This window comes from Sarcophilus harrisii, chromosome 3, assembly GCF_902635505.1.
Source record: "Sarcophilus harrisii chromosome 3, mSarHar1.11, whole genome shotgun sequence".
NCBI classification, from domain to species: domain Eukaryota; kingdom Metazoa; phylum Chordata; class Mammalia; order Dasyuromorphia; family Dasyuridae; genus Sarcophilus; species Sarcophilus harrisii.
The window spans coordinates 546,064,464-546,171,996 of NC_045428.1; the positions used below are offsets into that span (position 1 = coordinate 546,064,464).

Consider the following 107,533-nt stretch of genomic DNA (forward strand, 5'->3'; position numbering starts at 1 on the left):
CCACAATGGGGAAAATCACAATGAGGAAGGAATAGCTATATAGCAGCTCTTTTTGTGATGTTAAAGAATTAGAATTTGGGGAGATGGTTATCAATAGGGAAATGGCTGAACATGTTGTGGAATATGATTATGATGGAGTACTATTGTGCTATAACTAATGATAAGGGGGATGGTTTCAGAAAAACAGGGCAAGAACTATATGAACTGAAGCAAAATGAAGTGAGCAGAGCCAGATCATCATACACAGTGGCAGCAATAATGCACAATGATCAATTCTGATCCAAGACAGTTCCAAAGAACTAATTGATAAAAAATGCTATTTATTTGCAGAGAGAGAAATGATGAACTCTGAGTACAGATTGAAGTACAATATTCCCACTTTATTTTTCTTGCTTTTGTGATTAATATGGAAATAAATTTTGTATGATTTCACATGTATAATTAATATCATATTGCTTGCCATCTCAGTGGATCAGGGAGGGTGGGAGGGTGGGAGGGAGAGAGTTTGGGATGCAAAAAAAAATTTTAAGAATGTTAAAAATAAACAAATGATATTTTAAAGAAATTTGAAAAGGATCCCAGAAGACAAGCTCCTTCCTGAGAAGTTATCCTTCTATAACATCCAGCTTCCTTTTGAAGTCATCCAATGATTAAGATGGTGGAAAATATCTCTGGTGTTTGGTGGGGAGGACATATCTCCTAATTCATAACTAACTGGATATTAATGGCTCAAAAAAAACATGATTTAGTGGAAAGAACCCTGGTTCTGCAGTCAGAAGGCCTGAGTTCAAATTCTACCTATGACTTTAGGCTAGTCCTTGACTTTGTTGGACCCCAGTCTCCATATCTCTAAAATGAGAGAGCTGGATTAGATGGCCTTTGATATCCATTCCAGTTTCTGTGATCTCAGAGTCACCAAAATCATCTCTTTTAAAGAATATTTCATCATTTCAACACACACCCAGGAAATATCTTGTTGAAGGAAAACCTTTAAGACAACATTTTGCTCTGCTAAATCAAATGCTTTTGAAAAAAATTTGTCAGCTTCCAATAAATAGTTTAACTTTATGCTCTATATTGCTTTTTAGCCAATCATATGACTAAAAATGTATTCTTCTCTAGAATATCATTTGCAAAAGCCTCTCTATCTTTTTCCCATATCTTTACCTAAGGATACCCTTGATGTAAATGCAGATTATTCTCATAAAAATTTTGTAGATGTGGGAAAATGAGCATATGGGCTGGTAATTATTGATATATTCTCAGTTGTCTTTAGGGAGGTAAAAATAAGGTCTGGGATTTTTTTCTAAGCTTTTGATGTCCTCCTCTCTTTGAGTTTCCCTGAAAATTGATTCCCTCAAAATTGTATTTGTCACTGTCATGGTGACTCCCTTGTGCAGATTCCAAATTGAAGAAAGATTCAGTGTATATGGTGAGATGCTCTAGGTAAGTGCTCCTGGCTGTAGGTGATACTGTAATGATTGCTTCAAGCCTTGAATTATTGTAGAGCTTCCTAAATGAGAATCATAGTCACTAAAAAGAGTACAACTTACCATGGCACTTACTGACTTTAGCATTACTTCAGCACCTATCATGTACAATTATATCTCTTTATTTTAATCTTACACTGTTCTTTCATTCATTTTTGTCTCATTTCTAAATGTAGTTGTCTTTTCACTGCACCTGGATTATAAGCACTCTGAGGAAGGAGACTGAATTTAATTATTTTCTTCTTTATATCCTTCACAGTGTTAGCAATTTGCATATAATCAAATCTCATTTGTTGCATTTTTTTAAAAGTTCAAACTGGGGCAGCTAGGTGGTGCAGTAGATAGAGCACCAGTGCTGAAATCAGGAGTTCAAATCTGGTCTCAGACATTTAATACTTCTAGCTGTGTGGCCCTGGGCAAGTCACTTAACCCCAATTGCCACAGCAAAAAAAAAAAAAAAATCAGGCTAATCCTTCACACAAGACAAACCAAGTATATGAAGAATATCTACTGTTCAGATTTTGAGGGGCAAATGCATGGATGATCCATAGAGCTCTTCCATTAGTGCACATGTATTAGATAAGACACCTAGCTGAGCTCAGAATTATATAGAAAGAAAACAGATAGAGAAAGATAACCTTTAGGATTCTGATAAAGGTCTCATTTTTAAAATATATAGAGAATTGACTCAAATTTATAAGAATTCAAGCCATTCCCCAATTGATAAATGGTCAAAGGATATGAATAGACAATTTTCAGATGAAAAACTTGAAATTATTTCTAGTCATATGAAAAAGTGCTTCAAATCACGATTGATCAGAGAAATGCAAATTAAGGCAACTCTGAGATACCACTACACACCTGTCAGATTGGCTAGGATGACAGGAAAAGATAATGATGAAGGTTGGAAGGGATGCGGGAAAACTGGGACACTGATACATTGTTGGTGGAATTGTAAATGGATCCAACCATTCTGGAGAGCAATTTGGAACTATGCCCAAAGAGCTATCAATCTGTGCATACTCTTTGATCCAGCAGTGTTACTACTGAGCCTATATCCCAAAGAGATCTAAAAAGAGGGAAGGGGACTCATATGTGCAAAAATGTTTGTGGCAGCCCTTTTTGTAGTGGCAAGAAATTGAAAATTGAGTGGATGCCCATCAATTGGAGAATGGTTGAATAAATTGTGGTATATGAACATTATGGAATACTATTGTTCTGTAAGAAATGACCAGCAAGATGATTTCAGAAAGGCCTGGAGAGACTTACATGAACTGATGCTGAGTGAAACCACGAGCAGATACAGGAGATCATTGTACATGGCAACAACAAGACTATACAGTGATTGAATCCAATTCTTCCTGTGCAACAAGAGAACTGTTCGGTTCTGCACACATATATTGTATCTAGGATATACTGTGACATATTTAACATGTATAGGACTGCTTGCCATCTGGGGGAGGGGTGGAGAGAGGGAGGGGAAAAGTCTGAACAGAAGTGAGTGCAAGGGATAATGTTGTAACGAAATTTTTTTCAAAAGAAAAAAAAGACTATACAGTGATTGATTCTTAAGGATATGGCTCTCTTCAACAATGAGATGATTCAGACCAGTTCCAATAATCTTGTAATGAAGAGAGCCATCTACACCCAGAGAGAGGACTGTGGGAACTGAGTGTGGATCAGAACAGAGTATCTTCACTCTTTTTGTTATTGTTTGGTTGCATTTTATTTTCTTTGTCATTTTTTCTTTTTTGATTTGATTTTTCTTGTGCAGCAAGACAATTGTATAAATATATATGCATATATTCGATTTAACATATATTTTTACCATGTTTAACATGTATGGGACTATCTGCCATCTAGGGGAGGGATGGGGAAAGGGGGAAGAACATTGGAACACAAGATTTTGCAAGGGCGAATGTTGAAAAATTATCCATGCATATGTTTTGAAAATAAAAAGCTTTAATTAAAAAAAGAAATATAGCCTTTGGGAAGTGATGTAGTGCTATTAAGAAAGACTAGCTTCCCCCTGAAGCAAAGAACAGTATTCTTCCAGAGATACAATATGGACGCAATTCACAAAATACTACAATCTCTGGGAGGAAAATAAAGCTTTATGGTACCCAAAGGACAATGGAGAGGTAGTCTGTGGATTTGAATAAGCTGCAACATATCAATGATGAAGAGTTGCATGATAGAACAGTCATGAAGCATGCCATGAGAGAGACGTACAACCCTAAGAGTGTTGCCTGGTCATGAGAGAACAAAGGATGACTGATGGACAAGTCATGCACCTCAGTAATTTTTATAAGGTCGAGAAAAGTAGAAAGGCCCCAGAGAGTTCGGCTGAACTCTCCTTTGGAACACTTCAAGGACATGGATGATGAGAAGAGATGAATGGGTCTGCACTGCTGGTCTCTCAGGTTTAGTAAACCATTGCAGTGCTAGGGAGCTATCTCCCAAGGCAGCCCATTCCACTTTGGGGGGCATCTTTAATTGTTAGGAAGTTCCTTCTTATATTCTAGGTTACCCTTAATTTTGCATATATAGAAATAATGGTAATAACACTTTTCCTTTTCTTAAACTTTACAGTTTACAAAGTGATTTCCTCACCACAAATGTGAGATAGATATTGCTATGATCATTATCCTCTCTTTGACTTAGAGACCCTCTTAAAAGGCATATGAGAGGAAAAACAAAGAGGAGGTTATAAAATACATTGTCCACAGCAATACTTTTGGAAGCTGCAAAAAAATCAAAACAAAGTAGACGTCCATCAATTGGGGCATGATTGAACAAGTTGAGGTACAAGGATGCCATGGAATATCAATGTAGTGTAAGAAATAAACACAAAGAGTTCAGAGAAGCAGGGGACATTTTCTATGAACTGATGCATAGTGAAGTTAACAGAAGCAGAAAAAGAGCATACGAAAATGACTGCAACAACGTAAATGGAAAGAAGGAAACAGAACTGAACACTGTTCAGCATAATTATGATCAAAGAATCTTGTCCCTGGATAAAAGTTGAGAAAATAGACATCCTTTCCTTCTTCACTGAAATGGGAATTACGAGTGTCAAATATTGTATATTCTTTCAGAGTGGGTTGCGCGCTCTCTCTCTCTCTCTCTCTCTCTCTCTCTCTCTCTCTCTTTCTCTCTCTCTCTCTGTCTCTGTCTCTCTCTGTCTGTCTCTGTCTCTGTTTTTCACATGTCTCTGTCTCTCTCTGTCTCTTCTCTCTCTTTCTCTCTCTCTTTCTCTCTCTCTCTCTCTCTCGTTACAAAGAATGGCTCACTTGGTAGGGAGAAGGGATAGGTTCAAAAGTAAAGGTGATGGAAAAACAAAAGAGCAATAAAAAAAGTTAAATACATCACCCTCATTTTCCAAATGGAAAAACTGAAACTTAGAGAGTGGAAAGAATGTTCTGAGCACTGGCTTTAGTCCCAGTGTCAGCGTGTATTCACCAGTGTATTTTTTAGAGGGAAGAAAAAGACAGAAATCTATCAACCTCCATTTATGGCCCTCTAATGATAAGACTAGTGAAGGGAAAGCTCTGAAAATGTAAGGAAACCTCACAGACAGAGAGAGCCTCTAAAGCCAGAGGATTCTGGCCTGTTGTGTGCCATCATTCTGCCCACTTCCCTCTTCTGCTCTTTCCCTTGATACTGGGTCTATCGTTTGAATTCCCAATTTTGTATTGTCTTTCTCTATGCCCTTCTATATCTACGATTTAAACAATGGCCCACCATCATTTCCTCTCTTAAATCACCCTTTGCCAGCTCTGTGAACGGTGGGTGGGAGCATAATTGGGAACAGATAAGATTAAGATAAGACTAAGGATTATTAGTCTGATTCTGGACCTTTATGGACAGAAACAGTCACATCCACTTGTAGCCTATAAATCCTTGTATTAATAACATACAAACTACTTCTTCAGTTTTCTCACTTGTAAAATGAGAGAGTTGAATTAAATAAACTCTAGGATCCCTCTCAATCCTACTCCATCTGGCTAAGAATTGGAAATCAAAGAGATGCCCAGCAACTGGGGAATGACTGAATTAGATTGTGATGGAATATTTTTCTGCTATAAGAAATGAAAAGCAGGATGATCCCAGCAAAACCTGGAAAGACTCACATAAATAGATGCAAAGTGAAATGATCAGAACCAGAAGAACATTGTACACATTGCCAGCAATACTGTTTAATGAAGAACTATGAATGACTTAGCTATTGTCAACAACACAATGATTTAAGACTATCCCAAAGGAGTCTTGATGAAAGATAGTATCCGCCTCCAGAGAGAGAATTGATATTGATTGATTGAATGCAGACAAAAGCATGCTATTTTCACCTTTTTTTCTTTCATTCTTCTTCTGTGATTTGAGTCTTCTAAATGACTAACATGGAAATGTTTTACATAATTGAATATTTATAGCCTATATCTGCTTACCATCTCACTGAAGGAGAGGGAAAGGAGAAAGGGATAGAATTTGGAACTGAAAACTTTAAATAAATATTTTATTTTAAATCTAACCTCATGGCACCCAAGCCTGGTATTTGCTCTTTTCCCCCTTTTCCTTCCTACCCCCACATGTTCCAGACTAAAGGAGGTCTTTCCTAGGGCTTATTTTCAAAGGAAGAGAAAGGGGAGTATATAAGAGAGGGAAGGTCATTTGAAGTACACATAAAAGGGAAAAAACCATTCTGTCTGAAACTGCAGCATATAGCTTTTCTAAGGCATTCTAACAAAGGTTCCTTGGACCTGGTTTGGTCCAACATCTTTTCTTAACTAGGAAATTCTCTGACGTGACACTTGGCTCCATAGAGGCCCCCCCAGAATGATTTCCTTCCACCCTAGAAGACCATGATTGGGAATCTGTCCAAACTCATTAGCCACAACCCCAGGGTCCTTCTCAGCTAATCAGGAAGCCTTGTTTTAAGTTTCTCCTCATAGTCTGCCTTCTCACTGGCAAACTCCTCCTGGTGAAGGGGGGAAAATTAAAGTGTGGGCCAAGTACTCTGGCAGAATGAATGGAGTTTAAGACTTCAAGTGAAAACACCTGAATTCAAACTATTACACTTTTACCAGCTGTGTGATCCTAGTCTGTGTTAACCTCTATGGAACTCAGTTTCTCCATCAGGAGGTTAGGTTAGATCAGTGGTTCTCAAATCTTTCTTCTCAGTATCTTCATGTTGTTAAAAAACTATCAAGGATCTGTTCAAAGAGTTTTTGTTCACATGGATTATATTTATAACTATTTACTATGTTAGAAATAAAAAAATCATTTTGAATTTGTAGACCCTCTGAAAGGGTTTCAGAGACCCCAACAATTCTTTGGATTATACTTTGAGGACCACTGGGTTAGATGGTCTCAAAATTCCTTTCCAGCTATAAATCTTAGAGATCCTATGATTTTTAAGGTTCTTTGCAGATGCTAGTATTCTATGATACTAGAAAGGGAAAGGTTGATAGGAATATAAACTCTAAAATAGCACAGGTCATCCCAAATTCACAAATGACATCCTTCTATTTTATTTCCCTCATAAACTTTAATGTTGTAGAAGAATAGGGTTTTTTTTTTTACTTTGGATCTCAAATAACTGTGCTTTCACTAGATTTTCTCTAGTACATTTAAAAACATTGTTCTGAAAACAGACTCAGAGTTCATCAGACTATCAGAGGAGACCGTGACACAAGAAGGGATAAAAAGCCCTGCCCTCACATGTAATCATTATAGGAGAAGAAAGAATTAAAAAAGGTAATTGGAGGGCGGTATTTAAATAGACTGATGTCAAGGTTCAGGTTAGGGGTTTAAACCCTTTTTTGGTAGAGAAGGATTAGACAGCTTCTGCAGCCTCAATTCCCCCATTCCTGAGCTTAGGTGATGATCCCAGCCAAGGATTACAGCCACCCACGGTCAATGCAATGAATCCGGGATGCATGATGGAGATCAAGCCAAGAAAGGAGGCAGCTGGAAAATGTGGGTGCAGTAAATAGAGTGACGACCCTAGAGATGGGAAACCCTGAGTTTCAAGTCAGCCTAGACCTAAAAAGTGACTTAATTTTTGTCTGCCTCAGTCTCTTCATCTGTAAAAACAGAGATAATAATAGCACATATCTCATTCACCATCCCTTCCATAATTGGATTGTCATGAGAATAAAATGGTCCTAATTAATAAAATATAAATAAATTATAAATAATAAATGATTATAAAGTGTTTTGCAAACTTTAAAACACTCTGAAAATATTATTTATTGTTATTATTATTAATAACTCTTCCCTTCTTTGGAGTCCCAGAAACCGTTGCTACTGTATGCAATCTTCCTTTAAACTTTTCTGTAGGAAATGCTCCCCAAGGACACTCATCCTCCCCCGGGAAAGGAGCTTCGTGTTCTCATCATCTCCGAGGGGCCTCTGCTGGCAGCTGCGGGGCTGTTTGTCATCGAGGGAGAGGAGAAGAGGGGGTGGAGAATCAAGGGGGCAAATCTGTGTTCTCCAATTTCTTCTCTACAGGGGGGAGGGAAGAGCTGTTCTAGCAGAGAGAAGGAACAGCAGGAGGCTGTGGGGGGGGGTGCAGAGCAGTGGCGAGAAGACCCCCAATCTGGCTCCTCCCCATTCTGGGGATGGTCTCCAGGGCCAAAGTCATAGACCTGGGCTATGGCATCTGCAGGCCTTTGGGAGCCACCATGGCGGTCCCCTGGGAGAGGGTCTTTGGGAGCCATCATGGCCGTCCCCTGGGAAAGGGCGTGGAGGTGGATGGGTGCATCTTTCCTTTCCTCAGAAGCAGGCCTTGATGGCCAACGCCCTTCCCAGCTCCAATTAAACTGCCCTTGTCCAGCTTCCACTTGGTGATTCCAGGTGCTTTAGGCCCAAAGCGGGGCGGAGAGAACTAGGCCCCTCCGGCCGCTGCAGGGGTGAATCCAAGGGCCTGTCCTGTGCTGATGGTGGGCCAGGGGTTGCTTCAACCAGTGGCCACAGTACCCACCCAGCCCCAATGTCGGATCCCAAAGTTTTCCAAGGCTGTCTGGGATCCCAGGCCCAGAGAAGAGCCCACTTCTCCGCCATCCCCACTTCCTACTGAAGGCCAGAGGAGAGAAGGGAGGGGAGGCCCTCCTGCCCCTCACTCATCACCCCTGAGCTGAGCCCCTCACTTGCTACCCTAAGGAAGTTCCAGGGGTCGGGTTGAGACTAGCATCTCCCCTGGGGGGACAGGTATGATTTCCAGTCTCAATCACTTTAGTTGCCTGGGATGCAGGGGTCTGGGCCAGCCTGTGGGGGCTGGGTGAGACAAGGGAGTTCTGGGAGTCACATGGGCTAAGACAAGGACAGGGCTGGCTCAAAGGTCAGAACCAAACTGGGGGGGGGGGAGGGCATGGAGGAAATGTGGCCGTTTTTATGCTGGGAGCACTCTACATGTGTGTATGGTGGGGGGGGGGGAGACTGTGAGACAGACAGACCAGGGCAGGTTCAGGGGCGGGGCTCATAGCCTAGGCAGACAGGGCCAGTGAGCCAGGTTGGCCCCTTCTCTGCCTGGGTCACTGGGAGCAGCTTCCTTTCCTAGGACGAACTTTCCTCACCCATAAGATGAGAAGACTGGCCAGGACCTCCCAGGCCCCCTCCAGCTCCCGATCTGCTATCTTGTGAGCGTGGGACGGTACCAGTGGGTTAGGGGCCGGCTCCAGCTCCTCCCCTTGAAGCCACTTTCTCCCCCACCCAGTTCCATGGTCATGTTTTGCTTTGCCCCTGTCAAGTGCCAGGGCAGGCAGGGCAGAGCGGGGCCAAGGGGCCCAGGTAGCAGCTCAGGGGTGGATGAGAAAGCTTCCTGGAGGCCCCCGTCCCCACCTAGCAAGAGCAGGGTATCCGCCCACCGGCCCCCTAGAGAGCAGCACCCCCCCCCAGCAGAGCGGAGGAGGGAGGTCCGGGAGAGGGAGGCCACAGATGACTGGCTTCCCTCTCAAAAAGCCCACCTTGGGTGGGTAGAGAGACCAGGGGAAACTCCTGCCCCAGATGGGGCACATCCCTTAACCTTTGGGGCCCATTTTCTCAATTATAAGAATGAGGGGGTGGACCTGACGGGTTCTGAGACCCCCGCTGGCCCCGAATATACAGGGAAAAGGCAGCACAACAGACTCTCTGGTTGACGACCAGAGAGGGACCCCTCGACTACACTCTGGAGAGGGATCTTCAGATTTGTTTCATCTTAATGAAGCTCCTGATCTCAGGCCCTCCACCTCTAACTCTCATTCATTGACCTTGGGACCCTCCATTTGTCCTGCCTCTTCACCCCCAAGTCCAGCTGGCCCGTCTCCTAGTCAGAGTAGATGAGGGTCCTCAAAGCCTGAGAGAAAATATTGCCACTGGGAATGATTCTCCCGAGAGGGACACCCCCAGCCAAATCCCAAAGTGACGATAGGACAGGGATAGCCCCAATCTCTGTGGGGTCTCTGACCTATTTCCAATGGTGGTGGTGGGTGGGGAGAGGAAAGAAGAATCCGGACACTGGGGGTGGGGGCAAGGGGCCCTGGCAGCAGGACTGAGTCTCGGCGCCCCAGGTGCTTAAACTGAAACCTAGAAAGCTTTCTGGGTGGGAAGGCTCTGCTGGCTTTCCAGCACGGAAGTCTCAAGACTGGGACAGAACCTTGAGCTCCTTAGGATCCCTACTAGACATGCTCCAGGGCCCAAGCTCTGGCTGGGCTGAGCGTCAAGGAAATGCGGAAGGGGTTAGCCAGGCCCTGACTGAAATGCAGCCCATCCTCTCCCCCCCCCCCCCATCTAGAAGGTCACTTGGCAGGCAAATCCACAGAGCGAACTTTATTCCCAACAAAGATCCCCCCCAGCCCAGGGTGGGACAGACAAACGCACGGACAGGCTTGGGGGCAGGAGACATGGTGGCCTGGGGCTATAGGCTCTGAAAAATGAGGAGGGGGCCCCTGATTGTGCCTCCTTCCCGGGCCAGAAGCAGGTCTCTGGAGTCCAGCCCACCCCTCTCGTCTCCAGGGTCTCCACCTTGTCTGGAGCCAGAGTCCGGCTGTGTCTCCCTCCAAGGGCCAAGACCGCACACGAGAAGAGAAAAGGGGGGTCCCTGGCTCCTTGGTTTTTTTCCAAATTGGAGTGTGAAAATAGAGATATATATATATATTTATAGGTGCCTGGACACTGGCCAGGGCTCACACTTCCGTCTGGAAGTCACCGTCAGATGCATCCAGACCCAGGCCTGCCGATTCCCAGCGGGGGGTCCGGTGCAGCCCCATCCGCTCACGGGGTTTGGGGGGCAGTGAGCCCAGTGTCATTGCCTTGAAGGTGCTCCAACTCTGATGTCGTTGCTGCTGTTGCTGTTGTTGCTGCTGCTGCTGCTGCTGTTGCTGAGAAGGGGGCCTCTCTCCTGGGCTTATCTTCTCCTAGACAGGGAGGAAGAAAAATGGTAGAAAATAAGCATTTATTAAACACCCACTGTATGCTCAGCATTATGTTAAACTCTTTACACAAATATTATTTCATTTAATCCTCACAGTTCTGGGAGCACAATTCTAGGTGCTATTGTTGTTGCCATTTTACAGCTGAGGAAACTGAGGCAGAAAGCGGGTAAGTGACTTGTTCAGGGTCATGCTAATTATCCGAGGCTACATTTGAAGTCAGGAATTCCTGGCTCTGGGTTTAGTGCTCTGTGTCCAGCGCCACTTAGCTGCTGCTGGTAGGGAGAGTTGACCAGAACGGCTGCCCAAGCCATACTCTCCCTTCATTCCCTCGCGGAATATTCTCACCTGTCTCCCCCTGAAGTTTTACCTGTTAGGTGAAAAAGTTAAACAGCTTTCACCTTTGCCCACTCACTCCACTTTGCTCTGAGTGCACTTTCCCTCTCTCTCTTTTTAGCCATCCTGTATGGTTCTTAGATTGCTAGCCTAGGATTTCAGATAGAGAACTTTGGGAGGAACTTTAGAGCACCCCATCAAAGCTGAGAGGAACTTAGAACCCCGAGTGTCAGGCATAGGAGGGGATGTCAGAGCTGGAGAGGGGCCTTAAAACAGGATGTCATAGCAAAAGGAGACCTGAAGTAACCGAGTCGGAAGGAGCCTTAGAACATGGAACAGAACCAAAGGAGCTCTTAGAGCGTGGAACATCAGAGCCGGAATGGGGTCTTAGAATGTGGAACGTCAGAGTCAGAAAGGGGTTCTAGAGCACAAAATGTCATAGCAAAAAGAGACCTTAGAATATATAGTAACAGAGCTGGAAGGGGCCTTAGAACATGGAACAGAACCAAAGGAGCTCTTAGAGAGTGGAATGTCAGAGCCAAAATGGGGCCCTTGAGCACAGAAGGTCAAAGCAAAACAAGACCTTAGAATATATAGTAAAAGAACTGTTGTATTTTGTTTTCTTTCTCATTTTTTCCCTTTTTGATCTGATTTTTTGTGCAGCATGAAAATTGTGGAAATATGTAGAGAAGAATTGCACATGCTTAATCTAGATTGGATTACTTGCTGTCTAGGGGAGGGAATGTAGGGAAGGGAGGGAAAAATTTTGGAACACAAAGTTATAGAAGGATGAATGTTAAAAATTATCCATATGTATATTTTGAAAATAAAAAGCTTTAATTAAAAAAAAAAGAACATGGAATGTCAGAGCTAAAATGGGGTCTTAGAATACAGAATGTCAAAGCAAAGTAGATCTTAAAATACAAAGTGACAAAACTAAATGAAGGTCTTATAACACGGAATGTCAAAGCTGGAATGAGGCCTTGGAACATGGGATGGCAAGGCTGGAAGGGACCTAAGGACATAGAATGTTAGAGTCGGGAGGGACCTTAAGGATCTAATCCAAATCTCATTTTACAGATGAGAAGCAGCGGCCCAAAAAGGTCAGGGTGAGGATGGGAGGTCACACAGCAAACATCAGGAGCAGAAATGGCGCTCCGGACCTGCCTGCCAGCCCCCCACCCCCGGATCCCTCCCAGACCCACTCCGACCCCAGGACTACCACTTACAGTGGAAACGCTGCGTTCAGCCCCGCCTGACGACACACTCCAGCGCTTTTCTCTCTGCAGAGGGAAGGAAGGGAGTCGAGGGTCAGGCACCCACCCGTGCCCACAGAATGCCCAGCTGGGTCACCCTCTGCCAGGTCATGGGGACCAGGAAAGATGCAGGGGCCCCAGAGTGAGCCAAAGCATCCTACACAGGGGGAGCAGGGACCCAGGGGATGTGGAGAGATTTTTGAACCTGGATCCTCTGACACTAGAGTCAGTGCCATTGCATGGTGCTTTAAGATACATCTAGTTTGTGGCAGCAAGGTAGGGCAGTGGATAGAGCCCCAGCCCTGAAGTCAGGAGGACCTGAGTTCAAATTTGGTCTCAGACATTTAATACTTCCTAGCTGTGTGACTCTAGGCAAGTCACTTAACCCCAATTGTCTCAGCAAAAAAAAAAAAAAAAAAAAGATAAATTTGGTTTCTTCTCACCTTGCCTGAGGCCGGGCCCCTGTAGCGATCGAAGGTGTGGAATTTCTGGTTCAGCTCGTGGTAGAGCTCTGAGTGTCTCTTCCGTGTGTGCATCACCTTCTGAGGGGACAGAGAGGCTCAGGAAGAAGAGCTCCTCCCCCTCCCCAGGCCCTTCTCCCTAGATGGTCCTTTGCCCTCTGCACTCCCCTGGAGCCACTGTCTTCTCATCCCCTGAACGCTGCTCACTACACACCCTGGTGGGCAATGGCTCCAGATGTGGCCCTGGAGTCACCTCGGCTTATAGCACTGGGGACTGAGAGAATGGGTCCCCCCGCCCCACTGCTTCCTGGGAGAGATCTAGCCTCTCCCTATCCCCTCTCACCAAAGAAAGGTCTTGGATGACAATCTTTTTTCCTAGATCCTAACAAAGGGGTATCCTCTGTCCCCAGGTCCTGATTCCTTGTTCCCCAGGACCGGGGCAAGGGGGGTAAAGGGGCCAAGCCATGGAGCATAAGGAGATTCCCCCAAGGACCCTGTAAGCACAGGCCCCCTCTCTCAGCAACCCTTACCTCAAAATCCAGGTCTGAGTAGCGTAGCTTTTTCCGCTGGGGTTGTCGTGGGGAGTGGGGGGAATTGGGAGGGAAGGAGAAAAAACTGCTTTAGTACATGATTGGGAGAGACAGTAAAAGGGCTTTGCTGAGGCGAGATCTGGTGTCAGAAAGCCAAGGGCACCTTAGGTCTGCCTCGTCCTTCTACTGTGAGGGCACCGTGGCACCGTGTGGACTCTCCCCGGGCCAGGGGGAAGCCTTGGGGCTGAGCCGTCCAAGCTTACAGAAGGCCCCAGGAGAGTACCTGGGCTGGAGGAGTGGCAGGGGCACAGACTCCAAGGGCTTCTCTCACGGGCATAATTCAGACCCAACTCCCCCCAGGGCCTTCAGGCCGACCAAGTCCCCCCAGCTCCCGGGACAGCTCCAGGCACACAAAGGGACTCGAGAGCATGGGTATGCACACAGGATGAAGAGGCGGCTAGAGGCCCACGTGCTCCCACAGACCCCAGCTAGCAGGCCCCAGGCCCCCTCCCCTCATCCAGCTCTCCCTCCTAGAGCCTGTCTTTCCTCCTCCTCCGCAAGCCTCCAAGGGAAACCCATCCCCACTCTTGGCCAAGGACGGACACAATGACCAATTCCCCTGCCCACACTTTTCCCTGCTCCATTCCCTCTCTCTTACTCTCCCCAGTCCCCAAACACCCTGGGCCTGCACCTCCTCTTGGAGACAAATGGTTCCTGAAAGGTCCCGGAGCCAAGGACCCGTAATGGTGTCGAGCATATAGGAGGTGCTCCATAAATGCCCCTTAGAAGTTCTGGGTTCCTTTTAGACTCAACTCAAGAGCCAGCTTCCATAGGAGTCTCTGTTCTCCCACATGCTGAAGCCATCCCCACTACGGCTGCCTCTAGCTAGTGCGTGAGTGTGTGACATGCTGAGACAGGTCCCTGGCCCGAAGGACAGACGTGGGGACTCGGGGGATTCTGGGGGCCGGGGTGTCCCACCTGCTCCTACTTGCATGCTCCCTTGGCACAGAGACTATTGACGCTCTTTCCTCGCATCTCCAGGACTCAGTGTGGGAACTGGTCACAGAAAGCCCCTAACAGACTGACTGACCGTTGGACTGGATTGGAGGGGCCAAAGTGGACCAAGGATCTGAAATCAGGGGCCCTGGGTGTGAGCTCTGGCTCTGCTGCTTCCTGCCTACATAGGCCTGGCCCACAGGAGGATCTGCCCAGTGGAAGGAGTTAGAGGAGAGCATCTCTGAGATTGCTTCCAGGGGAGCGGTGTGAGAGAGCACCAGCCTGGAACCAGAAACGTTCAAGTGCAAATCTGACCTCGGTGAGTCCTAGCTACGGGACTCTGGGCAAAGCACTTAGCCCTGCGTGCCTCAATTTCCTCATCTGTAAAATAAGGTGGAGAAGGAAATGGCAGAATACTCGGGTCTCTCTTCCAAGAAAATCCCCAGTAGGGTCATAGAGTTGGACAGGACCGAAATGACTAAACAGCAAACATTTCTTCTAGTTCTCAATCTTATAATTCTAGCTCCTACTTTGAGGTGCCAGACTCTCTGTCGGTCTCTCTGCTCTCTGAGCGTCTGAATCTCTCTATCTCTATCTTTCTCTCCCCCTCCCTCTTTCTCCTTCTCTACCTTTCTCTCTCTGTGTCTCTGTCTGATTCTCTTTCTCCCTTTCCTTCCTCCTCCTCCTCCTCCTCCTTCTCTCTCTCCATCTTTCTCTCAGTCTATGTCTCTGTGTCTTCGACTCTTTGTTTCTCTGTCCTTCTCTCTCTGTTTCTGTCCTGTGGGTGTCTGTCTCTTTCTGTCTTTGTCTCTGTCTGTGTATGTCTGTCTCTGTCTCTTCTCTATTATCTCTCTATTTCTCTTTCTCTTCCTCTCTCTTTTTCTCTCTGTTTCTCTGTGTGTGTCTCTGTCTCTATCTCTTCTCTGTTATTGCTCTCTATTTCTCCTCTCTTTGTGTTTCTCTCTGAATCTTCTGTCTCTTCTCTATTTCTTCCTCTCTGTCTGTCTCTGTCTCTTTCTCTCTCTGTCTCTTCTCTCTTTTTTCTCTCTCTCCCCTCCCACCATCCCCTAGCCTAAAACTGAGAATCAGTAGCTCACTAGGATTACCCCCAACCCTGCATCCAGATCCCAAAGTCACTAACTCTCAGAACTTGAAGGAACTTCAGAAATCACTTAGTCCAGCTCCTCATTCTTACAGAGGAAGAGACTTAGCCAATGTCACACGGTGAGTGAGCTCCAGGAAGAGCATCCAGGCCTCCCAATTTCGCTTTTCTAATCTGGCTCCGTTCTAGCCCCCTCCCACATGGCTGAAAAACCTTAAGGCCGTTAGTGACCTCCTGGTTCCCCAATCCAGTGGCCTTTCCTCAACTCTTCATCCTGTCCCATACCATCATCTGCAGGGAGCTGCTTTTGCCTTCCACGTGACCCTCTCACAGACGCCCAACCTTGCTTCTCTCTGGCTGTTCATTGATTCATCTCCCTTCTCCCCTCCCCCGGGGCTCTGCCTGGGTCATCTCTTCCCTTTCTCTCCTCTCTCTCTGGACCATTTCATCCACTCTCATGGCTTCAGTTATCCTTGCAAGTGATTCCCAGGCCCTGGTGGACATTCAGACTCCATAACATCCGGACCAAAGGACTCCATCCCTCTCTGGGACTTGCTCCTCCTCCCAAGTGGATCAGTACTTGCTTTGGCTTAGGGGCTCCTCTGCCTTCCTTCCTACTCTACCAGCCAGCCAGTCCCTATCACCTTCCCTTCCCTTCCCTTCTCTGCCTGGCCCCCCAGTTCAGGCCTTCAGCCCCTCCTGCCTAAGCTCAGACAGCCTCCCCAAACCCTTCTACTTCAGCCTTTCTAAGAAAGGCTCCGTCATCCCACCCTCCAAGGACCACTTCAGAAGACTAGAAATGGGGCAGGAAAGAATCACCCTGACGTCATCTAAGATAGTCAGGGTTAGAGAAGGACAGTTAATGAGTTCACAAACCCTGTTGATACTTCCCAGGATCAAGTCCCCCAGTTTCAGGGGGAAACCAAGCTTTGATTACAGACCGAAAAGGCTCAGGAAGCTCACCCTCTAAGTCGGGGGCTGAGTCGGGGCTGGCAGAAAGTTCTCCCTTATTTTTCTTTCTCTCAAATTGCTGTTGCAAGCAGACCTCCCCACCTCGCATCCTTTGCCTTCTCTCTAGAACCCGTCCCCTCATCTCTGCTCCCACTCTTGTACACCAGAGGCCCTCATTCTCCACGCTCCGGGACTCTGGGGACAGCCCCATCACATCTCCCCACCTCCCCCCTCTGCCCTCTGTTGCATCTGTCAGAATGACCTCCATGAGTGGCTCTCCTTGTCACATCCCTTCTCTGCTCAGAAATCCCCAACAGCTCCCTCTTAACTGCCAAGTCCGGCCTCCTCTGCCAGCATTCTGTCTGGGCCCCTCTGGCCTTGTCTCCTGCTTCTCCCAGCACTCCATGCTCTGGACAGCTGAATTCTGTCTTTCCCTCCAGCCTATGTCCCTGTGACCCCGCGGGCTCGTGCTGGTCTGTGGTCTGTTTGCCTGCTGAGTTCTTACCTGTCTTCTTAAAGCTCAATTCAAACGCTGCCTCCTCCAGGAAGACTCCCTGATCCCCCCCACCCTTCCATCGCCCTGTGACTGTGCCCAACTCCTTGGATTCTGCTTTGCTGCCCCGCCCCCATTATCTGGCCATGAATCATGGCCTAGCTGCTGAGCTCCATGTGGAAGGCCCTATGTCTCTCCTGCCCTTCCTCCTCCCGCCAGCCCGCTCACCTCCAGAGAGCCCAGCTTCATGGTGGAGCCAGGCACGGTTCGGGGCATGGTGCGGCTGCGTTCGCCCGGCTCGGGGGTGGGGCCCTGGCGAGTGCCCGATGGGGCTGGGGGCGGGGGCTGGAAGGGCACCCCATAGGGGTTCTGCAGAGTTCCATAGGCCGGGCCCAGCCCCAGGCCCACATGGTCCACGGACAAGAAGCTGGGGTAGGCCTCCGTCTGGGTCAGCCCCTTCCCCCCGCGCCGAGGGGTGCCCTCGGGCCTGGCCCGCTTGGTCTCCTCGCGGGCACCAGGCTGGAGGCTCAGAGTCCTCCGGGGCAGCACCGTGTACTCCCCCTCGCTCCCGGGGTCCCCAGACCGCAGCCAGGTGTAGTCCAGCTGCCGGAGGCTGCTCTCCCCACACATGTACACGGGGTTGCTGTCATGCGCATGGGGGGGCTCGCCCACACCAGGGGAGGGCACTGGCATGGGCACCAAGATGTTGCCCGGCAGTGGGGAGAAGTTTAGCCCACTCTCTGTGCCCATGAGGCAGGGTTTGGAGTCCTCATCCTCATCCAGCGACAGGCGGGACAGTGTGGCTGTGATGGTGGAAGGGTTGCAGGTATTGACTTCCTTGAACAGAACTGGGGGAAGGGGAGAGGGAGAGGACTCAGGAACACTGACAGACACCATGCCCGCCTCCGAGCCCTGCCACAAAGCCCATTCCCAGGACAGATCCAGACTGGATCCCTCTAAAGCAGAGGTAAAGCCTTGCCTGACTGACTGGTCCTGGATCAGGGTCTCAGATCCCGGGTGGGCCCCCAGACTCCCAGGCTGTCACAGCGGGGACCCTCACAGGTCACCCGCTCTGAAGTCAAGGAGGAGGAATGAATGCTGTTCCCCACCCCTTAGGCCCCCACATAGGTGCTCCTGCGTCCCTCCCCTCCCCTCCACATCACACATACAAGCCTCCTGCCCAAAGCCCCTCTTCCTGGCCAGGGCTGGTACCTTGAATGATTCCTGGGCAGAGCAGCCCAATGACATGAGCCCCCAACGCCTCGTGGCCCAGGAAGGGGACTCTTCCAGGTCCAGGTTCTTAGCCACGGTGCTCCCCTTTCCCTTTCCCACCGGGCTCCCTCCCCCCTACCCCCCAGCTGGGGTCTCACCACTCCCAAGCTTTCACACCTCACCTGTCTGACACGCCAAGTCCACGTCCTTTTCAAAATCTGTCTATAGGCAGAGAGGGGAAGGGGGTCGGGAAGAAGGGAAGAAAAAGGATAAAAGGGGCACTGGAAGGAAGAGGCTCTCCTCCTCTGCCCTGGACCTTCCCTCCCCTGAAGCTTGGTGGGAGGAACTAAACCGAGCTAGAAAGTTGCCCTAAAATAGAGAAGATTGAGTCGGAAGGTACCTTGGAAGTCAATCTTTTTACAGATGGGGAAACTGAGGCCCAGGAAGGAGGCAAGTCTTGCCCAGAGTTTCATAGTGAATTGGTGGCAAGGGCGAGACAAGATGCCAGCTCCCCTGACCATGCAGGACTCAGCCTCTTGAACCATGATGACGCTCTTATGTGCCAGTGAAGCCCTTTCCCCCATCTTTTCTCCCAATCCTACAACTCAGGGGCAGGATCTGCTCAGTCTCAGTCCTCCTCAAGGTTAACTCTTGGGGCAACATGATGTGGGGCTAAGAGAACATGCTGAAGAGGGTCCCAGGTGCTTCTAGGGGGTCCACCTGCCCTGCCCACATCACTCACCATGACCTGGATCTGCCCATTCTTACAGGATCCGGGCGAGTTCTCATTGTCCTGGCTCTTGCAAACCCCAATCTGGCATTTCACTACATCTTGGACCTAAGCCAGGCAAGAGGCATCGGTGGGTCCTGGACCTGGAAATCCTAGCCTAGGACTCCACCCGTCCATTCTCTCCCCCCACACCCCCCCAGTCGAGAAGGCTGGGAACCGCCCAGGCTCTCGGGTCCAACTCAGCTCCTTGATCCTCCCAGAGACAGCTACTTACTCTCCCAGATCCTTGCTTCCCTGGGCCTGTCCTGCCCACGCCCACAAAGTCAGATCCTCCCATCCCGAGATGGAGAGAGCAGGGATGAGGTAGAGGAGGAAGAGATGGAAGACTGTGCAGAGGGAGATGGCAGAGATGGAGAAGGACAGGAACAAAGTGAGGAGACAAGGACTGGGGAGAGACAAGAACTGGACAGAGATGGGCACCTGAGGGCCAGGAAACATCTGGAAGCTAAATGAGAATGGGCAAGGTGAGATGGGAGAGATGGGAGAGATGGGAGAGGCAGGAGAGATGGAGAGATGGGAGAGATGGGGAGATGGGAGAGATGGGAGAGACAGGAGAGATGGGAGAGATGGGTGAGATGGGAGAGATGGGAGAGATGGGAGAGACGGGAGAGATGGAGAGATGGGAGAGATGGAAAAGATGGAGAGATGGAGAGATGGGAGAGACGGGAGAAATGGAGAGATGGGAGAGACGGGAGAGATGGAGAGATAGAAGAGATGGAGAGGTGGAGAGATGGGAGAGATGGAGAGAGATGGAGAAATGGGAGAGGTGGGAGAGATGGAGAGATGGAGAGAGAGAGACAGAGACATATCTAGAAACAGAAAAAAGAGACACAGAAAGAGACAGAAATAGAAAGAAGAGATTTAAAGAGTCAGAGACAGAGAAACAGAGACAAAGAAAAACAGCGAGACAGAGAGAGGAAAGAGGAGACAAAGAAAGAGAGACAGGGAAAGAGAAGAGACATAGAGACAGAAACAGAGTCAGATACAGAAAGATGGAATCAGAAAGAGAGAGAGACAGAGAGCCAGCCCCTAGAGAGGCCCAGAAAGACCCAAGCTGGGAGCTCATGGGGAGAATCCTCTTGGACACTTGGCAAGGAGACCCAAATTCTGACTCCCTGTGACCCCATCTGAGGTTTTCCTGAGAAAGATAGTGGAGTAGTTTGCCATTTACTTCTCCAGCTCATTTTACAGATGAGGAAACTGAAGCAAATAGATTTTTTTTCCCAAGTCACTGCTAGGAAGTGCCTGAGATTGGATTCTCTATCCTTGTGTCACCTAGCTGCCCTTCCTCTACCACCAGACCAGGGGCAGAGCTATTGACCCCTCAGAGGGGTCTCTCTGCTCTCCCCCACTTGTGCCTGAGACTCCCAGAGCTCCAAGGACACAGGACCCTTGGTCAGTGATGGCCCCACCGAGGGCGCTGAACCCAGCCGGGGAGGGGGGACGGTCCCTGTGAACAGCCCCTGTCCCCAGTATCTGTGAGCTCAGGAGCAGGCCCTTCTCCGGTCCTTGCCCCCTTCCTCTGAACCACCAGGGGACAGAGTCCCCAGAGTCAGGGCTGGGAGACAGGGGTCGGGTCCCTACCTCTCTTCGCAGAAAGCAGTGCACGGCGATGATGACAAAGCCCTGGACAGAGTTGAAGATGGCGAAGAGGACCTGGAAGAGGATGGGGGCCTGTCCCGGGGTGGGGACAGGGACATCCAGGTGGGGACAGCAGACCACGGGAGCCCAGGCAGGCCCCAGGGAGCAAAGAAGGTGGTGGGCACACGGCCCCTCGGCACCCCCAATCCCCGGACCGGGTTGGGAGCTTTTTGCGCTGCGGGGACCCCTCCGGGTCCGGGAGAAAGGATCAGAGCTGGGTTGCACGAGGGAAGTCAGGCCCAGGGGAGAGAAAGGAGAGCAAAGAGGACCAAAAAGTTCGAGACAGACAGAACAGGATGAAGAGTTTGACCCTGGCCTCATTTTACAGAGCGGGAAACTGAGGCACCAGGAAGGGGGACCCGCCCAAAGTACAGGAGGGACCAGATGAAGCCTGGGAAATTGGGGGAATCCTTTTTGTGTTAGCCTCCCAGAGGAACCTTTAAAGATTTTGGCCCCGAGGGCACAGGAAGAAAAACGGAAGGGGGAGTTTAGAAGAAAGAAGGGGAGGGGTGGGAGAAGAGAAGAACGGAAGAGACAGAAGGGGTTTGTAGTGGGAGAGAAGACAAGAGAGAAAGGAAAGAGAAGAGAAGAGAAAGGAGAAAGAGAGAAAAGGAGGGAGAAAGACAGAGAGAAAGAAGGGGGTTGGGGGGGGGGGAACAGACAGACAGAGAGACAAGAGACAGAGACCGAAACTGAGATTGAAAGAAAGGCAGAGACAAGATGAAGAGAGAGGAATAAGAGAGTGAAGGAGTGACTGAAAGGGGCTGGGGATGAGTCTCCCCCAAACCCACACTGCTCCCTCTGCAGCCTGAAGGCAGGAGTTTGAGCCTGCGTGCCAGAAGGCTCAAGGACATCACCGGTACCCCTCGTTCAGAGGCCCCCGTCTGACTTTTGTCCCTTCCCCTTCCCTGACTCCCTCCAGAGCTGAGGGGAGAGGAAGAGGATTGAGGGACTCCTGTGCCCCAGGGAAGGAGAGTGGCCGGCAAGACCCCCTCATGCTTGGCGCTTCCCCCACTGGCATTGGTGCTCATGAGATGGCAAGGGTCAGATTAAAGGGTCTGTCTGGGCTCACGGCATCGCAAGTGAGACGATAACAAGCTGGAAATTGTTGAGGGGCTTGGGACCCTCGTCACAAGATCAGTGGAAAGAAGCATTTAGTTTAGGTAAGAAAAGTGGGGGTTAGTGGGAGGGAGGGGGTAGAGCTGCACTAGCCCTTTAAGGATCTGCAGGGCTGTCATAAGGAAGAGCTCAGATCCTTGCTCCATTCAGCCCCAGAAGGCAGAGCAGAAGGTGCCGAGAAGGCTTTGATTCTGTCTCAAAGGAGAATGGGCTCCCTCCTGGGAGGTAGTGAGCTCTCCGTCACCAGAGAGCTCCAAGGAGAGATGGAACTGACCACTTCTTTGCTAAAGGTGCTGCAAGCGGGCTTTCTGCTTTAGAGGCTGCCCTCCGAGGTCTCCCCCCCCAGATTTCCAAAGGACTGAGGGTCAGAAGGGACCAGAGAGACCCATGGGACCGACTCTCCCCCTCTTTTTTCTTTTTTAAGGGTAAGAAAACCGAGATGAGGGGTAAGGGGCGGGAACTGCACTGGGATTCCTCGGGACACTAATGGCCACCTGAGAGTCCTCAGGTTCTCGAGCAAGGAGATGGGACAAGCCAGACTGCCCGTCCTCGGGGTCCCCTTCTCCAAGAAGGTCCCTGAGCTCCCCCAGTGCCAGCCCCCCTCCCCTCCACCCAGCCCCCCTTCCCCACCCACCCGCCCATGGGGCAGGACTAACATGGCATTCCTGGCTGTGACGATGAGGGGGGGCTGGGGACCATTCCCGGCAAGGGAGGAGGAGGGAGGGGCCAGGGGCCCCTTTGCGGGGTTGGGGGCCAGCACGGGGAGGAGAGGGAACGGAAACCAGGGGGAGGAGGGCGGCCACCCGGGGGAAGGGAAGGGCAGAAGAAAGGAGGCTGGGGGGCCGGCCAGCCCTGTTGCCACCCGGGCTTTTACTCCTGGGACCCCTTGGGGCAAAGGTTTGCCAAGAGGGCCCTTGGGGAGGGAGGAATAGGGCCCAGCCCCTTTTAAGGGGTGGGCGAAGAAGGGGGCCCAAAGCCCGCCTTTGGCTAGCCCTTGCCTTGTTAGTCTGGGTTTCTGACTTTTGGGAAGACTGTTCCTCCTGCCCTCCCGGGGGCCCTCCCTGCCCCCCGTGGGGTGCGGGCAGCCAAGGCCCGGAGGGGGGATGGGCCCTGACCCTGTGCCCCCAAAGGGCCCTTTGGGGTGGGCAGAAAGGGGGGCCTAGGGACCAGGTCAGCAACGGCTGTTTAGACGTCGAGATCCCCAAGGGTATGAGGGAAGCTGATTCCAATAGCCCCCCAAGAAAGGGGTGGGGTCCAGTTCCGGAGCCCCTCCAGGGTGGGAAGGGTGGGAGAACCCAGCCACCTGGCCCAGAGGCAGGGGGATGGTCCGGCTGACCCTGTATGCCCAGGGACCCGAGGCAAGGAGCACCTACCAGCACGATGACCGCCGCGGGGCCCACGAAGGCATAGAGAAGCCCCCCCTCCAGGGAGAGCCAGCAGCTGCGGCAAGAACAAGGCTGTCAGAGGGGCCCGATCCCAACACCCAGCCCTCCTCATTTCACAGACAGGTAAACTGAGGCAGAGCTCTCTGCACCCTCTCCCAGTCCCACTCTAGCCCCCACTCAGCCAAGCCACCCCAAGGAAGCCCCCTCTGTGTCCTAGCCCCCTCCCTCACTAGGAGCCCCCTCTCACATCGGCAGGCACTTCATACAGCTCAGACACCGTCCCAGAACTACTGCCCTCACTGTGCCTCAGGGGAAACTGAGGCAGGGGGCAATGAGGGGGAGCCTAAGGCTGCCTCCTGGGCCAGGAGGCCTTTGCTTCCTGTAAGCCTCGGCCAAGGACAGCCTCCCCAGAGCCTTTCCACTCTGAGCCTCCCTCCCGCCACCTTGTTTCCATCCTCCCCTAGACCACAGACTCCTTGGGGGCAGGGCCCGACTCATTCTAGGCCTCCCTGGCCCTGGGCAGGCGCCTCACACAGAGGGAGAGTTGGATGGATGACGGAGTGCCCCTGCCCTGCCCCCAAAGACCCTCACACCGTCCCCCTCCCTGCCCCCAGCCCCCCCCGAGCGCCTCACGTACTAGCTGGCTGTGCCGTAGCCTTTCGTTCGGGTGAAGCCGACTGACACAGCCACCACCAGAGCGGGCAAGCCTGGGGAGAGAGGGCAGTCAGGAGGCAGGAGCCTGGGGAGGCTGGGATCCTCCTCCTGCCTCTGGATAGATGGAGACACAGCATGCTGGCCATCATGTGAAGGTGGGAGCCCAGATGGAGACTTGAGGCTCATTTTATAGATAGGAAAACTGAGGCCCCAAAGATGATAATGATGAATTGGTAACAGAACCCTGCTCCCAGACTGGGGGGAGGCACCCCTGCTCCCCCTGCTCCCATCACATAGGGTCGGACTACAGGCAGTGCACTTCGGACCCCCAGCTGCACTGAGCAGGGGCTGGGACATCCTTCCCTCCCTCCTGAGGGAGGGGATCCCAGCCTCATTTCCAGACTGAGGGGCTAGGTCCAGAAGCCCCCACCCGGGTCCCCTCTGCTGCTCTCCCACTCACCCCACCCCAGGCACAGGAAGCGCTTGCGGACCAGGCGTGTGCGGATGCGGCCGATGACGGACAGGTAGGACTGCCAGGCCTCCGTGAGCACCCAGCAGAAGGAGGAGAGGAAGAAGAAGTGAAGGAACGCCGCCGTCATGGTGCAGACGCCCTGGAACGGGAGGGAAGAGCTTGTTCCTCCGCTGCCCCCTCTCCATGGCCCTCCCTTTGGCCCAATGGCCAACAAGGCCGCCGCCCCCCAGTAACCAGAGACCCCTGCAAGCCAATTCTCCCCTTTTACCACCCGGGAAACTGAGACTAAATGACGAGTCTGCATTGGGAGCGCAGAACCCTCGACACTGGAGGGAGGGTGCCAGAGCTCAGAGGAGCGGGAAAAATCTGAACTCGGGTCCCCTAATCTTGAGAGGAGGCCCTTTCGCACGCCCACACTGCCCGACCTTGGCTCCGGGGGCGCCCCTGCTGGCTCTCCAACGGGGCAGGCCTAGCAGCTGGCACTGCTTCAGACTCCTGTGGAGCAGGAGGGCACTGGGCCCCTCCCCCTTCCCAGCGTGCCAGAGGCTCCCAGAGCCCCCCCTTCCAGTGCCCACACACAGCACGACACAGGCCCGGTGACAGGCTCAGGCAGCCAGGAGAGGCGGGAGCCCACCCACGCTCAGATGCAGCTCCAGGGACAGACGCAGACGCCAAGCCGGCGCTGTCACGGGCAGAGGGGCGTGAGTGCTTCCCCCGCCGAGCCCCCCACGGCCCCCAGGGGCCCCTCATAGCCCCACCTCAGGCCCGGCACCTGCCTTGCTCAGGATCTGGGACTGCCCCACCAGGATGAGCACGTTGGAGGCCAGGATAGAGACACAGAAGTTCAGGAGGATGATGGAGCGCTCGGACTTGATGAATCTAGGGGGACAGAAAGGTCATGGGGAGAGATGTCTGCTGCCGAGGGGCTGGGGCACAGGGGCGGTCCCACATGTCCCCAAGCGCCTCCCTGCAGCGCCGCTCACAAAGGGCCCATCGGTGCCCAGGGCAGGGATTTGTCCAAGGCCACACAACCAATATGGGACAGGACAAGCACCCAGAACCTGGGATTCTAGGCTCTGGATTCCAGGTTCTTTCACCGGCCTCTATCCGGGTCCCCAGCTGCCTCCCTCCCTCCCCACCGCCCCTTGGCCCTCACATGCACGCACCCACCTCCAAAAGGCAGCATAGATGGCAAGAAGGGTGAGCAGGGCCATGCAGGAAACAGCGCAGCCGATCATGAGGGGCACGGAGGGGGCACCTGAGAGCTCCAGACTCTAGGCCAGAGAGAGGGGGAGTCAGGGAGCAGCAGATGGGGGGCCTCAGAGGAGAGGCAGCTCAGCTCTAGCTCCCTCTACCCCCAGAGGTTCTCTATGGGGGTCAGGCTCAGCTGGGACTGTCCATGCTGGGGACTCCTTGGGTCACAGGGATGATACACGGGGGGTCAGAGCTGGGAGGGCCCTTAGAACCCAGAGTGTCAGAGGAAGAAGGAACCCTAGAATATAGAATATCAGATGGGACAGAGACCCTAGAACCCAGAAGATCAGAGCTAAGAATATGGAATGTTAGAGGTGAAAGGAAGCTTAGAATACAGAATGTAAAAAGATAAGGGCCCTTAGAACCCAGGATGTCAGTGGAGAAGGGCCTTAAATGTCCCCCAGCCTGCTTCTCTGGTTTTACAGATGGGGAAACTGAGCCTCAGAATGGGGATGGGCCATGCGAGCAGAGGCTCCTCCGCGGCTCTCCATGACGGAGCCGCCCAGGGAGAGGGGCAGAGGCGGGGGCGGGAGACTGGTCCCTACGGTGCCTCATGGCGATTCCGCGGACACACACACACGTGAAACGCCAGAATGGCTCTCTTTCACACACTGCACACACCCCCTCACCAGGTCCTTGGGCAACTGCGCAAGGACGGCAAAAGTAGACAGCTGCTGGCACTGGCAACGTGTGTGGGCCGGCTGGGTCTCCAGGGTCTGGCAGCTGTCTGTGTCCCACTCCCCGGAGCTGGCGTCCCTACAGACAGGGAGGCAGCCTGGTCATGAAGGCAGAGGGGCCTCCGGTCCACGGCCCAGAGCCAGTCTGAGTGCCTGGGGTCCGGAGGGCGGTGCCCCCATACAGAGAGGTGTCCAGGGGGAGTGGAACAGTCAGGGTGAGTCAGTCAGTGGCCTAGCCGGGCCCTCCCACTGACCCGAGCAGCTCTGCCTCAGGCCAGGCTGGGCTCCGGGGCCCAGGTCCAAGGCCAGGCCGGCTGTCTCTGGGCCCCTGTGTACTCACGCTCTAGAGTAATCCCATGTGGCACAGTGGGGATCTGAGGTACCCTGTAGGACAGAGAGACGCCGGGTCAGGGGAAGTCGGGCCTAGCCCCCAGGCCGCTCTCTTTCCCCCTGCCCCACCCTGCGGAAGTGTGAGGGCAGAGGACCAAAATGAGGGCAGCTGTGGGGTGCTGGGGCAGAGAGAGAGGGTGCCGTGGCAGAGATGGAAGAGAAACCAGGGTCTCCACGCTCCCACCCCGGGGAGCCTGGGCCTGGGTGCCCCTTGATCTCACTCACATTGATGACGTGAGACAGCTCCACAGTAATGAGGGGTTCCGTCGGCTTGGTGGGCGGCCGGACTGTGACCGTCAGGACCCTGGAACTAACTGCCAGCGGGGGCCTGTGGACAAGGGAACGGGGTGAGGGCTTGGGACAGACAGATTCCCCGCGGGGATCCACCTGAGGGGTCCCCAGACTTGGCCCTACCTGGGGGCCGGCAAGATGAGGCCCAGAGTCCGGTACAGCACGGCTCCGATCACAAAGTAGGAGGATTCATCGGTTTCTGGGGGTAGAGGGAGACACAGGGTCGAGGGGGCCATGGGTATGTGACCCGGCCTGGCCCCCCGGGCCTAGTGCAGGGCAGGTCTTACCAGAAGATGGGAGGCTCAGCACCTCCTTGGGCAAGAAGAGCCGGTCCTCTGAGTGCCGGGCCCAGTCCTTCATGCCCCGGCGGCCCCGCATGGGAAAAGTGATGTCGCTAGAGACGGCAGACACCGGCTCCCTCTGGATGCTGATCACTGCAGGGGCCAGGCCAAGGGAGGCCCGGCGGCGCCGAGAGTCCCAAGAGACAAGGGCACCACAGGGAGAGACAGGGAAGGGGAAAGAGAGCATGGAGAGGTGAATCAGTACCGTCTCCCCAGGGCACTGCCCAGCTCTGCTGTGCTCCCAGCCCAGCCCCCCCTTGCCATCCCTCCAAGGGAGCGCAGCCCAGCCCATACCCAGGTTGTCGGTGACGATGAGGGAACTCTGAAAAGCCTTGAGCGCATCCCCCACCAGATGGATGAAATCCTCCACCACCCGCAGCAGGTGCACAGAGCCTGGGGACACCTGGAAGCCACAGGCAGCATGAGGAGCCCACCTGGAAGTCCAGGGCCGGGGAAAGGGCCCCCGCCTGCTCTTGCTGAGCCCCCAAGCTCCCACCCACAGCCCAAGGCCCTGCACCTCCCTGGGGCTGCCCAGGTCCCCTTACCTGTTGAGCATCATCCCACTTCTCCTTGTTCTCGGCATCCACCATGTAGCTGACAACCTGAAAGAAGCGCTGTAGGGGGAGGGAGAGCTTAGGTGGATGTCCAGGTCGTGCTGGGTCCTGGCACTGTCTGCCCCCCGAGCCCACACAGAGAGCTCCCAGAAGCCATGCCTTGCCAAAGGTGGCGGGGCACCCCTTCCTCTTCTACCCCCCAAGGCCCCCGGGGCAGGCTCCCTCTGGATGCTGGTCATGCAGGGGGGCCAGGGCCATATCTGTAAGGGAGCTTTCAGAGCACATGTGGAAGGATGGACCCCTGCAGGTCCCCCAGGGAGTGGCCATGTGGCCAGCTTATCCCCCACGTCCATGTACAGTGAGGGGGTCAGGTCCAGTGACCCCTGGGGTCAGCAGCTGCCCAGTGCTAAGCGCCCAGCCCTGCCACCTGGACATCATCTGCCGAGGGCACATAGGTGGCTCTCTTGAAAGTGTCGGTGACGTTCCTCAGGATGTCCACAGAGAAGAGCAGGTCCCCGCTGTAGTAGGTGCGCCGGGCCAGAAGCTCCAGCAGGCTTCGGACCACCTGAGACATGCCCTCGCCAGCCAGCATCCGCTGGCCCTTGGCCAGGTGTTCCCGCAGCTGGGGGGCAAGCAGGAGGGGGGGTCAGCTCTAGCCCTTCCCCAGGAACCAACACAGAGCCCCCCCAAGCCAACCACAGCCAGAGAGAGAGAGAGAGAGAGAGAGAGAGAGAGAAAGAGAGAGAGAGAGAGAGAGACAGAGAAATGGGGGAGGGGAGGGGAGATGGAGACAGAGACAGTCACAGAGACAGGGATAGAGACAGAGATCAGAGAGAGAAACAGAGACAAAAGAGAGAGAAAGAGGGACAGAGACAGTCACAGAGACAGGGATAGAGACAGAGATCAGAGAGAGAAACAGAGACAGAGGGGGGGGGGACAGAGACAGTCACAGAGACAGGGATAGAGAGAGATAGGAGACAGAAACAGAAAGAGAGAGACAAGGAGAGAGGAAAGCCAGGGATACCATGAGAGAGGCAGGGAGAGACAGACAGACACCTGGGAGGGACAGTTGGGGACCAGAGCAGCAGGACACACAGATAGACCCACAGGCGCAGGCTAGAGCCAGGCACACCTGTGTACAAATCCTGAGGCAGTGGGAGCCAGGATCCCGACCGCCCTGCCCACCCACCCCCTCCTTTGCACCCCCGCTGGTGGGAAGAGGAGGTCCTGGGCTGCCCCTACCGAAAGGTGCAGGTAGCGGTACTCGTGCGAGATGCACCGGGCGAAGCTGGGCAGGCCCCAGTAGGCCACGCCCTGGGCGCTGAGCAGGCAGCGGCGGCTGGCAGACCCTGGAACAGAGAAGAGCGTCCGGCGTGGGGAATGAGCAGTGGGGTCGGTGGGGAAGGGGCGCAGGCGATGGCGGCCCCTACCTGTGGCGTTGGGCGGGCATTTGTTGTAGATGATTTCTCCCGCGGCAGTCTTCTTCCAGGTCATCAGCATGACGTACTCATCCCTGCACATCTCATGGAGGGCTAAGGAGGGGAGCAGCTGAGCCTGAGCCTGGGGGACCCGTGCCCACAGCCCCCTCTGCCAGCTGTCTCCCAGGTGACCTCGAGATCCCAAAGCCTTCCTGTAGAACAAAAGGAGCTCCTCCCTCTGCAGGAGACCTCCCAGCTCTGAGCAATCTCCCCTTAGGCAGGTGACCCCGGGAGGTTTCCTCGGCGCCTTCCCTGCAGCCATGCCCCTGGATCGGAGCCCCCCGTCCTGGCTCCTGGCATTCCTCTGGCCCTCTCTGGCATCTCCCTCCCGTCCCACCCCTGCTGGCAGCATGCTGGCCCTGGCGGGAAGGTACCTGGACACTTCTTCTCATTGCATGTCTTCACCTCCTCACCGCTGCCCTCACAGGGGTATCCCTGCACCCCTGTCCCCTGGCACATGCGGAAGCGTCGCTGCCAGCCTGTGTCACAGGTCTTGGAGCACAGGCTCCAAGGATTCCATGGGCCCCACTTGCCATCAGCTGCTTGGAGGAGGGCACCCGTAAGGTATGGGGGCAGAGGTCCAGGCGGGTGCCCACTTCCCTCCATGCCCTCTAGCCCTTGGATGCCCTGCCCAAGGGACAAGGTAGGGGCAGGGGGACGTGGGGGGATCCTGCTTGAAGCCACCAGAATGTGGAACTGGAAAAGATCCCTCTTATTCTATGGCTAAGGAAACCAGAAGCCAGAGAGCAGGCTTGCTCAGCATTACACTTGTGGAAAGCAGCAGAGCTGGGATTTGAGCCCATGTTCCCGGACACCTGAGCCCAGGGCTCTTTCGGCCCCACCACCCTTGACAGTGAGCTCAGGTCCTCCCCACCGCGGCTCACCTGGGCACTCCGGGTTGCTGCATTCTCGGGCATCAGCATGGGCACCCCGGCACTCGCCCCAGCCGTGGGCCGTCACACTACACCGGCGGCTGCGCTGCTGGGTCCCATTAGCACAGGACACGGAGCAGCGGCTCCAGGGGCCCCACTCCAGCCACTGACCTTCCACTGTCCCAGGGAGACAGAAACAGAGAGGATGCCGGATGGTGAGCTAAGGAGAAGGGGGCAGCAGCAAAGGGCATGGGGTTTAGAAGGGGTAGGGACCTCAGGGACCACCTAGTCCCCCCTCACTATACCAAGAGGGAAACGGAGGCCCATCACGGGCACTCAAAGGTGGTCCTGGGGATGATTTCTCTCTCACATTCTCCACCTCCAAATACAAATCTGGGACATTTCCACTGTGCCACGCTGGCTGGGTTCATACCCGAGGAGCACCTGTTCTTGAGTCCTGGCCCATAGAGGTGAGCCCACTCTAAGCCCCGAGGAGCAGGCCAAAGAACAAGGGAGGGAAAGCCTACTGCTCATGTCCTGTCCCCAGGCTCACCCCACCACAGGCATCACGAGCCGGGGCTGGGGTTCACCACTAGCCTGTGAGAACGGGAGCCATCAGAGGCCCAGAGGAGTCTCCAGGGGAAGGGTCTCCATAATCTGCTTCAGGACGCCAAGCCTCTTAACGCCCCTGACCCAAAACCAAGGTACTAAGTATGCCCCCGGTCCCAGGGACCCCTCCTCCTCACTTTGGGGGACACCAGGAAGAGGAGAAAGCATGTCAGCAGCAAGGCCCCCCGCTCCAGACTGATTTCTCTGGGGACCCGGGCTCTTTCTGAAGATCTGGGCTGGTTAAATCTCCCTCTAGGGAGTCTCCCCCATTATTCCTCCTGTCACCGTCATACACGTGTGCTCCTTTGTATTACAGAACAGAACCTGAGGTCCAGACAGTCCAAGAGATGCTTCCCCAAGGTCACCAGGCTGCTGTCCAGTGCTGGGCCTTCCCGTGGCCAAGGCCAGGGTTCTGAGGCACTTTGGACTCCGAGGATCATCAGGGATTAACCAGATGTCTGCCCCCAGACCCTCACAAACTCATCACTAGAAATCCGACTGCCCTTAAAGAATGGAGTTAGAGGTCTTTCCCCTCAGTTCTTTTGGGGGCCCATAATAAAGCAGGCACTGGAAAGACCCTCTACCCAAACCTCAGGGCTTCCCCTTCCAACCCCAGCAGCCAGGACACAGTTTGAAATCCAGGACGGGTCTCCCCATCTGGCCCCTTCCCACTCCAATGGCCCTCCCCAGCCCCAGCAAACCCCAACTCCAGCCCAGCCCACATCTTGGGCTCCTTTTTACCCAAGAGACTCAGTAGGTAACGCCAGCGCCCTGGCAAAGGAAGGTGAGGGGTCAACAGGACTGGGGGTGGTGAGGAAGGGGAGAGGGGAGCAGAGGAGAGGAGGGAAGGGGAGGGCGCTACTGACCCGGACAGGCAGCCAGGTTGCAGAGCTTAGTCTGCAGCTCGGGACCTTCGCAGGTCTTCCCACCGTGCTGGGGGGGCACACAGCTCCGCGTCCGGCTCCGGGACCCCCGCCCGCAGGTGCGGGAACACAGGCTCCAGGGCCCCCACTCCTCCCACAGGCCAGGAACTGTAAGGAAGCACGCCACCCAAGTCACCTCTCCCCACCCACCACCGCTTCCAGGCTTAACACACCCCAGGGAAGGCCAGGACCCCCAGCCCCAGCCAGGATCCCAGGACTGCCTCCTCCCAGCAAGCGGAAGGCCCCCCTACAATGACAGAGGAGGAAAGGACTTCACAAGAGCACCTGGTGCAACCCCTTCCTTTTTACAGGAGGGACCGAGGTCCAGGGGGCAGAAAGCATCAGTTGACAGTTACAACACAGGGGGAGCAGACAAGCCTCAAGCCCTGACTCAGGAGCAGAGCTCCTTCCACTACGCCACAGAAGCCATCAGCCCTTTGTCCAGATTCTGACCCTGGAGGAGGCCGGGTTCCAGTGCCATCACCCCCGTGTGCCTGAGGCAGGAGGGCAGGAGCACCATTTGCCCCTCCCCTGAAGGCTACAAGATGCCCCTTCCACTATCAGGCAGGAGAGAGCAGGTGGATGGGTGCGGAGGGTGGGCTCAGACAGTCAGAGCGAAGGGTTCCTCTGCACTACTCCCTCACTTTACAGATAAGGGAACTGAGGCTCAGAGAGTGGAAATTACTAGCCCAAGCTCATATAGGCCTTAAGTGGCAAGGCTGGGGTTTGAATTTAGGTGAAATGGGAAAACCCTATGTCCTTTGTAGTCACCGTGTCCTGCGCCAAAGCCCAAAGATACCAGGGTCAGAAGCTATTTCCCCCAACAGATAGCTGGGGCCAATCCAAAGTCGGGGGCTGGCGAAGGAGCTACATGTGTGGAGGGTACAGGACGGAGAGGAGCCCATTGGAGACATACAGGAGGACAAGGACACGCACACAGACAGGGGCCTTCCTACAGACCCCAAGGCCATCCGCAGGGCCCCCCTGTCCCCAGCCCTTTGCAAGGATCCAGTGCTCCTAGCACACAGCTAGCCGGGCCTAGTCCTAGGAAGCCCGCCTGGAAGGGGACTTCCCTCTTCCCCCCTAAACCTTGAAGACAAGAGAACACCGTGTGTCCTTGCCTGCACAAAGAACCAGAAGCTGACCTTCGGTCTGGTAACCTGCTGAGTAAAGCTGGTGCGAGGTCATTCCCCGAGCATGGGGAAATCGGCCCTAGCATTGGGTGTGGGGACATCCCTACTGGCCTGGTCCTCCCCTGACCATCGCAGGTCTCAGGCCTGGAGAACAACCTTTCACTTCCCAGAACGGAGGCCTGAGAGGCCCGCTTGTCCAAGGTTGCCACATCACCCGGGTGATAAGTAACAGGCAGGTCTGATTCTAATCCAGTCTCCTTTCCACACTACCAGTGCCTCTCCCCATCCTACCACAGGATAGCCCCTCAAATGAGGGGCCAGCAGGTCTCCACTTAGAGACCCTCCCCTTTCCCAGAGAACATCCCCTCTCCACTAGAGAAGCCCTGGCGGCTGGGTGGGGGGCAGTGCCCCTCCCTTGGTGACCCAGTGTTCTGGTGTATTTAGGGGATGGGCGGCCCCAAGGGCCGTACCTGGACAGGTGTCCGTGTTGTTGCAGGTCCGAGTCTCCCGCAGTGGCCCACTACACAACGTCCCATACGGGGAGGAGACGCAGGAGCGAGTCCGAACCTGAAGGCCCTGCCCACACGTCAGAGAGCACACGCTCCACTGAGACCACTCCTCAGCTGCTGGGTCTCCTAGGAGAAAGGGACATGGCGAGTCGGGGTGCAGCAGAACGAGAGATGTCACCCAGGGCAGGCCCACCAGGCTGCTCTGCAAGGGCCACTCTGCACTGAGACCGGGGGGTCACCAGGTTGTTTTGAACAGTGGGGACAGGGTCAATGAGCTGCTCTAATCTGTGACTGTGGGGCTACTGAGCTGCTCTGAGCAGAGATTCTGGGGTCCTAGGCAGCCTTGAGCAGAGAGACTCCAGGGTCCCAGGCAGGTCTGAGCAGACTCCAGGGTCCCAGGCAGTCCTGAGCAGACAGTAGGGTCACCAGACTGTTCTATAATGTGACTATAAAGTCATCAGAGTCATCAAAACTCTACTGCATGGAAACCAAATAGCCCCATACAGAGAAGGCATGAACTGGCTGGGGATAATCTAGGGTTGGTTACTGAGACCCTGAGCTGACCCTTCTGTTCTCAAAGGATTGTTTGCAGTGTCTGGCAACAGCAAGACTCCAGATATAGGGGCTTAGCCCAATTGCAGGCCTCGGGCTCCCCTCTTCCTTCCTGTGGCCAGACCTTTCTTCCCACCAGCTGCATAGATACTATCCCTGGACCTCAAACTCGCTCCAGCTGCACCCCTTACTGGTCCGCAGCCCTAGCAGACTCAGCATGGAGGAAAGATCCCTCCCCAGTGAAAGTCCCCATTCTCAGAATGTCCCCAGACTCCTCTTGCTCCAATCCCTCTGTTCTCCCCAAAGGGCTGGGGAGAAGGAAAGCCCTAGCACAGGCTGCAGACACATAGAAACAAGCACAACCCCCCCCCCCAACATGCTAAGCACACGCCCTGATGCACTAATAAGCACATGGGCTGACACATCACAGGCCGGCAGACTCAGACAGACTTGGTTACCTGTCTGCGCCATGTACACTCCGGGCTCGTCTGCTGACCTGGGCCACTGGGTTTTCACCTTCGGCTCTTCTTCCGGCTCCTCACCTGCAACATGGAGATGCCCTCAGCTGGGGCAGGAGATGGGGGCCAAGGGAGAAGAGAAATCCCCTCTCCTCCCTCCCCCATCCTCTCAAATGTGGAGCCATCCACAGGGTCTCCAGAGAACATGCAAAACCCACGATTAAGACAGTCTGGAAAGGAAAGGCTGGAACCAAGGGAGATTTAAAGTAAAAAAAACAAAACAAAACAAAAAAAATGGCCACATTATAAAGGATCCTAGAACACAGGCTGTCAGAGCTGGGAGGGCCCTTAGAACACAGGATGTCAGGGTTAGGAGGAGCCTTAGAATACAATGAGTACAGAATTAGTGGTGGAAACTTTCTTAGGAGTTCTAGATTCAAGTTCGATCACTGTCTTTCACTGTGTCCTTGGACACTAGAATCTGTTTTTAGTTTCCTCATTTGTAATAGGTTCTCTCTAGTCTAGGAGCCTTTTCCTTGAAAGATACTGTCTCTAGGGCATGGCATTCTATCCTGGGAAAGTTTCCACCACCAACTTGGAACTCATTGATTGAGCCAACCCTTTAGCTCAGCTGTGGAAACCTTGATGATCCCGACCCCTCTCCCCGCTCACACCCAGTGGTTTAACCTGGCTCCCTGAAAGAGCCCTCAGCTGCCCAGCAGTTCCCTCCACCTTCCTCAGACACTTCAGTGTTGGTAGGAAAAGTCTATTTTCTGTGCTCTCTCACTGTAATGAATAATGTCCATCTATAGTACCCAGGCTGTGGGCCAAGGGGAAAGATGGCCACTGTCTGCAAAGGTCATCTCAAAGGTAGGGAATCTCCTACTCTTAAACCCTAAGAAGCCAGAGATTCTGGGCCCCAGACCAAGGACAAAGTCCCCAACCACACAGCTTTACAAAATGGTGGAGATGAAAGGCAGAGGATTGGTAACGAAAAATCTATGTTATTTTGGTCAAGCAAGACTCCCTGAACCAGTTTCCTCATCTGAAAAAGGGGTGGTTTTGTATGGGTACAGGCATTAGCGCGAATTAGCTTTTCCAGCTCTATGACCTTCTGGTCCCACATTGACTCTGGTATGTGACCCTAGCAAGACTCTTGCCCCCTCTGAGCCTCGAAGGTTTGGTAGAAAGAAACAACTAGAAATCTAAACAATTCTGTGGAAGCGGTGGGGATGAAGAGGGCTGGATTTAGAATGAGAGATCCAGGCTTTCCCAGTAAAGTGATTTTGGGCAAGTCCCTCAATTCTCTAAGCCTCAGTTCCCTTAATCTGTCAAAATGAAGTGATTGGACTAGAGAGATTTCCCAGCCCTAAATCTGTGACCTTCAAAGAGCAGTTTGTGCTTTTGGTATATCCGAGGGCAGCCAGCTTTAAATTCTCAGCGGTTTTATATCTCGAAAATGAATTGTCTGGATGTAAGAAACTATTAATAATGAAGATTAAACTTAAAAATGTTTCAGTCATGCTTCTTTCCTCCCGAGAGGTGGTTATTTAATGTTTGCATATCATCGGCAGTAGGGATAGGGACACACACATGGACACACACACACACACACACTTCATCTTTGTTCACTTACCACCCATTGTGCCTAGTACATATCTGGATTGTTTTTCTCCCTGGAGGCAATCCAGGGTCACATAGCTAGTATCTAAGCCAGGATTTGAACTGAAGTTTATCCTGACTCCAGGCCCAGTGCTCTATCCACTGTATCACCTAGCTAGCCCTTATCTATTTTTCAAAGCAAGTGCTGCTCCTACAGGAAGTCTTCCCAGATTTCTCCCACATTCCTCATCCCAATTTTTCTGAGTCTCTTCTGATTCTTTCAAGTTGCTCAAAGGCAGACCCACAGAATTAAATGCAGCATTTTAGAATCCCAGGGTCCCAGATTTGAAAGATTTCTCAAAGGGCTTAGGAGTCCAAGTCATATGTGAATTGGGCATCTGAGTGGCACAGTGGATAGAGTCAGGAAGACTCCTCTTCAGACACTTCTTAGTTATGTGACCCTGGGCAAGTCACTTAACCTTGTTTGTCTCAGTTTCCTTATCTGTAAAATGAGTTGGAGAGGGAAATAGTAAAGCCATTACAGTCGCCTTGCCAAGACCCCCAAATGGGGTCAGAGAGTCAGGAACAACTGTTAAAAAAAAAAAAAGACTGAACACAGATATATGTGAATTAAATACCCTCTATACAAGATGCTATCAAAAGCAAAAAAGTCCCTGGCTGAAAGAAGCTTACAGACTCCCAGTGTTGAAGGAAAACCCCATGAACATGGACAAATAAATACGAAACAAAGAACAACAACAAAAAAAAAAAGATTGAACTCTGAACCTGTGATTTGATGGGCATAGGAAACTCCCAGGAAATACAAGCATTCATACTTTCTTTGAAGCCTTTTCTAGTCTCGGAACAATAGTTCTCAAACTTTTTGGTCTCAGGATCTCTTTATTGTCTTAAAAATTGGACCCCAGAAAATTTTTGTTTTGGTGAGTTCTATTTGTCATTATTCACTGCACTTGAAACTCAATAATAACTCGATATTCAAATATTCAAATTCAATCATCATAATCCATTACATGCAAACATAAATAATATTTTATAACTTTTCCAAAACAAAATCAGTGGGAAGAGTATTGTTGTTTTATACATTTTTGCAAATCTCTTCAATGTCTAGCTTAAGAAAAGACAACTGTATTCTCTTATCTACTTCTGAAATTAGACTATTGAATTAGGTTGTTTTGACTTTGAAATATTATGAAAAAAACCCAGCCTCACACAGATAAGTAGTTGGAAAGAGAGGAAGGAGTATTTTATTAGGCAAATAGCATCTTAATATCATGAAAATAATAATATGATGTATAATAATAAATACATAGCAGGATAATAACTTTTTACCTCATGAACTCCTTTCAAGAGTTTTGAGAGTTTCCCCAAAGTTCATGGACTCCACTTGGAGAACCAGGCTCTTAGAAGGTTTTCTAGAAACCAGATTCTTAAACTGTGAGTCACCACCCCATCTGGGATCTTGTAACTGAATGTGGGACTGCAAAATTATGATTTATTATCAGCAAATAAGCATTTCTAGACCTGGGGTCACATAAAAATTTCTCAGGCCAAAAGGAGTCATGAGTGTAAAAAGCTCAAGACCCTCTGTTCCAGAGCACTTATTGATTTGTCCGGGATCACACAGCGAGTATGTGCAAGAGACTGGACTGAATCTCCCCTTCCTAGCTTCTAGGTCTGTGAGTCTCTCATCCCCTATATTACACTGCCCCTCTGTTTATGCAAGTTTTATCTACAAAATATACTAAGTGAATAAAAAATAATTTGGGTTGGTGAGGAGGGGAACCGGGGTCAGGATGGTTTGTCTTCTTCTGCACAGCTGCTAACTGATTCTTTTTTTTTCCCCTGAGGCAGTTGGGGTTAAGTGACTTGCCCAGGGTCACACAGCTAAGAAATGTTAAGTGTCTGAGTTCAGATTTGAATCCAGGTCCTCCTGACTTCAGGGCTGGTGCTCTATCCACCAAACCGATTATTAAAACACAAATCTGACCATGTCACTCTCCTCCTCAAGAAGCTTCAGTGGCTCCTTATTGCCTCTATGTTAAAATGCAAATGCCTGAGGGAGCCTGAAAGGATCCTCAGAATTGTAGGAAGTAGATGGGAAGAGGATTCCATTCCAAGCAACTAAGCAATGAGCAGCAGGTGCTTTATAAATGCTGATTGTTTCATTGGGCACCTACTCTGTGCCCTATGCGTGCTAGAAAGTATGGATACAATAAACAGAACCATCCTTAGACTAAGGAGTTTACAGTGTATCAAGGAGAAAACATTAACATTATATAAGCAGATACGAAATAGATACTAAATAACCATTGAGCAATTTGAAGGAATATCCCATATGAGGAAAAGCAAAAACAATTTGTTTGGACTATAGATACATATAAGGGAAGTCAAGGCTGGAAAACTGGGTTGGAGCAGGCTGTGAAAGGTTTTAAATTATCATCCAGGGGAGTTTACATTGGATCCTAGAGGTAATAGGGAGCCACTGAGTTTAATGAACAAGGCAATGACATAGTCAGATCTGCATAAGGGTGTGCTGGAGGCAGTTCTGACCTGCTTAGGAGAACTATTATTAAATTTCACTATGAGGGGGCAGCTAGGGGGTACAGTGCATAGAGAATTAACCCTAAAATCAGGAGGACCTGGTTTCAAATATGAACTGATATTTGACATTTACTAGCTGTATGATCCTGGGCAAGTCACTTAACCCCTATTGCCACCCTACCCCAGAAAAAATTCAATGTGAATATTTATTCATGCCCAAGAATTGGCTAGCTCTACAAATCAGGATTTGATTTATTGTTTTGTTAATTGCCTAGACTTAAAAAAGTGATGGAAAAAAGGTTAATGTAGATTAAACTTAAAAGTGAGTCATACATACATTCTTTTTCCCCTGCCCAAGAGTTGGTTGTAAAACATTTATCAGCACAACCTGTGCCTGACAGAATTTCCATCATTTCGTATTGCCCAGAAACACGCTGCCATATTCATAGACCGTAATTTTTTTTAGCCATTCCCCAATAGGACATCCTCTTAATTTCCCGTTTTGGGCTACCACAAAAAGAGTTTCTATAAATATTTTTGTATATTTAGATCCTTTTTCTCTTTCTTTGCTTACTTTCACGTGATGGAGGAAAATCATTTTGGCAGCTATACGGAAGATGGATTGTGCTAATTAGGAGACAATTGCAATAGCCCAGGAGAGAAAGGTGATGTGGGCCAAGGGTGGTGGCTGTGTGAATGAAGAGACAGAGAGAAATACAAGAGATGTTGTGAAGGAACAAGTTTTGACAATGGATTGGATGCGTAAGGTGAATGAAAGTGGATGGCTGTGGCCAGAAAATTACCCAGTTGGCCGTGCACAATCTTTCACTCAGTGATAGCACTGGTAGGCTGTGAATAGTGTCCTATGGGGGAATGGCTGAACAGACTGCGTGTGAATGCAGCCATGAGATAGGATGAGATGGTCAACTTCAGAAGGTGGAAAGAGACTTTTCTAAACAGATACAGAGTGAAGTGAGCAGCAGTAGGAGAGCATTTTACTCAATGATAACACCATTATAAGGAAAAACAACTTTGAAAGATGCTAGAACTTTGAGCAATGCAATAACAAAACCAAGAGTTCGAATGGATAAATAATCACCCCCTGATTAACTTAAAATATAGAAAGTGACATTTTTTTCCAAATACAGCTAAATTGGATTGGTTTTACCATAATATATAGATAAACACAAAAAGATGTGGGGAGCTTTGGGCTTTTTAAAGATTTATTTAATGGGAAGGAGATATGGAAAGGACAAACTAATAAAAAATAAACATAAATATAAATACAAAAAATAAAAATAAAGAGAAAGAGTAAGTAGCTAAAGATGACAACAAGATCATAAATGTGAAAACTGGAAGGATGCCTGGAGGCTAGGAAGACAGTCTGAAAAGACATGGAAGTAGGGAATGTAATCTCAAATAAAGAGAACACCAAATAGGTCAGTTACACTTGAATGTGGAATGAGTGAGGGAAAATAATATGAATTAAGTCCATCAAGATAGGTTAGAGCCAGACTGTTAAGGTTTTAAATACTAAAGAGAGACATTTGCATTTTTAATATAGAGGCAATAGGGAGCCACTGAAACTTCTAGAGGAGGGGAGCAACATGGTCTGATTTGTATTTTAAGAATCAGTTTGGCAGCTGTGCAGAAGATGGATTAGAACATGGGGCCTTTACTTGGAGTTCATGAATTTGTTCCTGTTCAAAATTTTATTAGCTATTTCAATATAATTGATTTACTGTGAAGGCCTAGGTGCTGTGTTATGCATTTAAAAACATTATTCTGGGAAGGGATCCACGGATTTCAAGACTGCCAAAGGGGTCTGGTAGGTAAGCACAAAAAAAGGTTGAGGACACCTGAATTAGAGAAAGAAAAGACTTCTTATTCTTCCTTGATAACCTACAACAATGGGAAACTCATTCCTCCCTGAAGCAACCTATTCCACTTTTGGCCAGTTCTATTAATGATGACGTTTTTTTTTTTTCCTTTTCTTTTTTTCTTTTCTTTCTGAGAGTAAGCTGCAATCTGAACCTTTCCTCTCCACCCTCTGGGGTTTTGGAAGAACCAGCCTCCTCTCTGGCCTGGCAGCTCTTTGAATATCTGAAGAAGGATTTCCTGTTCTGCCTTTTCCATCCCTTCTAAGTCTTTTTTGTCTCCAGTCTTTTAAACTCAAGAGCTAAGTCCTGTGGCACCTCATGAGGGACACTTCCCCTCCAGACTGGCACTGCCACTCCCATCACTCATTGCATCTGATTCTCGCAAAGCTCTGGAGGTTTGAGACACCCTCTCTGGCTACCTGAAGCTCAAACATCTTAACCTATCACTTCCTCAGCTTACTCATGAGCTCCTCCTTCCCCCACCCCCTACCTCAGCCACATACAGAGATGCTCCTACCCACAAGTATTCCCATCCCTGTTCATGAACTTTGATCACAATCTATGGACCTTCCACTTCTCCCTCTACCTTGCAGCCCCTAATCCTGCTCTTCATCCTCCTCTCAGCCCTTCCCCCATCCTTCCACCCTCTCTGTTCCTTCCCAGGCCATCACACCTGCACTCACTTCTCCTTCCACCATCTTGACCCTTTGATGAGCCGGTTTAACTCTTGTCCCCGTTCTCTTTACCCTATTAAAGATCTGGCCTTTCTAAGGATCTCAGGTTTGACTCCTTCCCACCATCCGCAGTTTTTGTTCCTACTTACATGCTGCTGGAGATGGAGAAAATCATGAAATCAAGCTGATTGGGTCCACTACAATTTATATTACATAACCTCAACTGGGCCCTCAGGCGATCCTTCTAACACCTCCCTAATTAACTCACTCTCCCACTCTCCACAGCAGCTCCACCAAACCTTTTCATCCCTTCTCAAACCTCTCAAGCTTCTTCCTCCCCCCACCTTCTCGCCTGAGAACCTTGCCTCATACTGTACAGAAAAAAAAAAATTGAGGCCATTTGTCGAGAGCTCCATCCTCCCCCCTTCCCTTTCTCCCATGTCTCAGATGCTTTCTGCCACCGTTGCTTCCTTCATCTCTGTCTCCCATGAAGAGATGGCCTTTCTCTTACCAAAGCAAATCCCTCTCTGTGTGATCCCATTCCAGCCCATCTTCTCCAGCTGATTGTCCCCTCTGTCATCCCTACTCTCTCACCAATGTTACCTGGCTCCTTCCAAGCGGCCTGAAATATACCCATATTTCTCCCAATCCTTAAAAGCTCTCACTTGCTCTGCCCATCCCTGTTAGCTACCGGATGATATTCTATCCATCACACAGCTAAACTCCTCCAGAAGGCCATCTGCAGTAGGTGTCTCTACTTCCCCCTCTTCACCTTGTTCTTAACGCTTTGCTGTCTGGCTTCCAACCTCATTATCCCACTGAAACTGCTTTCTCCAAATGAGCAGTGCTTCCTTAATTGCCCGATCCAATGACCTTTTCTCAATCCTACTCCTTCTCAACTCTTCTGCAGCCTCTGTCACTGTCCATCCATCACCTTTTCTCCCTGAGACCCCCTTCTCTCTAGGTTATTGTGACACTTCCCTCCCTGGCTGTCCTCCTGTCTGTCTGGGTGCTCCTTCCCCGTTTCTTTTGCTAGATATTCTTCCAGGTCATCTCTGCTAACTGTGAGTGTCCTTCAAGGCCCTGTCCTAGGTCCTTTTCTTTTCTCCATCTCTATGATTTCTCTATGACTTCATCAGCTCCTGTGGGTTCAACTATCTTTATGTAGATTATTCTTAAACTCCAGACCCAGCTCTAACCTTTCTTCCAGCCTCCCGTCTCACATCTTCAGCCGCTTATTGAACATCTACATCTTAAACTTGACACATCCAAAGGTGAACTCATTTTCTTCTCCCCAGAACCCTTCTTGCTAACTTCCCTATTACTGTATGGGGTACCTCCATCCTCTCAGTCACCCTGACCCCACTGAAGTGTCTTCCTTGACTCCTGTCTCTCTCAGCTCCTCCCCCATATCCAATCAATTGTCAAGTCCTGTCATTTTTCCCTTTGTAACATCTCTCATCTACGCCCCCTTTTTTCCTCTGACAGGGCTGCCAGCCTAGAGCAGGCCCTCACCCCTCCCCAGACCCAGCTTCTCTTGCTAGCCTGCTGATGAGTTTGTCTGCCTCCAGTTTCTCTTCATTTCAATCCATCCTCCATTCAGCTTTTGAATTGATCTTAACAATCCCATCTGTCCACGTCATCCCCAAATTCAATAAACTCCAGTGGCTTCCTCTCACCTCCGGGATCAAATAGAAAATCCTCTGTTTGGCTTTTTAAAGTCCTTTATTACCCAGTCTCTTCCTCTCTCTGAAGCTCCCTTCTACCATGCATTCTGTGGGGCAGTGAGAGGGCCTTCCTTGCCTTTCCTTGCACACACTATCCCATCTCTCGACTGAGGGTTCTCATAGATTCTCCCCATGCCCGAGGAGCTTCCTAGCTTCCCCACCTTCTATAAGAAGCCTGGCCCAGTCCCCCTTAATTAGAGCGCCTTCCTTCTGAGATGATTCCCAATTTATCTTGTTTATATCCAGTTTGCACGTTGGATCTCCCATTAGACTATAAGCGCCTAGAGGGCAGAACCTGCTAGTTTTCTTTCTTAGTATCCTCAGCACTAGCACGGTGTCTGACACCCAGAAAGCATTTAGTAAATGTTATTTGACTGACAACAACTTTGTGAGGGAGGCAGGGAAGAGATTATAATCCCAATTTACAGATGAAAAAACCCAGATGAAGGAGCCCCGTTCTTTGGATTCCTGGAGTTTCAGGGCCCAGGGATCTCCTGTTAAGAATCTAATACATCACACTGCTTCTCTAAAGCTAAATCGGGCACTATTATGCAGCCAGCTGAGAATCCACCTAATAGGATCATCATCCACATTCTGGGAGATTTTGTCAAATGCTTAATGCAGTCAAGATATACTAAGCCTATGACATTTCCTTGAAGGGCTAACCTATTATCTCCATCTCCCCAAATAAATAAGGGCGTCTGGACATGATTTGTTCTTGGTAAATAAACATTAGTTTGTGAGGATCGCCGTGTTCTTTTCTAAATGTCCATAACCACCTGTTTGAGGATTGGATCTCGTCCTTCTGCCGAAGACCAAGTTTATTTGGCTCAATTTTCTGGAATGCCCCCTTTTCTCCCTTGGCTGAGAAAGACGACATTTACCCGTCTCGTCTTCCGCCACCCTTGCCGTTTTCCACTGTTTCCCTGAGATTACAGATAGTGGGTGTGAGATCACATCAGCGAATTCCTTCAGCAACCTGGGACACAATTTGTCTGGGTCTGGAGGCGCGAACTCATTTAGAACAGTTAAATGCTCCCTTCCTATCTCATCACGAATCTCAGGCTGCAGTTCCCTCTGAATGATGTTTGTTCTCTCCTTTTCCGTCTGAAAGCTGTTCTCCTTGTTGGGAAAACAGAAACAAAATGTGAGTAGAATAGTTCAGCTTGTTCTCCTTAGCGGGCTCGTATTACTTAGTCACAGGGCAGCAAGTTGGCTAAGTGGATAGAGTGCCAGACAGGTGTCAGGAAAACCTGCGTTCAAATCCAGCTTTGGACACTAACTAGCAGTATGACCCTGGATAAGTCACCTAAGCCCATCTACCTCAGTTTCCTCATCTGTACAACACACTGGAGAAGGAAGTGGAAAACTGCTGCAATATCTTTGCCAAGAAAGACCCAGACGGGATCAGATATGACTGAAAAATGCCTGAACAGCAACTCTACCCACCCCAAAACAATAGGTCAAGCTGTTCCCTGGCTTGTGTTGCCTTCTGTGTGTGATGGAGAAAGCCAGGAGGAATCTCATGCCGAGTTCATTCAATGCTTCTTTCTACTACAGTAAATTCTGATTATATACAAGATATCATGTTAAAACAGGGATAGATAATCAGTGCATAGAATATATAATTTTCTATGATATATAATAAATAAAAAACAAGCACTTATTAAGTCCCTACTATAGGCCAGGCATTTTTAAAGAGGATATAAGGAAAAGCAAAAAGAGCTCCTGGCCTCAAGGAGCTTACATTTTAACAGAGGTACACACGCAGCTGTGCAAAAGCTTCCATTCTATAGGAGTCGGGGGCGGGGAAGTGTTCATAAGAGAGCAGTGACGGGAAGTAGCCAGGGTCACTGGGCTTCTGCTGGTGGATCTTACAAGGCTGGAGGAAATTCGTGCCTTCAGCCCATTTTCTGCCCAGCCTTGGGCAATGATAAAACAAAGCAAGTGCCAGGGACAGGAAGAGCAGCTCTTCTGTGTTGGCAGCCAGGCTATCCCATATCCTTTCCCTTTGAAGGTTGAAATCAAATGGGATAAAACTCACTGGGACGAAAATGAGAAAGACACAGTTTATCTGACAACCTCTCCTTCTGAAAAGTAGCTCAAACCCTGGGGATCCTGGGGATAACCCTCCATCTCTCTCACAGTCCAGTGTGGGCTCTAGGACCCCCAGACCTTTTATGGATGGCCCCAGAGCCCTACATTTCCAAAAGACAATCCCAGGGAAAATCACGGGGCCTACCTTCTCCCTCTGGGGCCTCCTAGACCAGGGATATTTCCAAGAGATGGCTCTGATTGCCTCAACCTTCAATGGGATGCCCAAGCCCTGATATCCCTTAAGTGTGGCCCTGAGCCCATATGCCCCACTAGGGATGGCCATGGGAGGGACCCTTCTAGGGAATTCTGAAGTTCCATATTTTAGAAACCTATCGCTGATATGCCACGGGGTCTCTGGTCTGATCCTGGGCTCCCACTACTTCCCCCATTCCTTTAGCTGTTAAATGGGCTACCCAAGGGGCTCCCATTGAACAGTCACCCCCTGCCTGCAACACTGGTTTTCACAAAGGCTCCTGGTCATTCAGTCTATCAATCCTTTGGGCATGAGAAGCCAGAGAAACCATTATGATGACTCAATCTCTCTGGGCTTCCAGAACCTGGCTGGACCAGCCTGTTTCCTAGATCTATAACCTAGCCCCAGGCCAAACTCTCTGAGCCATATGTCACCAAAACACCTCTCATCCTCTCATCCCTAATCCTGAACTGCAAGCTGCTCCTTCCCCTTCCAGACCCCCTTCTTCTTCTTCCTCCTCCTCCTCCTCTTCCTTCTTTTCCTCCTTCCAACCTAACAGAGCGCCTGCGTAGGAAGGATTTTATTTACAAGAGAAGAATAAAGTTATAATTTACAGCTATAACAAGGGACAAGCCTACTCAGAGTGTGATGAAATAATCTGCCCAATGCAATAGCAGGAGAGCTCGCTCACTTACCAAACCTGCCTAGAAACCCATTTCCCAGGCCCTCCTGCAAGGTCCTGCCACGTGGCCAACTCAGTGTGAGTCAACAGCATGAAGCAGCAGACAGAACTGCAAGCGTGACCTTGGGCTGTTCACACAAGCATAGCAGCTACACCAAGGAAGGTGAGGATCCCATTGTCAAGCAAGTCAAAAAGCGTTTATTAATACCTACTATGTGCTAGGGATACAAAGAGAAGTTTAAAAAAACAAAAACAAAACCCTGTCCCTGCTCTCAAGGAGATCACAATATAAGGAGAAAGACAAGAGGAAAACAACTATATTGTTCAGATGTTTTTCAGTCATTTTCACTGTTCTTGACTCTACTTAGGGTTTTCTTGGCAAAGACACAGGAGTAGTTTTCCATTTCCTTCTTCAGCTTTTTTTTTACAGATGAGGAAACTGCGGCAGACAGGGTTAATTAAGCACCTTGCCCAGGGTCACACAGCCAATAAGTGTCTGAGGCTGGATTTGAATTCATGACAATGAGTCTTCCAAATTCTTAGCACTGTACTCCATCCACTACACCACCTGCCTGACCCATAGCTATGCACAAACATGATATCAGCAGGATAGACTGGACAGTACAAAGACAACAAGTTAAGGAGGACTGGGAAAGGCTTTTTATAGATGGTGGAATTTTAGTTGGGACTTGGGGGAAGCCAAGGAAGCTAGGAGAGAAGAGACGAGAAGGGCAAGTCCCAGGCATGGAGGGGAGAGTCAGGGCATGGAGGGGAGAGTCAAAGCCTGGAGAGAGGAGATGGAACATCAGGTTCTAGCCATAGCAGGGAGGCCCATGTCAATGGACCTTAGAGTACAAAAGTGGGAATGAGATGTAAAAAGACTGGAAAGTCCAAAGCAATCCCAACAAACTTTGGATAGAAAATGGCATATGCATCCAGGGAAAAAAAGCTATGGAGATTAAATGTAAACCAACATATGCTATGTTCACGTTTTTTGTTTTTTGTTTTTTCTCTCCTGTAGTTTTTCTTTTTGTTCTGATTTTTGCCTCCTAACATGATTCATAAAGCAATGTGTATTTTTAAAAATTAAGTTAAAGTTTGAAAAAACTGAAAAGGCAGGAAGGGACAGTTTGTTATGAAGGGCTTTAAAAGCCAATCAGAGAGGGAACAGCTAAGTGGTGCAGTGGATAGAGCACCAGCCTTGAAGTCAGGAGGAGCCGAGTTCAAATCTGACCTCAGACACTTAATACATACTAGCTGTGAGACCCTGAGCATGTCCCTTAACCCCAATTGAATGCCCCCCCCCAAAAAAACAAAAAAGTCAACTAGAGAATTTTATATTTAAGTTTGGAGGTCATAAGAAGCGTTGGCATTGATTGGCTAATAATAAATGATAGTCAATAATTAATAAATGATTACTGATTGAACAGGAGAGTGATGTAGTTGGAGCTGGGCTTTAGGAAGATCATTATGGCAGCTGAAAGCAGGATGGGTCCATCAGTCAACAAGTATTTATTAAATCTCTACTGTATGCTAGGTGTGTGGATGTGAAGAAAGACAAAAACAGTTTCTGCCCTCAAGGTGCTTGATTCACTCAGCAAAGACCAAATGAATGAACTGGGAATGTTTAAGCTGGAGGAAAGAAAGCTCAGTGGAGAGATTAAGATCTCAGAAATCATCTGGTCGAATCTTCTTGTTTTATAGATGAGGAAAATAAGGCTGGGAGAGGGAAAGTAATTTGCTTAAAGTCACACAGATGACTAATAGAGAGGAAATTTTCACCTGGGTCCTCTGAAACCAAAGCCATCATCCTTTCCATAATTGATGTCTTCAAGTTTCTATAGAAGAGGGACCAACGCTTGCCCTTGGCTCCGAGGGCAGCCTGTGGAACAATGGGAGGCAGTGTGGTCCAGTGGAAAGAACACTGGCTTTAGGGTCTGGGGCCCCACTTTCACGTGCAATCTGGCATTTTCCTGCCTGGAGATGGGAGGAGCACTTGGCTTCTCTGGCTTCCTCTTCCTCATCTATAAAGTGGAGAAGGGGCACTAAAGGGCCCCTGAGGTGCCTCTCAAGTCTAGATCTAGAAAAATTGAATTGAACTGAATTGAAAATTCAGCTCAGGCTGTACCTTTTGCCTATATTTCATACATACCTATACAGGAATATGATACACTGTAGGCAGACTCCCACCTCAAACCCTTATTAGCTATTGGGGTTTAATCCTGGGCAAATCACTTAACTGTTTTCTGCCTCAGTTTCCTAAATTGTGTAATGAATTTTGTGAGGATGAAATTAAATAATATTGATAAAAAGTGCCTAGCACATAGTAGGTGCTTTATAAACACTAGCTATTATTATTACCGTTCCTTTCTTCTTCCCTCCCTTCCTTCTGGACTAAGCCTGCATTCTGAGGTCAATAGACTGGCTTAGAGTAGAAATTTAGAGACATCCAGGCTGGGACTTATTATACTTCTAATGACCTCACCTTGGCATTTTATTTCTGAATTAGTATATTTTTATTGCCCTCAAAGACAAACCCTAGAAAATCGGCTGTAGTCATCGGTCATAACTAAAGATGGGGATGGAAGGGACAGCGAGAGTAAAGGCCAGACTCAGGTATCCAGTGAGGATGACAGGGGACAGAGAAGAAAGAAGTTAATTAAGGATCGGGGTGGCAGTGCTCCAAGTCCAGGGACCAAGCGAGCTCAGGGGGCTCCCAGCAGGCCTAGAAAGTCGGGAGAATTGAAAGCTCTGAAGTCAAAGTTCTCTTGGAACAATTCCAAGGAGGAGCTAAAACAGGGGGAAGATGACCCAGTTTAATGAGGCTTAAAGTCCTAGCCTGGATCCTTTGAAACCTTTCTGGAAGGTTTTTCCTCTTTGCTAAATTGATGGCCCATTGCTGTCTGTGCTCTCTACCACCCCTTCCCAGACTCCTGAGGTCCCCAAATCTCCTATGGCTCTCCTGGCCTGAGTGAGAAATGAAATCCTGTCTTCCTCTAGTCCCAGTGGGACAAGATCAGAGAGGGGTAAATGAGAGAATGTCTCTCCACATTTGCAAACGTGACTGCCATAAGCTGGGGCCTTATCTTGCTCTGAATTTCCCAGAAAAGCCATTTTTTTAAATTAACCCAGCTGCCTTTCCTTGGGGGATGAAAGGTTTTTATTCTTGGTGCTTAAACCAGAAGACCCAGGGACCCCAGATGCAATGTGCTATGAGAAGGGCTGCCAAGGGCAACACTGGCACCTTAATCATAGAATCATAGAATATCAGAGCATGGAAGGACATAGAAGAACATCTGGTCCTCTCCCCTCATTTCACAGATTTGTTTTTGTTTTGTTTATATTTCTGACTTATATGTTCTTTATTAAATTCGAGATATGAATAAATTCATCTCAACAAGTGTCCACTATGTGCCAAGCACTGGAGATACACCTTCTGCCTTCAAGGACTATATTCCACAGTATGGGATTGATATAATTTAGTTCCTTTAAAATACATTCTTTCTGAATCTCCCTGTAAATAGATCATAGAAAATGAACTTTTTTAGTATAGAGCATGCAAAGATAGTAGGGACAACAGAAAGAGGAACCTCATGGAAGAGCATTCTGAGATTCCCTTATGGTAATGTCAGCAGCAGAAAGGAAAGCTGGTAATAAGGATTGGCTCCAGGAAGGTCTCTGAGATTAGGAGCTAAGGGGTCTTGGGAGAAAGGAAAATCGGGAAGAGATCTGAGCAGCCTTTGATAGAAGGGAATGGTCAAATCATTAATAATTAAAGAAATGGAAATTAAATCAACTCTGAATTTCCACCTTCTATCTCTCTGACTGTCAAAGATGACAAAAATGAAAATAACACTTAGTGGACAAACTGTAAGAAAAAGGAACACTGATACATTGTCAGTGGAGCTGTTGTTGAGCTTCTGGAAAGCAGTTAATGAAAAAAAACAATAATAGCATTTATGTAATGTTTTAAGGTTTGTAAAGTGCTTTATAAATATTTTATTTCATTTTATCCAATTTGGAACTATCCCTCTCCAAACTAAAGGTAAAAACACTAAATTGTGCATACTCTTTGACCCAGGGATACTACTCACCTTGCTATTATTTATAGCAACTCTTTTGGTAATAAAAAATTGGAGACCAAGACTGCCCATCTATTGGGAAATAATGAAACAAATTATGGTACATGGACATAATGGAATGCTACTGAATGCACCATTAGAAATGATGAAATTGATAGTTTCTGAGAAAACTAGGAAGATCTGTATGAACTGATACAGAGTGAAATGAGCAGAATTAAGAGAACAATTTACATGATAACAGCATAAAGAAAAATACCTTTGAAAGGCAAAAGAACCCTAGGGGATCAATGCAGTAATAAATCATAATTTCAAAATAACCAAGGTTGAGTTACATCACCTACCTCCTGTCTCTGAAGCAATGGACTCAAGATCAAAAGTGACACATACATTTTTTGGACATGGTCAGTATTAGAATCTATTTTACTTTATCTATGCATAATTATTATGATGGTTTTCTTTCTTTTATTCAAGGAGAAAAGGAGATTAGAAGAAAAAAATGAGTGTTTGTTAATTGAAAAAAAATTTTAAGAAATAATTTAAAAGTAAGGAAAGATAAAAGTCCAGGAGTCAAAGACAAGAGTCTCTGGGTCAATGGCAGAAAAGAGCTGGAATCCCAGAGGAGCTAACCTAGGTAAGCAAAGCCTCAAATCCATATCAGGATCTCAGGCTGAAAAGTGCCGGCTTTTCCAAAACTTTTCCCATGTCATTATTCTTCTTCCATGTCTCGTCTCATAAGATCCCTGCTAGGGGAGGCAGACCAATATTATTATCCCCATTTTACAAGGGGGTTTAGAGAGGGGAAGGCATCTGCCCACGGTCAAAGAGCTGGTGGCAGAAATGGCTAAGATTTCAGCTTCTAAACTATGAGTTTCATTTTCGGGTATCTTCTGCCTGGTGCTATAGAGGAAAGAGCATCAGTGTTGAAATTTGGGAGAACAGGGTTCAAGGCGCAGCAAGAAGACTATATTAAATGAGATAATATTTATAAAGCATATAATACAGTAGCTAGAACATAGTTGATACTTAATAAATGCTCATTTCTTTTCCCACTTCTCCTACACAACAAAGCCATTAAATTCCTCCCCAGAATTCAGAGAATCTTTTGTTGTTGGGATTTTTTTATTGTTTTTTGGAAGCGATCAGGGTTAAGTGAGTTGCCCGAATCACACAAGAATCTCAAAGAATCTGGTACAACCATGAAGAGAAATATAAGCTTCGGCTCCTATTCCTTTGGCAGAAAAACAAAAGAAGTAACTCCCAGAAAATTCTGGGAGAGAGGATGAGCAAAGGTAAAGTAACTGCATTTAGGTTCAAAAAATCAATTGCAAAGGTAAAGTAACTACATTTAGGTTCAAAAAATCTATTGCACAAGTACGGAATGAGGATCCAAGGACATCTGAAAAAAGGTCTCAGCTGACCCACCAGCTCCATATGGAACAGTGTGGTGCAGTTGCTAAATTTAAAATATATATAACATGATCTTGGACTATATTAATAGAAGTCTAATGTCTAGGCAAGAAAAAGAGTGAACAGTCACACTGTCCCATCATGTCAGCTGTGACGTTATTTGCTGTTGGAGGGCAGGTAAGTCCCTTAGCCTAAATTGCTGTTTTCATTTATAGGATGGAAATCATGCTTGCCACACCCTTTGCAGAGGACGGGTGTGGGGGGAGTGTTACTCTCTCCTTCCTGTACCCAGCTGCTCCAGCCAAACCGAATGACTCACGGTTCCCCAAATTTGGCCCGCTCTCCCCCACTGCCAAGCCCTCATTCTCCCTGTTCCTAGAATGCTCTCCCTTCTCATTTTAGTCCATGCAGATGCTCTCTATCATCGTCCACAAAGCCCTTTCCTATCTTCTCTCCTCAAAGTGGTCCAGGCGGGGTCTTTCCCCCCTCCTCTGCCTAGGCGGCTAATGCCAGCAAGAAACACGGGGGAAGGGGGAGGGGAAAGGCAGACTGTGAACGAGAAGGTGGAGGCGGTGCTCTCCTGCCCGGGGCACCGGGTGCCACCGTCTCAGATTTTTCACAGCTGGCACCAGACGCCAATTCCCAGTAACTAAAGGTCAGAAGGCAAAAACCATGGGATCTGCTCCTTCCCAGGGAATGGGTCCCCAGTTGGGACTGCCAGCTTCCTGCTGCCGCTGTCAGGGCTGGACCTGCCTCCCCACATGTCCCTCTGGCTGTTCTGGGGCCCAAGAAAACGTCCCACCCAGAGCGCCCAAGCCTGCACAGGATGCTGCCTCCACCCCCTCCTCCTTCCCGTTCCCTCCTCACCCCGTACCCCCCCCCCCACTTAACAGATTGCAGCAGCAAGATGGTACAAATTTATAGCTCAACTCACCAAAAATAACAAGAGATCTATCAAAAGCAGTTTGCGTGAAATTAACAGGCACCCAGACCCTCTTGTCAAGCTTGGGCTCGGCGCTGAGGCGGGCCCGGGCACCGATGCCCCCTCTCCCCCACCTGCTTCCCATCCCTCTCCCCCACTCTTCAAGTCCCCCGCCCTGCCCCCCTTCCTCTGCCGCTGCTGCTTTCCATGCCATTTCTCTTCTCCCTGCCAGTTCTCTCCTCCCTTCCCTCTGGCTTCCCAGCTCCTCCCTCCAGCCTCGTCCCTGCCTGCCCCAGCATAGACCATTCAGTGCAGCCTCGGGATGCTTGACGGGGCGGCTGGAAGCCCAGAGAGACCTCACCTAGCAGGGCGGCTGGAGACCTCAGGAGGTCCTCGCCTGGCAGGGCGGTTGGGAACCCAGAGAATCCTTGCCCGGCAGAGGAGCTGGGGGTCCCGGGAGCCCTCACCCGGCAGGGCGGCTGGGAGATGCCAGAGCTCTGCCAGGAGGGGCAGTTGGGATGAGCCCTAGCCTGCCACCACTGGCCAGTTTGGGGGCAGCTCTGGGTTAGGGTAACAAGGACCACCGAATCTGCCAGACTCTTCCCACAGGCCAGCTCCGTGACTGGCACCAGGCAGTAGCTTGGACCCTCTGAGCCTCAGTTTCCAAAAGGGACATGTGTCATCTGGGGGGCAGGGCTGGGGATCCAATCTTTACGGTCCCTTTTCCAGCCCCAGCTCCTCCAATCCCTGTGACCAGACTCCCAGCTGCCTTTCCCAGGCATCTACCGGCCAGAGCATCAGGAGATGGAGCCATTCCCAGGAGCTGCCTCCAAGACAGTTGGTACTGGAGTAAGTGCATCCATCTCACACACACACAGGCACACACACACACACACACACACACACACACACACACACTCAGCTATCACAGTAAAGGGTCTCCCATGTATGTGCCACTGACTCCCAGCCCCCTTCTCAGCTCTGGAGGTCCCGGAAATCCTGCTCCTTTTCCCTCCTCTCCTCCACCTCTCCTGGCAGATAGGACCTTGCCCCCTGCTCCAGAGCCCCAGGTGACCCAGGGGGGACACCAGCGCGCTGGAGGTCGGAGGAAAGGATCAGGGTCTCTCTCTCCCCCCGCTTCCTCCCAGCTCCCGGGCCAAGCATAGGAAATTGGAATTGGCTCTCCGCTGCCCGCCCGCCTTCTCTCTCCCATCCCCACGTATTCCTGATCGCAATCTGTCCGCTGCAAAATGCCAGCCCGTCTCCCTGCTGCCGATACAGCCATCCAGCTGGCCTGGCCCAGAGGGGTGGGGGAAGGGGTGGGGGGAGGCCAAACGCTTGGCACAAGTGGCAACGCCCTCTCGGCACAGGCCCCTCTGGGCCCTGGCGGTGGCCCCAGCCCCAGAGACACTCCCTGCCTCGGAGAACAAACCACGCTGAGAACCCGCTCTCGCTACTAATTGGCACTAATCTGCCCGATGATGAGCCTGGGCAGCGCCGGAGGTAGCAGAAGGGAAGGCTGCCTCCCTGCGCCCACGGGCCTCGGTGTGCCACAGCGACTGGCGTGCCCCCCCTGGAGCCCACAGCCGCCGCGGGCCCCTCTCCCTGCGCCCACTCACGATAATAGCCACCTGCACTTCTCCCAGAGCTCTCCCTCCTGGGCACCGGTCTCTCAGAAGTGCCAGTGGATGAAGGATGATTTGTAGCAGGCCCGGGCGAGGGGATGCCAAAGGCAGGGAGAATTATCCCCACCGTGCCACAAGATATACAGCCTCATGATTTTAACTGTCAGAGATGATTGGCAGGTGAAAGATCTGATTAGCATCAGGTCTCCTCGCCTGGCCGGGGGTCCTAGCCTTGAAGCTGTAGCCTCACATATGCATCCCTCAAAGCCCCCGTGCCGACCGCCTTTGGCTCTCCGGAGCAGGGGAGTTCCAGGGTGCTCTGTTCCCTCAGCAGACCACCCCAGCCCAGCCCCCAATGTTTTCTGGCTCTCAAAGTCACCAGGGCGACGGACCAAATCCTGCTTCCGGCTTCACAACAACCCGCCATCCCCTGGCACGGTGCCCTGGATGGCACAGTGCCTGGATGGTGCCCGCCTGTGTGGGCAGAGCCTCCCTCTCTGACCGCTCTGCAGACCGAGGGGAAAGCCAGACAGGAATGTCTTTCCCTTCAAGTGGAAGGGAAACTGAGGAGGGGGAGGTTTCTGCCCATCGGCCTGCCCACCCGGCTCTGCTGCTTTCCCCAAAGCCACGTGCACCTTGCTATGTGCCCTGGAGGAGAACAGAGAGAATAATAAAACCACTGGATATATGGTCCCACTCTCCTTGGCTATGTTCGACAAAGAAACGAAATTCAATTTTCTCCTGAAGGCCTTAAATCTGAGCTCCCAACCCCCCCCCCCCCCCACCAGGGTTCCTGCTCACGGGAAGCATCCATAACCTGCTTGGTGCTGCTCCTGCCTCCCTGGTCGGGCCCGGGACGGAGGGCCTGGCACTGGAAGGCTTTGTCACCAACTCTAGGCCTGGCTTCACCAGGCCCTGCTCCCATGGGAATGGGGGATCCCATGGCACAGACCCTGAGAGCGTAGAGGGCCCAAACTTCCTCTGTGCCAGGGAGAGTGGGACTGGGGACCCTGGAGAGCCCTGCCAGGCCTGGGTGGGAGAAGGTGCTGTTGGCCACAGTCCCTTTGTCCCCTGCCATGCCGAGGACGTTCTCACGTACAAGTTCCATGGATGTGCTCCCGAGCACTGGGGCTGGTATTTTCTCACACAGATACAGGTCCTGGGCTTGGGAGGGGCTACAAAGGCCACTGTCCAATCCCCCCTCCCACTTAAGACCAGAAAACACGGGAAGTGCCAAAGGTCCCGTGAGCAGGACCAGGGGCCGTGCCTAGGCTCTCTCCGCCAGGACTCAGGGCAGAAGATGTGAGAAGGCAGCCCCCGGCCTGCCTGGGCCTGAGGGTCCGGAGAGAGCGTCGGAACACAAAGGCTTGGGGGAGCCCAGGGTCCTGGGCGGGAGACACAGAGAGGAACATGCTCTGCACACCAATGGCTTCTGCTCTTCTCCCTTCGCTTCCTGCTCAGCCCTCCTAAAAGGCTTAGTCAAGGCTGCCTCGGGGACTGGGAACAATTCACAGGGGCAGAGAAGCCTGGAGAAAGAAAGGGAGGGGAGGCGAGGGGGGGGGCCCCCGCAGCGAGAACCTGACTCAGCAAGACGGGGGGGGGGGCTGCCATGGGCCCTATGAGGGCAGGATGCCCCGGTGCCCACAGAGATGAGGGCCTCCCCAGGGGTATGGCAGCCCCAGAGCTTCCCCTGGGGCTGGGGAGGAGGGCTGAGGCTGGGACGTGGGGAGGTCCTGGGCAGCTCCCAAGGCCCCCAAAATGGGAATCATGTGCCCGGGGAAAGCTGAGCTTGCCTCCTCCTCCCCCCACCCCATGTCACCGAGAGACGGGCCTGGGGGGGGGGGGTGACACAGTGTGACTGATTCCCCAGGCCAGGACCCTCACCAGCCAAGGGCTCTGTTCTCAGTCCCAGCTGAGGAGTTTGGGAAGCTCGGAATAAAGGAGTCAGCAGAAACCTTGGGGGCAGGGAACAGGACACCGAGGGTCGGAGGTGCTGCTGCCAGTCAACAAAAAGCAAAGGGGCCTGCCCCGCACCCCAAGCCAACCAGAACCACAGCGCTGATGGCCTGGACTCGTGGGCCTGGACTCGGCTCCACTCAGTCACCCCAAAGGCACCCTGGAGCCCACCTGGGACCCCGGACTCTGGCCCATTCCAAATTCTACTGCCCTTGTCTCTGACCTTCGGGGGTGTCTCTGTTTCTGTGTTTCTCTGTCTGTCTCAATCTGTCTATTTCTGTCTCTCTTTCTCTGTGTCTCTGTGTCTTTCTGCCTGTCTCTGTTTCTGTCTCCATCTCTCTCTGTGTGTCTCTAGGTGTCTGTCTCTTTCTTTCTGTTTCTCTCTTTGTCTCTCTGTGTCTATCTTTCTCTTTCTTGCCCTTCCTTTCTTCTCCCTTCCTCCATGTCTCTCTCTCTTTCTCCCCCTTGTCTCTATTTCTATCTTTCTCTCCCCCTCATCTTTTGCCTCTCTGCATTGGTTTCTCTCTCCCTCTCTTTCTGTTTCTGTGTGTCCATTTCTACCTGTCTCTGTCTCTGTCTCTTTTTCTCTCCCTCCCTCCCTCCTTCCCTCTCTTCAGTCCTCTCCAGTCCTTTCCCATCTATGTTTCTCACCCTGTCCCACCACCTCCCCCTCACTAACCAAGCTTCAGGGTCTCCTGCTTCCTCGCCTTCCTGTGGCTTGATCCTCCCTGCCTCCTTCCTCCAGCTCTGCCTCAGTCTCTCCTGTCTCTGTCCAGCTCACTCCCTCTGGTCTCAGGCCTCCTTCTTATGTCCCATTATCCTCCTGCTCCTCTCTTTCTCCTCGTCTTTCTGCTCCTCTTCATCCTAGCCCACCCCTTCTTCTCTCCTTATGCCCTGGCCTCCATTTTTCCCTCCTCAGTCTCCCCTGACCCTTCTCTGAGCACCGATTTCTCCTCTCTCAGCCCCCCCTTCTCTTTACCTGCCTCAGTTTCTCTCTAATTCCTTCTCTGTTTCGTCTTCCTGGTTCACCCCCGGCAGGAGTCAGCAAGGTTACCAACTGGTCTGTGGGGCCAGTAGGGAGGGTCCACCTGACCCCAGTGCTCACCCACTCGGAACCCTCGGCCAGGGGCTGGAGGGCCACTTACCATATCTTATCTCGGGTGGGAAGAGGTCATTGCTGCTGCCCGCGTGCAGGTCAGCCTCCCCCGGCGGGCTCCCCGGCACCAGGGCATTGGAGAGGGTCTGACTGAGGGGCGGGGCAGTCGCAGTGGCGGGGGGGCCTGGGGGCACAGCCTCCTCCCCCTGGCAGCTGCAGCCCGGCTGGGAGATGCCACAGGCCCGGCCCGCGGCCCGCCCGCACTCCTGGCCCCAGCGGCACAGCACCCCGCAGGTGAACTGGCTCGAATTATTGTTATTGATAAGCAGCACCTCCACAAAGCGGAACTCCAGGGCCGAGGGGGCCAGCAAGCGGGGTGCCTCCCAGGGCTCCGCCGTCAGGCAGAGCTGGACAAAGTTCTTGTCAAAGTGCAGAAAGGTGTAGGGGTTGGAGCCCTGGCACAGCTCCAGGCCGCCCCCCGCCTCCTCCTCCTCCTGCCGTAGCCCGGCCGCGGGCGCCTGCTCCTGCTCCCGCTCTGGCTCCGGCTCCGGCTCCGGCTCCTGCTCCGGCCTCGGCTCCGGCTCTGGCTCCGGCGCCGGGCGGAGGCAGGTGAAGTTGGCCAGGTAGTGGTCCAGGGGCAGCAGCCTGGGTGAGAAGTGGGCGCACACCTGGTCCTGGCGGTTGAAGCGCAGGTAGAGGGAGTACTTGGTGGGGTCTGGGTTCTCCAGGGTCCAGGAGCAGCCCGAGGCGATGGTGGGGAAGAGGTCCTGCAGCGAGAAGGCCCCGTACAGCACTCCCGAGGCCAGTGCCGAGCAGGCGCTGGGGGCAGGGTCGAAGGCCGCAGTCAGGCGCAGGGACAGAATCGCAGACAATAAGAGGGGACAGGCCGGGGTCATCCTATGTCACTTGCCCTGCAAGAGAGCGGAGGTTGGAGGGTCAGCATCGTTTCCTTTTATACACACATATATATATATACTTTTTTTTAATTAAAGCTTTTTATTTTCAAAACATATGCACGGATAATTTTTCAACATTGGAGTTCCTTGGAGTATGCAGAGTGGGGAGTCCTTCGGTTTACATCAACAAGCATTTATTAATCACCAAAGCTTTAGCACTTCAGAATCAAACGGCAGGAGGTAAAGCACTTTCTCTCTCAAACCCCACTTTTTCAATACCTATAAATAAGGATGATGATACTTGCACTCCCCCTCCCAGGTTTGTTGGGAGTGAAACACTTTATAAAAATCTCACACAACATCAAGATGCAACCCATTATTAGGGAGGCAATCCCAGGACCTGAGTGGGAATCCTGGCTCTGCCCCTTTGTTCCTTAAATTAAGAAAAATTGCTTAACCTCCACCTTCATTTTTTCCTCATCTGTAAAATGAGGGGATTGGAGGGTGCGCTGACCTTCCTGGTCCTCAGTTTCTTCATCTAGAATAAAAGGGATGAACTTAAAGACAAAAATGTGGTTCTTGCCCTCAAGGGGCTTATAGTGATGTGGCACAGTAAAGTGCCTGAGTCCAGTTATTGCTTTGGAGAGACTTAGCCGTGCTGTCCTTTTCTCATTTGTCAAATAGAGATAATAATAAAACTTCTTATTGTCTCCAGGGCTATTGAGATGATCAAATGAGAGAACCATAAGGAGTATTAGCCCAGTACCTAGTGCATAGTAGACACTAATAAGTGTTTATGGGATCGGATTATTGGAAAGACCAAATAGAATATTTGTAAAGCACTAAGTACAGTGCTTGGTATGCAGCAGGCACTTAATAAGTGCTTGTTGGATTGGATTATTGTGAGCACCCCATGAAATAATTGTGAAGCTCTTAGCCCAATGCCTGGCACATAAGTGCTGTATAAAGGCCAGTATTACTACTAGAAGGAGGAGAAAACAATCTGTCAGCAGGTAAGTAACTCAAACAGACTGAGCTAGGATGGTGTTCTCCTGTCTGTGGATATCCCTCCATGCAGATTACATAAGTGTGTATACAGACATGTGTATTATGTGTGTGCGTGGCTGCCTATCCCACAGGATTCTCAGGAGACTTGCCTTGACATTAAAGGTCGAGCCAGGCGGCCCACAGTCTGCCCACCAATCAGCCCTCACCTCATCATGCAACCCACCCATTTCCTTTTCTGCTCCTAAATTGCTTCGATGTCATCCTCCATCTCTTTGCATCCGGGAAAAGGCCCCATCGCTGACACTTTCTCAGAGAAGCCTCCTGCTTTGGTCCTCCCTGTCAGGAACAACCTTCTCCCCCCGCCTACCCTTGGCTCTCCACTTGATCCTTTCAGTTCTGTTATCAGGGAATATTGTGGCACTGGGGCTGTAGTCTCATTTCACTATTACTGTGAGTACCGTGAAGGCAGGGATGATGTCTTCTTTAACCCTGGACCTCCCCTGAGACCAGGCTCTGTACATGGCCCTGTGACTTTATGAAAAATTGGTGGAACAGAATCCTTCCTCTGCTTTTGCACTTATAATGGTTACTACTTTACTGCAGGCAGCTAACTTGCTAGAGTGCTGGGCCAGAAGGCAGGAGAAAACAAACCACTTAATGGCCATCTGCCTCAGTTTCCTCCTCTGTAAAATGGGGGTAATAAAAGACACTTATCTCAACAAAATAACTCTTTGCAAACCTTACATAAGTTTTAGATATTATTTTTCTATTACATGCACGATGTTATTAGAGATTCACAATAACCCAGAAGGTAGGCAAGGTCCCCATTTTATAGATGAAGGAACAAAGGAGGCTCAAAGAATTTGATTTGCTAGGAGCATGCAAATGAGGATTCCAACTCAAATCTCTCCTCACTCCAAATCCAGCATTTTCAGCAGTCACAAGGCCTCACTATTTCCCCTGCCCCCATCTTCCTCTGGCCTAGAAACAGCCTCTGTCCATCCAAGAATATCCATCCTTCCAGGCCCAGCTCAGGTCCAGCCTCCCCAGGGAAGCTGTTCCTGACATCAACAACCTTCCCTGGTTGCCCCTTCCACCCCCGGCTGATCCCTACAGCATTTGTAGCCTGCACCACACAATTTACCACTTAATTATAGACTGTCTTGTACTACTCTATAATTGCTTTATGCGTGAGTCTCCTCTCCCCAAATAGATTGTGAGACCAGGGACCATGTCTTCTGCTTCTGTAGTCCTGAAGCATCGAGCACCCAGTTACTCGCGTAGTAGGTACTCAAGCACCCATCCATCGATTGATTACCAGAGTCCCTGGCTGGGAGGGAGGGAGCCGATTGGTACCACATCCACATGTGAATGGCAAAAGAACAGAAAATCTGAAGCTGGATAAGGACAAAGAATGGCTTCAGAAGGCCCAGACCTGGGAGGAAGCAGGGACTCGGCTCACCTGTGGTCAGCCTGGGGCAGACTCCCTACCTCTCTGCCCTACGGCTGGGCTCAGTGGGAAGCCAGGGGACGCCTGCTGCTGTCTGGGCTGAGTGACCAAGGGCAGGTGCCTCCCTGAGGCCTCGGGTTCTGGCTCAGACTCCGGATTACAGATTTTACAGGTGATGTCCATGAGGAACAAGGACATCAAGGCATTTGTCCAAGGTCAAGCATCAGAAGCACAACTTGAACCCAGGCCACGGAATCACCCAATTTCTGAGTTGGAAGAGAGCTCAGAAGCCATCCTTACACTCTTACCGACCGGCCTCCACCTGAAAACCTCCAAGGAGAGGGAGATCAAGATCCGACTATTCTGAAGCGTTAGAGCCCTGAAAACTTCCTGGACCGCCAGGACCCTTTTCAGCACAGTGCCCCGCGAGGCAATGCCCAAGGCAAGGAGAAACATTCTAAGAGGCAATGTCATAGTTTGGTCCAAAAAGAGACATGAGACTCAGGGAGCCAAGAGACCAGCTTTTATTGACCCTGCTGTTTATTAGCTCTGGGACTTCTTCCTGAGTCCCACTTTCTCTGTCAGTAAAACGAGGAGCTTTTGGACTCAATTATCCTTAAAGCCCCTTCCAGTTCTAAAAATCTATAATGATTTGAATTTGTAAGCCCCAACTCTTCCCCCAGTACCCACATAAGCTTGTGGCTAGGGGGCTTAACTATAAGCCACTCTCATTAATTAATGAATCTGTGTTTGGCGACTCAGTAGGTCTGGATTTCTCAAGCCTCCCATTTGCAGCTTGGCTAAAGACTACAGGCAGATGTGCTCACACCTTGGATCCCCGCAGGATACCAGCCTTAAGCAAACTGACAATTAGCTTCAGAAATGGAAGTGTAAATAGAAGGGTGGTTGGGGTACTAGCTAATTGTTCTTCTCCCCAGAGTTTGTCAGAGATGCCCACCTTTTCCATATGTTTGGCTCAGGCTGATCAAAGAGCCAAGGCCCCCAGACACTAGGATGGGTAGGGATCACCCAAAATATCAGAAAGTGAAGTGCTCTCTGACCTAGAGTCACAGACTGGATCCTTAACTCCCAGCCCCCAAATACATTCTCAGCCCCCTGCTGCACCCAAACTCCAAATCTCCCAATCCCAGATCCATTTAGAATAGAGTTTCCCATATCCCTGGTAATCCAATGCCACAAACTACCTCCTAACCCCCGCCTCCAAATTATACTCCCAATCCCACCTTTTACTAGAGCACCCATTTTACTACATTAGATGGGTGGAGACCCAGAGGTCCTTTCTACCTAAGAGAATTCACATCCTTGCCACTTTACCTATGGAATAGACCATGCCCTTGCACCCAAAGCCAGCCATAAACAGCCACAGATGCTCTCCCCCACTACCACCCCCTGGACTCTGATTGATCATCCCCCAAACCCTAGATCCAGTCTAATCTCCAAATCCAATCTCAGCTCTGTGGAAAGACAAGTCTGTGATACACAGCACCCTTAGGCCGCCTTCTAGCCCAGCCGTCTCAACAACTTGTGCCTTTGGGCAAAAGGAAACCTAGAGATTCTGCGAACCCCCTCATCATCACAGAGGAAGAGGAGGGCCGGTCCCCTAATATCCACGACTCTCGAAATGCCTTTCATATTGAGAGCCAGTCTCAGTCATCAGGGAGGGGCCTGGGTCTGCTCTCTTGCCCCCTCCCCAACTCCTCTCCAGCCCCAGCCTAGCTCAGCTCTCTGGAGGTACCAGGCTTGCAGTCAGGCACTGGGTAAATAGCTGATGAGTGACGTCCAATCCCCCCACTGCCCCCAATTATTTTTAAGCAGGTTGCAAAATTCAGGCTGCGGCTTCCAGGCTCAGCAGAGGAAAAGAGAGACAGAAAAAGGGGGAGGGAAGGAGGAAAGGAGAGAGAGGGAGAAAGGGAGGGCGGAAAGGAAGGAGGGAGGGAAGAATGGGGAAGGCAGCATTATGACAGGATCTCCCCACCCTCCACTGAGAACAGGGTGCAGGAGAAGCTTCCCCCAGCCCATCTCCCAACTCCCTCCCCAACTCACACATGTACATGCATATGTGCCGGGTGCCTACAGACGCATATCTCCTTATCCACACACGGGCTCCCTCCAGGTTTCTGGGGGATGCCGAGTAGAAATTGAGCAGACAGGAGAGGTTTGGGGCCCCGAGTAAGATTCATTTCTCCCTCCTATGTGTTCCTATGGGGGGCAGGCAGCCGGAGCTGAGCTAGGGAGGGCATGGGCCAATGATGGATAATTGATCAGCCCTGCAAGCTCTCATTAGCCATGCTTTTTCTTGTGGGCCACAGGAGGTTCCCAGTGCATCAGGCAGCCCCCACAACCAGCCAGTTAACCTATTGGAGGGGGAGGGGGAGAGGCTTCTCCATTCCCACCCTTGCCCAGTCTCCCCCTACCCCCTTTAAACGAGAGACTAACCGAACAAAGTGCCTTCAGGATCTTCCAGATTTTTAAAGCCTGGGGCAGATAAGGCCTAAATTTGATTCTACCCATAATCCTGCTCTGGCCAAATAGGTGAGACCCACACCTCTATGTAAGTTCTTCCTGGCATCTAGCCTCAATTCCTCCTACTCTAGCAACCTTCAATAAGATCAAGCAAGCAACAAGGACTGGGACACAAAGAAAAAGCAAAAGTAGTCCCTGCCGTCAGGTGGCTTATACTCTAAAGAGAGAGACAGCATGAAATAAGATATAATGTCAACCTTGATCCTCATAACAATCCTGTTTTTATTCCCATCTTATAGTTGAGAAAACTGAGGCAAACCAAAGAAAGATGCTATTATTTTCCCCATTTGACAGTTGAGGAAACTGAGGCAAACAGGTTAAGTGATTTGTGATCACAGCTCAAGGGAGTGTTTGAGTTAGGATGTGAATTCAGGTCTTCTTGATTCCAAGCTCACTACTCCATCCATCATACCACCTAGCTGTTTAGTTTATAAAAGGCTTAGGTTTTGAAGGCTTTTACAAAGTTAGTTAGATTTTATTCTGGACTGAAATGGGGGTAGGGTTAGGTGACATTAGCAAAATTGTACTTTAAGAAAATCATTCTGATGACTGATTGGAAAAATGGGTTGAAATGAAGAGACATTAATCAGGAGATGGTCCAGGTGATGAGCACCTGAACTGGAGAAAGATGCATAAGACACCATAGGTACTGACATCTGGTGATGGTCTAGCTAAGGGGGGGGTTAGCAAAAGTGAGGAGCAAAAGTGAGGTGCCAAGGACACAAAGCGGGCTGAGGACCCAGGGGATCGGGTGGCTGATGGTACACTTGACAGAAATAGGGATGCTTGGAAGAACCCCTGAGTTCTGGTTCGGGCACCCTGAGTTTGGGTTACCAGTGAGACATCCATTTGGAAATGTCTAAGAGGTACTGAGGGCCGAGGGGCCAGAGTTCAGGAGGACTACTAGGGCTGTATGTGTCCATCCTGGAGTCATCTTGGTGGAAGTGACACTTAAACCTTCGGGAGGTGAACAAAGAGAGAAAAGGAGTCCGGGTCAGAGATCTGGGGTACATCAACAGCATTAATGAACATGACATGGAAATAGTTTCTTTGTGATGGAATGCCCCTCTAGAAAGAGATAGGTGACTCTGAGGCAGCCGGGAACTCTGATGCTTTTGAGAAATCAAACCCCCACCTAAGGACAAGATTCCTGCTATCAGGAAGCTCTCTATCCCTGTTGGAGGACAGGTCTATCCCCACTATGGACCTTGGCCCCCAGAGACCATCCTGGGCAGGCTGGTGTGAGGAGGGCCAGGCAAACACGCCGGTCAGTCTACTTCAATGCCCTGCACCCTAGGGTGCACCATCAGTTCTTAGCAGGAACCAGGTTCCTGATGGAAAAAACACTGATTCAGAGTTAGCAGAGTTGCCTTCAAACCCCTGCTATCTGGAACCTTGCTGAACCGGTATGGATCTGTTTCTTCATCTGTAAAATGAAAGGGGTTGGTCTCTGAGTAAGGTCTCTGAGTGCTCTTGCAATTGCTAGAACATCACTCCCCTAGCCAAGAGGCAGTTAGTTACCCCCTGTAACTTCCCACCAACATGTAGGTCTCTACCCTCCACGATTGGAGAGTGGCCCCTGGACTGGCCATCCGAAGCAGCTTACCCTGGTGCTCTGTTCTCTTGGCTCTCTCCTGAGGCTGGCCTCTGAATCCCCCATCTGTTCAAATCTCCACCTCCATCTTTTCTTCCTCTCTCCTCCATGCACTACTCCCCCTGCCCATTTCTCCATCTTTCTCTGCTATATACTCTCCAAATCCACTTCGGCCTCCCTGACTCCCTCCTCCAAGGCCATCACTTCCCTGAAAGCCTCTCCAGGTATAACGTCCCCATTCACACTACAAAGAACAATCTACCTCTCCCTTCTAATCCTCAGTCCTTCCTCTATAAAATGGAGACATTTAACTGCATTACCAAAATTTACCGGCTCATGGGTGGCAGAGAATAATTATAAACCCTAGAGCACTCTAGAAGTATGAGAAAGACTTCAAAGATCATCAGGATAATACACTATGACCAAGTAGGATTTATATTAGGAATGCAGAGCTGGTTCAATATCAGGAAAACCATCAGCATAATTGGCCATGTCAACGACCAAACTGACAGAAATCATATGGTTATGTCAATAGATGCAAAAAGACCTCCAAGATCATTTTGCCTTGTTCTCTCATTCTTCAGAAGGGGAAATTGAGGCTGAAGCAGAGAAGGAAATTTCCTAAGCTTACAGAACTGGTTACTGGCAGAGCTGGGTCTGAAATCCTGGGTCTCTTGACAAGAAGCCCAGAATTCTCTCCACTGTAATGAGACAGGGAATGTCCCAGCCTGGAAGTAGGCTTTTACAGGGTATAGAGCAAGCTTCTCCCTGCAGATCTCAGCTGAGCCCACAGGCTTGGTACAAAGGTCAGAATGGTCCCAGCATGGGGACATGTAGCCAGACAACAAATACTAATTAAATGCCCACCAGGTCCCAGACACCGTGTCCCCAATCAAGGCAAAAGCCAGTCCCTGTCCTCAAGAAGCTCCCAGTTACACAGAGGATAAGTAGGAAGGTACTAGAATGGGAAGGCTTCCTGGAGAAGACTGAATGTTAGTTGGTAGTTAAAGGAAGTCAGGGAGGTCATTAGGTGGAGAAAAGAGGAAAAAGCTTTCCAGGCTGGGGACAGCCAGAGAGAATGGCCAGAGCTGGAGCTGAAGGATGGAGTGTATGGTTCATGGAACAGCCAGGAGGCCGGTGATTCCCATTTGGCAGAGGGCAAGGTCTAAGAGATGATGGCGATCGCATCCTCTCCCAGCCAGGTCATCGGTCGCCCATCTTACATGCTCAAACCACTGTGGGCATCCCCTACTTTAAAGCCTCAATGAAGGTGTTCAAGGTAGCTCAGTTGGGCTGGTGGAAGATGAGTCCCTCCCAGGAGTCTGTCTCCTTCTGGGGAGGGTCCAGGCCAATCCAGAAAACATTGAAGCTCCTGCTCTTGGCCAGGCACTGTGCTGGGGCAGAGAGTACAAAGATGAAAGGAAAAAACATCTGCCCTTGAGCAGAGTCCATTCTACTGGTCAGGAAGAGAAGATGTACAAAAAGGCTCTCCCTTCTTCGAAGAGTTAGTAGGAGGCGATCATTGTGGAATACTGTGAATTCTACCAGACTTGGTTGAGAGCCACATTAGTTTTGCTGGGCTAATTTGTTTCCTTTTTATTCTTTGTTACAAAGGATGGCTGCCTGGGGAGGGGAAAGAAAGATACTTTTTTGAAATGATGGTGATGTAAAAAAAATGAGCAATATAAAATTTTTTAAGGAGTAAAATTGGGGAAAGTTTACTGCAGTAGAAAGTAGCATGGCTTGAGCATTGAATGGAGCTAAGGAATTTAGGAGGTAAAGGTGAAGAAGGAAGGACTCCCTCACAGGCACCTATGGAAAACCATGATGAGTTTGGGGAGGAACAGGAAGCCAGATGAATCTGGAATATAGAGCAGCTGAAAGGACTGGCAGGAAATAAGCCTAGAAACAGGCTGAGGTCTGATTGTGAAAGGTTTAAAATGTCAAACTGAGGAAAGTATATTTTATGCCCAAGGCAACAGGGAGCCATGTTGAGCTCCCTGAATCCCTAAAGCCCCCTGCCATGTCATAAGCAGCCCCAGAGGGCCAGGAACCGTAAGCCAGGACCCCTCCTCATCCCCACAACAACCAGCTTCCCCTCCCCCCATGGCCAAGGCCTCAGAGGCCACCCTGGAGTTCTGCCCATTAGAACCCCATCTTCTTGAGCCCCAGTAGCAAATACGGAAATGAAAGGCATTCGTGCTAGATTTCAGCAAGGAGTAGGAGATACAGGGGTGTGTGAGCAAAGGAAGAAGGTGGGGTCTTCCCGGAGTGGTTCTGTCCATTTGGGCTGGGTGAGGGCAGAAAGGACGGCGTGCCCCAGGACCCCCTGGGGCTGGCTAAGTGGGTAGCCCTTCCTGTGTGTCTGGGCTGAGGGTGTGAGAGTGTGGGCAGAGTACAGGCTGGTGCTGGGTGGGCTGAGAAGGCTCTGCCAGGGCCTGACGGAGTATATGAAGGGAGACGCAGCGGGAAGAACGTCCACACCGTTTACCAACCTGGCAGTTCTAATTTGCCCAGCCGTCACTCAAGCTCGGCCTCCCAAACAGTCCGTTACAAGGAGGGGCTTCCCACCTGGCTGGGCCTGGCTGTGACTGGTGGGCTGGGACCTGGGTCTGCCCCAATGCCAGCTTTTTACTGTCCCCAGCCCCCAGGGAGCCCTGCAGCAGCCCCCTGTCCTACCCATACCCCCTGACAGCAACCGGCCCCTTCCCTTCCCCCAAACAGCTCTGAATGACCAGTTCATTTTGGGAGTCCAGTCTCCAAGCATCCTCTCTCCCCATCAAAATATATTTTTAGGGACAGGGAACCAGGGGGTATTGGGGAAAATGTCCTGGAATCACAAGGCCCCAGGCCTGTTCCTGGGTTCTTCCCTGACACGTTGTATGGCCTTGCCCTCTCTAGGTTCTCAGGTTCCCCATGCATAAAATGAGGGGGCTAAGTGATCTCAAAAATCCCTTCTTATACAACTGTCCAAGAGCAGGGAATAGATGGTCGTTCCCAGCAGAGGAAGACGGGAGCAGACAGCCTCTCCTCTGGGACAGGGCCCCAGCACAACAGCACCCCTCCCCAGTCCCCCCCAGCACTCTACTTCCTCTCCTTTGTGAACCCCCTAACCAGCCTCTGTGGGAACGGGCCCACACAGCCCCTCCCAGGGCAGCGCCATTGGGTGGCACAAGATTAACCCATCTGTGCTTTGGGCACTACCCTAGTCGGAAGCCCCTTCTGCCTCCCTCCCCCCTCCTCCAGCAGCTTCTGAGTATGTGTTTGGGGAAGGCTCACAAGCTCTCCTCCTACCTCTGCTGCCTGGCAGAGGAGGAAGAAAAAGAGGGAGAAGAATCTGGCTTCTTTCTTCCCCACATACATGCAGCCCGAGGAACAGAAGGAGGAAAAGGGAAAAAGGGATTCTCATCCAGGGACCAGTGCATCATCAGGGGCACCAGGTGGTGCCTGTGTACTGAGCCAGCCTGGAGGAGGCAGGGGAAGGGGGGCGGTGACTCAGCCCAGCCCACCCATCTCCCCAGAACTTTGCAACAGCCGTTGTTGCTACTGAACAAATGAGAAGAAACCTTTTGTTCCTCTAGCCTTGGGGGGGGGGGTAGGAGGGGCTAAAAACTGGCTTCCTTAGCATGGCTCCCCACACCCCCAAAACCACTCTGGCAGTCCGGCTTCCCTCTGGCCTTGGCAGTCAGCAGGGCCCCCCTCAGGCTAGAGGCTGCAGGGCCTAAGTCACCTGATCCAGACCTCTACCCACCCCCCTCAGGGCCCGGTTGGGAGAACACAAGAGCCCCCATTCTTGCCCTGGGCCTAGCAGGGACAGTCATCCCCCAGAGGCCTCAGAGGGCTGGCAAAGGTTCAAATTCTGCACTGTTCTACTGTAGTCTCTGACACCAGTTGGGTTGTTCCAACACCTGTCCCTTCCGGTGAGTTCTCAGGTTCGTCCTCCTTCTCCCATCCTTGATCCCCAGGAAGCCATGTGGGCATTTCCACCCACCCTCAGTGGGCCGTTCATGGCCCCTGCTGCTCAGCTCCCATCAGTCATCGTTATTCCCAAACAGCACCCCTGCCAGGTCCTTTAGAAGCCCCTCCAGGATATCAGCTTCTTCTGGTGGCAGCCCCCCTCCCCCCTTCCAGGCAGAGTGATCACTGGAGCAACACAGATCCCAGCCACTGACACACAACCCAGGGCTCAGGTCCCCCCTTCACCCCCTCACCCCCGCAGCTCTGCAATGACCAGCCACATACTTAAACAGAGGAATGTCTCGGGAAAGAGTTCTCTTATCTCAACTTTGATAATAAGAGCTCCAAGCACTCAGCCCAAATTGCCATCCCTCCCCATCACATCTCATCCAGAGGCTTAGACATGGAACAGATCAAATTCAAGGTTTTGAGACCATTCCTACCTGGAGCAAGAAAGGGTCTCAGGGCTCCCAGACGCACCTGGCTGGGGATAAAGGGCTGCCCGTCTAAGGGGCTCCTCACTGCCCCCCCCCACCAGCCCCACCCAAAGCTTAACCTAGAACTATCAAAAAAGAGAGGATAAATGCTCTGAGAATGGGGACGAGTTCGGAGATGGCTCTCAAAGGCAGTAAGGGGGTCTTGTCCCTGCTGTAAAACCAGACTAGACAGACAAGATTCCAGACACCAGACAAGGCCCTCTTTAGGGGGAATGCCCAGCTGGTACACCACCTCCCCTGTCTCCAACCTCATGCTTCTCCTTCCAAACCCTCCCCCACCTAAAAGACCTAGGGGAGGAAAGGACAGGAAATCTAGTGAAGGGTCCCTGACTCTCTCCCCCTGAGCCTCGTTTCCCTTCCCCCCTTCCAGGGCTGGGCAATGATGAATGAGGAAAAGGCCCTGCCAATGGCTGGCTCCCTCCCCAGGGCCACCCCTCCCCCCCTTCCCCTTCCTGCCAGGAACACTCTGTCTCTGGCTTGGAGAGGAGGGGGCTGGCCTTGGGGGTGCATTGCCTCCACTCTCCCCACTATGGCAGGACCTACCTGCATGTCTTCCAGACCCCCAAGTTCATTCCTAATGCCTCGGGAACTCTCCCCACCTCTTGCTGGCATCAGATGTAGCTACTCTCTGGAGGGCATTTCTGCCCACTGGCCTAAAAGTGCCTAGGGGGAGCATGGGAAGACACTGTGCCAATTAGACCCACACTGCAGGTGGTTCCATCCCTATCCAGACAGGGGAGGACGGGGAGGGGCTGAGAGCTTCCCCCAACCTGAGAGCTCCTGCCGAAGGTCCTGGCAGCTCATTCAGCACCAAGGCCGTCCTTTCCCCTGCCTGAGGCCCATTCAAATTAGGCCCTGGCACTCGGGAACCTGTGCCTACTGTGGCACCTCGGAGTCCCTCCCCAGGTGTGGGGGAGAGGGAAGATTGCTGCCCTCGGCCCACGTGGGCCCCTCCACCCGCTGATGCCCACAGACTCTCACTCAAGGCCAGGAGCCTCTGCGGGCACGCTCAGTGCCAAACCCGATCCTCACTCCCGTGCCAGGGTCGAGTTCGAGGAAGGAGCCCCGGGGCTCCCGAAAAGAAAGGGACAAGGAGGGAGGGGGCCCGGGCGGCGCAGGGGACCGGGACCACCGCCGCTCGGGCCACCGGTAGGGGACACCAGAGAGCAGCCCCCGCCGAGCCCCGGGGCGGCCTCGGGAGCTCTCAGCACTTGTTCTCTCCCGGCTCCCCGGCCAAAGTTCCCAGCCGGTCCCCCGTGGGGAACCAGGCTAGGCCAGCACCCAACCCCTGAACTCCAGGCCCACCCGGTCTGGGTGCCGCGCTCAAAGGAGGCTTTGACGGGCATCCCCCGCCGCCACCAACCTCCCTCTTCCCCGCCCCCCCCCCCCAGCTCCATGCACAGCGCGGAGAACTGCGGAGAGCGCCCCCGCCCCCGGTGCTGGCTGATCATCCCTGGACCACTCGGCCCGGCATCCCCGGACCCCGGGCCCCAGATCCCCCGCCACATCCCACCCACCCTCAATCCCTGGAGCCCCGGCCGCGGCCCCAGGCAACAGAAAGCGGGCTGCCTGCAGGGCAGAGGCCAGCAGGTTGGGGGAAGGGGTGCTGTGGTCCCCATCTCCAGTCCTGGATGGAGAGAGAGAGGAAGGGATCCCTGGGGGAGGGGCAGCCCCAGACTCCAGGGAAAGGGGAGGGGAGGGGGTAACTCCGGTTGGAGATCTGAGCAGCCGAGGCCCAGCCCGCACGCACTCACCTGGTCGCCGTCAGTAGGAGTCGGGGGCGGCCCCACGGCGCAACTTTGCCATCAGGCCGGGGAGGCTGAGGCTGGGGAGGGCGCGGGGGCCGGTCCCGGGGGTAGCCGGGGCGCCCGCTCGGGGGGCAGGAGGTGACGCCGAAAGCAAATGTAAAATGTTCTCTTTTTAATTTAAAGAAAAAATGCAAAGCTCATCAGATGCAAAAAGAAGCGCAACCTCGCCCCGGGTTTAAAAGCTCGAAAGGTGCAGACGGGCCCGGGAGCAGCCGGAGGAGCAGCTGCTGCCGCGGGCGCGAGCAACTAGTGCCGGGCAGGCTGCGGGCACTGCCGCCGCCGCCTCCTGCCCCCTCCTGCTGCTGCCGCCGCCGCCGCCGCCGCCGCCACCGCCCGGAGCCCCGAGCTCGGAGCCCGCCCGCCCGCCGCGCGCTGGCATGACTCGGCCCCCTGCCCGCGCCCCCGGCCCCGCGCCTCATCCGCTGGCGGCCGCGCGGGGTTCACGGAGCCTCCGTCTCATCCTCCGCCGCCTCTGCCGCCTCCTCTTCCTCCTCCTCCTCCTCCTCCTCCTCCTCCTCCTCCTCCTCCTCCTCCTCCTCCTTGCGCCCGGGCCCTAGAGCCGGGGGTGGCCGCCGCCGCTGCTGCCGCCGCTGCCGCTGCCTGTGCCCGGGCTCCGCTGCCCGCAGCGCGCGCCGGGGCTGAGTGACAGCGCGGGGCGGGACCACGCGGCTGCGCGAGACCCGGAGACGGGGGAGGAGAAGAGAGAAGATGGAGGGGCTGGGAACTGGGGGGATGGGAGGGGGGAAGCCTTAGGAGAAGGGGCAGGGGCGGTGCGCGCCCCGCCTGAGTGACAGCTCTGCGCGACACTCGGGCAGGAGGGGGCCAGCGGCTTCGCGGGCGCTCGGCTCCGCTGGGAAGGGGGAGGGGAGGGGGCTGGGACGGCGCTCACCGCCTCCTCTTAAGGGGGAAGCAGGCCTCCGGGGCGCGCGCACCCGCCTGCAGGGCCCCCCCGCACTGGGGGGTGGGGGCGCGCTGCCCCGGGAGGCTCTCTGTCTCCCCCCTGCCCTCCACATCACGCCCCTGCACCGCAAGGTTTAAGGTGACCCTGGGGTGCTCTTCCAAGAGTGTGATCAGTAGCCTCAGGGGTACGCCCGCCCTGCCCCCTAGGACTAAGCATGTGTTGGCATGTTTCATATGTCCGAAGGATGGACCACGCGGTGGTCTCCCCCCTCTGCACCCCGGAGCGTGCGTGCTCCATGCGGGTGCTCAGGCTGGCGTGGTGCACGGGTGTGCCCCGTTGCGGGAAGAAGTTGGAGTCCCTAGAGAACAGGAAGCACCGTGGGCATCATGCTTCCATGGGGAGGGGGCAATGCCAAGGTGTCCATCCGGAGCCGGAAAGGCTAATGCGCCGCCAGACGGCTCAGAGCCCAGCTCCCTCGGTGCTGCGTGCCCAGCCCCCACCCCCAGGGGGACCATCACTCAGGGGCTGCCTCCTGGTGGTTTGTGGTGTGGGCAGCAGGCAGTGGGCCAGGGGAGGCCGGCTTGAGGGGAGGGGGGGTGCTCACCGCTGCGGCCAGGCCAGCCAGCGGGGCCAGAGACAAGTAGGTTAATCAGATGGATATGAGAGGAGGAAGCTGTGGTCTGGGAAGTGGGAAGGCTTGGGCATCCCTGTCCCAGTGGGAGTGATGGCTGCAGCAGAGTCAATTGGGGTGAGGCTGTGAAGGGGCTACCGCTGACCCAGAGCACAGGGAAGTCTTCCCTGGGGAGCAAAAATCTCCCAGACCTGCCTCTGCCCCCTCCTGCTAGGTCTCTGTTTGGCTGGTGCTCCCCCACCCCACACACACTGGATCCAACTGGCCTCTCCTACCATCCGCCCCGGAGCAGGGAGAGGACCCTTCTACTCTACCCCTGAGACTTCAATCAGGATCCAGAGAAAAGAAGAAACAGCCCCGGAGGAAGGGACAGCCAGGGAGCCACCCACCGGGAGGTTCCCCCATTCCCAGGACAGGAAATTACAATTTACCTACAAGTAGTCCCTGGGCACTAGGAAGGCCATCTCCCAACTCCAGGAGACCCGAACTTCCTAGCCTTGGTCTTCCCTACAACAACAGAGACACCCACTTTCCCAGGAGACCCTCTCCCTTTTTCTTTCTTCATCCCTTGAGGGTAAAATGTGTTCTTTGAGATAGGAAGAGATTATCAACTTTAATAGAAAAGGAGCCTCATCTAGCATCTTTAAAAAATTATGAAGCTGGGCAAGGAGGAGGGAAGACCCAAGTTCCTCGCCCAGGCTGGTGCCCAACAGAACTTTATATCCTTTACTTGATCCTGGGAAATAGGTAGATTCCTTTCCACTCACATCTTGTTCTGAAAGGTATTGTGGGAGATCTTGAGATCTGTTTTCTAAAATCTCCCAATCCCACTCCCTCCTGGTTTTGCAGGAAGTCAATAAGGCACTTTGGGGTCTACAGAGAGAAGGCTGGGGATGGGGGGGAGGGAGAGTAAACTGATCAATTGATCAGATTTATACTTCCCTCTGCCTGTCCCAAATAGTCCCAGCTGCAGTCTAGATGGAGTCAGGAAACCAAGGTTGGAATGTCAATTCTACTGCATAATCCCTTCCCTGGGCTAAAATCAAGGAGAGATTAGTTCTAGGGTCCTCCTGTCTCTGGCATTCTATACCTCTGTAGCATCCTAGGAGGGCAAGTTTCTGAGGATCTTCTTTTCTGATCACAGTGGGTAGGATCAGTAAGCCAGCCAATGAGGGGATCAGACAGAGAGAAGAGCATCTTCCCCGTCCAAAATGGACAAAGAATGGAAGCATCCTTATCCAGCTTCCATCTGTCATTGGGGCTTGAGTCCTGATTACCCATCCTTCGATGCTGACTTTTTAATCTTCCCCCTCCTCACTTTAGGAACTCCTAGAGGAAACAGAAACTAGGAATGGAGGGAACTAGGAATCTTGGCCAAAGTTCTGCCCCCAGGATAATGTGTAAGCAAGCCCTGAAGGCCAGTTTGAAGACTGAGGAAGGAGGGCAGACCAACTCTTGTTTACCTTACACATCCAGAGCCAAGATACTCCCAGTGTACATCCCTCCCAAACAACATTTCTATTGGGGAGGGCCCTGAAATTGATCTCTGCATCTGCCCTTCCACATGCACAGGTACTGACAACTCCTACCTCCCCCTCCCAATGTGTATATGTGTATTTTTATACATAGAATAAAAATGGGGCCAGTAGCTACCAGAGGGAGGCCATCAACTCTTCATAAATATTCATAAAGATTAATAAACATGAAGATAGGGAGAGACTAAGAGAGATCCTATTAGGTTTTTACTGAGAGATACCCTGGGATAAGGAGAGACACTGGGAGAGACCTATAGATAGGGAGATACTCAGAGGCTGGGGTCTATCCCTATCTCCCCTAAAGTCCCAGCTCTGAGTCACTGGGATGCTGTTTTATATAGCTTGGTGTCTCCCTTCAGACTGAACAAAGAGCTCAGCACACAGACAGTGTTTATTAAATGGTAGTTGAATGAACTGAATAAATAAACAAATGAAGGACTCTGACCAGAGAAATTCTGGAAGAGATCCTCCCTCCTTACCCCTATCTCCTTCTCCCACCGAAATAAGCTTCCTGAGGTCAGGGCTTGTGGTGTCTTTCTCTACACAATGGCAGAATCCGGGTGGGGGAAGCAAAGATCTCCCATTACATCTAGAGCTATCTCCAGTAACCCTGATCTGTATCTGGCCACTGGACCCAGAAGGCTCTGGAGGAGAAAGTGAGGCTGGTGTCTTTACACAGTTCTCCCTCACTTCAACCCAGTTCATTTGCATGTCATGGTGTCACCTCCCTAATGTCATGGTTGTTTTCCAGAAGGAAGGACAGATAACAACCTCTGTAGCAGGAGTTGTCCCAGAGAGGACTGGGCAACACTTCTTTTTTTTCCTTCTTTCCTTCCTTTCTTCCCTCCTTCCTCCCCCTCTCCTTTTCTTCCTTTCCTCCTTCCCTCCTTCCTCCCTCCCTTTCTTCCTCCTTTCCTCTCTTCCTTTCTTCTCTTCCTCCCTTCCTAACTCTTTTCTTTCCTTCCTTCCCTTCTCTTTCTTCCCTCTCTCCTTTTTTCCCTCCTTCCTTGCTTTACTTCCTTCCCTTCCTCCCTCCCTTCTTCCTTCCTTCCTCCCTCACTCCCTCTCTCTCCCCCTTCTACCTTTTCTTCCTCTTTTCTCCCTTTCTCTCTCCTTCTATCCCTCCTTCCTTTCCTTTCCCTTCCTTCAGGTGCTTTGCCCAAAGGAATATAAATTTTGATAACTGAAATCTCTCAAAATACCTTGGGGTTCCCAAGATAGATTTCTTTCTTAAAGACCCTGATTTAAATCCAAAGCACTCTGGCTCTCTGGGATTGGCCAACCAGAGGTCCTAAGCCAAGTCCCATTTGATCATTGTTTGGGCTCTGATTGCCTCAGAGTGAATGTAAATAGCAATCATTTCTGTTTTGACCCAAAACCCTGAGGGTCTTCCCCTCCCAGAATTCTTTTTTTTTTTTTTTTTTTGGACTAGGTAAAACAGGGCCTTTCTTTGCTTCAATTGCTACCTAGCCTTAATCACAGAATGGGCTGTTACCGAAGTCTAACTGAGACCTGTTAAAGACCTTCGATTACAAAGGCCAAGATCTCCCACTGTACCCACGGCCAACTTCAGTCTTCCTGATCTATATCTGCCAGATGGTTCCAGAGGAGAAAGTGAGGCAGGTGACTTTGGCAGTCCTCCCTCCCTGAAATCCCATTCACTTGCCTCACCTCCCTAATGTCATTTTGTCTTAGAGAATAAAGGATAAACAATGGTAACAAAGCAGACTCCAAGGCCTTGGACCCACTAAATGCTGAATAAATGGTTGAATGAATAAATAAGTAAATGAATGAGTGAATGGCTGGCAAAAGCCAGAAACTGGGACAGGGAGAAGTACCATACTCCAGATGCACCACAGCTGGCTCCTGACCTATTTCTTCCCTCAAGAAAATCTGCTACAGGTGGAGGGAGCTGGCTTCTCAGTACTCTCTCATTTTCCCCTCTTCTTCCCCTGTTGCCCCACCCATACTCCCCCTAATCCTCAGGCCTGACTGATCATTCTCAGGCCCCTCCCCAGGGGAAATGCTATCTCTGAAGAGACCCTCCTGCTCTTGCCTGGGCGTCTAACTACCTCTAGACTCTCTTTTGGGGACAGGGGCAGTTATCTTGAGGTCTGAGGGGTGGAAGGATCTTAGGAGCTCCTGGCAGGCAGCTTGAAGAGCTTTGATCAGACCTCAGGAGGGACTTTCTTGGGAGGGACATTCTCCTGTAACCCCCACCACCTCTTCTCAAGTCCCCTCCCTGGGGAATCTTCAAAGCCATTTGGATGATAAAACCACCCTGGATGACTTGAAGTAATTAAAAATCATTTCCATATTCAAACGCAGCTGATTGAGGCCAAATTGACTTTTCTAATGGCCCATGGGGGAGGAGAAAGAAAGGAGGGAGAGAAGAGAGAAGGGGACTCGGAATTAGGGCTGAGGGAAGGACATCCAAATCGGAACCAGGAACCCTGGACCTAGAACAGAATGGGAGGCAGGAGGGCTCTGCTAGTAGGCCTTTATCTAAATGCCTTCTGGCCCCTGGGTACTAAAGGATTTGGCCCTAGCTCTTTAGTCCCATAGGTAAAGGGGCACCAACGAAGATGCCCAAGGAGCAATTTCCCTAGTTTCTGACTACCTCGCCCCAAGTGATACCCCACTGGGGTAAGGGAGAGTCCTGGATTCCCACCGGCTTTTGCCAGCAGTGCCCCCAGGGCATATTCCTGACGCAAATGTGGTTACATAGGTGGGCAGAAGAAGGAAGAAAAGGGAGGAAAAGGAGAGAATGAATCAGTAAGTCATGGAAGAAGGCCAGGAGGGGAAAGGAGTGAATTTGCCCCCAAGGGCTGAAGGACCTGAAGCTTCCTTTCCTAGGCCCTCCCTTCCTTTTACCCTCTGCCAAGCTCCTTCCCTGAAGCCCCTGGCCCGGCCTGGGCTGGGCCTCCTTCCCTGAGGAGAAGGTCTCTATCATGCTTCATTGCCCTTTAAACAGATTTGAAAGTACTCTCATTTTCTTTCCCATTATTTATTGGGCCTAGGGCCTAAGCAGATTCCTTCCACCTGGACCTGGGTTGGCAGGAGGGGGTGAATGCGAGAGTTTACCTTCCGCCGAGCTCCTTGTCTTTGTCTTGTCCAGCTCCCTGTTGTCTGCAACCCACCTCCTCGCCCTCTCCCTGACCAGGATCATTTCATCCATCTCCCTGCCGGGATGCTGCCTTCCCTTGGAACTTTTCTGGAACAGGTTCCCAGCAGACCTTGTCAGATAGAAAGTCTTTCCCTTAGTTTACCCTCAGTTTCTCCTATTGCAGGGGAGGGAGTGAAGGCCACTGGTAGAGTGTGTGAGATGCTTGGTCACTGGAGAAGAGGGGATATCAGATAAAGCCTACTTTTCCTATCTCCCCCATTCTCTGTGTTGGGCTTAGGGGATGAGTGGCATGTGGGGAAGTCCCTCTGAGCTCCAAAATATGAGCCTCCCCAAACCCCAGCCAGGGCCAAGAGAGGCAGGAGACTGACCAGAAAGACCCTTGGAGGATACTGGGGTTTACATGTAAGATCTAGAGATGTGTGTGTGTGTCTGTCTGTGTCCCTGTGCTTGCATTTGTGCATCTGTGTGTCTCCGTGCAGAGAAATTGAATTTGGATCTATTTCCCTGTTTCTGGCTCATCTTCATATCTCTCTCTCTCTCTCTCTCTCTCTCTCTCTCTCTCTCTCTCTCTCTCTCTCTCTCTCTCTCCCCCCTTTCTCTTTTCTCTATCACTCTCTCTCTCTGTGTTTCTCTCTCTGTGTCTGTCTCTGTGTATACTGCTCCTCTTCCCTCACTGTTTGTATGAAACATATACACAGAAACATTGACATATAACACACAGAGTCCTACAAACCAATTCAAGAACATAACACTCGGGCTAACAGACACAAGGCCCTTGTGTCCCTCCCTATCTGGATTCTCTCTTGTGGGGGGGGGGAGGAGGCAGCTGGGGAGAGCAGGACCCTGGAGTCCTACCTTCCAGCTGAGTAGCCAGTGCCGGGCTGAAGGGGAATCCCTCGGGGGAGCTGGGGCTTAGCGGGCAGTGAGGCTGCCTCCCCTGGGCTCCTGGCCACCTGGATCCCTCCCCAGGCAGGCATCCAGCCAGCCAAGCTGGAGCTGCAATGGGGGATCTTTATTCCCTAGACTGAGGGTTGAGGGTTGAGGGAGAACAGGCAGGTATGAGGAGGGGGAGGGAGAAAATGGAAATAAAAGAAATTAGCAATATTTAGCCAGGAGAAAAGAAAAGGGAAGGAGAAAATGACAGCTGTCTTGAAACACTTGAAAGACTGTCATGTGAAAAAGGGATTAGATTTGCTCTGCTTGGCCTCAGAAGGCAGACTAGGAGCTACAGGGGAAGTGACAAGGGGGGAGAGAGTTCTGCTGCACAACAGTGAGTTCCAATCCACTTCGACCAAACGTGGGATAATCTCTAGAAGGTAGTGAGCTCCCCAGCATCCTTACTGTACACAGAAATGGACACCTGCACCTCGGCACCAGGTCTTCTCGATCCAGTGCTTGGGAAAGTGCATCCACCCATTTGGGGAGCTCCCATTCTCGGACTTAACCTTATCCTGCTTCAACTTCGTGCCCCATCCCCACATGGCACCCACGCCCACTCATCATCTGCCCATCACTCTGGATCCATACCCCTTCTTCCTTCATCTCTCACATGTTTTCTGCCCTTAGAATGTAAGCTCCTTGAGGGCAGAGACCATCTCCCTTTTTAATCTTTGTATTTCCAGTAATTTAGCATAGAGTCTGGTTCATAATAAATGAGCTAATGTTCTTTCTTTCTTTCATTCATTCCTTAGGGATGTTATACCAAGAGATCCACACTAAGGACTTGGTTGGAAGGGATTGTTTCTGAGTTCCCTTCCAAATGTGAGACTCTGAAATTCTGCGGAAGCTGGATGTAGACATTCAGGTTTGAGTGAAGGAGGGTAGGTAGGGGAATAGGTCCAGCCAGGCAGACTTCATCATATCCATTTTACTGCTAAATCCATTCCTGCTTCCCTCCACCATTCAAGGCAGGTCCTCTCAGTCAATCCCCTGCCTTTAATGATCCAGCCCTCCAACAGACCCCACACACACCTCCAGCTAGTCAATTGAGTTTTCCATTTCTCCAACTTTTGGAATCATTGCTTCAGATTCTAGGAATTCCTTCAGTGTCTGAGACTCCACCAAAAAGAATCCTAAAAAGGGGACGTGGGAAAACCGGGAGGCTAATGCATTTAGGGTTAGGGTTGTGATATGATCTAATCATTCTGGAGAGCAATTTGGAACTATGTCCAAAGGGCTATCAAACTGTGCATACCCTTTGATCCAAGAGTCTCACTACTGGGTCTGTATCCCAAAGAGACCATACAAAAGGGGAAAGGATCCTCATGTGCAAAAATGTTTGCGGCAGCACTTTTTGTAGTGGCAAGGAATGGAAACTGAGTGGATGCCCATCAGTTGGGGAATGGCTGGATAAGTTATGGTGTATGAATGTTATGGAATAAGAAATGATGAGCAGGCAGAATTCAGAAAAACCTGGGAAAACTTACATAAACTGATGCTGAGTGAAGTGAGCAGAACCAAGAGAACATTGTACACAGCAACAAGAGTATGTGATAGTCAGTTGTGATGAATTTGACTCTTCTCAGCAATGTAGTGATCCAAAACAATTCCAAGATTTGGGATGGAAAATGCCATCCACATCTAGAGAGAGAATTATGAAGGCTGAACATGGATTGAAGCATAGTATTTTCACCTTTTTTCGGTTTGTTTCCTTACTTTTTCTTTCTCATGGATTTTCCCCTTTTGGTCTGATTTTTCTTGTACAACATGACAAATATGGAAATATGTTTAAAAGTATTGTACGTGTTTAATCTATATCAGATCCCTCGCTGTCTTGGGGAGGGTTCAGGTATGGGAAAGAGAGAAAAAAATTGAACACAAAAGCTAGCAAAAATGAATGTTGGAAACTATTTTTATGTTTGGAACATTTGGAAAAATAAAATACTGTCGGGAGGGGAAAGAATTTTAGGACCTCTTCATCTCCTGATAATTTCCATCTCTTCCCCAATTCCCACTCTGAACCTTGATCCCCAGGCTTTTATTTCTCTGAGGAGGCTCACCCATCTCCCCATTTCCCCTCCCCAATTCCTCCTTTGATCCCATCCCCTAGGTCCCCCCTCTCTTCTACTCTTTCCCAATCCTCTCCCCTACCAGCTTGTCTTCCTCCACCACCCCCTCTCCCCCTAGGGGCTGGGTCTGCACTGAAGCGGCAGAAAACAATTTATTTTCCTGATTACTGATAATCTTCCCCTAGACACCTGCTTCTTGCCCCCCTCCCCCCAACACATTCTTCCCCGGGGCCTAATCCCCTTAAAAACGGTCCTCTTAGCATTGTCTAAAGCCTTAGGGCAGAGTGGCGAGGGGAATGGGGCGGATAAGGTAGGGAACAGAATGGGAGGTTGGAGGGTCAGGATATTTGAGGGGAAGACAAGGGAATTGGGGGGAGAAGGAGAAGGTTCAGGGAACAGGATGGGGAGCAGGGGGGCGGGGAATGAATATTTTGGAAAGACAGGATAGAAATTGTTTCAGGTCCGGAGCAGGTCCCACAGAGCTGAATTAGGTAAACCCCACAAAGATTAAGGAAGACCTTGAAAAGCTTTCCTTTTTCTCCTTAGATTTCTCCCTCTGCCTCTGAAAGGGTTCCAGCTTTTTCCTGCTCCCTCTCCAAACCAGAGAATGAAAAATACCAATCTTGTTCCCCTTACACACACATGATCATAGAGGAGGGTGGGGTGTGACTATGGATGGGTATGAGTGTTCCAGGGGTGGCAGGACCCATCCCCACTCTCCACCAAGAAAGGGGGGCCGAGAGCCTGCCTTTTCGGTCTAGGATGGATGTGGGGATGTCCTTAACCAGCAACCTCTGCCGCCCAGACACCTGGAATAGAATGCCCCAGCTCAGCCCGACAGAGCAGATAGACTGCAAAAGATGGGGCGAGAGGGAGTGGGGGTGGGGAGTCACGAACCTTCCCGAAGGGTCCCTGAAAGGGAGGGGCTCAGAGGAGGGGTCTCTCTCTGGGATCCGAGGGTCTGCCTGCGCAGCGACGAGAGGAAGGAGTGTGAGGGGGCTGTGAACAAGGCTCCCCGGTCTGGGGCACCTGGAGCATGCTCCCAGCCTGTGCCGTGGGGGCGGTGAGCACTGAACTCACCGGCAAGAGTGTGTGGGTGTGTGCGTCAGTGTGGGGGTGTGTGTGTGTGTGTGCTCACACAGTGTTTGTGGCAGATTGATCTGTGTGTCTGATGCTCCGGTTCTGCCCGACGTTCCTGCCGAGGGTCTACGTGCGTCTGCAGATCCGGGGCTTCCACCCTCCTAGGACCCCTTCCTCCTTCCCCTCCTCTCTCCCCGGAGTCATCTAATAGAATCCTTGCCCTTTTGTTCCCAAACTCAATCCTAATTCTCCTCCCCGCCCCCCCCCCCCCGCCCACTCCCACTCCATCCCCACCTCACCTCTCCCACTCTCCCCGCTCCTGATCCCGGCCCCCCTTCAGAGAGGGGCACAGGGTCACACAGCGGGAGGAGACCCTCCGCGCCCTCCCGGACCTGTGGCACCGGACACCGGCCGTGGGGGCTCGCGCCCAGAGCCTGCCACCGATGCGTTCACGTGGGGGCCCAGGACCGCTTCGGGCCCGGCCGCAATCGCAGCCAGACTCACAAGGCCACAGATGGCCACGGACCCCGGGGCCGATCCCGCAGCCACGCTCCAGGGGAGCCCCCTCCTCCCGGAGCTGGTTTCCAGAGGTCGCCCCTGGAATGAATTTTAATTTCCGATCTGGGCAGCCTGCGGTAATTAGACAGGATGAAACGCGGTGATTCCGGCTCCAGCAGCTGGGGAGCCGAGGCAGGCGGGCCGGGCCCAGCGAGCAAAGGGAGAATTTGAATTTCAAAGGCAGCTGTGGCGTGTGAGTGTTTGGGGAAGAACGGCTCTGTCTCCCCATCCCCCACCCCAGCGGCCCACCAAGGCTATCGGAAAGCAGCCGGGGGTTCTCCCTGCCCTGCCCAAGCTCGGGGGGCTGGGAGCAGGGCCCATCCTCTGGGCCGGGGCCCCGGGGAGAGGGGGAGTCAAGGAGGGGAGAGTTTTTCTCCCCTTAGACCAGTAGATTTAGGTCTGGACCTGGACAGACCTTAGGGCTGTAGAAACCAAGAGACTTAACATGTGTTCCCCTACCCTGATCCAGCCCCACCCTGGCATTAACCCCTGGACCACCCTGCCCCTCCTTTTCTCTATGGCGGGAGAGTTGGGGCTGCCTAGAATCTGGGCAAGAGGAGTGAAGTTGGGGATGGTTCCTGGTGTCCAGGTCAAACCCCGCATGGAAGCTGAGAAGTGAGGACTGGTCCCGCTCGGCTGCACCCGCTCCCCTCCCTGCCCTCCTGAATGGGCACTCGGGGAGCCAACAGCCGGAGAGGATGGGCTGTTAGGCAGGGAGCTGCCACCCTCCATCGGGCACAACCCATTTCACGCTCCCAGGGTCTCCTGGGGGGAGGAGGCGGGGAGTCATCCGTCTTCTATAATGGGGCTCTCGCAGGATGCTTTCACACCACAGAAACCACTGGGGACACAGGCTAGAGCCCAGGAAGGACTTCCATGGGGGATTCCCACTGGCTAAGCAAGAGGCCCAAGGGCAGAAACAGAGTTATGTTAGAGCCCAAGGAATAGTGCCATGGGGGGGGGGGAGGAGGCAGCTCTGCCTCTTAGTGTCTGAACTTGGGCGGACCACTGGGCTTCTACGGACTACATGGCCTCCGAGCTAAAGTGAAAGGTGGGACAAGATCAAATCTGCATTTTATCCCAACTCTCAATCTGTGACTGTCAGAGCAGGAGAGATTTTATATCATAGCATGGCAGAGGCAGGGGGGTCCTGAGAACCCAGGATGTCAGAGCTGGGAGGGCCCTTAGAACCCAGGATGTTAGAGCTGGGAGGGCCCTTAGAACCCAGGAGGTCAGAGCTGGGAGGGCCTTAGAACACAGGATGTCGGAGCTGGAGGAGCCTTCTAACACAGGATATCAGGATGAGAAGGGGTTTAGAAACATAGACTGTCAGATCTGGAGGGATCTTAGCACATGGGATGCTCCAACATAAAATTAGAATGTTGGAGCTAGAAAGAATCATCCAGTCTAATAATAACTGCTAGCATTTATATAGCACCTACTATGTCCCAGGCACTGTGCTAAGCACTTTACAAATATTATCTTATTTGATTTTCACAACAGGCCTGGAAAGGGGGGGAGGATCAGTACTATTCTATCACCTCATTTTTATAGTTCAGGAAACTGAGGCAAAGGGAAATTAAATAATTTGCCCAAAATTATAGAGCTAGTCAGGATTTGGGGTGAAATTTCCTGACTCCAGACCCAGCCCCCTCACTCGCCCACCATCTAACTGCCTTATTGTAGAGAAGGGGAAAGTGAGATGGGGAAAGTGAGATAGGGAAAGTGAGACGGAAAGGGTCTTAGGATGAGTAAACAGCAGAGCGGGCCACAGGAGCTGTAGGGTCTCCATGGTCCTGGGCTCAGGCTCTTTCCAGGCCACTTTCTGAGCAGGGCTGAAGCAAGAAGCGCTACGGGACACTGTCCCCTGGAGAGACAGGGTCCATAACCAGTGGCAGGGATAGTTGGTTTGAGGAACAGTTGAAAGAGCAGGAGAGGGTTAATGGGTAATATCCAGCACTGGGGATCCCCAACTTGAGCCTCACCTCCAAGAAGGAGAGCTGGGACTGGGGACACCGGTCCCAAGCTGGTAGGGCAGCTTTATCATTTCCCTGCCTCGAAGGGTCAGAAGAAGACCTTTGGTGTCCTGAGAAAGGGGCTCAGGATCTGCTGAACACACTGGGCACATTCACATAAATAACAGGGCCATTTCAGGGGCAAGGGAGAGGGGAGGTAGATAAGGAAAGACAAAGACACAGAGATGGGAAATCCATCAACAAGTACTTTCTGTATGCTAGGAAAGAATAATCCAATCCGATTGATGTGGAGAGTATGTGGTGGGCAGTTAAGTGACCCAGGGGAGGGAAGGGATAGAAGACTCATCTTCCTGAATTTAAATCCGGCCTCAGATGCTCACTAGCTGTGACCATAACCCTATGTGACTCAGTTTCCCCATCTGTAAAATGAGCTGGAGAGGGAAAGGGCCAACCACCACAATATCTGCCCAGAAAACCCCAAACAGGGTCACAAAGAGGAAGGCACGACTGAAGTGACTCGAAGGACAAGAGAGTGCAGTGCAGGATTTCTTGAGATGCAACTGGAAAGATGACGTGAGCTTTGTGGTGCTGCCATCCGTCCAAAGTTCGAACTTAAGCCTGAGGCTCAGTAGGAGGACAATGAACATTTCTGAGCAGCAGAGTGTCACGGCCACAGCTACTTAAGAAAGCTTATTGCAGCAGCCTGTGAAGGATGGATTGGAAGGGGGAAAGAAAAAAGGTGAGAAGGACCATGAAGGTGCAGTTACAATTGTCTCCGGGGGTGGGAAGGAAAGCTTATGTCAGGGTGGTGGCTGTGGGAGGGGAGGGGATGCTGGAGACCTTGAGGAAGGAGAATCAACAATATAAATGGCATCTCACTGGAAACAGGAGAGAGAAGGGGAGGAATCAGAGATGACTCCAAGGTTTTAAGTTGGGGTGCTTGGGAAGATGAGAGGGCCATGAACAGAGCTAAGAAAATTGGGAGGAAGGGCCAGTTTAAAGTGGCTAGAGTGGGCTTGGAGTCAGAAAGACCTAAATTAGACATTTAGTCACTTGTGACTCTGGACAAGTCATTCAGCACTGTCTGCCTCAGTTTCCTCATCTGTCAAATTTTAGCGTTGGATTTAATGCCTCTAAGGCCCTTTCTAATTCTAAATCTAGCTGATGAACTATAAAATGAAGTAACTGAACCCCCCCCCAAAATGGAGGTCCTTTCAATTTCTATATTTATGTTTCTATGATCCCAGAACCAAAAGGAAGACATCGGATTTGTGTATTAGAGGTCATTGGTGACCTTGAAGAGAGCATTTTCATTGGAATGAAGTGAGCCTGGGATAAGAAAGCGGGGGCGGTGGGTGGAGGCAGTAACTGTTTAGGTGTTTGGTTATAGAAGGAAAGAGAGAGAAGGAAAGACAGCTTAAGGGAAAGGGAGGGCTGAAAGGCGACCTGAGAATGTTCAGAAAGAAAGGGATGAAAAAGATTGAAGAGAGAAGGGAGAGAAGGAGACAGGGGAATTAAAATAGAGAAGCCTTCTTTCTTAGAAACCCTGCGGGAAAGAGAGAGAGAGCAGCCAAATCAGAGGTGAGAGTGAGAGCAACAGACGCAGGAGCTAGTCAGAGGTTTGAGGAAGAAGATCAGAGATTTAGATCTAGACGGACCTCAGAGATGGAGCAGCCACATGGTATAGTAGATGGAGCACCAGGTCTGAAGTGAGGAAGATCTGAGTTTAAATGGGGCTTACTGTGGGACGCTCAACCTCTGTCTGCCTCAATTTTCTATAAAACGGGAATAAATAATAGCACCTATCTGCCAGGGATGTTGTGAAATCAAATCGAATTATAATTGTAAAGTTGCCTCAATTCTCTCCAAAATGGGGGAAATAATAGTACTTGCCTTGCAGAGATGTTGTGAGATCAAATAAAATAATAACTGTAAAGCATTTTATCCTAGTGCCTGGCACTTAGTAGGTGCTGTATAATGTTAACTGCTACTGCTGGGGCTATACTTACTACTACTGCTGCTGCTGCTGCTGCTGCTGCTGCTGCTGCTGCTACTGCTGCTACTACTACTACTACTACTACTACTACTTGTTGCTCTTCTGTAAAGTCTAATTCTCCATGACCCTATCTGGAGTTTTCTTGCCAAAGATACTGGAGCAGTTGGCCATTTCCTTCTCCAGTTCATTTTACAGATGAGGAAACTGAGGCAAGCAGAGTTGAATGACTTGCCCAGGATCACACGGCTAGTATTTGAAGCTGGATTTGAATTCGGGTCCTCTGACTCCGGACCTGGCACTCTCTGCACTTTAGCGCCTAGAACAACCTTATTTTATAGAAGATACATGATTTTCCTGAGCCATGTGGATTGTAAGTGGATTAATCTAGTCTTGAACCTAGTTTCCTTAACTCCAGATTCAGCTATTTTCCTCCTTGGTGGGTCGAAATTCAAGGTGATAATGCATAATTCCAGGAGGTGCCCAACCATGAAGTTCTTTCTGAAGTGGCACTAGATATATTTGTAGCAGGATGTTCTCAAGGCCCTCAGAAAGACAGAAGATAAAGGGGTAAGGCTTGACAGGAGCTAATGGGATCAGGGACCAGAGTTTCAGGCAGAGAAGGAAGGCAAATTGGGGCAGATCAAGACATGGACCCCGGGGACTCCATCTAGTTGGAGGAGACCATTACCTGACCGTGTCTCCCCCCACACACCCAACTCATGGGCTTCTTTCCTCAAATTAGGAACTCTCTGAGGGCAGGGAATGCGTTTCCTCTGTCTTTCACCCTCCCTCCCAGAGCTGAGTACTCTTCTTATACCCTTCTTATAACTCTTCCTCTCTTCTAGCTCCAAGGGAGATAAGGGTCCCTGCTAATTGCATTAGGATTTTGTGTCAATTAGCAGACAATTACACGGGTAAATTGGTGCTTAATTTGGAAGCAATAAATACATCTCCATTGGCACAGAGATCCACTTCCCCAACCCAGTGGCCTAGGCCCACCATGGGGCCCCTTCATAAAGTCCCTGGGAGAGGTCTGGGTACAGAGCTTTATTCCATCACTCTTGGAGTTTGGACCAAAGTTCTGGATGGTCCTTCAGGATGTCTGTGACCTGGAACCAACGAGTACATCTTCACAGATCTTCTCATTCGTCCAACTCTGAGTTGTAGGAGAGAGAAAGCCACCAGCAGAGATCCTCGCTTGGAGGGGGCAGAGGAAACAGGCTCTGGTGTGGTCCGGATTTCAAGGGCCAATGGGATGGAGAGGGAGGGAATCTGAATCTGAAAATAAAAATATAGTTGAAAAAAGACTGTGACCACAGGATAAGCAGGGAAGGAAAGGTTTCCGCAGTCACCAGAATAAGATGAGTGCTTAGGACAGAGGCAGGCCCTGGTCCCACAGGGAGGTCCTCTGGCGGACATACCCCTTTCCAATGAATGTGTTCTCTGCTCATACGTATTCTCTGGGACTAGATTCTACCTGGTCCCTGGCCGGGTGGTACGGTAACCCACAAGAGAAAGGTTTTTGTCATTTAATTTGCTATGGTTGATTAAATATCTTTTCCTTTGGAGAGTCAAAAAAAAAAAAAAAAGCTAGAGGAGGAAGTGAGCTTTGAAGAAGGGGGAAGAACAGAGTAAGACTGGAATGTAGAAAGGAAAAGGGAAAGCAGGATGGGGAATACACTAACTAGAGTAAATGGATGGCTTCTGTGGGGAAGTTGTGGGAAATAAGGGTGAGAGTTTGGGACTAATTGGGATAGGACCATGAATGTCAGGTTAAAGAAATTAGACTCCGGCTCCCAGCCCAGGAGCAATGGAAACTCAGGCCACTTTTGTCACCATAAACTGGTGGTTCGCTGAGGCCTGAGAGGCACCTTAGAGCCCATTCAGGCCGCCCAACCCCCGCTTTTTTTATAGAGATTCAAAGAGGGGGAATTACTTACCAGGGTCACAGAGGTATTAAGTGGCAGAGCTGAGATTTGAACCCACGGCCTGCACTCTATCCATTACGTTCAGATCCACTTCCCCAAGTTCACAGACATAATAACAACACCATAGATCAGGGCTGGAGAAGGGGCTGTGTCCTCCTTATCCCTTCGTAGGCTTGTTGGCTGAGGCACAGAGACATGGGAGAAACCCCAGCCTCCCAATGGTCCCAGATCGTGAGATGTCCCCTTTGCAGAGCAAGCAGCCCCGCTGGTCTTGCACTTGGGCCATACAGCTCCTGCCTTCGGAAAGACCTCCAGTGAGGGGGAGCTCCCTGCCTCCCAAGGCAGCTCATTCAACTTTGGAATGGCTATCATCATTAGGAAGTTGCTTTTTCCTGATATTGAGGCTAAATTTGCCTCTTGCCCCACATTATTCCTAATACTCTCCTCCGGGGCCAAACAGAACAGACCTAATCCCTCTTCCATATGACAGCCCTTCAAGAACCAGAAGACAGTTATCAAGGCTTTTATTCTCCTGGCTAAACAGTCATAGTTCTTTAAGGCCGTCTTTATATAGGGTGTTATTGCCAAATTCTTCACCATTCTTGTATAATCCAATTTAATAAACAATTATTAAAAGATCTACTCTGTGCCAGGAACTGTGCTAGGTGCTGGGGGACTACAGCCTCTGCCTCAAGTCCTTATCCTTCTGCTGGGGTAGGGGTAGGGGGATTAAACATGAGCATTACTAAGTAAATAAAAAGTATAATGGGGCAGCTAGGTGGTGCAGTGGATAAAGCACTAGCCCTAAAGTCAGGAGGACCTGAGTTCAAATCTGGTCTTAGACATTTAATACTTCCTGACTGTGTGACCCCCAGCAAGTCACTTAATCCTAGTTGCCTCAGTAAAAAAAAAAAAATTAAAATTAACAATAAAAAGCATATTGATGAAGGGAATTAAGGAAGGGAAATCAATCAGAAAAGTCTTTCTGTAGGAGGCAGCACCTGAGCTGGCTATTGAAGGAAGCTAAGGATTCTGTGGGGAGGTAAGGGAGAGATCATAGGATCATAGATTTTGGGCTGGAAGGACCTCAGAGGCCTTGTAAATCCAACCAATGAGGAAGCAGGCCCATGAAAACTATGACTTGCCTAAGGTTATTTAGTGTCAGAGGCAGGATTTGAACCTATGACTCTAGAGTAGGGTTCTTTCCATTGCACTACACTGCTTAGGCTTAGAGAAAGCCTTCTTAAACTTTTTCCATTCAAGACCACTTTTCTCCCAAGAAATTTTAATGTAATCTTGGCTATGCAGAGATATAAAATAGGTATACAAATCAAACATTTACTGATAATGAATCATAATTTTGTGACTCCCCCCTACATTCAATTATGAGCTACAATTTAAAAAGCTGGGACTTAGGAAATTACTTATTTAAAAAAAAAAAGGACCCAAAGAGAAAGATGAAGCAGATGATTTTAAAAGAATGGAAAATATTCTCCCCCTTATCAATGTCCTCCCTAAAATTAGATCCTCAGAACAGAACATGGCTCTCTAGATGGATCTGGACAGAGCACAGTGGGGCTCTCACCTCTGAGATTTCGGACTCAGTTTTTACCATGGTCTAAAATCAAACTGGTTTGGGGATTATTGTTGTTTTTGACTGACACACTACTGGCACACCACTACATCTTGTGTTTGTAACGTTGATTTTTAACTAAGGCAGGAACTGAGAGTCAAGTGGCCTTCCAGAAGGCTAACCAGCCCCCATTCCTCAAGCATCAAGGACTTCACTGATCTGGGCTGTTTCCTCCACAGAGGCAGGTTCTGAGCCCTCTATACCTTCTCAGTACTTTACTGAGCACTTCCAACACCCAGAACACACCACACCAGTTGGCCAGTCCTCCATGGCAGCCTTGGGTTTATTAGTACGGCCCGGTCAGAGTTGGGGAGGCTATCATCATCTCACAGTCCTCACACCTGGAGTGTCATGTTCAGTTCTGGATATTTTAGGAAGGACATGAATGAGTCCATTGATAGTGGAGAGAAAGAGATTGTGATGAGAGAGGGCTGGAAAACAAGCCTTGCAGAGATTAGAAAGGGGTTTAGCCTGGAAAAGACAAGATTTAGGAGGGACCATGATAATTGCCTTTAAGTATTTGAGTAATGTGACTTTTTCTACTTAGTCTCTGAGGGCATAGAAACAAGAGTCAAAGTGATCCGGTGAAGAGAAATCCAGAGAGATAGATTTGATTTCAATAGAAGGGGGAAATCCTAATATTGATTTATATTTAACATTATAATGATATAGTAGCTGATATATAATATGTACATATTCTATAACTGCATTCATACATGTACATACATATTACATATCTATCATGAAAATATATGTATATTATAAAACTATAATGCATGTATAACATGTACATGTATTATTGTACATGTATAACATATACTATTAAATATATATAAAATATGATACAGCAATTCATGATGGCCCATTCCAAAAGTAGAATGAAGGGATTGTCTTGGGTACCCCATCACTGAAGCTCTTCATGGTCTCGGGTGACCCCTTGTTGGGAATATTGTAGAAAGGATGACTACTTCGGCAGAAATGTCTCTTTCAGCCCTGAAATTCTACTATTTTAAAGAATAACATTAATATTGACTGAACAAAGTCATTTTTCAGTTGTATCTGACTCTCCGTTTGGGCTTCTCTTGGCGGAGATGTGGTGTGGTTTGACATTTCCTTCTGCAGCTCACTTTACAAAGGAGGAAACTAAGGCAGACAGGTTAAGTGACTTGCTTAGGTTCACACCACTAGTAAGTATTTAAGACTAAATTTATACTGAGTTCTTTCTGACTTAAGATCCAGAACTCTTCACTTGGGCACCTAACTGCCCTAATCAAGCTTATAAAGTGTGTTACATACATTATCTCCTTTGAGCTTTGCACCTTGGTGAGGGAAATATTATAGGAGCCAGTGGAAAAACCATTTGGAGAAGCTGAGTTCAGAGGCTGCTTCTCATGGGACCCTGAGCAATCCCTGAATTTTCTTGGATCCTCATCTGTCACATAAGGAGATCTGCAATAGGTGCCTTTTGGGAGTCCCTTCTAGAATTCAGATGAACAAGCTTTTGATGTCATCATTCCCATTTAACAGATCAAGAGACTGAAATTCATGAGATTGAATGAACTGTCTGATAATGAGATTTGAACCTGCCATCTTCCTGACTGTGAGTCTCTCTAAGTTCTATTTACTGCTCTACGTGCTGTCTCTCAATAGTATTTTATTTCCCCAAATACATGTAAAGATAGTTTTCAACATTCACTCGGCACTCACCAGATACTGTTATGTTTTGTGCTGGGAGCTGAGGGTGTAGACAAAAACATGCAGCCCAGTCTGCCCTCAGGAGCTTAATGTTCTGTTGAGGGAGCTCCGTAGCCTGTATATACAGCTGTGTAATAGCTTATTATTTGCCAAACACGATTATTCTCTTTGATCCTCACAGTAACCTTGGGAATTCAGTGTAATTAGCATCCCCGTTTTACAGATGAGGAAACTGAGGCAAACAGTGACTTATCCAGGGTCACACAACCAGTAAGTGTCTGAGGCTGACTTTGAACTCAGATCCTCCTGACTCCATGCTCTATGCACTTTCACTTGGCAAATAATACTAGTTATTATTTACTGTTAACTATTATATTAAAGGCACAATATGGCTTCAGCTTGTTTTTCCAAGTTGTCCCTCATGCACGCACTCCCTATGCAGCCAAACAGATGTAGTTGTTATTTCCTCATGCACCACATGCAATCTCCCACCTGTGTACCTTTGCTCCAGCTGTGCCTCATGCCTGCAATTTTCTCACTCCTCCTAGAATCCTGGGCTCCTTTCGAGGCTCAGCCTAAGTCCCCCCTCCTGCAGGAAGTTTTTTCCTGATTCCTCCACTTGTTAACTTTCCCCTTTCCAATGACTTTGTCTATTTTTTTTTCACTCTATCTATACCAGTGGATCAATTAAATGTTTACTATATGCTAGACACTGGGTTAAACCCTGGAATATGTACTGCCTTTATTTATCTACATTTGGCTTGCCTTGTATTTCTTTGCACTAGATTGGAAGCTCCTTGCCTCTTTTGGTATCCCCAGCACTTAGCAAGATGCGTGGCACATAGCAGACACTTAATAGATGTTTATTGATTGATTATCTGTGAGCACGTTGTAGTTTTCCCCTGCAAATTGCAAGTTCCTCAAGGGCAGAAATTACCATTTTTGTCTGTCTCCCTGGCCCCTAGTACAGTGTTTGACACATTTTTTGGTCACTCAACAAGCTTATACAAATAAAGGAAATAATTTAGGTCCTGTCCTCAAGTAGCATACTTTCTAATTGGAGAGATAATATAATGTTAAATACATTCTTGGGCAGCTAGGTTTTAAAATGCACAGACTGCTGGGAACATTAAAAGTCATCTTCCTGAGTTCAAATCCAACCTCAGACAAGTATTAGCTGTGTGACCCTGGGCAAGTCACTTATCTCTGTTTGCCTCAGTTTCTTCTTCTGTAAAATGGGGGTGTGATAAAAATAGCACCTATCTCTCAGGCTTGTTTTGAGAATCAAATGAGATAATAATTGTAAAATGCTTAGCACAATACCCGGTACACAAAATGTTGGCTATTATCGGATCCAGTGCAACAAGGTGACGTCATAGAGCAGAGAGTGCTACATCTGAGTCAGGAAGGCTCATCTTCCCGAGTTCAAATCCAGCCTCAGACACTTACTAGCTGTATGATCCTGGACAAAGTCACTTTATCCTATTTGCCTCAGTTTCCTGAGCAAGCTAGAGAAGGAAATGGCAAACAGTTCCAATACCTGTGCGAGAAAACCTCAAATGAGTTCATGAAGTCAGACACAACTGCCAAATAACTGAACAGTACCAACAATAACCGCGTACCTACAAGCTATGTGCAGAATAGAGAGGGGTGATCTGAAAGGGGAATGCATTAGCAACTAGGGGGACCAGGAAAGGGCTCCTATAGAAGGTGGGATTGAAACTGAGACTTGAAGAAAGCCAGGGAAACTTGGAGGCAGAAAAGCAAGAAGTCATTTCATGGGTAGAATTTCCAAAGAGGAAAATTTCCCAGGTCACTAAAAGGTTCGGTGACTTGCCTAATGTCACTCAGTCAGGATGCAACTTGAGCAGGTCCTGAATCTAGGTCTTGTTGGCTGAAACGCTGATTCTATCCACTGTGCTATTCTGCCACTCCATCTTTTTTCCTTTTTTTAAAAAATAGCTTTTTATTTTTCAAAATATAAAATTTCAAAAAGAAGATAGTTTTCAACATTCATCCTTGCAAAACCTTGTGTTCCAAATCATTCTCCCTCCTTTTCCCCTCCCCCAGACAGCAAGCCATCTGATATAGGTTAAACATGGGCCACTCCATTTTCTAAGGTTCCCTTCTGATTCTAATACTCTACATTCTGCCTGTCATTCAGCACCAATTAGCACCAACTCTGTAAATATTGATTGATAGGTAGGCTAGGTGGGAGTCTATCTGGAGGCAGGGCCAGGACCAAGTGGAGTCTGCAAGTTCTCAGTAAGGGGCAGGGGGCAGGCTCCCTTCTCTTACCTGCTCATGTTAATTATGGGAAAAAAAAGTAATTCTCAATATTTCCAGACTTCTATCAACTGTGCTATTAGGGTGATGATATTCAGAGAAACTGTGTATCTCTCTTAATTCGAGTCCTGCAATCATGAAAGAAGAAAGCAAACTTTGGGAAAGAGTGAAAGTCTCTCCTTCCATAGAAAGCCCATAGCTACTTTAGGACTGAGCTCTAGGGCCCAGGGCCCATTACAGGAAGATGGCACCTTGGTTCTGCTGCTGGCCTTGGTACCCCTTTTCTGAACTCCTACACCAACCACTGTACGATCAAGGAAAAGTCACAGTTCTTCCCTGTGCCTCAGTTTATCCAATTATAAAATGGAGTATCAGTTCTTAGATAAAATGAACTCTAAACCTCCTTTCAGGTTTGTTAACCCAGGCCAAGTTGTGGTTTACCTGTAAGGTAGTATGGAGCATGGAGAGAGAGGAGACCTTACTTAGAACACAAGATCCCTCCTCTTCCGGCCTTTCACCAGCCTGGGGCAGTAATTGTTTTATAAAATCGAAGAATCAGATTGGAAAAAACTTCAAAGATTACCTAGTTGAACCCTTCCCCAAACAAGAATACTCTCTATAACATTCTCAATTGATTGACTAGACTCTGCTTGAAAACCAGACCTAAAACTAAGGCAGGGCACATGGAGGTTTGATCCAAAGTGCTAAAATAGGGAGGTGCTGACAGCATTTCCAGTCATAGATTTAGGGGTAGAACTAGGAACGTTAGAAGTCATCAAGTCTAACCTCCTGGTTTTACAAGACAGGAAACTGGCACAGAGAGGTTAGTGAGTGTTTTTAAAGTCCGTGATCTATCAAGGTCACACAGTTACAGACCTGGACTCCAAACCAGGGCTGGGAGTTGATACAAGATCTTTTGACCAGATCCAGCCTTTTCAGTGCTTCCTAGCTTAGTGCCTAGGAAGTTACCAGATGTCAGGCCTGGTCTTTGTCCTGTTCCCACTCCTTCACTACAACCCAGTGAAGGGACGTGTTGTTGTCATATAGCTAGTGCCTGATTTGGATTCAATGAGACCTGAGTTCAAATTTAGCCTCAGACATTTACTAACTTTGGGACCTTGGGCAAGTCACTTTGCTTCATTGTAACTCAATTTCTTTATCTATGAAATGGGATGATAACAACAGGATCATTGTTATTTTTTTTTTAGAATATAATTAGGAATTTTTTTGCAAATAGTATTTTTTATTATAGCTTTTTATTTACAAAACATATTCATGGGTAATTTTTTCAATGTTGACCCTTGCAAAACCTTCTGTTCCAAATTTTCCCCTCCTTTCCCCTACCCCTTCCCCTAGCTGGCAGGTAGTCCCATACATGTTAAATATGTTAAAGTATATGTTAAATTCAACATATGTATACAAATTTATAGGGTTATCTTGCTGCACAAGAAAAATCAGATTGAGAAGAAAGAAAAAACTGAGAAAAAACCAAAATGCAAGCAAACAACAACAAAGAGAGTGGGAATGCTATGTTGTGGTCCACACTCAGTTCCTACCGTACTCTTTCTGGGTGTAGATGGCTCTCTTCATCACCAAACAAGTGGAACTGGTTTGAATCATGTCATCAACAGGGTTATTGTAAGGATAGTATATGTAAAGCACTTTGCAAAGCTTGGAGGCTATGTAAATGATCATTTTGTCATTGTAGTAGCCCACCTGGCTTCAAGTGACTTCAAGTTGGTGTTGTCTCCATCCTTCTCCCTCCTGCTCAATGATTGAAGACACTTCATTCTACCCCAGACAAAGTGATACTTCCTCTCAGAGTCTCCATCATCCTTTAGAAAAGTCCTCTAGGAATGGAGAACTCACTGTTTCCCTGAGTAACCCATTCATTCTAGGTTGGGATCACTCTAGAATCCCTCCAAGGTTCTGCCTTGATCTAGATAATCCTGGTTATATTTTCGACTCCCCAGCCAAGAGCTACCCTAAGTTGGGTCAGAGCCTAGAGGAGTTTGGGATAGGAGTGTTCAAGGAGAAGAATAGGAACAGATCCAAACAGGAGCAGCACCGATGACAAACTCAGCTGTAGAGTTTCTGGAATGGAGCAATTGCTCCTATTTTTTTATGCACTTTGGGCTGTAGGAAATAATGTGAACATTTTCCCATTTGACTATCACAGCAATCCTTCAGGTGAGAAGAACAGGTATTCTCATTTTTCAGGGGAGGAATCTGAGGCTTGGAGAGATGAAGGTCACCCAGGTAATAATAGCAGAGATTTAGCTCTGGTTCTCCACACACACACCCCCAAGTCCTATGATCTTTGCACTCAGACCTCAAGAATCTCTCAGTCTAGGAGGGAAAAAAGACAAGGATTCAGTAATAATTAATTGTATAATGCTAATTTCATAAGCAGGGTATCAAGTCCTAGTCCCTCAAAGAAGAGAGTACCAGAATATGGGTAGAGAGGATTGAGGGAAGGGGGTAAAAGCAAGGATTTATCTGCGCATGTAGTTTTTCCTCATGGAATGTAAGATCCCTGAGAGCAGGGATTATTTCTATTTTTATCTTCATACTTCCTGCACCAGGGCACCCAGGTACAAGGAGTCCTGGGCTTGGGGTCAGAAGAATATAACACTTATTAGCTGTGTCATTCTGGGCAAGTCACTTAATCCCATTTGCCTCAGTTTTCTTATCTGTAAGATGAGCTGGAGAAGGAAATGGCAAATCACTCCAGCATCTTTGCCAAGAAAACCCCAAATGGGGACATAAAGAGTCAAACACGGCTGAAAAACAACTGAATAATAAATCCCCTGAACTTAATGCAATGCTTGGTCCATGATAGACAATAAACAGTTGCTTATTGATTGAAGTATTGAGTAAATAAAGGAATTGAACATGGGTCTTCATATTGGAGCCTTACCTCTATTTCACAAATGGCAAACACTCCATGGATTAACCCACTCTCAATCAGATCCCCTCTCCTTTTCCTAGTTCCCATCTCACCCCTTTCTTGTGGATGTCAGTTTGGGGTCCTTAGCCCCAACAGAGAGTGATCCCCAGGAGGAGATGATAGTGCCAGGAGATCCCATCAGGGCCCTGATGTCCAACTATCTCTCCAACACAAGGTCCCATCTCCTTTTGGAACTTCCCAAGCAAAGATTCCCATCCAAAGATTCTGCCTGGAGAGAGCAGAAAGGTTCACTCATACCTTCTTCCAATTACTTTCATCCAAGTGGCATCCCACTGTGAGAGCAGGGCAAGAGGGAAGAAAGGGGACCTTTCTCTTTGGATTCAAACCACTGCTCTCTGTTTCCTCCTTCCTTCTTCCCTAACCCCCTTAACTTTGTCATGGACCAGTAGAAAGATCCTTCTCCCAGGACCTTGGTAGAAAAGGTCTGAGATGTTCTGGCCCAGATGGTGGAACCCTGCTCTGGAACAGATGGAGCAAGTCAACAATAATAAGCATCTTTAATGTGCCAGATTCTGTGCTAAAAAAGAAAGGCAAAAACATCCCCTGCCCTTGGAGTTTCCAATCTAATAGAGGAGATGTTCCTCCCTTAAAGTCCTTTCTTCCCTACGTCCTTCCATCAGTGCTGGGAGGACAGTGCTCAGCCTACATGGTGAGACCTCCTCATCTCTGGCTGGGCTGTAGCTTGGCTGCCTCTCTCTCTCCCTGTAGGGTGCCCTTAATAACCATAACAAGAAAGATTTGACTGATTGATGGGGGGAGTCAAATAAATTGTGGTGACCAAGCCTGGGCAACTGAATTTACAGCTAGATTTATGAGCATCACTGAGACCTAAAGCTGTCAAAGTCTCTCCCCACCTATATGTCTCCTCATGGGTGAAGAGAGAGGGCTTGAGCACCCCAAGCTGGCTGTGCACATACTTCTGATGCCAAGTGTGTGGGCACAGGACCAAAGAACCAGGGTCCAAGCTGAGAATCATCAGATATTAGACCTCAGCCTATTCCCCCAGGACTGAGATCTTGCCCAGGTCAGTGTCAGAAACAAGACTAGAATCCCTGGCCCCCAGACGAGGCTTCTTTCAACCACAGGTTTTTCCTTAAGTTGAACCAAAATCTGCCCTCCAGGTCCTTCGGACCCACTGTTCCCAGTTCTGCACCCTGAGACCAAGCAGAACAATTCCATCCCCTTTCTCAGCAGACAGCCTTTCAGATCCTTATGTCTTCTCCTCTCAAGTCCTCTCAACAAGCTTTTATGTTTGCCCTGCCCCATGCCAAGGCTCAAAATCTTTCAGTGCCCCCAATATCCTTACCAGCTGGAATTAGGCAATATTTGAACTCAGGACTTTCTGACTCTATAGGGTTCTATCCACTACACCAGCTTCCCCTGCTGTTCATAAAATAGGAGTTTAGTTCATTTCAGTAAACATTTAGAAAATATTTATGTGCTAGATTTCATCCTAAATGTCTCCAGTTCCTTCAACAAATGTTCTGGGCAGGGTTCTGGGCCACCAGTTCTCTCAGTCTGGACAAGGACCCCTTCATATCATGGAAATAGCTTTAAACTGGGATTGGAAGACTTGAGTTTGAAACCTATTCTGCCGTTTACTATCTATGTGACTGTGGGCAAATCAGTGAGATTTGGGGGGCCACAGTTTCCCTGTCTGTAAAATGAGACTGGGTAGAGAAGGGAAGAAGCATTTATTAAGCCTATTATGTTCCAGGCACTCTGTTAGACATTTTACAGATATTATCTCATTTGATAAGGAGGTGGGTGTAATTATTAACCCATTTCACATAGACGAAACTGAGGCAGGCAGAAGTTGAATGATTTGCCTGAAGTCACACAGTTAATGAATGCTTGAGGTCAGATTTTAACTCAGACAGGGCTAAATGAAAATAACAAACACTTTTTCCAAGTCTGAACCCTGCAATCCCAACCTCATCCTATTTTTTCTAAGGCACCCCAGGCTGAGCTATCAGCATCAACATATGGCCCTTGGGATCCTCAGAAGGCTTGGCTCCATCTTCCACAGTTGGGGCAGGGAAGGTGGGCATCTTGGTGCCTGGCTTGGCAGTCACATAAGGACCATCTGGTGCCTGCTGGAAGAAAGTCAAGGTCAGACCTTTTCTTGGGGTGAGGGAGGACACGCCAGGGCCCCTTGCCCCTTCTCAGTCAGTTATTAATACACCAGTTATTAACATCTGGGCCCACGGGTCCCATTCTCTCTCCCCTCCCTCTTCTACTCAGTAAAGAGCTTAATTAATTCATTCTCTTTCTGCTTGCAGATTGGAGTTCCTCACTCTCCACTTTGCCCACTCATCCTGGGCTTCCTTACCCAGGCCTCTGCAGTTGTGCAGCAGAAGGAGCTCTGGGCTGGGAGGAAGGATGTGCTGATAATTATTTAACATCTAACTCTCTGAGGAAAAAAAACGTATACATGATACACTTTTGTTTTAACCTGTATTATCAACATTTTTTCCTTCGCTTTCTTAAGTCTAGACAATAAAAAAAAATCAATAACTCAAGCCCTGATTTATAGCATTTGCTGATTGCTGAGGTACGGATGCTCATATAGAAAATTTAGTTGGTCCCAGGACTTATAAAGTTTAGGAGGGGGAGAGAATGAGGAGACTTAGCACTACCATGGACAGCTACTTCCCTTGCCCTGCCCAAGCAGCTGAACTGCTCCCAGGGGGCCTTGGATGAAGTAGGACCCAAAAAGCCCGTTACATTCAATGAGATTGGGGACCATCAGGCTTTATTGGCAGCCTTCAGAAGTTCTCTAGGCCTTATTAGGTGCCCTGCCTCTACAACCTACAGCCACTGCATCCGGAGCCAGAGTCATTCATCCTGACTTTTGTCCTGCCTCCGGACTTGGATGACTATGGCAGAGAGATGGAGGCTGATCATTTTGTGCAGCTCTGTCTCACTTAAATCCAATTCACATCCCATGATGTCCTGGGTCCTCTCTGAGAAGAAGGACCAGCAATACTAATAAGAGTAACAGCCTACAATGCCAGAACTACTCATGTAACCTAAAGACTTCTGGGTCTTGCCCGTGCCCTACCATTGAAACCTGGAGATTTCCAGTCCTCCAGATTTAACTTGCAGCTGAATTTTTCTGTATTATCTCCCCAAGTTGCTCTTTAAAAGCAGGGAATGTTTTGTTTTTCTCTACTATCTCTAGTACTTAGTGCTCAATAAATGCTTTTTTATTCATTCATCCATTCCAGCTCAAATCTGAGAATCTAGGGTCCTTCAGATTTTCCTGAAGAGTCTCTCTCACCCTTAGGGGAACAGCCACCCCCACCAAGCCCCAGTCATGGCTGAGAGATCATTACTTCAGGAGAGGGGGGATCGACATCCACAGACACAATCGTTCCTTATCCCTGAAATGGAAGAAAGGACAAACCACACCACTGCTGTGAGGGCCAAACATGGCTCTGGCCCATCTGTCCTCGGCACCGGGTCTGGTGATTCTGGCCCAATTCTTCCCACTTACTGTGTAAGCCCCGTTAGCCTCCCCACCAGCCACAGCAGGAGGGATGGAGGGTGGATCCCAGGAAAGCCTCGTTGTAAGCCCCATCCTCTGGCTACTGAAGGTTTACAGGGAGTTTTCTCTAGCCCTGGGCAGAAAAAGGTTGGGCCAGTGATTATCCCAATTTTATAGACCAGGCAACAGGCACAGAGAGAGTTTAAATGTCTCGTCCAAGGTTACACACCCGGGTCCCTTCCAACTCCTGCTTTATTTGTTCCTCTTCCCTCCCCACCCCCACTCTCTAGTTCTGTCTCAGAATTCAAAGTAAAGGGCAGAGGAGTCTCTTTCTCCAGAAAGAAAAGCAGTTCTTGGTCCTGGGGCGTGGGCCTCTATCGTCAGGATGCAGTGAGTTGGAGCAGCTGATTTTCTTATTAGATGTTAAAAATTACAAAATAATTGAGTGGAAGAGGGGACAGAACGGATGAGGAGAGGTCTAGGTGGGGCGGAGAGCAGTCCCCCTCCCCAAGAGAGGACTCTCAGCTCCACAGGGGGATATTCCCCATGAGGGGGGAGGGAGAGAGACGCCTGACATTATATGGACAGCAAACGCACAAAAACACACCCTCGCACGCCCACTGCCAGGAAGGTACACGGCCATACATCCCTCCCACACACACACAGTCACTGAGGCACATAGAATATATGCACATACAATGACAAAACAGTAATAACACCCAGAGATACTCACATGTAAATACACACTCACAAAAACAATCTGGATTCCTCCAGCCCTGGGGCGTGGGGGAGAGCATTTTCTCTACGCACACACACCCTGCCTCCCCAACACATGCACACACACCTCGGGGGGAGGAAATCGGGGAGGTGGACAGAAGGATGGCTGGGTTGAGGGCAGGTAGACAGAGGAACAGGGGGGTCAGGCAGACAGAGGGACAGGCAGACTGGCAGCCAAACCCTTTTGCAAGCAGAGGGGGAGGCAGGTACCCTGGAGGAGAGGTTGCCAAGGCAACGGGCATCCTGCAGAGCCAATGAGTGGAGCCCTCTCCCCCCCCCCCCAGCCCTTATTTTTAGAAGTTGGGGCTGGGCATCTCCCCATCCTAACCTTGTCCCCCCAAACCCAGGTGTCTTTGCTTCCGACTGACAGGTTCTTTGCCCCCGACTGACAGGTTCTTTGCCCTGCCCCCTCTCCAACTCACCCAGGGCCTCATTAATAATGAAGCCTGATATATGAATGGCCCCAAGCAGAGGTGCTGGGCCCGAGGCTAGAGTCCAGAATACCCCTGTCTCTCCCCCTCCCATAAGTGCTTCCTTCTTTTTTTCCCTTCCCTAAGCCCCCAGTCTTTCCTCCTCTCCTTTCCTCCCATCCCAGAACATCTTCCAGGCTTTAGACCCACTACCCACCACATCACTTCTCTCCTTCCCTTCAGGAACCCTCCCTCTAAACCCTTGACTTTCTCCTACCTTCCTGCCCAGATCTCTCCCCCTTTTTTTTCTCTTCCATACATCTTCCTACTCTGGAATGCTCCCCAGTACCCAAGCCTATTACCTTTCCCCTTTTCTTTCTCCTTCTATCTCTCTCCCTTTTACCCTCCCCAAAAGATCTCCATTCAGAGGTGGCCTAAGCCCCCAAATCGGCCACACTTTCCCCTCCCCCAGTCTGGAAGTCGGTGGTAGGAGACACCTTGCAGGTGATGTGACGGAGCCGGCTGTTCCTTCTGAGTTCTGGCGGAGTCTCTGTACCTTGGCAGAGCAAGGAGGGCGTTGGGGGGGGGGGAGTGATGGGGGAGCATCTCCTTTCTCTCTCAGGGGACCCAGGCTTCGGGAGAGTCTGTGTCCATCACTGGACCCTCCAGAGGTGGAGTCCAACCCAGCCTCCACCCCCACACAAGCCACCAGCCAGGGAGGAGCGGGGGGAAAGGGAATCAGACAGACACTAAACAGAGAGGGACAGAAAGATCAGAAACCGAGAGTCAAGAGGAAGAGAGAGTGAGAGAAGGGGATAGCCCCGGAGAGACAGGGAAAGGGACAAAGAGAGGCTAAGAAACAGAGAGATGGGAGAGACAGACAAGGGCACGAAGAGAGAAACAGAGACAGAGCCGGAGAGATGGAGAGACAGACAGAGACAGGGAGGATGGGGGAGCCCTCGCTGACACTGCAGCTGGCTGAGGCTACTGGGGGATTTCTCCATTAATCTAGGACTGTCCAATTTACATCTCATTTACATATATTTGCATTCTGGGGACTGGCAGACCTTGTCAAGTGGAATCCCTGAGCCTGAGCAGCCTCAGGCAGAGCTGGTCTCCTGGAACGTCAGTCCCAGGAGCAGGGGGGAGGCAGGGGGCTGCCTGCCATGACCCCAAGTCCCTTTTTTAGTTCCCCTCCCCTTCCCTTAAACATCCCCCTTCCCCCAAGACTCAGAGAATCTTCCAGTTTTCTGGTACAGAAGAACCTCGATTTCGAATTTATCAAAAGAGATCATTTTTGTAAAGCCCTAATGAATACTACATCAGTGCTGCTTCCCTTCCTCTTCCTTCCCTATTTCTTCAGGGATTACAGAAGTTGTGGCGCTAAAAATCTTGTGAGTACCTTAAAGAAAACCTTTTCTAATACCATCATTTCCCCAAGGAGAAAGTAAGGTCCACAGTAGGAAAATGACTTAGCCAGCATCATACAGCAGGTCATTGTCAGGCCAGAACGCCAGACTGTGGCCCCCAGCTTCCAGCTTCCAGCCTCCAATCTCTGGCTTCCAGCCTCCAGCCTCCAACTTCTGGTCTCCAACCTCTGGCCTCCAGCCCTCAACCTCCAGCCCCCAGGCCCCGGCTTCCAACCTCTGACCTCCAATCTCCAACTTCCAGCCTCCAGCCCCCAGGTCCTAGCCTCCAGTCTCTGTCCTCCAACCTCTGGCCTCCAGTCCCCAGGCCCCATCCTCCAGCCCCCAACCTCCGGCCTCTGACCTCCAGCCCCCAGCATCCAGCCCTCAGCCCCCAGCCTCCAGTCCCCAGCCTCCAGGAGGACCCATGGAATCGCCGGGATTCTTCCAGGGCTCTCTGTGGGGTGGAAGGAACTGGAGCTCCTGGGGCCCCCAGACATGACTTCCAAACTTCCAGCCCTCTCCTTCCTGGGGGAGGCTATAGGCCCACCACTCCCGGGACTCCCTCGGACCCCAACAGCCCCTCACGCCCCCCTCTGTGCCCCCAGAAAGAGGCAGGCAGGTGGTCGGGCAGGTGGATGGACAGATGGATAAACAGGCTGACAGACAGACAGACAGACAGATCCAGAACGACGGACAGATGGCAGGCAGGCATCCCATGTCTCCGAGGCCCAGGGACCGGGGAGTCTCAATCTGTTTCCCCAACAGAGAAAATTGCTTCTTCAGTTTTCATTTGGGTGGGGGAGGGAGCCTGGGTCTTGCCTCGGGAGGGGGCGGGGCCAGAGGGGATGATGGACTGGGGCTGGAGACTGGGGCTCTGGAGGGCAGTAGGAGGGACTGCAGTGGGCCTCGGGGAGGACTGCAGCGAGACTTGGGGAGGACTGCAGCGAGACTTGGGGAGGACTGCAGCGAGACTTGGGGAGGACTGCAGCAAGACTTGGGGAGGACTGTGGGCTCGCAGCCCCAGGCTCTGGAGGCCCAGCCAGGGAAGGCCTGTCCTGCCCAGGAGGGCCCTGTGCTCAGCACCTGGGGGAGGCCACGGGTGGAGGGGAGGAGGGATCACCATCAGGAGGGCAGGTTGGAGATAAATCCCGGAGTCCGGCTAACTGTGTGGGGACAGCCCGGGAGGGGACACGTCCACACGTCAGGGATGGGGGCTTGTGGTTGGGGGCTCCTGCAGCCGGTCCCTCGGCGGGGTCCCCTGGGGACAGGAGCTCTGGGCCCCTCCTCCCTCCACAGAGCCCACAGGCAGGCACCCCCCCCCCCCAGAGAGGTAGGAGAAGAAGGGCGGGTGAGTGTGAGAGTGTGTTTGGGTCTGGCTGTTTCCGGGGCTGCAGAGAAGTCTGGGATTGGGAAATGAGGCGGAGACCTTGGATTTCAGGGAGGCCTTCAGACACAAAGCCATCTCCCAGACAGCCTTCCCACACAGCTCGCTCCCTCACACACACAAGAAATTGCACCTCTCCTCACACTGAGCAGCATCCCACGCGATAAACAGCCTCTCCCCAGGGACTCCTGGGACCCATCCCCCTTAGGCCCCCCCAGGCCTTTCCCCCCAACCCCCAGCCAGGTGGGACACTCTCCCCCAAGGAGCCACACCTTCACAAGCAGGGGGCTGCATGACTCGCCGTGGTGGGGGTCTGTGAGAGCCACATCTCTCAGGGTCACCCCAGGCAGTCTCCCCCACCCCCACCAGCCAGTCTCCGTAGGGGAGGGGGCACCAAGCGTCATTACCTCCCCATTTACAGCCGTCTGCCCACTCGCCCTTGTGCCAGGGCCCAGCGCGCCCGCCTGTCAGCCTCGGATTAGCCAGTGATGGAGAGAGGGAGAGGAGTCTCACCCTCCCTCCTGCCATCTGGCCTGAGGGGGAAAAGAGGCAGAGGAGGGGCCGGAGGGGGGGGGCTTTCCCTCCCTTATTGGAGGCTCCAAGTCCCCTTTCTTCCAGCTGAGAAAATATACTTGTGTCTGTAGGAATACATGTGACAAACACAGATAAAAAACCCACCTGGAAATAACCCTAAGTGTGCTGCGTGTGTGTCTGTCTGTCTGTCTGTGTCAGTGTGGGGGGGTGTTCCGCAGAGACCTGGCAGCCCCCACAGAAGTCGCAGGGCCCCAGACCGGGGGAGGAGCAGCTGCCCTGCTCCCCACGTCCCGCCCCCCCCCCCCACAGAAGTGCTGCCGACGGGCAGACTTCTCTCCAGCCCCTCCGGTGTTGCTGAGGGTCCCGTGAGTGCGGCCCCCGAAGGGTGAAGGGGCGAGCCCCGACCTTCCTGGGTGGGTGCTCTGCACGGGGGGGACTCTGGCTGTTGCTATTATTATTACCATTACCCATCGGCCTAAATGCAGGTCACGGCTTCAAATGAGGTCTCTGGAAAGAACCGTCATGTATCGGTCCGCCCGGACAAATAGCACCCGTCACAGGGGCTCTCAGCTCTCCGGCGGCCAGGTTTGGGGGAGGGGGCGCCTCTCTTCAGGCTGCCCAGCTTTATTACAGGATTGCAGGATGCTGTGAATGACTCAGGAGGATCAGAGAGCAGGGCGAAAACAGACTCCATCGGGGAGGGGGCTGGGGGGGAGGGCCCTCACACCTCCTGCCCACCAGGAATCAGGTCACGCATTAGGGCAGGCCGGGCTCCGGGAAGGCACCTCCTGCAGCCCATTTTACAGATTAGAAAACCGAGGCCCGCAGAGACGAGGAGACGTTCCAGGGGCGGGTCCCGAATGGAACAAGGCTCTGACCATTACACCACATGCCCTGTCACTCCCGCCCCAGTACCGGTGATGGATGGCGCAGCCGAGCTGCTGGGGCACCAGGGAGGAGGTCCCACCCCCCGCGGAGGGCTCCCCACGGATCCGGCAGACCGCGTGCAGCCCCAGCCCCCTCAGGGAGCGGCAGCAGCAGCAGCAGGGATAGGCTGGGCAGCTGCGCCACGCTTGGGGCTATTCCCCCCGAAGCCCCGGGACCCGGTTCTGGGAACCCCCGGTACGGGACCTGCAGCCGGCGGGAAGGGGAGGAGACCAGACTCCGGCCGGGAAGGAGTTAATTCGGAGCTCCGGAGCCCCCCGCGCCCCCCTGCAGCCCCTGCTTGCTCCCCGGGTCTCTGCCTCTGGGGCTGTGGAGCAGGAGGCGGGTTGTGATGGGCGAGAAGACGAGCTGAGCCGAGCATGGCCTGAATACCAAGCGGGCGGCGGGCACCGGGGGACCAGCGAGAGCCGGCTCCGGCCCGAGGCTCCTCCGCAGGCCCCACCGGGCCTCTGGCCCTGCAGGGGCCGAGCTCTCCGGGGGGCCCGGGCCTGGGGGTGCTCCTGAGAGCCAGAGGGCCGTGATGGGAGGGGTGGGACGGGAGCTGGGGGGCAGAGCCCCGTCTGGGGAAGCTTCCCAGAATGCAAGAGGCTCCCGAGAGCCCACTTAACGAATGGCCCCCCCAGACTTCCGGGGGGGGCTCCCTACCTCCTGAGATCGCTCAATTCGCTTTGGAGAAACTCTAGGAAGTTTTCCTTGGGATTGAACTAAGAATCTGCCTCTGCAGCTTCGCTCCTGGTTGGGGGCCGCTGGGGCCGAGCGGGGCAGTCCAGTGCTTTCCCGGGATTGGTTGGGGGAGCCCTAAAAGGTCAGACTAAGGAGGTGGGGGCCCAGGTCCTTTTTTGTCCCCTACAAAGGGTCTTCAGGCTTGGAAATGAAGTAGAAGTGGGGAAGAACTCCAGGAAGAGGACAGAACTCCCCTAGGACTAGTAAGTCCAGGTTTGACTCCTGCCCCAGACACTTACCCAGGCCATGGCCTTGGCCCCGCTCTGGGAGCCCATGGGCCACCCTATCCCTACCACTGGCCCCTCATGTGGGGGATGGAGCTGTGACCTCCCTGAGGGCAGGAAAGCTCCTCTCCGCCGATAGCAAGGGCCGTGTCACACATTTACATGTGTGTTATAGATGTTATGTGTGTTATATGTTATATAGATATGTGGTGTGTGTGTATAAAACAGATATAACCTATACAGGGCTTGAGTGCTTCTTACTCCCACCTCCCCCTTCCTGCCCAGGATTTTCCTCCTTTTCCTTAAGGGGCGAGAGGAGACCTGAAGAGTGAATGATTCAGGAGGATCAGAGCCGGCCCTTCTCCCAAGCCCTCGGGTTGGCAGGGAATGGCATTAAGTCACCTGTAGAGCAGGTGGGTGTCCTAGGCGCCATTATCCCCACTTGACAGATGAGAAAAACTGAGGCTGTGAGGATGAAGTCACTCAGGTGAAGATGGCTCTGAAGCGGGGGCTTCTGGGAGGAGAAGGCTTTCCTGGCCGTCTCAGAGGATGTGTCTGGTTGCATGCCCCTGGGGCTCGGGCCGAGGAGACCCCCGGGACCAACCAGAGCTCCCCCCAAGTCAGTGGCCCGGTCCCGGGGTGCCTCAGCGCCCCCATCCATCCATAGCGCTGTATTTAGTGGACAGGGAGCCCGAGGGGCCGTAATTACTGCTATTCATCTTTCTCTGGTTGTTAATTGCTCACTTATCTGCATGTGGATTGTGAGACCGGTGCTCTTAATTCCCCTCCGAAGCTGCAGGTGTTTGCTGCCTTATTAACTTTTAATCGGGCACGTTCGGGGAGGGGGATGTAATTGTCGGTGGGGAAGCCGGGAGGAGGGGTGGTGAGGGGAGCCTGAGCTGAAATGGGCCGGGGGAACCTCACTCCCCTTGTTTTACATATGGGGAAACTGAGGCTTGGAAAGGGAAGGGGCTTGGGGCAGTGAGTCGGTGACCCTGGCAAGTCAGGATTTCCCTTAGGTCAGCCGGCCTTCCGGCCAAGGCAGCAGGGAGCTTTCTTTGCTCTGCACTCTGGCCTGGCTGAAGGACCTCGGAATGGGAGCTATAACCATGGGCCAGGGCTTATAACACACACACACACACACACACACACACACACACACACACACATTTATTATATATTAATATATTTATTAACACATATATATTAATAACATATAATAACACATTATATATTAATATTTTTATTAACACACACAGATATATAAACACCTATGACATAGGGGGTCCAGTTGCTCCATAATCCCCCCTCCCGACTTCTCTCCTTTTCCTGTGGGGAAGAGGAGACCCAGAGAGCGATGTTACTGCCCCCGGGGCAGGGGTGGTGGGCAAGGGCTCCCAAGGGCCCGTAGGCGGAGACCCGGAGCCGAAGCAGGACCCCAGGAGCTGAGAAGAGCTTCCAGGCCCATTTGGCCAGCTCTCCGCCCCAGGCAGGAACCCTCTCTAATAATAGCTGACGTTTACTCAGCCCCTTCAGGTTTGCCAAGCACTTTACATGTATCAGCACCACAAATCTAGCAGGTGGAAAAAGCCCCCGCAGGGGCTCTTTTGGCTTAAGGAGAAAACCCAGAAGGGGTTAAGTGACTCGCCTGCGGTCGCGAACAAGCCGGAAGAGATTCGCACCCAGGTTTCTGCAGTTCCCAAGCCAAGCG

The 107,533-nt window shown here is 50.8% G+C and overlaps 1 protein-coding gene and 2 long non-coding RNA genes across 4 annotated transcripts; 1 reads left to right on the forward strand and 2 right to left on the reverse strand.

Annotated features, from left to right (window-relative positions):
• Positions 1–10,286: 10,286 nt before the first annotated feature.
• Positions 10,287–70,907, reverse strand: ADGRB2 (adhesion G protein-coupled receptor B2). The gene is given in 31 exon segments (XM_031961518.1): positions 10,287–10,888; positions 12,469–12,522; positions 12,939–13,037; positions 13,487–13,522; positions 17,257–17,876; positions 18,423–18,462; positions 18,983–19,078; positions 20,615–20,885; positions 21,535–21,595; positions 23,094–23,230; positions 23,813–23,882; positions 24,290–24,440; positions 25,078–25,180; positions 25,472–25,575; positions 26,185–26,311; positions 26,573–26,616; positions 26,848–26,950; positions 27,037–27,177; positions 27,179–27,347; positions 27,549–27,657; positions 27,800–27,868; positions 28,236–28,430; positions 29,051–29,157; positions 29,239–29,340; positions 29,661–29,825; positions 30,171–30,335; positions 31,634–31,798; positions 33,294–33,458; positions 34,343–34,426; positions 56,897–57,758; positions 70,548–70,907. Coding segments are annotated over 30 exon segments (4,830 nt in total). The 5' UTR covers positions 57,744–57,758; positions 70,548–70,907; the 3' UTR covers positions 10,287–10,657.
• Positions 70,908–86,331: 15,424 nt separating this feature from the next.
• On the reverse strand, positions 86,332–94,807 carry LOC116422784. 2 transcript variants are annotated; one of them, XR_004233322.1, is made up of 3 exons: positions 94,672–94,807; positions 87,354–87,638; positions 86,332–86,691 (listed from the first exon to the last, which is right to left on the reverse strand). It is a non-coding gene; the product is annotated as an uncharacterized LOC116422784 (long non-coding RNA). The 2 variants fall into 2 exon arrangements; XR_004233323.1 differs by having other exon boundaries at positions 87,354–87,634; positions 94,672–94,806.
• Positions 94,808–94,882: 75 nt separating this feature from the next.
• Positions 94,883–98,431, forward strand: LOC116422785. Its single transcript, XR_004233324.1, has 3 exons — positions 94,883–95,145; positions 97,881–98,038; positions 98,209–98,431. It is a non-coding gene; the product is annotated as an uncharacterized LOC116422785 (long non-coding RNA).
• Positions 98,432–107,533: the final 9,102 nt, after the last annotated feature.